Here is a 122,914-nt window from a genome sequence, read left to right as displayed (position 1 = left end):
CTTTCAGCTCAACTGCAAAAGTGTCCAGCTTGTAACACAGGCAGCTGTTTGAACCATTGTAACAACAGTTGTAAAACCTGTTCAGGTTAGCTTCTTTTTACTTGGGGTCAAGACTTTTGGGGGAGAAAATGAAAGACCTGCATTTTATTAGCACCTTTCACAACCTCAGGACACCCCAGAGTATCATAAAGCCAATGAAGTGCTTTGGGAAGTGTAATAATGTGGGACTGAATTGAGCTAGGCTGGGTTGACTTGCTGGGGTTTTACTTTTTTTTTGACAATGAGCATCTTGTGACTCTAGGAAGAATATGATCAGCCCTTGGCAAACCAGATGATCCAATTTGACTTCAAACCCAAAGTTGCTCCTAAGATCCAGTGTTTGCCCTCATTGTTATTATGTGGGACAGATATTTTAGACCACGTTTAAACTGGTTTTCTTTTAATGGATACCAAAGTGGGAAGGGGAGAGGTATCATCAAAATACAGCTCTTAATGAACCATTGCAGTGCTTTGAGAGATGTGAGGAAAACTGCGGTTTCTCAGACCAAATTAGGACAACTTTATATTTAGCAATGAAAGACGTGTGATTTTCAAACCTAAGCCTTCATGACATATAGCCCGGCTTCAAAGGTCAATGGGAAATGCCCAGCACTGCCACTCTTAAGAACATAAGAAATAAGAGCAGGAGTAGACCACATGGCTCATCGAGTTTGCTCCGCCATTCAATACAATCAAGGCTAATCCTGGGTTTTAACTCCACTTTCCCACCCACTCCCCATATCCCTTAATTCCCTGAGACCAAAAATTTGTCTATCCCAGCCTTAAATGTATTCAACGATGGAGCATCCACAACCCGCTGGGATAGAGAATTCCAAAGATTCACAGCCCTTTGAGTGAAGAAATTTCTCATTTCAGTTCTAGAATCCTTTGCTTATCCAATGGATGCACTGACCTACTAGAGTTGCCAATTCTGGTTGGATTTATTCTTGGAGATTTCATCACCTGATTTCCTGCCTCTAGCTGCTTTGTCCCCAAGCTCCAACCATTGTTTGCCTTGTATGCCCATCTTCACTGTACACCCCCTCCCCAGGGTCAATAGAATGGGAACGGGGGAAATAGTGGCTTGGTGGTAATGTCACTGGACTCGAGGCCCAGGCTAATGCCATTGGGACATGAGTTCAGATCCCACCATGGCAGTTGATGGAATTTAAATTCAGTGAACAAAATCTGGAATTATAAAGCTAGTTTCAGTAATCATGGCAACTATTAAAAACCCATTTGGTTCACTAATGTTCTTTAGGGAAGGAAATCTGCCTCCTTACCCAGTCTGGTCTACAGGTGACTCCAGACCCCCACTCACAACAATGTGGTTGACTCTTAACTGCTCTTAACCTCTAAAATGGCCTAGCAAGGCATTCAGTTCAAGGGCAATTAGGGATGGGCAACAAATGCTGGCCTTGCCAGCGATGCTCACATCCCATGAAGAATAAAAAAAATAAGTACCCCATTGGAGGGGTACTTTTCACCATCACCAATAATTTTTATAAGTAATCAATGGTAGTGATTTTTGCAGCTTTCAGGAGTTTAATCTTTAATTCCTGGATAATCCTGGAGGGTTGGCAACTGAATGCACCACCCAGCCCTACCAGTTAGAATAAAACTTTCGACCCAGCTTCTCTCACATAATGGCATTAACATAAACTGTATTGAGATGGAAAGTGCGCGTTGAGTTAATCAACAAATGAGAATTTGAATTGAGTTATCTGTTTACGATGAGTAAAACATCCATGAATTTTTAGTGAATTATATATTGTTAATATAACGTGGGCCTACCATGTGCTGGGTGGGAGGGTTAATTTTTGATGTTGTTGAAGATGATGGACTTTATATTGGATCATGTAACCAGTCTGCACTGTTGGGTTGCTCGGAACAATGCCTTGAAGAAATGTTATTTGCTCTGTATGTATGTATCTTTTATTCAATGTATAAAACTATGGATGGTGAAAGAAGCACTTGTTGAATAAAGTTAGCAAGTCTTTGGGCTGGATCCTGCTCCACATAAATCAGGACCTGGAGAAATTCTGTTTAATAACTAGAAGCTGATTAGTAAACTGAAGTGCTGCAGCGAACTGTTTGTGCCACCTGACCTCTCAGAGTAGAACTGTGCGCGGCGGCATTGCAGTTTCAGGTAGGACCCCCTGGTCCTGGGCAAAGCTGCTTAGACCCGAAGCCAGTCTTGTAAAATGCTGGCTGGTTATGGTATTGCAGAGCTGTGTGCACAGTGCCAAGTTACTGACCTATTCCATAGCATGAGGACTCATGGTACATAACAATCTAATCCAATGCCTAACCCCTTTGATATGTTGTTGTTGTTTCCCTGGTGATCTTGGCCATAAACAACCACAGCTACAGCATGGGGCATCATTATGGCTGTGGTTCCACACATATTCCTTAACTACTGGCCTATTTCCCCTCTCAACCCCAACCCATCACACGGGAGAGTGGCATAAACATCAGTAATCAGGCACTGTAGCACAGCCACAAATGAGTCCTGGCTCCCAAGAGTTCTTATGTGGGGACAGGACCAAGAATGTGCTTCAACACTCCTTAAAGGTTTGTTTTGAGGCAGGTATCTATGCTGATCAAGGAGATGGATGGGGAATGTAGCAATTGCCATTTTGGGTACTTGGCGCCTGCCTCAAGCAGACCCAGGTCAGGAATAGGAACACTTGATGTAGAGAAAAGTTCTTCCCTGCCCCAATGACATGCCTATATCTCAGAAGAACGCTACCTACTCGAGAAGTAAGTCATTTTCATTCCCCATACTGACCATCTCTGAATGAGATTGCCAGTTTCTTGATAAATTGGGTATCCTTTTGAACACCATTCCCACGCTCATCAGGATTAGATTTGCCAAATGCATATCATGTGGGATCCTTTTAGCCAACAGAGGAGGCCTTCATTCTGTCAGGCTGGGCTAGCTTTGAACCAGCCTGATGTCTAATCTACTCCTCCACACTGCCAGACAATACTGGGAGGTGGAGGGAGACAACATCCCTGATTTAAACTGGAGATAACTGTAACATTGGAGTGTGTTTATCTGTATGCGTGACTGAACACAAAGCAGCTCTTTTCCTAAAAGAACACTCAACTCTGTAATTAGTAATAGGTGCATAGTGTTACTGAACTGACTAGAAAACCTAGTTTGTGTTGGAACCCTGTCTTTATTTAGCAGTAATTCCAGAGGTTCCTGTGTGCTGTACAGCAACCTGAAATTGAGAACCCATTTCACTTGCATTATGTATCGGGGCCTAATTCTTAGGAGATGCTTGTTAATCTCAGGAAGACTTTTAAAAAAAACATTCCATCAGTTTTTTTGACCCATTTGTTTCAGCTGATTTTACTTTGAATTTATTTGCTGTAATAAATTGTTGTGCAGCTTGCAAGAACATGATAAAGCTTTAAAATTAAACTTTGTCTTTCTCTTTTTTTAAATCCCATGAAATGAGCTTGTTTAGGCCAAACAATGGCAAATTGGGAGTTTGGATTCTGTGGTTAAATTCAACTGGATGCTTGCGACCAAAGGTTGTCACTTGGGCATCTGATTTGTCAGCACTACACGTGCATCACAATAAGTCAGTGATTTTCAAACACTGGCTTTTAATTTAGCCCCTAGCTTCTCATACTCCCTTGGTAGAATCTCTTTTTTAGGACTGCTGTAGTCCTACCTTTGTTGTTGGTACCACTGTGGATCATGACAACTGATCCTTCCCCTCTCCCTTTACATTCCTTTCTAGCCCCAAGGAGATGTCCTTCACCCTGGCACCAGGGACTCACCCTCTCAGTTGCAGAGAACAGTATCTATCCCCCGAATGATATTGTCCGCTACTACAACTACATTCCATTCAACACCACCCCCACCCCCCCTTGAATGGCTTCCTGCACCATGCTGCTGTGGTCAGTGTGCTCATCCTCCCTGCAGTCCCTGTTTTTGTCCACACAAGCTTCACAGTAAGTCAATGATTTTTAAAACACTGAAATAAATTGTACTATTACACAGCTGATGGTAAATGCTAAGCTGTTCAAATCCCAGAGGGAAACTTGAAACAACTGTCATAACCAATTTTTGCAATGTGTATGTTTCGAGATGCAGGCTTTGAATTAATTATAATAAGACCACCGAGTCTCAAGAGGTTTTTATAAAACTAAATTAAACATTTATTAATTAAAAGATTGTAAGTACATCCTATCTACAAATCACTACTATAATAACATCTAAAAATCCCCTAATTAATCTGACTCCCAGTTACACCTCTGTTAAGGCAACGGTAAGACACATAGATTTAAACAGACACCTGGCAAAGCACACTCTGGACAGTTGCATTCAAAATGAGCTTCTTTCAGCTCTGGGTACTTGCAGTCAGCAGCTTGAGGCTTAGAGACCGAAGGCTTTAGATCTTAGAATTCCTCTTTTACCAACAGCCTTCTCTTCCTTTATATATATATTTTCCTCCTTGAATACAATTTCTCATTGTATCACTAGGTGTTTTGAACTTTACCTCTTCTAACGATAAAACCCTTCCATAGCACCAATTTTATTAGTAAGCTTTGAAAAAAATAAATGCATTGTTTGGCTTCTTCTGGCTAGGTGTAATATTTCACCCATTCTTTTGAACAGTTTATTTAAAAACGCAAATTGCCCCTTTACACTTCACCTAACTTCCCTATGTTTAACTAATTAACATTTCATTTCACTAATTAACATTGTTCTCCGACAGGATTTCCGCCTGTCTCTTCTGCCCTGTTCACCTTCATTGCTTTCCATTTCTCTCCTGGTGTTTGACAAGGTGTTTACTAAAACCCGCTTTCACAGCCATATTTCCTTTCTCAGTGACTGTCTCCGTCTCCGACTCACCCCACGTGGATTTCAACTGAAATTCCATCCCTCTTGTTTCGAACCCACCCAGGATTATAGGTATCTCTGGGACATAAAACGTTTCTAGGACTGCTGTTCCCGTCGCATTCTGAGATCCACACTCAGTGCCATGCGCCGCCATATGAACACACTCGACCTCTCCCTCTAGCAGCACCGCCGCACCCTTTTTCAAAGCTGCGCGTGCCCCCAGTTTCATTTTATTCTTCGCCTCATCCGACGCCTCAACAAGAAACTTTTTCTCTTTCTCTCAAGTGCTAAGGAACGCAAGCTCCAACAACTCATCGACACCAACACCCATCTGGGACCCTCCACCCCTGCTTGTCCCTCCGTCCCCACCCCATCTTCCAATCCCAGCCCCAGCTGCATATTCACTATACCCCTTGACCTTCCCCTCTCCGATGCTGAACGTTCAGTGCTCAGCAAAGGATTTAGTTTCATACCCTTACGCCCTCATCTCAATGAATTTCGGGCTCGGCATGATGCTGAACTCTTCTTCCACCGTCTTCGTCTCCGTGCTCACTTCTTTGGGCAGGAGTCCTCTCCCCGTTCAACGGATCCTTTTACCCACCTCCAATATTCTCCCTCCACCTGGACCCCTCCCTCTGGATTCTTACCTTCTCTTCATCTTTTCATTGAGAACTGTTGGCGTGACATTAGCCGTCTCAATTTCTCTGCTCCTCTCACCCATTCTAATCTGTCTCTCTCTCAACTTACTGCACTCCATTCTCTCAGGTCCAACCCCAACATTGTCATCAAACCCGCTGACAAGGGTGGTGCTGTTGTTGTCTGGCGCACTGACCTCTACCTCGCGGAGGCTGAGCGTCAACTCGCAGACACTTCCTCCTACCTCTCCCTGGACCATGACCCCACCACAGAACATCAAGCCATTGTTTCCAGGACTGTCACTGACCTCATCCCCTCTGGAGATCTTCCTCCCACAGCTTCCAACCTGATAGTCGCCCAAACTCGGACGGCCTGCTTCAACCTCCTACCCAAAATCCACAAACAGAACTGTCCTGGCAGACCGATCGTGTCAGCCTGTTCCTGCCCCACGGAACTCATTTCTCGTTATCTTGACTCCCTTCTCTCTCTCCTTGTCCAGTCCCTTCCCATGAATCCATGATTCCTCTGACACCTTACGTCATATCAACAATTTCCAGTTCCCTGGCCCCAACCGCTTCCTCTTCACCATGGATGTCCAATCCCTCTACACCTCCATCCCCCACCAGGATGGTCTGAGGGCCCTTAGCTTCTTCCTTGAACAGAGGCCCGAGCAATCCCCATCCACCACTACTCTCCTCCGTCTGGCTGAACTTGTTCTCACACTGAACAATTTCTCCTTTAACTCCTCTCACTTCCTCCAAATAAAAGGTGTGGCTATGGGTACCCGCATGGGCCCCAGCTATGCCTGTCTCTTTATGGGGTATGTGGAACATTCCTTGTTCCGGTCCTACTCCGGCCCCCTCCCACAACTCTTTCTCCGGTACATCGATGATTACTTCGGTGCGGCTTCATGCTCTCGTCGGGACCTGGAAAAATTTATTAATTTTGCTTCCAATCTCCACCCCTCCATCATTTTCACATGGTCCATCTCTGACACTTCCCTTCCCTTCCTTGACCTCTCTGTCTCAATTTCTGATGATAGACTGTCCACCAATATCCATTACAAGCCTACCGACTCCCACAGCTACCTCGACTACAGCTCCTCACACCCCGCTTCCTGTAATGACTCCATCCCATTCTCTCAGTTCCTTCGCCTCCGTCGCATCTGTTCTGATGACGCTACCTTCAAAAACAGCTCCTCTGACATGTCCTCCTTCTTCCTTAACCGAGGTTTTCCACCCACGGTTGTTGACAGGGCCCTCAACCGTGTCCGGCCCATATCCCGCGCATCCGCCCTCACGCCGTCTCCTCCCTCCCAGAAACATGATAGGGTCCCCCTTGTCCTCACTTATCACCCCACCAGCCTCCGCATTCAAAGGATCATCCTCCGCCATTTCCGCCAACTCCAGCATGATGCCACCACCAAACACATCTTCCCTTCACCCCCCCTGGCGGCATTCCGTAGGGATCGTTCCCTCTGGGACACCCTGGTCCACTCCTCCATCACCCCCTACTCCTCAACCCCCACCTATGGCACCTCCCCTTGCCCACGCAGAAGATGCAACACCTGCCCCTTCACTTCCTCTCTCCTCACCGTCCAAGGGCCCAAACACTCCTTTCAAGTGAAGCAGCATTTCACTTGCATTTCCCCTAACTTAGTCTACTGCATTCGTTGCTCCCAATGCGGTCTCCTCTACATTGGAGAGACCAAACGCAAACTGGGCGACCGCTTTGCAGAACACCTGCGGTCTGTCCGCAAGAAAGACCCAAACCTCCCTGTCACTTGCCATTTTAACACTCCACCCTGCTCTCTTGCCCACATGTCTGTCCTTGGCTTGCTGCATTGTTCCAGTGAAGCCCAACGCAAACTGGAGGAACAGCACCTCATCTTCCGACTAGGCACTTTACAGCCTTCCGGGCTGAATATTGAATTCAACAACTTTAGATCTTAAACTCCCCTTCCCCCCATCCCCACCCCCGTTTCTTCCCCCTCCCTTTGTTTTTTTTTCAATAATTTATAGATTCTTCTTTTCCCACCTATTTCCATTATTTTTAAATCTACAACTAATACCTTGTCAGTCTTTCCACCCCACCCCCACTAGAGCTGTACCTTGAGTGTCCTGCCATCCATTCTTAATTAGCACTTTTCTTAGATAATATCACCACCTTCAACACCTCTTTGATCCTTTTGTCTGTGACATCTTTTGATTATCTGCTCTTATCACTGCTTGCTTGTCCCCACAACCACCACACCCTCAACTTCTCTCCCCCCGCCCCCCCACCTTAAACCAGCTTATATTTCACCCCTCTCCTAACTATACTTCAGTTCTGTTGAAGGGTCATGTTGGACTCGAAACGTCAACTCTTTTCTTCTCCACCGATGCTACCAGACCTGCTGAGTTTTTCCAGGTAATTCTGTTTTTGTTTTGGATTTCCAGCATCCGCGGTAGCTTTTTGTTTTTCACATTTCAAACCTACTTCTATACATCAAAGCCTCTAGCCCAGCTGGCTCTAACCCAATTAAGAGACACACCCACACACACATAGACACAGACACCACAAGGATTCTAAAATAATTTCCAATAACATTATAGACTTTATTATATCTTATTGATAATTGGCAAACTAACAAATAGGGATATCATTTACACATTGACTTCTCTCTTTTCTCTCACTATCAAATGTTCCCTGCCAATTTTATCCTCACCCTACCTTTCCCGAAGCTATTAATTCCTTCTTTCCTCAGTGACCATTATTCACTGATGAGATTGCCATAAGGAATTACTGTTTCACTCCACTCCCCATCCACACATGCACTTCCAGCAAGTATCACAGAACAGTAATCTGGAGGGATAATTTTGTTTGCTTCTTCCCCTCCCCTCTGCTGACACCAATTGTAGTTTTCCTATTGTTGGTTCAGTTCACAGAACCATGTCCACCACTATAGCCCCTCCCATGTCCACTATAGTCCTGCCCCCACCACAACCCACTTCACCAGCAGTTTTCCTCATTCAAGGCATTTGCCTTAAAGCCTCTCGCTGTAGCGTTAATTACACAAAGTGAACCATTTGGGTCTGGTCAATTTATAAGAAACTTATTACAGATTTAAAGATCACTAAATCTAGGCTACAATTCACATTTCCAGATGTCCAATTTGTCTTCAAACTGATGAGCCTCGATGATGAGAAATGTTGAGTACTGGAAATGCACAGCATGTCTGTCTGCATCTGATACAAAGTGAGAGTCCCTTCTGAAATGTTTCTGCTTCAGATGCTACTGTTGTGCTTTTTTAGCATGAAATTTGTCATTTAGGTTCTGTGTTATTGATACAGATAAATCACAGCTGACAAGCCCAGTGTAAAATCGCTGCAAAGTTAGGGTGGGGCAGGAACCCAGGGGTAATCCCTCTTCTTCCATTTCTCACTCTCCTTCCCCCCACCAAATACCCCTGGGGAGCGGTGGGGAGGTGTGAAATTCAGGCCATTATTTCTCAGCAGCCTTGTCTACAGTGACTCAATGGAAGTAAATTGAGAGCTTAGGATGCCAGAACAGCCAGCTTTGAAATTGTTGTGCAAACGTATAATGGTTATCACGTTCTCCATGATAGATATGGACATTTTAAGCGGCAGTGATTGTGACTGCTCTTGCCTTTCCCTATCTAGTGACGGATTTAGTAATTGCAGCAACTAGCGCCTGCTGCAAGTGGTTGAGATGCTGCATGCGACAATTGCACTGGGGCAAATGGGTGAAGTGTGTCCTTTTGGCCAGAAATTCCTTTACAATGCCAGTGCCATTTCAAACTCTGGTGGCATCACCCAGAATTAATGCACTCCCACCAAATGAAGAGCTGTGCCAAGGGCAATCAGCACCTTCGTGGGGGGAAACAGAGTAGTGACCACAGTGGTGGCACAACTCTTCAAACCTCAGTTATACTGTTGAATCCGACTGAAGGCTGCAAGACAGGTTAGATTCCAAAGCTTCATCTTTTTCAGACCAGAGATTGGAAAATTCCTTTTTATTCAGCAGTTGCAATGCACAGAATTAACAATCATACATTATTCTCAATGCACGGTTGATATAGAATCCAAACAATAAGATCTTTTTTTTACAATAGCACTTGATTAAACATACATCATGAGCAGAAGCTGGCTTATGCGTGGGAGTGTTGTTGCATAGGACTCCAGTTCCATTGAGGCTAAGGTGATACCTAGTGCAGCCTTAGCTGTGCTGGTGACAAGGGCCACGGTTGCTCATTTAGCATCTTCCTGGGTATCGTGCCTTGTGCAGTGCCTGCTCTGAGGTAGAGCAGACTGTACCTCCCTTTCATATCAACAAATATATGTCAGTCAGATAATTCATTTCAAACATGTGGAGAAAATCTTGAATGGAATGTATGAGAACAAACCCTTTTTAATGTGTGTGTTGAAAAACAAAATCAACTTGCAATTTATTTAAAATACAAAAAAAAAGTTTGAGGTAAGTTTACAGGTCAGGGTCTATCTTCTTAGGTTTGGGTTCTGACAACCCTCCACTGCACTGGAAACAGTGAAGAATGTGGGCGACAGAGAGACAGGCCTCGGGTCCAAGACTGAGCCCCGAAAAGTCCTCAGATGCTCAATGTTCCAAGAGGAAGAAGATAATGACCTCAATCAAAATAGCAAATTACAAAAATTAGGTTCTTAGAAATATTGTATAATTTTCTTTAATAAATATAGAAGTGGAGGTGTTTTCCATGAATACTTAAAGATAAAGCCTCCTAAGGATTTTCTGTTGGGAGTATTTCTTCAACCTGAATAATCTAGGACCACTTGATATGAATGTGCTATCTTCATGCCCAGGTGATGGAGGCAGCTGGGGTGAGGTCTCTGGCTGCAGCCCCAGGCACCACGACCGCATGTTGTTCTTCTTCCAGAAGTCTCCGCTGCTCCAAGAATGTGACCAGTTTGTCCCTCATCTTGACCACCTCGATCATCTCCTTGAAAATCCTCTCCTCTTCAAGATAATCGTTCGGTGTCTTCTTTGACTCTGTAAGATGGAGAGGCAACAGTCAACATGTGAGCAAGATAGAAGAAATAAGAATTTGTTTAGTAAAATATTCACTTATAGACTCCTTTTTCACTGCTCCAGCCTGCCATTACACAGCAGTTGCACAAACAGATGTTTGTAAGCCAGCCGTTCCTTTCATGATGTGCTGCACCGTCATTTGTTGCCAATCTCCTTCAGATGTTAACATGGATTGAGTGTAGGTTGCCAATGCCAAATAGCATCCCTGGAGTTCAGAGGGAAGATGCCTAGTTTAGGGCCTCTTCTCATGCTATTACCCAGTGTAGGATGAATGAATTTCCCTTGCCCTCATCATGAGGAAGCAGCCAGCCCTTGTTTATCAATTCCTTATTGTGGTAAAGCTGAGCTAGGGAACTCATTGAATGAAAGGTTACAGATACATACCCATATCTGGTCATCATAATATTTTAGTAGACAAATCCATCCATCTATGGTTTGGTATATAAAGGAAACCAAACAGAGATGAACCACCATGGGGAATACGTGTGAACGATGTAGTTGTAAATGCAGCTGTATTCTTGGAAATAACTCCTGCCTTTGCTCACCTGGATTCCACCCCCTACTCCTGCCACCAGCCCCCCCCCCCCCCCCCCCCCCGCCACCGCCCCCCCCGCCCCCCCCACCCAAACAGGCAGTATTTCAATGAACATTCTCTTATTTCAGCATCAATGCAGCAAAAATTCATAAAGAAGCAAAAAGCACTGAGGGCAGCGCCAGGCTTTTGTGTCACAAAGTGGTAGGATGTGGGTTTGTCATTCTCAGTCTCACACACACAAACACACATGCGCATGAATGCACACTCACACACACACCCCAAGTTGCTGAATCTTCACTGTGCTGTTCTTGGGGGGTGGTGGAAGAAGGTGAGGCAAAGTGCTTGTCCAGTGGCTGGAAATAAAAATGGCAACATGAGACACCCCATCCTGCTCCCATATTCTGAGCAGGTGGCTTGAGAAGGCCATTGGCCTACACACAGGGCAGCTCATACACTCAGATAGAGAATGGTGTTTGGACACCAAGACAGACCTCTAGGTGTAACTGCAGCAATCCCTGAACAAATCCTGGTATTAAAAAAAATTCTTTTATGAGATCTGGGTGTCACTGGCAAGGCCAGCATTTGTTGTCCATCCCTAATTGCCTTTGAATTGAATGTCTTGCCAGACCATTTCAGAGGGCAGTTAAGAATCAACCACACTGCTGTGGGTTTGGAGTCACATGTAGGCCAGACCAGGTAAAGGCAGCAGATTTCCTTCCCTAAAGGACATTAGTGAATCAGATGGGTTTTTATTGGTCACTATTACTGAGACTAGCTTCATATTCCAGATATTCCTGCTGTGGTGGGATTTGAACCCATGTCCCCAGAGCATTACTAGTCCAGGGGCATTACTGCTATGCCACCATGACTCCTGTTAATGAAGTGAGCTGAAGTAAGGTATGATGAGGCTTGCTGGGATCACTGGCATAGGCTTTTTTGGGCTGAATGACCAGTTTCTGTGCTGTAAATGTGATGTAATCTTTAGCCCCCATTTGCTGACCTTCATGTTTTAAATGACTATGCAGCCAGCCTTTCTATAAGTGCTGCGGGTGAATGTTGAGTGAGGACAGGATCGGGCACTCAGTATCCAAGCTCAGCAAGTGGGTTAACAGCTTAAGGAGAGGATAGGAAATTGGGGAAATGTTTTTAAAAGTTTCCCTCAACACTGCCATCTGGTGGTAGCAGTACTCAAGAACACGGGGACATTTTCAATGGAAATTTTCTCAATGTCCAATGAAGGCAAACCAATAGAAAAGGGAGTACTCACGAGGTCATGGGAAGGGAAGGGAAGGATGGCAAGGAAGTGAAAGGAGGAGTATGGAGGTGTGCAGGAAAATAAGGAGAGATGTGTACAGGAATGTCACCTACCATTCATCTCCATGTACCTCCTTAGATCCTGCTCCAGTCTGCTCTTCTGATCCTCCAGTTCCAGCTCACGACCACTGAGCAATTAAACATATAAAAAACATTAGGTCTTCTTCATGACCAATGAGTCTTCTATAGTTACACACTGTTTAAGGAAAATGTCACATCGAAAACCTTCAAACCACCTCTCCATTTCATGTTAAAACTCTTTATTTGACTAAAACTACAACGATCATTGTTTCTTTGAATTTTCCTCTTTTTCTCCTCCTCAGCTTCAGAAAGCAACAGCGTCCTGCAGACCCTCCCTCCTCTGTATCCACTTATCCACCCCCACCGTATTCACCATCCACATTGCCACCCCCCATATCCACCATTCCCACCACCCGTATCCACCATCCCCACACCCCTGTACTCATCATTCCTACCCCCCCACCCCCCCTCCCCCACCTGGTATCGACCATCTCTGACCCCAGTATCCACCAACCCCACTCCCTGTATCCACCATCCCACCCCCCCCCAGTATCCACCATCCACGTCCCCCGAATCTACCACCGCCACCCCCATATCCAGCAACCCCAACACCCACATATTGACCAATATCACCCCGCTGTATTCACCATCTCCAACCCTTGTATCCGACATCCTCGCTGCCCCTCCCCCCCCGCCCCTGTATCCACCATCCCCAAATCCTGGATCCACCATTGCCATACCCCACTATCTACCACCCCTCCCCCCACCCCCTCCCCCCACCCCCAAACGGGCTACCACCCCCTACCAATGTATCCACCATCCCTACCTCCCCATATCCACAAACCCCAGCCCCTGTATCCACCATCCCTACCCCCATTTCCACTTTCCCACACCCTGTATCCGCCATCTCCACACACACATCCACCATTCCTTCCCCTGTATCCACCACCCTGCTGTATCCACCACCAGCTCCACATAACCACCATCTCCCACTGCCCCCAAGTGTATCCACCATCTCTACTGGGTCTGAGTTACAGTGTGACTCCATCACTGTGGGGCTGAATTACACTGTAACACGATTATTGTGGGGGCTTAGTTACACTGTAACACTATGACTGTGGGTCTGAGTTACAGTGTAACACTATGACTGTGGGTCTGAGTTACAGTGTAACACTATGACTGTGGGTCTGAGTTACAGTGTAACACTATGACTGTGGGGCTGAGTTACAGTGTAACACTATCACTGTGGGTCTGAATTACAGTGTAACACTATCACTGTGGGTCTGAGTTACACTGTAGCACTATCACTGTGTGTCTGAGTTACACTAACACTATCACTGTGGGGCTGAGTTACAGTGTAACACCATGACTGTGGCTCTGAGTTACAGTGTAACACTATCGCTGTAGACTGTGTTAATTGTAAAAGCATCACTGTAAGACTTTCTATAATACTGAACCATTTTGCGCTGTAAGGATCTCTGTTTCCCTTTTCTGTTTATTATATTGAAGACACTGCAGGTTCCTTGGGCTGAGATTCCTTCAAGAACAGTATCATGAATGTAATCAGGATTTGAATTGTTCTTACTGGATCATTAACTCGGACTCCTCACTCAGAAGTTGGTTCTTGTCTTGCACCAGCATGATCCAGGATTGCATCAACTCTTGCTGCTCACCTGTCACAAAAAGAATGTTTCGGACAGTTAGACCCAGCAACGCTATCCCTTTAGGAATAGATCTCAGCCTCTGCAAACTGCCAGGGAGGCACCTGGTTGTCTCTGAGCACACGTCTGCTTCCATGTCTTTCTCTAGTAACTTTACTACCCTTTGGCTGAACAATTTTGTATCCCTTTCTCATAAATTCCTCAATCCCCTGTAAGCTCCTCTTAACACATCCCAAGTACAAGACAGCAAGTTTAGAGTGTGGGAGAATGGGTCTCACTCCATTTCTGTAGAGTGTGGGAGAATGGGTCTCACTCCATTTCTGTAGAGTGTGGGAGAATGGGTCTCACTCCGTTTCTGTAGAATGTGGGAGAATGGGTCTCACTCCGTTTCTGTAGAATGTGGGAGAATGGGTCTCACTCCATTTCTGTAGAGCGAGGGAGAATGGGTCTCACTCCGTTTCTGTAGAATGTGGGAGAATGGGTATCACTCCGTTTCTGTAGAGTGTGGGAGAATGGGTCTCACTCCGTTTCTGTAGAATGTGGGAGAATGGGTCTCACTCCATTTCTGTAGAGTGTGGGAGAATGGGTCTCACTCCGTTTCTGTAGAATGTGGGAGAATGGGTCTCACTCCGTTTCTGTAGAGTGTGGGAGAATGGGTCTCACTCCGTTTCTGTAGAATGTGGGAGAATGGGTCTCACTCCGTTTCTGTAGAGTGTGGGAGAATGGGTCTCACTCCGTTTCTGTAGAATGTGGGAGAATGGGTCTCACTCCGTTTCTGTAGAGTGTGGGAGAATGGGTCTAACTCCCTTTCTGTAGAGTTTGGGGGAATGGGTCTCACTCCGTTTCTGTAGAATGTGGGAGAATGGGTCTCACTCCGTTTCTGTAGAGTGTGGGAGAATGGGTCTCACTCCGTTTCTATAGAATGTGGGAGAATGGGTATCACTCCGTTTCTGTAGAATGTGGGAGAATGGGTATCACTCCGTTTCTGTAGAGTGTGGGAGAATGGGTCTCACTCCATTTCTGTAGAGTGTGGGAGAATGGGTCTCACTCCGTTTCTGTAGAATGTGGGAGAATGGGTCTCACTCCGTTTCTGTAGAATGTGGGAGAATGGGTCTCACTCCGTTTCTGTAGAGTGTGGGAGAATGGGTCTCACTCCGTTTCTGTAGAGTGTAGGAGAATGGGTCTCACTCCATTTCTGTAGAGTGTGGGAGAATGGGTCTCACTCCGTTTCTGTAGAATGTGGGAGAATGGGTATCACTCCGTTTATGTAGAGCGAGGGAGAATGGGCCTCATTCCGTTTCTGCAGAGTGTGGGAGAATGGGTCTCACTCCGTTTCTGTAGAGTGTGGGGGAATGGGTCTCACTCCGTTTCTGTAGAGTGTGGGGGAATGGGTCTCACTCCGTTTCTGTAGAGTGTGGGAGAATGGGTCTCCCTCCGTTTCTGTAGAGTGTGGGAGAATGGGCTTCACTCCGTTTCTGTAGAGTGTGGGAGAATGGGCTTCACTCCGTTTCTGTAGAATGTGGGAGAATGGGTCTCCCTCCGTTTCTGTAGAATGTGGGAGAATGGGTCTCACTCCATTTCTGTAGAGTGTGGGAGAATGGGTCTCCCTCCGTTTCTGTAGAGTGTGGGAGAATGGGCTTCACTACGTTTCTGTAGAATGTGGGAGAATGGGTCTCATTCTGTTTCTGTAGAGTGTGGGAGAATGGGTCTCACTCCGTTTCTGTACAGCGTGGGAGAATGGGCTTCACTCCGTTTCTGTAGAATGTGGGAGAATGGGTCTCCCTCCGTTTCTGTAGAATGTGGGAGAATGGGTCTCCCTCCGTTTCTGTAGAGTGTGGGAGAATAGTTATCACTCCGTTTCTGTACAGTGTGGGAGAATGGGTCTCCCTCCGTTTCTGTACAGTGTGGGAGAATGGGTCTAACTCCCTTTCTGTAGAGTTTGGGGGAATGGGTCTCACTCCGTTTCTGTAGAATGTGGGAGAATGGGTATCACTCCGTTTCTGTCCAGTGTGGGAGAATGGGTCTCACTCCGTTTCTGTGGAGTGTTGGAGAATGGGTCTCACTCTGTTTTTGTAGAGTGTGGGAGAATGGGCTTCACTCTGCTTCTGCACAGTGTAGGAGAATGGGTCTCACTACGTTTCTGTAGAGTGTAGGAGAATGGGTCTCACTCCGTTTCTGTAGAGTGTGGGAGAATGGGTCTCACTCCAGTTCTGTAGTGTGTGGGAGAATGGGTCTCACTCCGTTTCTGTACAGCGAGGGAGAATGGGTCTCACTCCGTTTCTGTAGAGTGTGGGAGAATGGGTCTCACTCCGTTTCTGTAGAGCCCTGTTGATCTTGTGTGCACTCTGCAACATGTCCACCTCACTTGGATTCACCCTGTGATCTGTATAGTTTGTGCGTGACCCTGTCTCAACTTCTTTACTGTCCAGTGCATCAAGAAAAAAATCCTCAAACACACCCTTAATCAAGAGGGGGTGCCACCGCACATTGAGTTTCCACCCCTCTTGGATTATCCTGGTGCCTCTAGAAATTAAAAGTGAATCTCCCAGACACTACGGCAAGCAGCACAGGTGAGAAATCATCGTGTCGTTTCGAAAGATGGTGCTTTTTTCCCCAATTTTTGCTGAACACTTCCATTTATTAGTCATAAAAATATTGGACACGTATAAATTGTTCGACCAGGTTGGGCAGTTGGGGGGGGTTAAAGGTCATGAGATGAAACCTTCAGGAATGTGCCCAATCAGAGCTGACAACCCTAAGCATACATGAGGCAGTAAACTTACAGAAGGATGGGGGAAACAACGGTGAACGTCACAATTTTTCACCAGCTCTTCTCCTTCCCTCCCTCCCCTCCTCCTGTCCGGACGATGTTGACGAGTGTACATGTCCACAGATTTGGATTTGCACAGCATGGACAGGTGTTGCTGCTGGGATGTGTATCAAATGGAAGAGCTTATTGGTCATGGCACAGGGGAACCCTCTGCTGGAAGGAAAGCTGCCCTGCATCACTCACAAAATGACAACTGCCTCCGATTTCCACTGCATGCCATTTAAAAAAGTAAAGCTACCAATGAAGCCATAGCCCCAAACATTCTTTTTCATTTCTGGGATGTGGGCGTTGTTCACACGCCCAGCATTTATTACCCATCCCTAATTGCCCTTGAGAAGGTGGTGGTGAGCTGCCTCTTTGAACCACTGCAGTCCATGTGGTGTAGGTACATCCACAGTGCTGTTAGGGGGCGGGGTTCCAGGATTTTGACCCAGCGACAGTGAAGGAACAGCGATATGTTTCCAAGTCAGGATAGTGAGTGACTTGGAGGGGAACTAGCAGATGGCAAGCGTTCCCATGTGTCTGCTGGTCGCGAGTTTGGGATTTCCCATACTAGTGGGTTCCCTATCCCAGCCATAAAGCAGGAAGAGATGGAGCGAGTGAAAATTCAGAGGCAGAGTCAGTCTGAGCCACTCTTAATGCATCTCTCGGACAAGATTTTTAGTTCAGTGGGCGCCTGCGATCGGTGGGCACGGGAGCGGCCGGAGAACAGACCGCCGACCACGATTTCATGTGGGCTGGCCAATTAACGGTTAGCGAGTGTGAAACACACGCTGAAAAGCTCAGCACTGCCGGGGTGGGTATTGGAGGGTGAGTGCTGAGGTCAGCGTGGGTGTGGGGGGCGCGGAATGAAAGCTCCCTGAAGGCAGGGAGCTGCCTCAGGGAGCTGAAGAATTTAAAATCAATAAATGAAGAATTTAAAACCCGGAAAAAAATGCCCACACATCAGAATCAGTCATCTGAACATATACATGTTGAAAATTCTGTCCATATCTTTTTATTTTTTTATTTAATAACGGATTACTCATCCCACCCACGGATGAGGTTTCCTGAAAATTGCAAAGGCCACTTGGCCGATTCGCCCGCCCAACAATCATAACATTGGACAGGCAGTGAAAAATCTCCGTTAATTGCACCTTTAATGGACTTAATTGCCCTCTTAATTGTCAGCAGGTGAGCTTCTGAGTTTAGCGCATCCCCGCCAGCCGATATTTTGCGTGATGCGCGATGACGTGGGGACGCTCGCTCTCTCGATGTCACCACACGCTATGTCACGCACGCCGAGCAAAAACCTCTGCTTTTCTTTCTCTGGCATTTTCTCTCTCTCTCTCTCTCTCTCGCTCTCACTCACATTCTCTTTCGGTGTTTTCACTCTTTCGTGTTATCTCTCCCTTTCGTGTTTTCTCTCTTTGGTGTTTTCTCTCAGTGTTTTCAGAGAGCGTGCTGGCTGGGAGGAATCTCTGTGGTGGATGGGACACCATGTGTAGAAATAAATAATTTAAAAGGGTAGGGAAAGCCTAGAAGTGTTTCCCTTTGGTTGGGTCACTCTGGGATTGGCTCACAATCAGATCTCGAATCAAACTCCCATTAAATCAGAGCCAGTTCAGGGTGACATATTCCAAACAATCAATTCCAACAGAGGTCACTGGTGAGAAGTGACTGAAGCATTCTGGGAGAAGTCATCACAGCCACCACGACTCAGGAGGGAATCGAGGAGGACCCACTGTCAAAGAACGGAATAGCCCCAAACATTACATTGCTGTAGTGTTTCCATCCCTCCCTCCTCCTCAAACCTAAAAAAAAAGAGAGGAAGAGGCTGTGCCTTCAGGAGTGCACCAGACCTGCGAGGGACACTCTTCTGAAAGTGGATTTTAAAGAAAAAGCAGCTGATTGGTGAGTAAATCCTGGAAGCAGACTCGGAGTGAGGAGCACCGGAGGGGTGAGTATAAATCTAGCTTACCTTGGGGATTCGCGGCCCTGTCTCTAGGGAGCAGACTCGGAGAGAGGAGCACCGGAGCGGTGACCTCGGGGCACAGAGTAACTGAAGCCAAAACTGAAAAAGTGACGTCACAGGAAAGCTGTGACCTGATTGGTTGGTAGGAAATATGCACCAAATTTGAAAAAAAAAACACTGCAAAGCTAATTAATAAATTAATTATCTAAGTAGAGATGGCTGGGCAGGTGATGTGCTGTAGCTGTATGATGTGGGAGCTGGCAGATCCCATTGCGAGCCGCAGTGACCACATCTGCAGCAAGTGTTGGTTGCTGGAGGAACTCCGGCTCAGAATTGATGAGCTGGAGTCCGAGCTCCGGACGCTGCGGCACATCCGGGACGGAGAGAGTTACCTGAATGCTTTGTATCAGGAGGCGGTCACACCCGGTAGATTAAGTACCTCAAGTCCAGTCAGTGGTCAGGGTCAGCAGGGTGTGACTGCAAGTGAGGTAGGTAGAGGGATCCTGTGTTCAGGAACAGAGGAGCCTCAGCTCTTGACCTTGTCCAACAGGTACGAGGTACTTGCTCCCTGTGTGGATCAGGAAGAGGGCTGTAGGGAGGATGAGCCAGCTGACCACGGCACCTTGGCACAGGAGGCCATTCAAGAGGGGGGAGCAAAAAGACAATTGGTAGTTGTAGGGGATTCTATAATTAGGGGAATTGATAGCTTCCTTTGTAAGCAGGGTCGAGAGTCCCGCATGGTATGTTGCCTGCCCGGTGCCTGGGTGAGGGACATCTCTGACCGGCTTGAAACGATATTGGAGAGGGAGGGGGAGGATCCAGTTGTTGTGGTCCACGTCGGGACAAATAACATAGGTAAGACTAGGAAAGAGGACCTGTTTGGGGATTATCAGGAACTAGGAACTAAATTAAAGAACAGGTTCTCAAGGGTTATAATCTCCGGATTACTACCCGAGCCACGTGCAAATTGGCATAGGGACGCGACAATAAGTGAAGTAAACACGTGGATAAAGGAGTGGTAGGGAAAGAGGGGTTCCATTTCATGGGGCACTGGCATCAGTATTGGAACAGGAGGGATCTGTACCGTTGGGACGGTCTCCACCTGAACCGATCTGGGACCAATGTTCTAGCGAAAAGGGTAAATAGGGTGGTCAACAGGACTTTAAACTAGAAAGTGGGGAGGGAGGGAAGGGTAAAACTCCAAGAAGTATGACTAATGGGAAACAAAGCAGCAGGTTAGCGTGTGGGGGGGGTGGATTCAACTTCATGGAAAATTATGAAAAAACTGAAAAGTAAGGAGAGCCCAGGAGAGGCTGTTAAAGTCTCCAGAACACAAAATAGGACAGAGTGTTTGGAAAGGGCTAGGAATCTAACTTCAAGCACATCAGATAAAGGGACGACAATGAGAAAGGGGATGGGAAATACAGGACTGAAGGTGTTGTATCTGAATGCACGCAGCATACGAAATAAGGTAAATGAGCTTGTGGCGCAGATTGAAATTGGCAGGTATGATGTGGTGGGCATCATGGAGACATGGCTGCAAGGGGATCAGGACTGGGAGCTAAATATCCAAGGATATACATCCTATCGAAAAGATAGGCAGGTTGGCAGAGGGGGTGGGGTTGCTTTGTTCTTAAGAAATGAAATTAAATCGATAGCAAGAAATGATGTAGGGTCAGATGATGTAGAATCTGTGTGGATAGAGTTGAGGAACCGCAAAGGTAAGAAATCCATAATGGGAGTTATGTACAGGCCTCCGAACAGTAGTCAGGATGTGGGGCACAAGATACACCAGGAGATAGAAAAGATGTGTAAGAAAGGCAAGGTTACAGTGATCATGGGGGATTTCAATATGCAGGTAGACTGGGAAAATCAGGTTGGTAGTGCATCCCAAGAAAAGGAATTTGTGGAATGTCTATGAGATGGCTTTTTGGAGCAGCTTGTGGTGGAGCCCACTAGGGAACAGGCAATTCTAGATTTAGTGATGTGTAATGAGGCAGACTTGATAAGGGTGTTTAAGGTGAAGGAACCCTTAGGAGGAAGTGACCATAATATGATAGAATTTACCCTGCAATTTGAGAGGAAAAAGCTGGAATCAGATGTAACGGTATTACAGTTGAATAAAGGCAACTACAGAGGCATGAGGGAGGAGCTGGCCAGAATTGACTGGGAGATGAGCCTAGCAGGAAAGACAGTGGAACAGCAATGGCAGGAGCTTCTGGGAGTCATTTGGGAGACACAGCAAAAATTCATCCCTAGGAAGAAGAAGCATACTAAAGGGAGGACGAGGCAACCATGGCTGACAAGGGAAGTCAGGGACAGCATAAAAGCTAAAGAGAAAGCATACAATGCGGCGAAGAGTAGTGGGAAACCAGGGGATTGGGAAGCCTACAAAGACCAACAGAGGACAACTAAAAAAGAAATAAGGAGGGAGAAGATTAAATATGAGGGTAAACTAGCCAGTAATATAAAAGAAGATTGCAAGAGTTTTTTTAGATATATAAAGGGTAAGAGAGAGGCAAAAGTGGACATTGGGCCGCTGGAAAATGACGTTGGAGAAGTAGTAGTGGGGAACAAAGAAATGGCGGAGGAACTGAATAGGTAGGTACTTTGCGTCAGTCTTCACAGTGGAAGACACGAGTGACATCCCCAAAGTTCAAGAGAGTTGGGGGGCAGAGATGAGTATGGTGGCCATTACCAAGAAGGTGCTAGGAAAACTGAAAGGTCTGAAGGTGGATAAATCACCTGGACCAGATGGATTACACCCCAGAGTTCTGAAGGAGATAGCTGAAGAGATAGTGGAGGCGTTAGTGGCGATCTTTCAGGAATCACTGGAGTCAGGGAGGGTCCCAGAGGACTGGAAAATCGCTAATGTAACCCCCCTGTTTAAGAAGGGAGTGAGGCAAAAGACGGGAAATTACAGGCCGATTAGCCTGACCTCGGTTGTTGGTAAGATTTTAGAGTCCATTATTAAGGATGAGATTTCAGAATACTTGGAAGTGCATGGTAAAAAAATCAGGCAAAGTCAGCATGGTTTCATCAAGGGGAGGTCATGCCTGACAAATCTGTTAGAATTCTTTGAGGGGGTAACGAGTAGGTTAGACAAAGGAGAACCAATGGATGTTATCTACTTGGACTTCCAGAAGGCCTTTGACAAGGTGCCGCACAGGAGGCTGCTCAGTAAGATAAGAGCCCATGGTGTTTGAGGCAAGGTACTAGCATGGATAGAAGATTGGCTGTCCGGCAGGAGGCAGAGAGTGGGGATAAGGGGGTCCTTCTCAGGATGGCGGCCGGTGACTGGTGGAGTTCTGCAGGGGTCAGTGTTGGGACCACAACTTTTCACTTTATACATTAATGATCTAGATGAAGGAACTGAGGGCATCCTGGCTAAGTTTGCAGATGATACAAAGATAGGTGGAGGGACAGGTAGTATTGAGGAGGTGGGGAGGCTGCAGAAGGATTTGGACAGGTTAGGAGAATGGGCAAAGAAGTGGCAGGTGGAACACAATGTGGGGAAGTGTGAGGTCATGCACTTTGGTAGGAAGAAGAGGCATAGACTATTTTCTAAATAGGGAGAGAATTCAGAAATCTGGAGTGCAAAGGGACCTGGGAGTCCTAGTCCAGGATTCTCTTAAGGTTAACTTGCAGGTTGAGTCGGTTGGCAATGTTGGCATTTATTTCCAGAGGACTAGAATATAAAAGCAGGGATGTGCTGCTGAGGCTTTATAAAGCTCTGGTCAGACCACATTTAGAATATTGTGAGCAATTTTGGGCCCCGTATCTCAGGAAGGATGTTCTGGCCCTGGAAAGGGTCCAGAGGAGGTTCACAAGAATGATCCCAGGAATGAAAGGCTTAACATATGAGGAACGTTTGAGGATTCTGGGTCTATACTCGATGGAGTTTAGAAGGATATGGGGGGATCTGATTGAAACTTACAGAATACTGAAAGGCCTGGATAGAGTGGACGTGGGGAAGATGTTTCCATTAGGAGAGACTAGGACCCGAGGGCACAGCCTCAGAGTAAAGGGAAGACCTTTTAGAACAGAGATGAGGAGAAACTTCTTTAGCCAGAGAGTGGTGAATCTATGGAATTCATTGCCACAGAAGGCTGTGGAGGCCAGATCATTGAGTGTATTTAAGACCGAGATAGATACGTTCTTGATTGGTAAGGGGATCAAAGGTTACGGGGAGAAGGCGGGAGAATGGGGTTGAGAAACTTATCAGCCATGATTGAATGGCAGAGCAGACTCGATGGGCCGAATGGCCTAATTTCTGCTCCTATGTCTTATGGTCTAAGATCAGACAGCAGCTTCAGAGAGAGGGAGGAAGGGAGCTATCCACTGGACATTTCAGCTTCCTCTTTAAGACCGCTGTGTTATTTATTTCTGTGTTTTTGCAGTTATATTCAAGTTGAGAGGGTGCTTTGAACAAGTAGTGAGATTGACAGACTTTAATTCCCCCTTTAAAATGGTACATACTGGACTTTGCAAAAGAAGGACATGGAATGAGACAAATTTCAGTGGGAGAGTGGTGTCATGAATGACATTCAGATCACCAAGCATTCTTATCACACCCTTTATCCAAAGAGAGCTTTCCAAAGAGAAACTGCTCAATTTAATTGGTTGAAAATTTGGAGGCTCTTACCTTTATTATTGCGCATTTCTTGCTCAAGGTGAATGCCTCTCTGCTCCAAGTCAAGGAACTGCTGTTCAATCTCCTCCAGCCGCCTCTGAATCATCTGTAGTTCAGAGAGAAAACACAGGCTCAACACAGGAGAGAACAAGGAGAGAGAAAACACCGAGAGAGGGAAAATACTGAGAGGGTGTATATCCTCCCCCCCAAGTATGGGGGTATGTCCTGACCTAATATGGGGGTATATCATACCCCAGTGCGGCAATATATCACACCCCAGTGTGGGGGAATATCACAGCCCATTGTGTGTGTATATAACACCCCACTATGGGGGTATATCACATCCCACTATGGGGGTATATCACATCCCAGCATGGGGGTATATCATACCCCAGTGCAGGGCTACATCACGCCCTAGTGTGGAGGTATCTCACACCACAGCAGGGGTATATATCATGCCCTAGTGTGGGGTTATATCACACCCCGGTATGAGGGTATATTAGACACCAGTGTGGAGATATATCACGCCCCAGTTTGGGAGAATATCACATACCAGTATGAGGGTATATTACACCCCAGCGTGGGGGAATATCACACATCAGAACTGGAGAATATCACACCCAGTACGGAGGTATATCACACCCCAGTAAAGGAGTTTATCACACCCTAGTGTGGGGCTATATCACACCCCAGTACGGGGGTATATCACACCTCAGTCTTAAAGGGATTTATCACACCCCAGTGTGGGGCTATATCGCATCCCAGTATGGGGTTTATCACACCCCAGAATGGGAGTATATCACACCACAGTGTGGAGTATATCACACCTCAGTACGGGGTTTATCATGCCCCAGAACGGGAGTATATCACACCCCAGTGTGGGGGTTTATCACACTCCAGTGTGGGGGTTTATCACACTCCAGTGCGGGGATATATCACACCCCAGTGTGTTGGTATATCACACCCCAGTATGAGGTAAATCACACCCCATTATAGGGGTACACCACACTCCAGTGTGGGAGTATACTGCACCCAAGTACGGGGGTATATCATGCTCCAGTATAGGGGTATATTACACCCTAGTGCATGCGTATATCACACCCCAGAATGGGGGTATATTCTGCCCCCGTGCAGGGTTTATCACACCCCAGTATGGGGGTAAGTCACACCCCAGAATGGGGATATACCTCGCCCCAGTGTCAGGGTATGTCACACCCCAGTACGGGGTTATATCATGCCCCAGCGCAGGGATATACCACACCCCAGTAAAGTGGTATATCACTCCCCAATATAGGGGTATATCACACGCCAGTACGAGGATTTGTGGGGTGGGGGATGGTGAGGTGTCAGAACTCTGGCTGATCCGTTCCCACTGCCTTCCCTCACTGGAGATCCCTCAAGCCAGTTGTATGTACAGTACAGACCACTCCAAATTGAACAGACTGACTGGCCACAGATTGAATTTGGGACTCTGCTGGTGTGTCTGGGTCAGTCACACTGTGTGGTAGTTCTACAAGAGCACTGAACAATACAAGCACAATGTTTTCAGAGGATTTGCTCATTCAGATCATTTATTTTCATAACTTGACTTTGTTAAAATGTACAAACAAAACTTGTCCCTTCATACACCAGTGGCTTCACCTCAAAAAGTACTTCATGGATTATAAATCCCTTCAGTCCTGAGGTGGTGAAAAGTGAAAATCAAGTTCTTTCAAGCCCTTCTTTAAACTTGAAGCTATTTATCTGAAACTGATGATATCTAACAATATTCTCATCAACTGGGCTGAGAGAACACATCCCAACAAGAGTTTAATATTAACAAAATGCCTGACCTCAGATTACCTGGTACCCACTGCTTACCGAGCAAACCTGTCCTGCAAGCAGGTTCCTTTGTGATTTTTAGCCGCAGGTATCAAATGTAACCCAAATAATCCCAATCCTAGGTTCTAATAGTTTCACTCTCAAGATTCCTCTCATAGTCAAACTATTAAAGGAGCTGGATTACTCCTAATATTCGTCTGACTTACTCTCCTCTGGAATGGACTTTCCAAGTGAGTGCTCATTATTGGACCTTGTGATTTGGTACAAACAGTGAGCCTCTATACCAATCAGATTTAGCCCAGCTCACTGCCATTTGCTGATGGAAATGCTAGATTCCAGGAAGATGTGACAACAATAATGTGCTTTTATATACGTCAGTGTAGTCAAACATCGCACGGCACGTCACAGGAGACTTACCTGACAGAACCGCAAAATATATTGGGGCATATCATCAAAAACTTAGTCAAAGGGCTAGGTTTTAAGGAGTTTTTAAAAGGAAGAGAGAGGTAGAGGTTTGGGGGGAACATTCTAGAGATGAGAATCTAGTAAAAACCATACATCCTACACATGACGTCACCTGGTACTGTCTGAGACACGTTACTCAGGTCGACAGTGTAAAGAAGCTGAAAATGAGTCATTAAGCAAGAGACTTGGGTATTGGCTAAATGAAAATCTGCTGTAACCTTTTCAAACTCAATGGCGTCACTAACTGAGGATATTTGATTTATTTGACACGGAACTGAACACAGTGCGATCAAACCACCCTATGATCCTACTCCATCACTTTGAACATAGAACCCAAGCCACCATCTTGTTCCAGGAGGTGAACCTTGTGAATGTTGAAGTGGACCTCCAGTTACCCGATTCTATTATCAAAAAGGGGTGCAATGGGGCAGCCTGGAATGTGAAGGTATGACATAATTAATGTCCCACATTACCTGTGCTTTCAAAAACCTCGCCATTTCTTCCTGTTTCGCACGACGTTGAAAGGTTCTGAGTCGCCATGTTTCTCGCCTTGCAGCCGATTCCTCTGGGCTTAGTTTCTGTGACAAAGGGAACAATTTCTCTTATTTTTAAACATCAGTTTCAGCCCTTACTGACCATAGAGGTTCGAATAGCTTTCATGTGTGCAGCAGTTTTAACTACACGTGTACCAGATGCAACTGCACTGAGAGCCTCTGAGTCAGCTCGTTAGGTTTTCCTCGTCTCCTAAAGACCCGGCCTTGTGCTCAGGTACAGTCCCATGGACCTGGCACTTCTCTATTGTCTCACCCAAGTGGTCATCCCTTATGGCCGTGACTGGACAGTATCGGCAGGATATCTGACCACAATGGGCATCAAGGTCAAGTCCAAACCTGCCCCCATACACTTCTTGCAGGGAACCATTGTGAACAATCTGGCTTGCGGCTGTCCTTCTTAATGCAGTGTACCAATTTCCTTGTGTTCAGTTTAACAAGGGCCTCTAGGTCAGGGAGGTTCTAATGTAGGTCTGCCCCAAACAAGGGGGAAAATATAACTTTAACAATGAAGAACAATGTATGATAAACATACGAATGAGGAGCAGAAGTAGGTCATTTGGCCCCTTGAGCCTGTTCTGCCATTCAATAAGATCATCGCTGATCTGATTGTGGCCTCAAATCCACTATCCTGCCTACCCCTGGGTCTGAATTTTTCAGGTGGCGGGCGGGCTCGGCGGGAACGGGTGGTCACGGAGCCGATCGCCACCCGCGATCAGCTCCGCGCCCCCATTTTTCGCAGGCAGGCCAATTAAGGCCTGCCCAGCCTAATATGCGTGCCGTGGCACTCAGTGTTACCTGTGCAGGCGGGGGAAGGAGGGAGAGTCGGGGCCAGCGCTCTTTCGCGCATGATAGAGTGCTTCAATCTCCCTGAGGCACAGAGCTGCCTCAGGGAGATTGAAAATATATTAAAATAATTAAATAAAGGATTTTAAAAGTTATTTAAACATGTCCCCTCATGTGACTGTGTCACATGAGATGAGACATGTTTTTATATTTCAGGAATTTTTAAAATTTATTTAACAAAAGCTTCAGGAAAGCTCACCCCGCTCGTGGATGAGGTTTCCTAAAAAACGGGAAGGTCACTTGGCCTTTTCGCCTGCCGCCAACCTTAAGGGCAGCATTAATAATTCCCTTAAGCGCTTTCTTAATAGCCTTAATAGGCCGTTTACATATCGGCGGCCATACAGCCGACTCCAGCGCGTGACCGCCAAATGAAATATCGCGGGACTGCGTGACGATGTCAGGACGCACGCCCGACGTCATCCCGTGTCATTTTACGCATCAGCGTGTCGGGCCCGCCCCCGCTCGCCGACGGAAAAATCCTGCCCCTGGTACCCTGATAAAATAAATGTCAATTAAAAGAACAGCTTAATGAAGTTAAAGCTGGTTTATGCGTCTGCAGTCCTGGTCAGAATAGAAAGGAGCAGTGAGAAACAGCATGGTGCAGTCTCTCTGAATATTGACTGGCAACATATTGTTAAATTTTGAGTCATTTTATGCTGTGACCCTGTGTCCTTTAGAAGCGGGATGGAAACTGCGGTTTCATTTAGAATCCTTGCAGTCAACAGCAGAAGGGACCTACATCCCATCAGTCTGGGCAAGGTCAAGCTCCTGAGGTGGATCTCAACTTCATGTGATGATGGTGAGTCAGCAATCCCATTTTACATCTTTCCCCATTCTTACTTCTATTAACTTCTGTCATAAAGCCAATCTATCATCAGGTCTCACAGATAGGAGATCAATATGAAATACTCTAATATGTAAAAAGCCAGAAAGGTTTTCAGTTTACAGGCGTGAAGACCTGCAATTTCAGCCTAACTTGTGGGTGGATTACCCTCTGCTGCCATCAATGGAGAGTAATATTGGGCAACATGTAAACCCGGCATGGCACCCTTGATGGGCAGTTTAAGTTAAAATATTATTCCATTAAGGATTGAATATTGAGTTTGGACGGAAAGTTGAGAGTGAGAAATCCCCACCTCTCAGGTGTGGAGTCACTTCTACTCACAGTTTTGATTGGTGGCTCAGTGTTCGATTTCATCTCATCTTCACTAAGGGACTCCTCTTCATCCTCATCCGATTGCTCATCATCACTCGGATTGCAGGATTTTACTGGATAAAAGAAACACAGAATCACACAGTAAGGTCTGTAACTCTCATGGGAGATGAAGCACAATGTGATAAGAGTTTCAGGGAGCAGGAGCTCAGTGCGTGCAAGGGTGTACCTAGATTTGGGGCACGTGTCATTAAGAATATTCAAGACAGGCAGATTTTTAGCTGCTAAGGGAATTAAGGAATATTGGAATGGTGTGGGAAGGGGCAGAGGTAGATCAACCATGATCTTGTTGAATGTTACAACAGCTCAAAAGGCCAAATAGCCGACTCCAACTTCTATATCTTATGTTTTTACACACCTTTCAGATAGGAGCCTTACACTATTTGGACAAATGTACAAATGTTACTTTGCACGCACAGTGTTTATATCATTGCACATTGAAGACCAATAAACACTGTCTCCTCCATGACCAACACCACTTGATCTGCTCTCAGGTGTTGGCTCCCATTGCCATGGTGGCTTAACAGACTGATGAGTTTACAGCAGAGGAAAGGGCCCAGAGACACACGGCCTAGCCACACAGTACCATGCAGGTGAATGATGGGATTCTATCTAGTACCCACTATATTACGTAGCACTGGGGTATTCAAACTGAGGCTCAGGATCCATGTGTGGGCTGATGGTTTTCAGGTTGCTGAATTTGTCCTTGTGACTAATTTCCAATTGCATCCATATATTTCTCACTCTGCTGGTTTCTCTTGATTGAATAGCATGTGGCTAGAAGTTTTGAAATGCTCTCAGTGTTGCTCTCTTATTAGAAATGAAAGTTTGGCAGCTTCCAGAAATTTCTGAGGTAAAGACAGTCCAAAGTTGGCCACAGCACACCACCATAATGGACAATCTTACTCAGAGAAACTGCAGAATTGGAGTATGGGGAAATCAAAAGTTAAGCTACTGCTTTAGGGATTGATACCTAGAGCCATTATTAGGGCATTGCTTTAGAAAACCTGTATTGCATCTGCCCAATGCCACACCTGTCCTGGGAGGGTCAACAGTCAACTGGCTTGAAGAAGCCTTGGCCAATTGTTGCAGTGCATTTTCGCTCATTCATGGAATGTGGGTATTGCTGGTAAGACCAACATTTATTACCCATCCCTCATTGTCCCTTGGAAGGTGGTGGTGAACACCTTCTTGAACCTGGTGAATGTACATCCACAGTGCTGTTAGGAAGAGTACTCCAGGATTATGACCCGTCGACAGTGATAATCAGAGTGGTGAGTGAGTGAGAGGAGCAGGTTTCTATTTGTCTGCTTTCCTTGTTCTTCTAAGTAGTGGAGACCCAGCCAGAAAGGGGTCATCTAGATTGCCCTCCTCCTCATGTAGTTACTTCTCAGATGCTCATTGTATAGCTGGTGGGAAGGGCTATCCCCTCACAATGGTAAGGTTAAGCAGCATGCAGGAGACCCCCACGAATCTTAACACCTACTCTGCTGAGGACTGCAAGGCTCTTCCACAGCAGTCAAGGCATTGAAAATGTTTCAGCATTACAGAAATCTGCTTTAGTACATTCCAGGTGGCATCATGGCTTTCGTTGTATGCATGCTGTATATGTGTGTGTTTGTGTGCACGTACAAGTGCGCATGTTTGTATGTGCGTGCCTGTGTGTGGCGGTTGCACACTAAGTGTCAGCAAATAGGGTCATAAGATCTTCTGATGACGCAAATGCAGCTGGCACAGTGAGCTACCACAGAATGATAGCATCATGACTGCTGCTTGGGCTTGCTACCTATGTTCACACACAAGTTGGATGGTGAGGGAGCGAAATCCCTCCCAGTTGTAGTATAAAGCAGAGTGGATATGCAGCACCCACAAGGCCATATGTGTGCAATCAATGGCACCCTGCACCATGGGGAAAGTTGCAATCCCCAGGAAGCCACATATTTACTCTGCCTGCTTTTCTCTGGCAAGGTAGAATGAGATGGAGTGGGCCTTCATTGAATATCAGTGATTTCCCTTGCTCTGAGGTAGCAATTGTGTCTACAGCAGGTGGCAGATGTCTATACTGAAGTGGAGATGTCTCACGCATTGTTTTTCACTAAAGTTCAAGTCGGGAAATTTCTCCTGGAAACCCGAGCGGATACAGTCTCCTGCTGAGAGTCCTTTCCCCTCCCCCTCCCCGAAGTTTGTCCTGTTCTGTGTGACTGTTGTTCATGCTTATTATAGGGGGAATACCTAGTAGTCTATTCATGTCTGGGAGTAATATGCATGGGAGACTGATAACGAAGCAAGAGCCCATGGGATCCAAGGCAATTTGGCAAATTGGATCCAGAATTGGCTGAGTGGCAGGAAGCAGAGGGTGATGGTCGCAGGATGTTTTTGTGACTAGATGCCTGTGTCCATTGGGGTTCCACAGGGATCGGTGTTGGGTCCCTTGCTGTTTGTGGTATATATAAATGATTTAGACTTGAATGTGGGAGGGTTGATCAGTAAGTTCATGGTTGACATGAAAATTGGTGGGGTGGTAAATAGTAAGGATAGCCTTAGATTACAGGATATAGACGGGCTGGTCAGTGGCAAATGGAATTTAATCCGGATAAGTGTGAGGTGATGCACTTGGGCAGGACAAACAAGGCACGGGAATACACAATGAATGGTAGGACCCTGGGAAGTACTGAGGATCAGAGGGACCTTGGTGTGTGTGTCCACTGGTCCCTTAAGGTAGTGGAACAGGTAGATAAGGTGGTTAAGAAGGCATATAGGATACTTGCCTTTATTAGCCGAGGCATAAAATATAAGAGCAGGGAGGTTATGCTGGAACTGTATAAAATGCTGGTTAGGCCACAGCTAGAGTATTGCGTGCAGTTCTGGAATCCGCATTATAGGAAGGATGTGATTGCACTAGAGAGAGTGCAGAGGAGATTTACCAGGATGTTTCCTGGGCTGGAGAGTTTTAGTTATGAAGGGAGATTGGATAGACTGTGGTTATTTTCCCTGGAGCAAAGGAGATTGAGGGGGGACATGATTGAGGTGTATAAAATTATGAGGTGCATAGATAGGGTAGACAGAAAGGAACTTTTCCCCTTGGTGGAGGGATCAATAACCAGGGGGCATAGATTTAAGGTAAGGGGCAGGAGGCTTAGAGGGGATGTGAGGAAGAATTTTTTCACCCAGAGGGTGGTGGGAATCTGGAACTCACTGCCTGAAAGGGTGGTAGAGGCAGAAACCCTCAAAACATTTAAGAAGTATTTGGATGTGCACTTGCGATGCCATGGCATACAAGGCTATGGGCCTAGTGCTGGAAAACGGGATTAGAATAATTAGGTACTTGTTTGACTGGCACAGACTTGATGGGCCAAAGGGCCTTTTTCTGTGCTGTAGACCTCTATGGCTCTATAACTGGTTTGTGCAGAAGCCTTGTTGTCAGCAAAAACCCCTTCAGCATCTGCCACACCACTGCCTACAAAGTTTTACAACCTTAAACTGCTATAAAAGCACCAAACACTTATTGAATTGAAGCATCAGCCAGAAGAAATGAATCAGCAACTAACCTATCAACTAATCGTCCCTTTAAATAGCACAATTCAGCTTCCAGCTGCTGAACACATGTTCAGCTATGCGAGGTCAAGAGGGTGTGTTAGCTGGAGCCTTGAGCTCCAAAATGGCAGCATTACACGCTGATTGATGTCATGATCTAGCTGCTCTGCTTACTTATGGCAGCCATTAACTTCACATGCCCTCACCAATATTGCATCCAGTGCAATGCCCACCCCTGCCCTCATCCCACTGAATATGCACATGCACTGAGTGCCATTTTGGTCAAAATGCAATGGCGAAAAATCAGGCGCAAATGTCCAAATTTTTCACTTGCTGTGTTTATCTGTAATTTATTGAAATACTCAGGAGGTTCCCAATGATTCTGGGTGTTTAGCCACTCAGTAGAGCTCGCCTGAGAGCCACATACATACGCTTCTCTTCAGGGCCACTGAACAGTGGTCTGACGCAGGAACAATTTGTTCCCAACCTATTGCTGGTTAACTGTGGACAGCAACTGCATCTCTAGCACCACACAGGTGAGAGTAGGAAGCTTGTAAGACTGATTCCCTGCCTGTGCTGAGTTAGCTGATCTCAACTGGGTAAATTCTCATCCTTGTCCTTCACCGCCTTCCACACTCCCTCTTCTCTGTAATCTCCTCCAGCCTCACAACCCTCTGAGATATCTGTGCTCCTCTAATTCTGGCCTCTTGTGCGTCCCCAGTTTTAATTGCTCCAGCATTGGCTTCAGTTGCCCAGGTCCCAAGCTCTGGAACTCCCTCTCCATACCTCTGCACCTCATTTCCCTCCTTTAATGTAGCCCTCAAAACCTACCTCTGACCAGCCTTTTGGCCATCTGACCAACATCTTCTTTTGTGACTTTGTTTCATATAATGCTCCTGTGAAGCACCTTGAGACTTTTCATTACGTTAAAGGTGCTATATAAATATAAGCTGTTGTTGTTGGGGTGCTATGATTGGCTGGACTTTCCCTAGTTTAGGCTGGGAATAAAATCTTGACTGTTCCTGCTTTGGATCACTGTCCGGTGGCCTCCGAGGGAAGTGTATGTGCGTGGATGTAAGACGAACTCTGGACCGGGGTCAGTTGTCAGTTCACATGTGGACTTGGTATAGTAGCAGAGAGTGCTCAGTGCCTGCATAATTGTACCCCAGCACTCCATGAATCCTTTAGGCAATAGAGGAAACCTAATTAAAGAATATTCCAGTGCATATTTTTCAGAGGGCTTTAATTAGTTCATATTCTGCAGAATGGAACATTACCCTTTCCAGGTGCAGAGGGCTGATGTGGATTGGTACAGATTAATAATTAGAAATTTCACTTCGTAGATGTTATTGTAAAATGGTTCAAAGTAACAAAGAACAGATAGAAAAGCTTCCTTTATTTCTCCACTAGCAGGGACTCCTTGAAGCCTGACTTGTAGACAAGCACCTGCCTGGGAAAGACAATATATTTGGAAAGTTAGGAAATGTAAAAAGTTAGGGAATTATGGATCTATGAATGCAAGGACAGGACAATCAAACCAACTATGTAATGTAAATATAAAACATGCAAGGGGTAAAAACAAAGGTTTAAAAAAAGTGTATATTGGAACAGATACTTTGGAATTTTCTTAAGGTCAGATCAACCTTAAGCTTGGAAATATAATGTCTTTGGATGCACTGGCTAAAATGTTTTGTCGTAAGTGTTTCTGTTAAGTATATTTTTAATTATTGTATGATTAATAAACATGACAGTTAATGTTGCGAGGCCTATAATTTTGAGGAGTAAATTATAAGAACACTGCTCCTCAACATCTGGTACATTGTTCTGAGGTGCAGCTTTGTGGGGTATAGTCTCTCTCTGGTACAGCCCTGTGAGGTATAGTCTCTCTGGTGCAGCTCTGAATCCTCGTACTCTGCAAAATCTGAAAAATGTTAATGGTTACACAAGAGGTCACTTCCTGATCTCCAACCCACATATGAAAAGCCTGTTTAGTTTTAAAATGCTTGTGTGAATAGCTCTGTTTTCTTTGTATTTATTCTTACTCTATGTACAAGCAAGGAAAGTCTCATTTTTAGATGGCCTTAGGCACAACAGCATGGCCTTTGAATGCACAGTAAAGAGAAATTCAGTCGTAAAGTTACAAATACTGGCTGGCACTGGGGAAGCGTTGCTCTGCTTGCTATGTGGACTAACGTCATAAATATAGCCATGAAGATTTCCTCTGGTGAGTAGTTCTTGTGAAGTCATGAACCAGTTCAACAAGAGCATGGTCTTCGTCAAACCAGACAGAATGTTACTGCACATACGAACATATGAAATAGGGGCAGAAGTAGGCCATTCGGCCCCTTGAGTCTGCTATGCCAGTCAATAAGATCATGGCTGATCTGTTTGTGCTTCGAATTCTTCATTCTTATCTACCCCTGATAACCCTCGATTCCCTTGCCTAACAAGAATCTATCTACCTTCGTCTTAAAAATATTCAATGACCCCGCCTCCACCACCTTCTGAGGCAGAGAGTTCCAAAGTCAACAGAGCCCTCAGAACAGTCCATCCCCTCTGTTCTCTATTGTAGCTCCTTATCCCCAGGAAATGGAATAAAAACAAACACTACAGGCCACGAGAATCCTTACCTTCCTTCTGAGGAGGAAGAGCTACTTGGATTGCTGATATCTCTGCCTTTGGCAGATGAGGAGTAGAGTTTTCATGTCCTTTATTTTTCTTCTCTCTTCTTGATATCCGAGGAAACAGTTTGGGGAAAGAAAAAACCTTCAATCTTGATTTATTTGGAGGTTCCGAAGCCAAATCTTTCTCAGTTGGCTTTTCACTGGCTTTTAATTCCCCTGTTGCTTTATTCTTTGTGATTTCTGATTTGTTCTTGGTATGCAAGGGCTGACCTGCATTTGGACTAGATCTGACCTTCAAGTCAGGACAGGGTGTGTTCCAATAAACCTGATTATTCTTGTCTTCCTCTTTGAGACTTCTGTTATTTCCTGTGCTAAAGACTGGTGAGGGATGATCCAGTATTTCCCATTCCTTGTCCGAGTCCCCAGATTCTACACCAGTGCAAGTTGCTGCTTTTCCTGGATGAAGCCTTGCACCCCCAGATGACATTGTGTCATACTGAACACTGGGCTGTGTGTCATCCTCCTGACCTTCTGAATCAGACTCTGAGGTTACACTTAGTCTGGCTAGTTTGTGTTTTAGGGATGATGAAAGACTCAATTTCTTCTTTAGGGTGTTGCAATCATCTTTCTCCTTGTCTATGGCTAAGAAAAGATCAAGATGTGTTGAAGCAAGTTCCTTTGAAGGACAACTAGACTCTGCTACCCTTTCAACATCCTGTACATTCTTTTTAACCCCTGGACAAGGCATGTAACCCAGATGTTCATCTGCGGAAGCTCCTTTGCAATCAGCAATATCCGTTGTCCTGTTGACATCTCCCAGGTGTAAGACTTTGGTAGAATGTGAGGGTAGACATTCAGCGGTGTGGGGCTCAGAGATCTCAAGTGATGGTATGGAGGTCTTATCTGTAATTGAACTCTGCCTCTGCTGTGTGCTAGATCCAAATGTCATGGAGATCCCATTGTTGGGCCACTGATGCTCTACCATAGTATGAGAAACAAAAGCCTGTGGATTTTCAGAAGACTGGAAAGATGACAAAAAATGGATGGTTAGAAATGGGACTTTTCAGAGCTGGTGAAGCTGCGTTCATTCACTACAGCTTGTGACCTATCAGAGAGTTAGACTGACAATGCAGAAGTTATGCGAACAATGGGTTAAAACAATGCTTAAGGGCAGTTTTGAGAAACCTATTGCAACACAATAGCCAGCAGTGAAGTGATAATGATAGTCTGGGCCTATGATTAATTCTAACAAAGGGAAATATGAAAAGTGTGAACGATGACCAGGAAGTTGATTCATAATCAAATGAATTCTCTAAATGAACTTTCTTGCATCCTTGCATCCAGATTACAAAATGTGTCTACAGAACCTTGTACCTCTCACTCCAAACAGTGACTACCCTTTAAACAAGCCTGAAATCTTTTCTGCTCCTGACATTGAAATTGGGAAAATTGAGTTCTTTAAATTGGGATGCCTAGGTGAAAAGCCAAAGTCCTTTGTACAGGACCCCGCTAAGGATGAAAACAGTAGAAAAGAGAACAAAGAAGAAGTTGCCACGGTTGAGTGTTAAAGTCTGAGCCTACAGCAGAGAGGAAGGAATGAGGAGGGGAGTAAAGTTTAATGACCTGGGAATGGCTGAAGCTTGAGGTTACAGTGAGAAGTAGCAGCTTGTGCAATGAAACTTTCAACTTGGAGGAACAGGAGAAAAGTAACAAAAACATGCTGTAAAGTCTCAGCAGGGCTGGCAGCATCTGTGGAGAGAGAAACAGCATTAAACTTTCGAGTCTAATATGACTCTTCTTCAGAACTGAAGGAAGGTAGGAATGTGATGGGTTATATACTGTTGAAAAAGGAGGGAGCGGCAGGTGGAGCAAAAGAGGTCAGGGATAGGCTAGAGGGTGGGGGAGATTAAATAACAAAGATGTCATGGAACAAAAGGCAAAGGGAATGGCAATGGTAGTAGTAAAGGAACAAAGCATTGATCCAGAGCAGGTGTTAATAGCAGAATAAAGGTCAATGCTGTCTGAAAGTAAAACATGAGAACAAGATACAGACTGGCACTTGGGGCGGGGGGAAGAGGAATGGAGAACAAAGTTCATAGCCTGAAGTTGTTGAACACAATGTTGAGTCCAGAAGGCTGTATAGTGCCTAATTGGAAGATGAGGTGCTGTTCTGCAAAGCGGTCACTCAAGTGTGCATTTGGTCTCCCCAGTGTGGAGGAGACAGTACTGTGAGCAGTGAATACAATACACTAAACTGAAAGTACAGGTAAATCGCTGCTTCACCTGGAAGGAGTGTTTGGGGCTTTGGACAGTGAGGAAGGACAGGGTAAAGGGGCAGATATTATACCTCCTGCGATTGTATGGGAAGGTCCCATGGAAAGGAGATATGCTAGGGGTGATTGAGAAGAAATGAACCAGAATGTCAGGGCAGGAACAGTCCCTTTGGAATGCTGACAGAGGAGGGGAGGGGAGGATATGTTTTGTGGTGGCATCATGCTAGAGGTGGCAGAAATGGCGGAGGCTAGTGGGGTGTAAAGTGAGGACACTGGGAACCCTATCATGGTTCTGGGAAGGGTGGGAAGGGGTGAGGGCAGAAGTGTGGGAAATCTGTCAGACACGGTTGAGGACCCTGTCAACCACAAAGGGGGTGGTGGGGAGTCCTTGGCTGAGGAAAAAAGAAGACACGTTGGAAGTTCCGTTGTGGAAGGTAACATCATCTGAACAGATGTGATGGAGAAAGAGAGACTGGGAGAATGGAATGGAGTCCTTACAGGAGGCAGGGTGTGAGGTGGTGTAGTTGAGGTAGCTGTGGCAGTCGGTGGGCTTGTAATGAATTAGTAGCCAGTCTATCCCCAGAAAAAGAGACAGAGAAATCAAGGGAGGGAAAGAAAGTATCATAGATGTGTGGTGAGAAGGGGGGATTTGAAAGCAAAATTGGTTAACTTTTCCAATTCTGGATGAGAGCAGGGAGCGGCACCATTCTTGATGTACTGAATAAAGAGAAAGGTTGAGGGGTGGAAGGGTGTGGGGGGGTGGGAGAGAGTGGGCGCTCCCCAAGCGGGACTGGAAAAGGGAATGTTCCACATACTCTACAAAAGGACAGGCATAACTAGGGCCCAAGAGGGTACCCATAGCATATCCTTTATTTGGAGGAACTAAATGTAAAACAAAGTAGAGAAACAAAATAGCTTGCGAAGAAAGAAGAGAGTGGCGGCAGTGAGAGAGGAATCGCCAATCAAACAGCAAGCTTGTTCCTGCATCTTGTTCAGGAGTGCGACAGGCATTTCAAGTTCAACTGCACAACGATCAGCAGCCAAAACTTAGCATAAACAGAGAAGATGACAGAGGACGGGTGAGATACACTGATAAAGATGTAGCAATCTCCCCTTCTTGCAATTAGGACATGTAGTAATCCAGGTCAGTAAACTTCCTCTTGAAAGCACAAATTTGATTAATGCACCATACGTTCCAGATGCTGCAACAGATTCAGCGGCTTCTTAATATTAAACCTGGCGAGGGTCACATCAGGTTATGGTCCCTTTAAGAACACTCAAAGCCTTGTTATTTTGGTTGTTAGACTATATTCTTAGAACGTGGTGCTCCACTAATTGGGAAACAGGACAAAGGAGCATCATCACCACAGGAGGAAGTGGGCAGGCTCAATTCCTGGAACAGCTCTCCCCAAAACCTCTGCTCAAAGTTGACCACACTAGCCACCTCAGAAAGACATTCACACTCCACAACTGTTAAAATGTCTTTCTCCATTTCAATTTGGAATGATAAGGTTCAGTCCACACTGTTTATAGCGGGTGCGTTGGTGTAAATGCAAGTTGCCCACTATTTGAGATGATTGGTGTAACAAGATAGCACAACTACAGTCCTCTAATATATACCTATGTCAATAATCCCAAAATCCAGAATCACCTATAAATCATGCGATCCATCAATCTGTCTACAGCAGAAGGAAAAAGCAGGCAAAGTTCAGGGAATTAGAAAGGCTTAAGTACACAAAAGATAATTTGACTTTAACAAGATGCTATGTAACTATATTTTATTCATAATTATATTATTTGTGAATTCAGAGCATCTTAACATGGTACAGAATAGTGAGCAAACCCTGCTACTTCTGCCCAAAATAGACGGAGCACATAACACGCTTTAAGCAGAAGCTTTGAAATTGGTGTTAATGCAAAAAGCTAACGGTCAGTATAAGCAGCTGCCAGTTTTAAATGTGGGTGTTTTAAACAGTGGGCACTTTAATGCCTTCTCAACCATTGGTGTTCTGTAAAGCAGTGACACTATTATTTCATCAATCATGTCACTGCACAATCTTCATTCACAACTCTCATACTTTGCTGTGTAAGGTATTTTACCAGAGCCCATTAATATTCTCAGCATTTTTTATCAGCACACTGAACTGCAAAGCACTGTGACACAAGAATTGCAAGAGCTGAATGATAAGGTGGTACCTGATCCATATCCTGTGGAGGGCTCCTGCCAGGTGATGTAAGATGCCCCATGACAGGCACTCTGATATGTTCTGTACATTCATAAGGACCTTATTACAAAGGTAGATGAATAAGTCAGGGGGAATCTTATTTTATACCTTTATATTGTTTTAAACTGTTACATTACAGAATAATGGCCAGTAACAGTGCAGTAAGTTGGATCTGTAGTGCGCTATAGCTACAGTGAGATAGAATGTGGTTTTTCATTTGCGGTTCTCCATGTTATTGATCTCAGCTGTACTGGGGGGTAAGATGTGTGGAGGCCCGGTGCTTCTCTGAAGGCTGGGAGAGTCACACTGGACTACTCTTGTATAAATTTTAGGAGCTGCTTTCAGTGTGGCAGATGGCAGGAGACCAGTTAACTGCCCACTCCCTTGGTTGAAAGTGGTTTGTGTGCTAGGATGTCCACAAAGATGGAAGAAGACAAAGTATCTTATAAAAAGAGGAACTCTTGCTAACCAAAAGCAAAATGACTGCTGTTTTTGGATTCTATGAATAGATCACATGGCAGTATTCTAAAGGCTTCAAGGACATGGCTGGATCAGCTTACACCCTTTAACTGAAGCTCAGTTAGATTACAGCCATGAACTCACCTCAGGGTACAGGAACATAAGAGCAGTAGAAAAGCATTCAGCCCCTCAAGCCTCCTTCATCGCTGAATGAAATCATGGCTGATCTGTACCTTAACTCCAACTATCTGCCTTGATTCTGTAACCCTTAACACCTTTGTCTGTTGGAAATACAGGGAGTTCTCACTTGAAGTGGTTGTGTTCCTGAAAGTCACCACTTTAAGTGAAAACCCTTTAAGTGAAGCATGGTTTTCCATAGGAATCAATGTTAAAGCCAGAGGTTCCTGAGGACAATTTTTATCCAGAAAATTGAAACACGACCATGCTTGCGCAGTGCTATGCATTTCTAGCTGAAATAACTTGCAAATTAATATAGATCACTGAAGATAACAGAAATACTGTATACATTTAAACATAGGTACTGTATAGTACAGTAAAGCGCAATGCCCCTGTACAGCAAAGAATTCTTTTAAAAACAGAAGTCCACAGCAGTTCCTCAGGTACATACTGTACAGAGAGAAATTTGAAAAACAAAAGTTTACAGTACTGTACAGTACAGCGGAGAATTCTCTCAAAAAATAAAGTCCACAGAGTTCCTCAACTAGTACAGGGTACAGTAAAGAAATAGTTTAAAAATGAAGCTTATAGGGGGGCTGGGGGCAGGGTACCTGAAAAAACATGTTCCTCAAATGTACAGTAAGGACAAAATGGCGACAACATTATCACAAGCCAGACTCTACTCTCAAAATCACAGGGCCTGGTTGTGCAATGACATTATCATTTCGGAGACTCAATGATGTCATCACGCCAGACGTGTGAGAGCATCTTCACACTGCTCACACTCATTAAAACGGGGAACACCGCACTTTAAATGGAACCAAGAGATAAAAAAAAATAAAGCCTTTTAAAACAAAACCATTTTAAAAAGGGACACTTAAAATGGGGCCTCCCTGTATAGCAATCTCAATTTTGACATTTTCAACTGACCCTACTGCATCAGTAGCTGTGTGGAGGAGATATAAACTACTCTTTGCGTTATGAAATTTTTGGTTTTCTAAAGAGTACATTTTCTTTTATTTCATTGTGACTGTTGTGAGTGCCCAAGTTCTCTTGTGTGTGATGAATTCACACTCACTATTAATGGTTACAATGTTATGCAAGCAGGTTTACTGATAAATGACCAGCAGTATTGGGAAATTCTGTGGTTAGATATATATTGTACAACGAAAGCAAGATACTGCAGATACTGAAAATCTGAAATAGAACTGAAAACTCAAGTGGTCTGGTAACATCTCTGGCGAGTGAAACATAGGGTTAATCATTTCCTCTCCAGTAGCCACCTGACCTGCCAAGTGATTCCAGAATTTTCTGTTAATATTATGCATCAAATAAGACGGGTAAGAAAAATCATCCAGGAAAAACACTGACAAAAGATGAAGATGAAAGTCTAGATTGATAAGGCAAGCAGATGGTATGGACAGCCCCATGGGCTGGGCTGCACCTCTGTCTTTGTGACACATTGGAGTTTGTGATGATAGCCATTTAACACACGGGAAATTAAATTTCTCACTTAAAATGCACAACTTCCCATCAAATAAAACAAACTGGATTAACCAGCAATGTGAATGCATAGGAGCTAGACAGAAGCAAGGGAAATCTGTAGAAAATATCACAACATAACTTGACTGTACCATTATGGGATTTGCATGCAGTCTAGGGAATTTAGCATGCTTACACTATAAATAGCTAATGAAACAAGTGATATATCTTAGGGAATATGGTAACTTGCCCTGTTCTCTTTTAACCTATCCTTAACCATGCTCTGGGATAATTCAGATTTTCTTCATTGTGCACTGGACTAATAAACAGAGCATCCAAATTGCAGCTGGCCATTTTGAATGAGATGGTAGCCATTTGGGGGGACTTGGCTATGGTGAGATTAAGTGTGGCAACTGTCAATTTAAAGGTGAAGCTTTATGTATATATTTTACTTAGTGGCTCTGGCAAAGGACAAGCTTTTAAAGATGTCTCTCAGCAGCTATCATTTTTCAGAAAGATAAAAGCAGATGCTGGAAATCAAATAAAAACAGAAAATGCTGGAAAAACTCTGTATGACTCTTCTTCAGAGCTATGAAGAAGTCATATGGACTGAGTTTTTCCAACATTTTCTGTTTTTATATCATTTTTCATAGATTGGCATGAATGTAATTAGATGACTGCATCCACAAGATGGCCTCCAAAGGTACCCCTCAAGTTGACCAGAGGAATCAGTAAAAGGCATTCTCTTCCTTGGTGAAATATAAGGGAATCCAATTGCTAATTCTGCTCTCTATAGTATGTCTGCTCAGCTTTCACCACTGTCCCATACACTTGCTGTGTATTAGTTGATCTAATGTAGGTGGAATCAATTGTAAAATGGACAACATAACTGATTTTTACTATGTACAATTGTACATATTACAGGGTATAAATGTTTTAGAATTGAATAAGCTTAAGACGGGAGATGTTTTTTCTTAATAAACTTCAAGATGGAGACAGGAGCTCAGCGTAACATCTTTCATCTGCACATTAGCCAGAATGAAGAAGCTTTGTCCTAGTTATTAATCAAACTATCAATGATTAAAATTTCTATAGATAGATAAGGTACAGATGATGTGTGAAGGCAGCTCACCACCACCTTCTCAAGGGCCTAAACAGCAATGCCCACATCCTGTGGAAGAATAAAAAAAATCTGCTGACCAGGTGATTCTGTGCACAAGATTCTCGATTATGTATTTGAACTTGCTTGATTAACAGCTTTTTAGTTAGGGGATCTTTAAGACTAGGATACATAAAAAGAACATTGAATTCAAAACCCAACAGAACTCTAACAAATAATATCTACACAAAAATAGTGTAATCCCGTGTAGATTTGATTCTATCTTTATTGTTTTTAATTATACTATTGGTATTGTGCCAGCTCATAGCTTCTGTATAATGATATTACTTGCAAATAAATCCAATTATTAGCGTTAGCCTGCAATATGCTATTCTAGCTGTGTAATATTTACTGTCTTTGGAGTAAACAAGACAGGAAAATGCAGTGTTCACCCCATGAGATTGTCAGTGCGATGTGCCACTGTTATAAGGTGATTGTTTGACTGTAACTCATTATCTCATTATGTATATACAGCAAGCAGTGTAGGTCTATGTTCAGAGGAGACTTGGTCTGCTTATGGAAACTGCTGTTTTAATGTAAACACAAAGTCATTGAACTGGAAGAAGGGCTGAACTGACAGAGGGTTGGGGGGGGTGAGGGCACTTAAGCTTTGGCACAAAACCGGCGATGGCAAATCGACTGTCCATTTAATGTCCTGTTTTCTTTTTTCTATGGCAGATTTCACCAAAATTGATCAACAATGATTTTGAAAGCAAAATAAAAGGCATAGAAAATCTCTAATGCACTGGGAAAGCCTAGAACTTTCCAATTGTCCATGTACAAACTCCAAGGTTCCTGCTTCAAAAGGTGATGGATAAATTTATCCACAAACATACACATTGTAAGGGATAGTTTCTGGCAATGTTGCTATTCAAGAGATCTTGATAGAGAGGAGGAACTGTGTTTGGAGCTTGACTGTTGGTTCCCCATGCGTATATTTTGGGCTCACACAGGATGTGGAGATGTAGCCCCGCCTTCCTGACTTCCAAAAATTTTCACTCAATACAGAAGAATGATAGAATGGTTACAGTACAGAAGGAGCATTTGATAAACTTCACCAACATCAAAAATTCAATTGAGCTCCATTAAGAGTTCGACCGCATTAATTGTTCTCAAGGCACTGTGTTCATCAGACCGCCATTACAAATACCAATAAAAGCTGTGCCCTTACAAGTGATAACAAATCTTACTAAGAATCCCCACATAACTAGATTACTCTGAGAATGCTGAATGTTCTGTGGATGAACTCAACTAATCAGTCATCTGAAATAGATCACTGAATCATTAATTCATTGGCCTGAAATTTATTTTGTCTCATTCTCCATTGCCTCAAATAATAAATTCCATTGAACTCCACATTAAATGATGTTTTGCTGTGAAGTCTTTTGCACTCACCCGGCAAGACAATAGGTAAGATAATTGCCCCATATCAGTGAGGACAGCTTTGTGTTGTAGAGTCTTATTGCATACTAGCTAGACCTCATACCGCTAAAGATCATCACGCTTTAGCCATCATTCCAAGAACCCTAACCTGGACCTGAAGTCAGTCATCAGACTCTGTCACTGGATCCCTCACGTGTCAATGCGATACAAATGAGATCCATTTCTCTAAAGTTATTGGGCTCACCTTTTTCCGTCAATTCGGCTTCTTCATTGCATTGGCTGGAGCTTTCCACCCCTTGCTCTTCATCTTCCTTCTCATCTTGAAGACCTTCATCAATGTCTTGATCTTCATCTGTGATGATAGGAAAGACAAAAAGGTCAGAAGATGCTGGTACACAGTAGAATGCTCTTCCTAAAGATCAGAAAGCCCTCCCAGACAGCAGATACTTTTTGGTGTCTAAAGGTACCAGGTTTTAGGTCCAATCTAACTTCATAATTCCCCTTTTAATTAATATTCACAAAGTTCACAAGGATATTTCCAGAGCAGGCAGGCCATTCAGCCCATCTGAAGTATTCATCCACAGAAATCTATGATCCAGCTATCTACGCTGTCTCTTCATGGACCCTCCAGTCTGGTTTGTACTTCTTTAAAACTAGTTTAAGGTGTATGCTTCTGAGCATGCACAAGTCCAAAATTTCCCACCGTAATGGTGATTTCCCCACACAAAGTCTCTTGATGTTGTACTTGTGACAAACTAAAGATGAAGATACACCCAGATAGCATGATGACAATGAGAGGGTTACATATAATGTATAAACAGAAAATGCTGGAAAAACTCAGCAGGTCCGACAGTATCTGTGGAGAGAGAAACAGGCCAGATTTTTTCACTCATTGGGCAGGTGCACACCCGACCCGAGCGAGCGTAAAATGACACAATAGTTTTGTTGGCGGGCGCACGCAGGAGTCAGCAGTGCGCCCGCCGACAATTAAAATGCTTAGTAAGGCCATTAAAGTAATAATTGAGTTCAATTTTTTACTGTCCATCCAACCTTACGGTTGACAGGCAGGTGAAAAGGCCAAGTGGCCTTTGGATTTTTTAGGAAACCTCATCCATGGGTGGGATGAGGTTTCCAACAGCAAATAAAAATTAAATAAAAGTGTTTGAATTTCATTCATAGCCTGTCCCTGCTCATGTGACAGAGTCACATGGGGGGATATGTTTTTTAACATTTCAAAATTCTTTATTTTTAATTTTTTAAATCTTCAGCTCTGGGCAGCTCTGTGCCTCAGGGAGCTTTCATTGTGTGCACCCGTGAACTTGTGTGCTCGCCCTCCTCCCCGCCCCCCCATGGCGTTTCATGCTGGGCGGGCCTTAATTAGCCCACCAGCGTGATATCACGGTTGTGGCCAGATCACGGGCGGCAGTCGGCTTCCTGACTGCTCCCGCTCGCCCCCGCTGAGCCTGCCTGACAAGGGCAAAATTCTGCCCTCGTTAATGTTTCACTTCTGTTGCCTTCCATCTGTTCTCTCCAGAGACACTGTCAGACCTGCTGAGTTTTTCAGTACTTTGTTTTTATTTCAGATTTGCAGCATTCATAGTCATTTGCTTTTAGTTAAATGTAAAGCTGATAGTCACACTGATTGAGGTCGGTGGACTTTATTAACTATTTATATGATTTGGTGATGTAAGATTCATCCCTGCGATGCACTGAATGAATGTAATGAGTGAATCAAAACACCTATGGATGATTAGCAATTTTTAAAAAATTCTCACAATATAAGCATTGCTAGTAAGGCTGACATTTAGTGCCCATCTCCTAGTGCCCTAGTGAGCTGCATTTTTTTAACCAGCACGGCCCATGTGGTGAAGGTGTTCTCACAAAGTAGAACATGTCAGAAATTTGACCCAGCGACAGTGAAGGAACAGCGCTATATTTCCAAGTCAGGATGGCATGTGACATAGAGGGAGTTTGGAAGTGGTGGTAGTTCCTATGTGCCAGCTGCCTGTTTAGATGGTGGGGGTCACGGGTTAAAAAGGTGCTGTCGAACAACCTTTCTGCTCGGTATTTATCCTTGTGATCTTTCTGCACGTATCCTTCCCAATCGTTTATCACACATTGTGTAAGTTCCACTTTTAAAATTCACTACAGTCTTTTAATGGTCTGTGGAATGGCACCAAGATATCTGTCACCTCATCTCCTTGTGGATTACCACACTTTGTTATTTTGCTAATTGTATCTATAGCACATTTTTCCTGGAAAATAAAGTGTGGAAATTCCAATTGATATCAGGCCATCAGTGGCTGGATCTCACAGTGGATCACTTAAGAGACAGGAACACAAATGCCCAGACTGATTATACACCTCTGAAGAAGAGTCATAGGGACTCAAAACATTTAACTCTGTCTTTCTCTCCACAGATGCTGTCAGGCCTGCTGAGTTTTCCCAGCAATTTTTGTTTTTATTTCAGATTTCCAGCATCTGCAGTATTTTGCTTTTATGATTATACACCATGCTTGCCTGCCTCCTCCATCTGCTCAGTCCTATAGTATGTTGTGAATAGGATTTGATTACTTATGATTTTGCTGGACTAACATTTTACTGTCAGTTCTGTTTCCTCATCATACTGATTACTGCCTCTCTCACGTTCATTTTCATTGTCCAGCTGGTCTTCTGCAACATCTTCATGGTCGAGTTCTTCAGCTTTGTCTGTGGCTGGGATGTCATCTGTGAACGTGAAGAGTCCATGCAGTGTTAGTTTTCAGTGCAACATGGCCTCGTACATTGAAACAGTCAATTCATCTAAACAAAAAAAACTTGAATTTATATAGCACCTTTAATGCAATAAGATGTCCTAATATGTTACACAAGAGCATTATCAAACAATATTTAACAATGGTCTGATTTTCACGCTCCCCCACCAGTGGGTTTTTAGGCAGTTGGAGGGGGGGGGGCGAATTTGAAGGTACGGGATTCTCTCTGGGTCCCTGCCTGCCCTGACCTCGCAGCGATTTTATGCTGGGGCGGGCAAGGCCTCGGGTGGCCCACCAACCCTTGACCCAATTGAGGTCCTTAAGTGGCCAAATTATTGGTCTCAGAAGGGCCGTTTCCCATCCAGCCTCAATTTTTAGGCTGGTGGGAGGATTGAACTGACATGGGGGAAGCCCGAAAATGAGCAGGCTTAGATTTCTGGTGGGAAGTGGGGAGGGGTGCCACCACCAGAAACCCCCTTCTAACTTCGGGTGCCCTGCCTGTGAGGTCCGGTGGCCACTGGACCACCCCGGCCTCTTCCCCAACACCCCAATCGCCCACTTTCTCCCCCACCCCCAGGCCTTCCCTGCTCCCCATGCCCTGGGACCCCGAAAACTAACATTTCCATCCAGTCCTGGGACTTAGGCTCTGGCACCTTCCTCTTCTGTCGCTGCAGGGACTAGAGAGCTAAGGAAAGGAAACCCCGCCATCCAAAATTTTTTCTTAATTCATTCATGGATGCAGGCTTTGCTGGCTGGACAGCATTTATTGCCTATCCCTAGTTGCCCTTGAGAAGGTGTTAGTGAGCTGCCTTCTTGAACAGCTGCAGTCCATGTGGTGAAGGTACACCCACAGTGCTGTTAGGGAGGGAGGTCCAGGATTTTGGCCCAGCGACAGTGAAGGAATGGCGATATATTTCCAAGTCAGGATGGTGAGTGACTTGGAGGGGAACTTCCTGGTGGTGGTGTTCCCATCTATCTGCTGCCCTTGTCCTTCTAGATGGTAGCGATCGTGGGTTTGGGAGGTGCTGCCTAAGGAGCCTTGGTGAATTCCTGCAGTGCATCTTGTAGATGGTACACACAGCTGCCACTGTGCATCAGTGGTGGAGGGAGTGAATGTTTGCAGATGCAGTGCCAATCAAGCTTTGTCCTGGATGGTGTCAAGCTTCTTGAGGGTTGTGGGAGCTGCACTCATCCAGGCAAGTGGAGAATATTCCATCACACTCCTGACTTGAGACTTGTAGATGGTGGACAGGCTTTGAGGAATCAGAAGGTAAGTTACTCACCACAGGATTTCTAGCCTCTGACCTGCTCATGTAGCCACAGTACTTATCTGGCTAGTCCAGTTCAGTTTCTGGTCAATGGTAACCCCCAGGATGTTGATAGTGGGGGATTCAGTGATGGTAATGCCATTGAACATCAAGGGGTGATGGTTAGATTCTCTCTTGTTGGAGATGGTCATTGCCTGGCACATGTGTGACACGAATTTTACTTGTTACTTGTCAGCCCAAGCCTGGATAGTATTATCCAGGTCATGCTGCATTTGGACATGGACTGCTTCAGTAACTGAGGAGTGGTGAATGGTGCTGAACATTGTGCAATCATCAGTGAACATCCACATTTCTGACCTTATGATGGCAGGAAGCTCATTGATGAAGCAGCTGAAGATGGTTGGACCTAGGACAATACCCTGAGGAGCTCCTGCACTGATGGCCTGGAACTAAGATGATTGACCTCCAATAACCACAACTATCTTCCTTTGAGCTAGGTATGACTCCAACCAGCAGAGTTTTCCCCCTGATTCCCAATGACTCCAGTTTTGCTAGGGTTCCTTGATACTCAGTCAAATGCTGCCCTGATGTCAGGGGCAGTCACTCTCACCTCACCTCTGGAGTTCGGATCTTTTGTCCATGTTTGAACCAAGGCTGTATTGAGGTCAGGAGCTGAGTGGCCCTGGCGGAACCCAAACTGAGCGTCAATGAGCAGGTTATTGCTAAGCAAGTGCCATTTGATAGCACTGTTGTTGACAGCTTCCATTACTTTACTGATGATTGAGAGTAGACTGATGTGGCGGTAATTGGCCAGGATGGATTTGTCCTGCTTTTTGTGTACAGGGAATACCTGAGCAATTTTCAACATTGCCGGATAGATGCCAGCATTGTAGCTGCACTGGAACAGCTTGGCTAGGGACGTGGCAAGTTCTGGAGCTCAAGTCTTCAGTACTATTGCCAGAATGTTGACAGGGCCCATAGTCTTTGCAATATCCAAAGCCTTCAGCAGTTTCTTGATATCACGTGGAGTTAATCGAATAGGCTAAAGACTCTTGGTCAAAGGGATAAGTTTTAAAGAGTAATTTAAATGAGGAAAGCCTGGTAGGGGGATGTGGTTTTGGTAAGAAATTCTAGAGCCTAGGTTAGTAAAAGCACGGCCACCAATGGTGGAGCAGTTGAAATCAGGGGTGCACAAGAGGCCACAGCTGGAGAAGCACAGATTCTTGGAGTGTTGTAGGACTGGAGGAAGTTACAGAGATAGGGAGGGGAGAGGTCATGTAAGGATATCAAATTAAGGGTGAGAATTTTTTAAAAATCGAAGCAGTGCCACAGATCCAATATAGGTCAGTGACCACAGGAATGCTGCTCAAGCTGTAATCAGTATAATTTTACTATAGAAAACTGGTACTTGATGAAAGTAGTTCTTTGGCTCAGGTATTTACACTGTGCCTGTTTATACATTGTGCCAATCATACACTGAAATATTTTAAATATATGCTTCCTTTTAGTCCAATTTTTCACCCATCTTCTCCGAAATTTCCCTTGAACAAGATACAGGAGATCTGGACAGCATTTGTTGAACTTTTCGTTTCTGAATATGTCAGCTCTCTTTGGGCTATACTTCTCTCTATTACTTGACAAGTGACATTCGCACCACACAATTGCCATCTCCAACAGGAGGGAATCTAACCATCGCCCCTTGACATTCAATGGCATTACCATCACTGAATCCCCCACTATCAACATCCTGGGGGTCACCATTGACCAGAAACTGAACTGGACTAGCCATATAAATACTGTGGCTACAAGAGCAGGTCAGAGGCTAGGAATTCTGTGGCGAGTAACTCACCTCCTGACTCCCCAAAGCCTGTCCACCATCTACAAGGCACTCAGGAGTGTGATGGAATACTCCCCACTTGCCTGGATAAGTGCAGCTCCAACAACACTCAGGAAGCTTGAAACCATCCAGGACAAAGAAGCCTGCTTGATTGGCACCACATCCACAAACTCCCTCCACCACCGATGCACAGTGGCAGTAGTGTGTATCATCTACAGGATGCGCTGCAGAAACTCACTAAGGCTCCTTAGACAGCACCTTCCAAACTCATAACTGCTACTGTCTAGAAGGACAAGGGCAGCAGATATATAAGAACATCACCGCCTGGGGCCTCCAAGTCACTCACCAACCTGACTTGGAAATATATTGCCGTTCCTTCACTGTTGCTGGGTCAAAATCCTGGAACTCCCTTCCTAACAGCACTGTGGGTGTACATACATCACATGCACTGCAGTGGTTCAAGAAGGCAGCTCACCACCACTTTCTCAAGGGCAATTAGGGATGGGCAGTAAATGCTGACCTAGCCAGAGACACTCAAATCCCATAAATGAATAAAAAAATACTCAAGTGGTCATTCTTTACATATTAGTTCAGAGAGTCAGTATCAGCAAATATATTGACCACGGGAAGCATTGCTGCCATGCTTGATCCTGTCTTCACTTAGCATTAACATGTGGCCACCTTCCAGTGGAGGTCACTGGATAGGGGCCCTGGTCCTGATTACCTTCTTCTTAAGCCAGAGCGAAAAGGCCAACTGCAGTACCAGTCTCAGCTGAGGTCAGTGCACTGCATGTGAGACCTTCTAATCTCTATGTCTTTGTATGTAAAGCATTCAACTAGTGAGTCAATGAGCAGGCAACCCTATAGAGCATTACATTATCTGATGAATGATTGCAGAGAGGACTTTAAGTGACTTATGGAGTGTCTTAAATAGGCTACTGTTTATCAAAATAAATCACATTATAACACTTATGAAAGGTGAGCTCTCAGTTACCTCCATTCATTTCCACAGCACTGTCCATTTCCATTCCTTCACCCAAAACTTCCTGTCAAAGTGAAAAAAGGAGATAAGAAAAGCCATAGAAAAGAAAAACCTATTTGGTCCAGCAAAGCCCATCCATCCAGTATTTTAACTCTCTCATTGAAAGCCAGTACACCAATACTCTCATCTGAAGCCCATTCCTTCCAGTATTCTCATTTTTCCAGTGGAGCCGATTTCTCTGGTAACCGGACTTCCATGCCCAACTTCTCCAGTCCCTAACACTCTCAGCCTACCACTGAGTTCTAGTTTGCAAACGCTCAATGGTCAGGATTTTTAGGATGATGAGGTTTCCCTTCCCACTATCCGAGGAGTTGGGGGAGAACACATCCCTGCCCCGCAGCCATTTAACAAGCATTAATTGGCTAGAGGCAGAACCTCTGCCCCTCACTCAGGAGGAAGTCCCGTCTCAGGGAGCTGCCGCTCAAGGGCAATTAAGGATGGGCCATTAATGCTGGCCTAGCCAGCAACGCTAACATCCCATGAATGAATAAGAAAACATCTGATTGACCAGCAGCTCCCTAGCCCCTGCAGCGCCAGAAGCTGCAGAGGACAGGACTGGGACTGCAAGCATTTCCCAGAGCCGAGTTCCTGGGATTCCACAACCACTAAGTGTGGGGATCTTAGGGTGGGAACGGGAGGTGAGGCGCTGGGCTGGCAGCGGGGGGAGGGGGGGACCTGGAGGGAGGAGTGTGCCCAATGTTAGAAGAAGGTTGTTGATGGGGGCATGCCCCCTTCCCCCACTTTCCCACCCGAGGGCTGAGCAGGTTGACTTTTCGGGCTCCCCCCCCACTACCCCTGAACTCCTCCCACCAGGCTGAAAATTGAGGCAGGAAATGACCCTTAAGCGGTCAATAATTGGCCACTTAAGGGCCTCAACTGGGGCAAGGCCGGTCAGGCTACCCTAGGCCTCACCCTCCCAAGAGTAAAATTGCGGCGAGGTCGGGGCAAGCAGGAGTCTGGTAGAAATTTTACCACCACATCTACAAACCCACCGGCAGGGGAACATAAATTTCTGCCCAATGTTTTTATCTCTAATTCCAGGCCTAGAAGATCAGTCCAGATATTTATCATCCTAAGTAAAGAACTGCTCACTGTGGTACATGAGCACATAATCTAATCTGGCACTTCATCGTCAGAGGTTCTTCAGGTGACAATTTAAATTGATGTCGAATCTGTGTAGTCACAGGGATCTTAATGATTCAATGGCACATTTGAAAAGAAAAGCACAGAGCTCTCACTGAGTCCTGGCTAACGTTTATTCTTGAATTATCAATATGAGAAACAATTTACTTGGCCATCTGTTTTATATAACATCCTGGGGGGATTTAACAGGGTAGAAGCTGCGAGGACATTTCCACTTGTGGGAGAGACTAGAACCGGGGACACAGCTTAAGAATAAAGAGGTTTACTGTTTAAGACAGAGATGAAACAAGTCTTTAATCTCTCCGAGCGTCATTAGTCTGTGGAATTCTCTTCCCCAGAAAGCAGTGGAGGTTGGGTCATTGAATTTATTCAAGGCTGAATTAGACAGATTTTTGATAGACAAGGGAGTCAAGAGTTATGGGGAGCAGACAGGAAAGTGGAATTGAGACCACAACCAGATCAGCCAAGATCATATTGAATGATGCAACAGGTTTGAAGGGCTGAATGTCCTACCCCTGCTCCTAAGTCCTATGTTCCTATATTGCTTGTGGGATTTGGCTGTGTGCAGGTTAGCTATTGAATTTGCCGAAATAACAATAGTGACTGTGCTTCAAAAGTAATTCCTGTGAATCAGGTTGAAAATGTTCTGAGATATGAAAATAACTATACAAATACAATTCTCTCTTTTTCTTTAATCTAATATAGTTTACATTTCCCTTTTCTAAAATTAAATCTTCTGGTCGAACTTGCCTTAATTTGAATTAAAGGAAGAAGGAATACTGAGATAAAAACAAAAAACTACTGCGGATGCTAGAAATCCAAAAAAAAAACAGAATTACCTGGAAAAACTCAGCAGGTCTGACAGCATCGGTGGGGAAGAAAAGAGTCGACGTTTCGGGTCCACATGACCCTTCAACAGAACTGAAGTATAGTTAGGAGAGAGGTGAAATATAAGCTGGTCTAAGGTGGGGGGTGGGGGGAGAGAGAAGTTGAGGGTGGGGTGGTTGTAGGGACAAGCAAGCAGTGATAGGAGCAGATAATCAAAAGATATCACAGACAAAAGGATCAAAGAGGTGTTGAAGGTGGTGATATTATCTAAGAAAAGTGCTAATTAAGAATGGATGGCAGGACACTCAAGGTACAGCTCTAGTGGGGGTGGGGTGGAAAGACTGACAAGGTATTAGTTGTAGATTTAAAAATAATGGAAATAGGTGGGAAAAGAAAAATCTATATAAATTATTGAAAAAAAACAAAAGGGAGGGGGAGGAAACGGGGTGGGGATGGGGGGAGGGGGAGTTTAAGATCTAAAGTTGTTAAATTCAATATTCAGCCCGGAAGGCTGTAAAGTGCCTAGTCGGAAGATGAGGTGCTGTTCCTCCAGTTTGCGTTGGGCTTCACTGGAACAATGCAGCAAGCCAAGGACAGACATGTGGGCAAGAGAGCAGGGTGGAGTGTTAAAATGGCAAGCGACAGGCAGGTTTGGGTCTTTCTAGCGGACAGACCGCAGGTGTTCTGCAAAGCGGTCGCCCAGTTTGCGTTTGGTCTCTCCAATGTAGAGGAGACCGCATTGGGAGCAACGAATGCAGTAGACTAAGTTAGGGGAAATGCAAGTGAAATGCTGCTTCACTTGAAAGGAGTGTTTGGGCCCTTGGACGGTGAGGAGAGAGGAAGTGAAGGGGCAGGGGAATACTCCCTATCACTGCAGTAGTCACTGATGGAACATCTACTCTGGTTTAGGCCATCCATTGCTAGTCTCCCACTCTACCTCATGACTCTTTAACCCATTCACAAGCTAATACTAGCTCTGAAATGTCAGGAATTATCTTTTTGTTGGAGATGTACTTCTGTAACTATCAGAGTAACTGGAGAAGTGAAGTTCCAGCAGTGCCCGGGAACCCTGCTCAAAACATTCAGCTGTATGTTTTCTCCATTGATATTGACCAGCCTGTTGTGCATTCCTAGCATTCTTCTTTTGGTCTCAGCTGTCCAGTATTTACAGTTCTTGCTTTTTATTTGAGCAGACAGGTCTCCCTTCACCTGGTGCACAGTGTCGGAGTTCCCAGTATAGTCAGGTCTCTTCACCTGGTGCAGTGTCGGAGTCCCAGTATAGTCAGGTCTCCCTTCACCTGGTGCACAGTGTGGGAGACCCGGTATAGTCAGGTCTCCCTTCACCTGGTGTAGTGTGGGAGTCCCGGTATAGTCAGGCCTCTTCACCTGGTGCACAGTGTCGGGGTCCCAGTATAGTCAGGTCTCTTCACCTGGTGCACAGTTTCGGAGTCCCGGTATAGTCAGGTCTCCCTTCACCTGGTGCACAGTGTGGGAGTCCCGGTATAGTCAGGTCTCTTCACCTGGTGTAGTGTGGGAGTCCCGGTATAGTCAGGTCTCTTCACCTGGTGCAGAGTACCAATATTTATGAATGGATAAAATCTAAACTTTTAAAGTTAAATTCTCATGAAAGCACTAAAAATGATGCTAAGAAGATTACATCAGGAAAGCAGCCAGACAGAGGATAATTTCACATTTAAAACAGAAACTAGCAGATTGTGATAACTCATTTGGCGTAATAACTGAAATGATTTCACGACCTTGTTTCTGGGGGTTGGAGCCGTGTCTTCCCATTTATTCTGATTCATGCCAAACAATCCATTATAGTGAAAAGTGCAGTAGAACTTTCCTAAGGGAAAAGAGTAAGTGATTAATCCTTTCTTCATAAATTAATTTCTCTACTCCAATATTCTATCAAAGCAACTTCCATATCCTCACCTTCTGAAGATTTGGGGGTTTGATGAATTCTGTAGTGAGAAACTGAGCTGGTAGGTCTAATTGCCTGTCTGTATGTAGTTAGTTGATCTCAGCAGTTGGTCAATTGGAACTGACCACAGTCCACTAGATGCAAGAGATGGTGGGGTAGTGGTAGTGTCACTAGACTAGTAATCCAGCGACTATGGGGTATGGGTTCAAATCCCACCATGGAAGCGGGAGGAATATAAACTCGATTAATAAAAATGTGGAATTGAAAGCTAGTCTCAGTTATGGGACCTGTGACAATTGTAAAAACCCATCTGGTTCACTAATGTCCTTTAGGGAAGGAAATCTGCCATCCTTACCTGGTCTGGCCTAGATGTGACTCCAGACCCACAGAAATATGGTTGACTCTTAAACTGCCCTCTGATGTGGCCTAGCAATCCACTCAGTTTAGGGGCAATTATGGATGGGCAATAAATGCTGGCCTTGTTTGTGACACTCATGAAAGAAAAAGATAAAACATGAGTTCATGAGCAACATACAGTGATCCTGGCATGGCCACATGTATGGCTGTTAGATGGAGGTTGGATCAGGCTAGTTGGTGAATTCCTTCCTCACCCGTCCAATTGCCTGGAAAGACTCTGGGTTGAATTTTCACATTGGGAGCGAGAGTTGGGATGGTTTAGTCATATGAGTTACACAGCACAGAAACAGGCCCATCATGTCCGTGCCAGTTATCAAGTCCCTATCTACTCTAATCCCATTTTCCAGCACTTGGCCCATAGCCCTGTATGCTATGGCGTTTCAAGTGTTCATCTAAATACTTCTTAAATGTTGTGAGGGTTCCTGCCTCTATCACCCCCTCAGGCAATGTGTTCCAGATTCCAACCACCCTCTGGGAGAAAGAATCTTTCCTCAAACCCCCTCTAAACCTCTTGCCCCTTACCTTAAATCTATGCCCCCTGTTTATTGACCTCTGCTAAGAGGAAGTTTCTTCCTACCTACCCTATCTATGCCCTTCATCATTTTCTGTACCTCTATCAGTCCCCCCTCAGCTTTCTGTACTCTAAGGAAAAACCCTAGCCTATCCAGTCTCTCTGGCATCCAAACCCACCCTCAGGGGAAACAGTCACTCAGAATTTTGACCAGGGTGCCTTCTTAATCAGCATGGAAACAAGTACCCTGTCCAATTAAGGATGGTAGGCAGGCTCTCAAAGTTGGCGGGCTAATCAGGGGCCTTCCAGCTTCTGGCTGCAGTAAATGGTAAGGAACTGAGGAGGAACTTCAACAAGAAGTTCAACTGGAATTTTTCAGCTGGCCTCCAGCTTCTCGATGTGCAGGGGGGGGAAGATCATCTACCTGGAGGCAGACACTCAGTGAAAGGCCTGGGTGCCTCTTAATCACTTTTTAAAAAATTGAAAAATAGAGAAGGCAGCCAGGCCACCACTGGTCTGGGTGGGGAGGGGGCAGAGCATGGGTGGGTTGTTGGGTTATGTGGGTGGTGGGGTGGAAATCCCACCGTCCTTTGACGCTCACCCAGGTAGACAGGGAGGGCCTATAGGCCTACCTGGGCTGACACCCAGGCCTGTCACTGAGTGTCCGCCTCCAGGTAGTTGATCTTCCCCCCTAAACATCGAAAAACTGGAGGCCAGCTGAAAAATCCTAGATGACCTCCTTAAATAACCACTAACAAGGTTCTTAAACAGTCTAATTGGCTGCCCATCTCATGTGGGCGGGTAGCCCTGCCAGCTTCGAGCCTACTTCAGCCAAAATGACCAATGCCGGGAACAGGGCTCCTGTATTTTCAGGCCCTGTCCATCTTCGTTCCTGACTTATTGGTGGGGCCTCAAAATCTTTGTCCTCAGATGTCTGGCTTGCACATCAACATGGGTTATTACTGAAGGGTTACTGGTTTTAGTTGAACTTCACCCCAGCAACAGAATGGGAAGGGATTTGGTAAAGGATTACTCCCTGCTATTATTAGCAATTATTGATAATCGCTGATCAATGTTTGCGATTAATTCAGTGACAATCTGAGGTTCTAAACAGCTTCATTTTCCCAAAGCATTGAAATTGATAAAATGAGAAAGCAAAAAGGAGGTCATTTGGCCCATTGTGCCCATGCTGGCTCTTTGAAATTAGTCCCTTGCTCCACATAGCCCTGCAAAAAAGATGCAAGGCAGTGACAGAAGATGAGAGGGAGAGGAAGCTGCGCCAAAGCCTTTACGCTCAGATGGGGGAACCCAGGACTGTTACTGCTTCTTATTTGGGCCTACCACCACCTTCAACAAGGCAGCACCCTGGAAGAGGCACAGATGGGGGAGGACTTTTCTGGACACCTGGTTGCCACTATGTACCTGGCAGTAAAGCTATGGGCAGCTTTGGTCCCAGTGAGTGCAGGGCAAGTGAGAGGAGGTTCAGGTAGGCCCTCACCACCTGCATGGTCTATAATTCTCTAGATTAAGCCTGTCTTGGTTTCAATTAAAATCCCAAAATTATATGAGTTTACCTCATGGAGGTCCTGGGACAATTTGCACAATAGAAATGGCACATTGGTAATGTAGACATTGCTTCTTAGAAATTGGCAAAACTCCATTGAGGATGAGTGGAGGGGCATTTTCTTTACATCAAATTTGTGCTGCTCATCACCTGAGAGTGCTGAATACTGACATTGAATTTAACATTCCCCAGAGCTTAAAAGCCATCAAGTTTCATCTTAGAAAGTATAAAAATCATCCGTCGTTCTTCCTCCAAAACAAAATATACTCAATGTGGATCTATACAAAGCTGGACCGGGTGGTACAAGGGTTAGATTCTAGTCTGCCATTGCAGGGGCCATTGTTTAAATATAGCCCAAAGTGACAAGATGGAAAGTCTCCTAGTGGTAAGCATCCCTATGTGAACTGAAATAGGGCTGCCAGACCTGCTGAGTTTTTCCAGGTAATTCTGTTTTTGTTTTGGATTTCCAGCATCCGCAGTAGTTTTTTGTTTTAATCTTAATCCAGTCTCTATTGGGAATGGACCTACAGCACAAAACTAACATGATATCAACTGACAATCTTGTTCAAAGAGACCACGGAATGACAAAAAGTCTCTCAGATGCATTCCTTCTGAGGTTGGGGCTGGGGCAAGGCAGAGTGAGCTTCATTGTTGCATTCAGCAGTGTTCTACTTGACCTGGACACCATGTGGTTGTAATGAAATGTGCTGTGGTTCTCTCACCTTAACCATCACAGAACTGATTCCTAAAGAAAATGCCCGTGATGAGTACTTGCCATCTCCTCTGTTGAACGCGTAGTTTCCGAGGCGCAGGGTGGTGCCACACAGGTCACACATGAAGCAGCCTCGATGGAAGAACTGGCTCTCGGCACTGACGCGTTCCACCACATAGACCCGCTTCTTACAAAAATAGCACACCTCACTGCTGCTGGGGCCCGCTGCCTGTCTGAAGGAGCCCTGAGACACAAAGGTCCAACACACATTCAACATTAGCATGAGACACACACACATAGGTCCTTTGCATCTTACATGAATATATATACATTATACCCTGTAATCTATATACTGTGCATTTAACCATATATACACATCAATATGACATTTTTGATCAACAAGGGAGACAAGGGTAGGGGGACAGGCAGGAAAGTGGAGTTGAGGCCACAATCAGATCAGCCATGATCTTATTGAATGGCAGACCAGATTCGAGGGGCTGAATGGCCTACTCGGGCTGCTAATTCTTGTGTATACAATGTCATGTTTGTGTATATTATATAAAGTGTACATTATACACATACTCATACCTTTATATCTCTTGTCTGTTATATACACGGATAGTGACAACCAGTCTAAGACAATAAATTTAGGCTCCAGTTATGGGAGTGAATTTGGGATGCTGCTCACTTTGATTGGGTCGGTAACTAGAGAGCGCTCTAAGACAATCGAGTAAAGAACTATGGAGAAGATGAAGAGATTTTTTTTTTACGCACCAGTTGTTATCATTTGGAAAGTACGGCCTGAAAAGCACATTCAATAGGTGGTAGATTCTGGGTTAGTAATCCAGAGGCCAGGCTAATGCTCTGGGGACAGGGGTTCAAATCACACCATGGCAGCTGGTGGAATTTAAATTCAATTAGTAAATCTGGAATTGAAAACTAGTCTCAGTAATGGTGACCATGAAACTATCATCGATTTTGTAAAAACCCATCTGGTTCACTAATGTCCTTTAGGGAAGGGAATCTGCCATCCTTACCTGGTCTGGCCTACACGTGACTCCAGACGCACAAAAGTGTGGTTTGCTCTTAACTGCCCTCTGGAATGGCCTAGCAAGCCACTCAGTTCAAGGGCAATTAGGGATGGACAACAAATGCTGGCCTTCCCAGCGATGCCCACATCCCATGAAAGAAAAAAAAAATGTACTTGAAAGGAAACATTTGTAGGTCTATGGGGAAAGATGGGAATAATTAGATTACTCTTTCAGAGAGACATGTTGGGTTGAATGGCCTCCTACTGTGTTGTATGACTCCATGACTCTATGAAGTACACAAACATTGTGTACATTACGTTTATATTTGAAATACAGGAGCACGTGGTTGATATATCCCGGAGCTCAGGGATCATATCTAGACTGGGCTGTAGATTTTGGATGCTGAAGCACTGACCTGTCTTTTAACATCAGCCATTTCCTCCTCGTCCTTTTCCTGTGGCTGTTCTGCGTGTGAGTTGATGCTGTCACTGTTCTGAGAATGTGCTGACAATTGGTCAGCAATAGCCTCATCGGGGTCTTTCTTCAGCAATGGTTCTTGCTCAGCTTCTGACTAAACACAGATTAAGTTATTTCAGTGTGAGGTTCTGTTCATTAATTCTATACAGATATAAGGCTGGATTTTACTTGGAGGTGGAGGCCTCCGTCCACTGGTTGAAAAGTTGGGGTGTGGATTAGGCGAGCCCGCGTCTGCCGGGTCAGGAAGTCACAATCGGATTTAATGGTCATCGAGCAATTCATTGCCTGAAGTTGTGGTTTCGGCCCCCATGTGGGAGGATGTCCCGCCTCTAAGAGCTGCTAGCCATTCAGGTGGAAGGCAGCTCTCCAGTCCCAGCAGCGCCACTTGGAGCAGTGGCCACTGCTGGAACTACAATCAGTCCCCAATGAGCCATGGAGGGCGGACCGGAAACAAGTGCAGGGTGGGAATCACAAGGCCAGTTAGGCAGGCCCCAGCGAAGGGGGAGGAGGGCAGTGCCACAATTGGGAGGCCAGTGGATACTTTCAGCAGAGGCGGCCCCTTCTGGGTGGCCTTCCGTAAAGCAACGTCAGTTGAGACCACACACTCATGCCCGCAGCTAGGGAAGGCCATTAATTGTGGTTGATAATTTCATGGCCTCTGGCAGTCACTTGGTGTCAAAAGCTCCCAGGAATTTTTTTTTTTTTACCAGTGAGCGTCGTTTGTTGGCCACGTTTTTCCGGAGAGTACTGAGGAACAAGAGAGCCGACTTAGCTGATGACATGGTCATTATCTTCCTTTTATTGTCACCTTGGAGCTCTGAGAGAAACAAAGGAATAGAGATTTTATATGTAAACTGAGATCTGCAGTGTAATTCAGGATTATTCTGAGATAAGGGGACATCTGAAACTCTCACACATCAACATGAAACCCACCAGGAGATAAATCCTTGAAGAACTCGTTGAACTGAGTCAAGTACATGAACATACTGAGCTTATCAGGGCTGGTGGAATCTGCCATTTCTCTTCCAGTCATGATTGGTGAGATTCCAAATTCCTTTTCTGCGATGTTGAAGGCCTGTTGATTGTTTTCAGCAGCAGATTCTTCTTTCAAACTCTCAAAGTTACTGGAAAGAAGGGAGAGAATTCAGTGCTGATGTTTCCCTACCTCCCCCATTTTAAATGATTGCATGATGGCAGTGACAGATGGAGTCTCACTTGTATGGAGCACAGGGTTTATATGTTATGTAGCTGTGCCATGTGATTTCTCAATCTATGCTTTCTGCAAGCTCTGGTCTCCACTGGGACCACCAGATCTCAGAACCAAGAACATTTATTTCAAGTTCCTCACCTTACTGGCCAAATGTGTGACTAGGTCACCTACTTAAAAGCCTCTGTCAGTATTAATTTATACCCAACTACTGACAGTAACTGAGAATTTTTATTTATTAATTTTTTATGTAATGTGGACGCTGCTGGCTAGGCCCGCATTTGTTTCCCACCCCTAGTTGCCCTTGAGAAGGCAGTGGTGAGCTGTCTTTTTGAACCTCTGCAGTCCATGTGGTGTAGGTACACCCACAGTACTGTTAGGAAGGGAGTACCAGGACCCAGCGACAGTGAAGGAACGGCAATATATTTCCAAGTCATGATGATGAGTGACTTGGAGGGGAACTTCCAGGTGGTGGTGTTCCCATGCGTCTACTGCCCTTGTCCTTTGAGGTGGTAGAGGTCACTTGTTTGGAAGACGCAGTCAAAGGAGTGTTGGTGAGTTGCTGCAGTGCATCTTGTTGATGGTATACACTGCTGCCACTCTGCGTCAGTGGTGGAGGGAGTGAATGTTTGTGGATGGGGTGCCAATCAAGCGGCTGCTTTGTCCTGGTTGGTGTCAAGTTTCTTGAGTGTTGTTGGGAGTCACAACCAACCAAGCAGACGGAGAGTATTCCATCACACTCCTGACTTGTGCCTTGCAGATCTTTGGGGGTCAGGAAGTGAGTTACTTATCACAGAATATTCACAGCTTCTGGTTGGCAGATTCTGTCTATGTGGCTAGAGTTGCTAACCCTCCTGGATTGTTGTGGAGTCTCATGGAACTGAAGATTAATCTTCTGGATGTTCATTTTCAGGGGCATTTGTATCTCCTGTTTCACTCCAGCTGGCCTCACAATAAATGGTAGGTGTGCAATACACCCTGGATACAATGCAGCCCTGGTGCATGCACACCTTGGTATGACCACACAATGGATTGAGCTGTTTTTGAATCTCAGGTGATCATGGGTTTTGCAGTTGCCATTATTAACTGATTTATATATCAGACAACCAATGACAGGGAATAACCTGGTTGCTTAGCCCTAAGTCACAAACCCTGACACATTGCTGCTGTATGCCTACAAAGGTGGGCACTGATTTTATAGATTCATAGACGTTTACAGCACAGGAAGCCATTCGGCCCATCATGTCTGCGCCGGTCAACAAAGATCTGACTACACTAATCCCATTTTTTAGCGTTTGGCCCATAGCCCTGGAAGCTATGGCAATGCAAGTGAATATCTAAATACTACTGAAATGTTACGAGAGTTTCTGACTCAACCACCCTTTTAGGCAGAGTGTTCCAGACTCACACTACCCTCTGGATGAAAAAAATTTCTCCTCAACTTCCCTCTTAGCCTTCTACCTCTTACCTTAAATCTATGCCCGCTGGTTATTGACCCCTCTACTAATGGAAAAGGTGCCTTCCTATCCACTCTATCTATGCCCCTCATAATCTTATACACCTCTATCAGGTCCCCTCTCAACCTTCGTTGCTCCAAGGAATACAACCCCAGCCTATGCAATCTTTCCTCACAGCTCAGACTCTCCAGCCCAGGCAGCATTCTGGTAAATTTCCTCTGAACCCTCTCCTCTGCAATCATACCTTAACTTCATGCAGTACTCCAGTTGTGGTCTAACCAGCATTTTATACAGTTCCAGCATAACCTCCCTGCTCTTGTATTCTATGCCTCGGCTAATAAAGGCAAGTATCCCATATGCCTTCTTAACCACCTTATCTACCTGCCCTGCTGCCTTTAGGGATCTGTGGATATACAGACCAAGGTCTCTCTGATCTTCAGTACTTTCTAGGGTCCTACCATTCATAGTGTAATCCCTTGCCTTGTTAGCCCTCCACAAGTGCATTACCTCATACTTTTCCGGGTTGAATTCCATTTGCCACTGCTCTGCCCACATGACCAGTCCATCGATATCCTCCTGCAGTTTACGGCTATCCTCCTCACTATTTACCACCCTACCAATTTTCGTGCCATCCGCGAACTACTTGATCATACCCCCTACATTTAAGTCCAAATTATTTATGTACACCACAAGCAGCAATGGCCCCAGCACCGAGCCCTGTGGAACCCCACTGGAAACAAACTTCCAGTCACAGAAACATCCCTCTACCATCGCCCTCTGCTTCCTACGTCTCAGTCAATTTTGGATCCAACTTGCCAATTTGCCTTGGGTCCCATGGGTTCTTACTTTCTTGACCAGTCTGCCATGAGGGACCTTATCAAAAGCCTTGCTAAAGTCCATGTAGACCACATCAAATGCATTTCCCTCATCAACACTCCTGGTTACCTCCTGAAAAATTTCGATCAAATTTGTCAAACATGACCTTCCCTTAACAAATCCATGCTGACTATCCCTGATTAATCTGTGTCTCTCCAATTCTATCCCTCAGAATTCTTTCTAGTAACTTTCCCACCACCAAGGTCAGACTGACTGGCCTGTAATTTCTTGGTCTATCCCTTCCTCCTTTTCTTGATAATAGGACAACGTTAGCAGTCCTCCAGTCCTCTGACACTCACCTGTGGCCAGAGGTGATTTGAAAATTACTGCCAAGACTCCTGATATCTGTTCCCTTGCCTCCCTCAACAGCCTGGGATACATCCCATCCGGGCCTGCGGATTTTTCCACTTTTAAGGCCGCTAAACCCGCTAGTACCTCCTCTCTCAACGTTAATTTCCTCTAATATTTTACAGTCCTCCACCCTGATGTCTATATCTGCGTCGTCCTTTTCCATTGTGAAGACCGATGCAAAGTATTCATTGAGGACTGTACTCACGTCATTCAGCTCCGCACACACATTACCCCTATGGTCCCTAATTGGCACTTCTCATTCCTTATTTATTCTCTTGCTCTTTACATATTTAAAAAACCCCTTTGGGTTTTCCTTTATTCTACCCACCAATGCTTTCTCATGCACTCTCTTAGCTTTCCCAATTTCCTAATAATTTCCGTTTTAAGTTCCCCTCTGCACTTTTTATACACCTCTAGGGACTCATCTGCCACAGCTCCACAACCCGAAGTGAAGTCACTGCTTTCGATATGAACCAGACAGACATGTTACCTGTTAAAGTGAATCTGCAAACCGCCTGACCGATTTGTTCCTGGCTAAAGCAGGAGGAGGAGATGTGATGTTTGTGTTTAACATTTATGCTTTTTTGTAAAAGGACAGTTTGGTTAAAAGGAAGTGCTATATTAAAAAACCTGCCAGTAGGATGTGCTAAGTCCGGGATGTATTGCCCTCTGATGTAGAAAAAGAATAAGGGAACCTTCCGGTTTTTACATTGGAAGCTGGGGTTCAGAAGCAGATACGTGTGTGTGAGCTTGCATTCTGAATTGTTAAGAAGTGAGATAGTGGGAAGGGCATCCGATGAAACATCTTGGAATACGGTCTAATCAGAGTTTCCAAACCAGCATGTGGCAGGTCATCTATAGGCCAGGCTCCATCTACTTTACTGGTGTCAGCCTGGTTCAGTTGATGGCACTTTTATCTCCAAGTCAGCAGGTTGTTGGTTCAAGGCCCACTCCAGAGTTTTAAGCATATAATATGGGTTGACACTCCAGCGCTGTACATAAAGCAGACTCCCCAACTTTCCTGTACTCAATATACCCAGGCGATCCAATAGTAGCCAACAGCGCGGAAACGCTAGGTAGTGCTCCCAGTTCCTCCATCACCCAACAATACCCAATAAAGATTAACTGGTCATTCATTAAGTCATTATGGTTTGCTGTGCATTAATTGGTTAATGCATCTGCCTACACAACCAAATTTCAAATGAATTCATTGGCTATAAAAGGCCTGTGGGATGTCCTGAGGCCATGAAAGGCGTTATATAAAATGCAAGTTCTTTCAGTGCAAATCTTTTCCCTGTAAATCTCAAAATCAGGATTCTAGTCCAGACAGGTCATTGCGTAGAAGGCAGACAACAGGTACCTATAGCCACTGATACAAACAGATGAAAGAAAGGATTTCCATTGCCCTGCACAATCTAAGGATATTCTAACCTGCCTTATAGCCACATTGTGCTCTAGAAATACAGTCATTGTGGTAATGTAGGCCGACATATAAGCCAATCTGGGCTCAGCAAGACTCCATAAACAGCAATGAGATTAATGATCAGATAATCTGCTTCTGATGGTGACTGAGGAATAAATGTTGGCAAGGACACTGGTTGCACTGGTGACATGATTTGTTGGCCTTGTGGTTTGTTGGAACATCAGACCATCATGGTACCAAGAGCAGATAACCTCAAAAAAGGTCAGAAATATGAAACCTATTATTAATTTGTTGGCACTCACATAAGGCCTGGGCGAAAATGGTGGATGAGTGCACACAAAGCCAGGCCACTCTTCCAGGATGTTGTCAGGTCGACCACTTTTACATTCTTGTAGCCTTCTGTATGCTGTTTGCACCAACTCAGGAGCTCTTCATATCCTACAACAGAATCTGCAAGAAAGGGCAATGGTCACATTCAGTCTTCAGTCAGTTAAAGTCATGTTTGAGAACAGGATGGGTACCCAAAGCACCGTCTGGTGCTGATTGATATGTCGTCAACTTTTCTCTAAAGCATTACACCTTGCGAAGAATTATGTTCAACATATTTTCATTTTCATCTTTTACTGAACATTGCTCCTTTGGTGGCTTGGTAGATAAAGGGATTGTAAATGATTATCAGGAGATGTGGTGACGCAGTGGTTAGAGGCCCTGTCTCTGAGCCAGAAGCTGCGCGTTCCAGTCCCACTCCACGACTTGGTGATCGTAGAGTGGGACTGGAAAGTTGCGTTCATAACATGGCCAAACAGGTGACTATCAACCTGCTAAACCTTCCAACACACGCAAATGGCAGGCAGTAAGAGTGGGAGAGATTCCTGGTCAGCTATGTGGCGGAAAGAAAATTGGAACCTCTACCATCACTAACCATAGTTCCAGAATGCAACATACATGTAAAAGCATTTTTCGACGCAGCAACTTGGACACCTTGGGGTGGAGGGCCGGTTGGATGACAGGTGAGGATCAGATTAATGCCAACAGCATGGGGATTGATCCTCGCTCTGGCTGAGGCGGACTTGGGACTTGTCTCTTTGCCCTACCCGTGGTTGTGGCCGTGGCACTTTGGGTTGGATCTACCATTGGGCAGAGAATAGAAGATAAAATGCTTAATTTTTAGGTATACACAGAATACATAGGAATGCACGCACATATATACACACATGCATACGTGCAGCAGGTGAAATTCATCTTGGGCAGCATCGCTGGCTGGACAGTAACGAATTGGCACCAGTTTTAAACTTGAAGTCAAACTGATAGAAAACCATGCAAGTGTAATGGGCTGCTGACTCACAATCAACAGTTTTGAGCTTCTTCCTAAGACAAATTTCACCCCCCAGTATACATGAGTGTTAAACACCTCTTAGGAGTCCAAACGTAAATGAGGATGATTGATGTGCATCAACTGGTTGAGGTTGGCTAACACAGCACAGACCAAGCACTGAATTTAGGCTGTTGAGTTTAGCTCTGTTACTCACTGGGAGAATGGTATATACAGTACGAAGCAAGCACTGCAGCAGAAGTGGAAAACAATAATGCGATCCTGGAGCTCAGCAGCAGGCTTGCCAGCTCTGTGTGTTTACACAGGGAAAATCAACCAGGTTACCAGCTCCCAGATACTATCTGTTGACTATCACTGGAAAAGGAGCACAGAATTAGGTTCGACTGTGGTGTCCTTTACTACACGGTGACCTGCCAACATTAACTGCCCTGCCAAGAGTCAGACAAGAGCCAACTTGAGCCGAATACCAGAGGGTGGGTGCCCAGTGTCCTGGTAAAGAGTAGGCATCATGATAAGGGATAAAATTGGTAATAAAATATCACACAGAAGAATACAATTTTTAACATAAATGTCAAGAATTCAAACAGTGCTTTGATTAGTTCCATCTGAGTCTGTTTCTTCTTCAGTGTTTTACCGTTTCGTAGCATTTTCCCCTTTGTCTGGTTGGCGTCCTTCTCTGTAGCTGTGGTTCCTCCTACATCATACAGGTGCTGTACCTTAAATAAAGAACATAGTTTATAGGTAGTTCCGGGTCTTAGGCTGTTTCATAATCAACTTATAAACCAAACCAGTTAGAAACACCTCTGTTCAGCTCACAAGCATGACCCTGAGCTTCCTGTCGCTTGTCATTTCAATTCTCTGACTTGCTCCCACCTGACCTTCCTATCCTTGGTCTGGTACGGCACCTCCATCTTTTGTCTCAGCACTTTACAGCTTTCAGGACTCAACATTGAGTTCAAGTTTAGATCATAACTTTTGCCACCATTTTGTTTTGCCGGTTTGTTTTTTTTCCTTAATCACTTTATATTAAATTTGGACAGTTGCTATCCTGCCATTCACACCTCATCTAGACACATCTTTTGTTTCTTTACTTGTCCCATGACCAATACCTTTGATTTTTGTAGCATGAAACCTCTTGTCATCGAGGCATTCAAAAGGGAATTAGACATTTATTTGAAAAGGAAGAATGTGCAGGATTACAGGGAGAAGGCAGGAAAATGGCACTAAGTGAAATGCTTGTTCAGAGAGCCAGTGCAGACTCGATGGGCCAAATGGAACTCCCTCCCTGACAGCACTGTGGATGTTCCTACAACAAAACGACTGCAGCAGTTCAAGAAGATGGCTCACCACCATCTTCTCAAGGGCAATTAGGGATGGGCAATAAATGCTGACCTAGCCAGTGATGTCCACATCCCATGAATGAATTTAAAAAATGGCCTCTTTCTACGCTGTAACAATTCTGTGATATCTCCACCCTATCACACATCTTCCCTTCTGTTTTCATTCCCCCTGCCTTCCCCCTCTCACTTGCTTAAAATCAATTATATTCCTAACTTTCCTCAGTTCTGATGAAAGGTCACAAATCTGAAATGTTTCTCTCTCCGCAGATGCTGCCTGACCTGCAGAGTATTTCCAGCATTTTTTGTTTTTATTCCAGTCTCTATCTGTTTTGCTACAAGTCGGGTCATCATCAATGAAAGTGTTTCAAGAGGTGATCGATGGTTGTGTGGAAAAGGTAGTGAAGGAAGCAGAGATGTGGCGAAATTAGGATCGACAAATAAAGAGCTGCCATTGTGAACAGACTGGAGGCGAAGACTCGATGGGCTGAGTGGACTACTCCTGTTCCTTTGTGCATCACCAGGCAATCATCATTCAGGCCTTGGTTCATGCACAACATTTTTATTTGGAAATAGGTAGATTGCTAGCGGGATAAAAACAGAAAGTGCTGGAAAAACGCAGCAGCTCTGGCAGCATCTGTGGAGCGAGAAATAGAGCCAATGTTTCAAGTCCAATATGACTCTTCTTCAGAACTTTGGAAGTTTGGCACTACCTCTGCCAAAAATGTACCAAAGAGCCAAGGAGCTGTTACAGTGCTGCGCAGCCAATAATAAACCTCAGGAAGGTTATGGGATGCCATAATGGTGCAAGCCCTCAATTTGCCATCAAACCTCATTGTCTGTAAATATGCATGATATCCTTGCAAAGAATGTGAAATATTATCAGCTGAGGCACCACAATACAGACATTCAGCACCAGGTCAAAGGTCACCAAACCAGGTCAAAGGTTGTCGAATCAGGCTATTGCATCACATGCTGCCCATTGCCCCAATGCTGGGAAGATGCTTAATTGTAGTGCTGACTGTACTGGAGCACTGAGGTTATAAGCATCGCAAGCACATGTGCAGAAATGTAGGTGACACTCCCCCCACTCATACCTACTTTTAAAGTGCACTTTATTTTCCCTCATTGTGCGAGGGTCTCCCAACATTACACATCATTCTCTCGCTGTGAAGGCCCGCCAGCATTCTGTGTTAATGGGGAGGGGGTGGGGTGGGGGGGTAGCAGTAGTTTTTGGAGATCTGATGGTAACTTCCCTCCCTTTGGAAGAGTCTTAGGTTCCATTTGACCCCCCTTCCCAAAGGGAGAGGAAGTTACGATTCAGATCCTAGCAGCTGAGACAAGGAACTCATTGCATGGTCATCTGCCACAATTTATATTTTAACATAGTCATAAGAACTAAGAGCAGGAGTAGGCCATATGGCCGTGCAAGCCTGCTCTGCTATTTATGGCTGAACTTCTATATCAGCTCCACTTTCCAGTCTGATTCCCAAATCCCTAGATTCCCTTAAAATCTATGGCTTTCAACCTTGAATATACTATCAATCAAACGCCCACAACCCCCTGGGGTACAGAATTCCAAAGAATCACAACCCTCTGAGTGAAGAAATGTCTCCTCATCTCAGTTCTAAATGGCTGACCCCTTATCCTGAGGCTCACATGCTGGAGATATATCCTGTTCCATTACGAACACCTTCATTAACGGTGAGCTTTATGGCAGAGCATGTCGATAGGCACATACCTGGTTAGGTTTCAAGTAGCTGAGGTTGAGGTTGGGATATCGGGTGAGTGGGTCAATACTGTACTGACTAATGTTTTTGTTTGTGTTTTCAGGCGTAGTCTGAGACAACAGCTGATAGATGCTCTCCCTGGAGAAAAACATTCAATAAGAAAACACTTGAAAAAAGGACAAGGCAGTCGCTGAATTCAACAAACTGAATAATAGAGGATATGAGATTAGATTTGCTTGGTTATCCTTTAAATACAACTCAAAGCCTCATGAGATTGAGGTACTAATCACAGCACAGCTAACTGTGAACAGTGTAAAGCCTGAGTTTGACCAATAACAATTTCTTAACAGCTCTTCATCTCTAAAGCTCAATGAGCTACTCTGAGGCAGCCTCATTTCTTCAGTGCTGCCAACACTCAATTTGCTCAAAAATTCTGTCCTCCATGGCATGGAAGTTTTTTTTAAATGTTCACATTTCAAACATAAAATTTATACATGTACTAAACACTCCCACAAATTCCCAGGCTTGCAAGTAAATCAGAAGTGTTGTTTAATCAGTTTCTTTTCTCACTTTAGCCTCCCTTAGTTTGTCAGCCATGAGTGCTATTTATTAGCAAGAACCATCTCCTCCCTTCAGCAGGACCATGTAGGCCAGTGGCGTATACATCACTGATTGGTCATTCGTCTTAATTGGCTGGCTACAGAGCACTTTGGGATGTCCTATCTATTAATTTTTTTTATCATTTCCAATGATGTTGCCCTAGATTTGGACAATAAGGAATCAGGAGGAGTCAAATTCTGATTTTTTATTTCCCATTTCTGAGATCTGATATCTTGTTACCTCAATCACTATTATCTTGGATCAATGCCTGCAGAACTCCTTAACTCAAGGAGGTGGAATGATAAGATTACCATGGGCCTTTAGCACAACTGATACAAAATAGTCCAGCCAACATTTATCCCTCAACCAACACCTAAAATCAAATTATCTGGCCACAATTTGCAATTTTTGGATCCTCGCCGTTCACAAATTTAGTTGCTGTGTTTCCTATGTTGCAACAGTGTCTACACTGCAAACTCACTTCATTGGCTGCAAGAATGTCTTGAAGTTGTGTAAAGTGCTACATAAATGCAAGTTTTTCTTTCATTCATAAGAGTCAGAAACTTTGGTGGTGCTGAGTCTGGCTAGCTGGACCAGCAATATCATCAGGAAGGTGTATAATATTCTTGACTGCCTTCTTAAAAATATTATTGAACTTGATTAAAATGTTCTGTGACACTTATGTTAAAATCAAATGATAGTAAAGATGAGGAATTATATTTGTTTTTAAAATTGCATATCGTTGGGTTGGCTTTAGTGGTGTTAACATGAGGTTGTCGATCCAATTCTGCAGTTTAAACTCCCATTTGTCTTCCATGTTTCCTGCCCATGAATCTACTTGAGCTCCGAGATATTTCTCAAAATCTCCAGGGGAGGATTTTCCCCTTGTCGGGCGGGCGCAGCAGGCAGACCCGGGAGCAGCCGTGTAACGGTCTGCCGCCCGCGATTGGACCTCGACTGGTTTCACACTGCTGGCCAATTAACGGTCAGCCAGCATGAAATGCGCGCTGATAACCCTCAGCGTTGCCTGCGTGGGGGCAGGAGGAGCGCGACTGCTGAAGTGCGCACATGCACGGGGGGTACACTCTGTGAAATCTCCCTGAAGGCACAGAACTGCCTCAGGGAGCTGAAGAATTTTAACATGAGAAATAAAGACTTTAAAAATAAGGAAAACATGTCCCCCCATGTGACCCTTGTCACATGAACAGGGGGACATGTGAAATGAGTTTTTAAAATTTAGTCACTGTTCGAAACCTCATCCCGCCCGTGGATGAGATTTCGCAAAAAATGCAAAGGCCACCTGGCCTATTCGCCTGCCCACCAACTGTAAGGTTGGACGGGCAGTGAAAAATTCAATTTAATTAATTGATTAAGGGGCTTAATATCCCTCTTAATTGTTGGCGGGCGCACTGCCGACTCTTGGGTGTGTCCACCAACTGAAATATCATGCGAGTGTGTGATGACGTCAGGATGCCTGCCCGACATCATCGCGAGCTATTTCACGCTCATGCGTGTCAGACGCACACCAAGCTGAAAATCCTGCCCCAGGTATAATGAATTTGAACCCAGTAACATTTAATCTCCAAGGTCTCATTGCTATAGTAACATGTTTTGTTTTTGGCGGTCATATAAAAACCACCAATTTTTCAATCAGATTTTTGCCCAGCATTAGCTCGTTTCTTCCACTACTAAATATTCACCATGACTTTTTCTTCCCCCAGTTTTTTCCCTTATACAGAACATGGTTCTATGGATGGTGCTTCCCTCAACACCTCACCTAAGATGTTAAGGGAGGCAGGGAAAGGAACATTAATGTTTCCTAAAGCCGGACATCAACAGGTAGTTGTTGGGAAGTCCATGGTCAAAGAATCATGGACTGTGGACGGAGCAGGACTGATCATCATTTCTGATGCTGGATTTTCTGTTATTATTGTGTTTGGACCATGCATGTTGGTAGGCTGTGTATTGGGGCACGTTGTACAGCCCAACCCTAACTCATCCAACATTCACCGCCAAACATTTCCAGCAGACAGTGAGCAGGGATGGGAGCCTGCCTGACTTCTCCTTTTCTCACCAAACTGGCAGACACTGATGTCAGCTGAGCCTAGAGTTGAGCCTGATCTACATGGCCACCCCAGCTGCATTTATTCAACTTAAATTGAGTAAGAAAGGAAGACAAATTCCAAACTTTAAGAAGAATAATCATCTCTAGCTCAGTCAAAAATGAAACAGACTGAAGAGAATGTAAATGGCAATGTATTCAAACCTGTTTCAGTCTTACCTCTCAGCCAGTAGCTCCAGAGGGGTGATCCCCATACTCCACTTACGCACTAACCATGCAGCATCAAATGCCGCAAGGAATCCACGAGCAATTCCAGTCCCTAATGGCCAGAAGGGCTGAAAATAAAATAGTTGTGGGAACAAGTGATAATTCATTCACTCACATACTGCAAATCCAGTGCTTAACACGTCAAGGTTAATGGCACACCACAGGAAGACTTGGAATGAAGCTCAGAAGGGGCTATCATCAGGCTGGGTCAGTTAGTAGCAATCTTGGCTCAGATTTTTAACTCCCCCCTACTTGGTTGAAAATGGGAGGGGGAGGGTTAAAATAACGGGAGTCACTTACTGTCACCAATCCCACTTCATCACCTTAATATCATAACGCCACATATTAACCTGCTCTATTGAGCAGGACATCTGCAAGCAGGAAGTGGGGAATTGTTTTAACTTGCAGACAGGCTCCAGTTATAATGTGAAGAGCCGGTCTACAATATCAATCTGAAGTCTGAGTTCAGGGATGGGGTTGGGTGTTCAGTAGGAGCAGTGTCGACTTCCCTGTCAGACAAAACCTGCCAGGAACCAGACCCTGGGCCAGAAGAAATTTATTTTTCAAGTTGTTGGGTGGAGCAGGTGTGCATGTGGGTTTGGTGTGCATTTATGGGACAATTGACTATTAAGGCAAAACATACTATTTTGTACATAACCTTCACCAGGGATCAGAGTACTGTGTCCAGTTTTGGTCTCCTCCCATGGTACCTGATCTTGAGGCTTTGAAAAGGGTACAGAGGAGGGACACCAGGTTAATTCCCAGTCTGAAAAATCTTAGTTATCAAAATAGATGAAAAGAGTTGGTACTTCACTTTAGAGGAGTGTAGATTTAAGACTGATTTGATCGAGATTTATAAGATAACAAAGGGAATAGATTATGTTCCAGTTGACACTTTGTTCCAATTAGATAGGTTAGGAAGGAGCAGAGGTCATGAGAATCAGCTGTTTAAAGCCAGGTGCAGGTTAGATATCAGATGTTTATTCTTCTCCCAGTGAATAGTGAACCTCTGGAAAAGACTGCCAGCTTGTGCAGTGGGCAATGACTTGTTGAATTTCTTTGAGCCACAAATGTGATCTCCTGGACTAATTTCAATTGCCAAAGGGGGTCAGAGAGGAATTTCAATTTTTTTCCCCCGAAATTGTCCTGTTTTATGCTTCTGGTCTTTTGACTGTTCCAGAAGATCGCATGGTTTTGGACAGGGAGGTACAGATATTGTGAAGCACAAGGTATCATAAATTGTATGGGAGAGGTTGGGTGGATCAACAGGGCCATGTCCCTCTGTCACTATCCATTTGTTTGCATGGGTGTTGGGACTCACTGGGAATGCCATCAGGTCAAGGCCTCTTGTTCCAGCAGTATGAACACAGACAGCCCATGTGCCCTGGAGCTCCCAGTTCCAGGGTGGAACCCAGCATCCTTACAGAGACCAGCATCTGAGGGAAATGGAAAAAGCATGCATGACACAGGGAGGTACTCTCTACAAACTAAAAACAGCTGTGGGGATGGGATTGGGGGAGAGGTGGTGTAGTGGTAACATCATCAGACTAATAATCCAGAGGCCCAGTCTAATGCTCTGGGGTCACAGGTTCAAATCCCACCAAGGCAACTGGTGGATTTTACATTCAATTAATAAATCTGGAATATAAACACTAGTCTCAGTAATGGTGACCATGACAACTATTGTCAACTGTCATAAGAACCTATTTGGATCACTAATGCCCTTTAGGGAAGGAAATCTGCCACCCTTACCTGGTCCAACCTACATGTGACTCCAGACCCACAGTAATGTGGTTGACTTTCAACTGCCCTCTGAATGGCCTAGCAAGCCACTCAGTTCAAGGTCAATAAATGTTGGCCTTGCCAGTGATGCCCACACCCATGAAAGAATAAATAAAAGATTCACTTCACAAGTTCAGATTTTTGATCTTTTGACATTTTTTTTGTTTAAACAATAAGCATTATTATCATAGGGGGAACAATCAGGAAGCAGTTTTGGAAGCTGACAGTGTTAAAGATCAATGTGCTGCTATTTTAATGTCTTGAGACACCCCTTAGCTTCATTTCTGAAGAAAGTTGAGTGATTATCACCTCTTTTGATGGATTCCGTTCACTTGCTAAAGTAAGGCTGCGCTGATGGGTTAGCAAGTATATTCCAAGAAAGGATGAGTAGAATCTCTTGAGAAAATCTCTATCCTGTTAGAGTGACTTATGTGTCCGATTCCCCTAACTCTTTCTGCCAGGATATCTAGTGACAAACTGACTAGGAAAGTTACACATGCAGCCCTTGGACTGTGCCATGTAAGCTGATCTTAGCCGGGCAATGCTACAGCCACTCTGGGTCGGGGGAAGTAAATCACCCACTGTTGCCACTCCTGATCACAATCCAGTGATACCTGCTGGAAGTGCCCCTGTGTGGGTCTCAGGTGATAACAGGATTGTGCTGGCCTGTGAGGTTGTTGCCTCCAACATTTACCAAAGGCTGATACATGGAGAATAGCCACTTGGGCGAGGATACCAGAAGGCAACTGGCAAATGATCAAACATGTGAAAATGTAATTAGGTGTAGTCAGCCCAGATTTAGTCTTTCCAACCAATCCAAATGGACAGACCAATCCCAGTGGACAGATCCATCCCAGAGGATGGACCAGTCTCAGTGGATGGACTGATCCCAATGGATGCAGCAGTTCCAATCAATTGATCTATCCCAGTGGATATCCCTGTCCCAATGGATGGGCTGATGCCACTGGTCCCAATATAAAATCCCACCAGACAAAGGCAGCCTTTTGTAACCAGCAAACACTGACCTCCACCAGGCAATCTCCCACCAGAGTAACCAGCAACCGGTACCCATGCCGCTCCTTCACCAGTGCAGCATTCTCCGACCTGTACATGCAGGTGAAATCAAACATGGCCACGTCCGGCTCTCCACGGTGATTCTTGGCAAATTCCAGATTTGGAAGTTGGTACTTTGTGGAGAAATTCGCAGCCTCACGAGCATAACGTAGAAGAGATTCATAACTGACATTCTGCATGGATAGCAGGGAATCTGCGTCTTGCCTGTCCTGTCAAAGTAAGACAGATTATGGATTCTTCAGGGACCGATATTCTACGAAACTATCAAATTGCCATAAATGCATATAGAGAGGTAATCTAGAGCTATTCCTCATAGTACTCCACAGTACAGTACTTAGTGGATCAGACAAGTTTATGTTGAACTTTTTGGGTGATACAATTGTCTTCAGTCTCCCTGGCTAAATGGGTAAAAGAAAAATCAGCCAGGCTGCCTTATCTAGTGACCTCTGTTGAAAATGCATGTGTTGATGTTGAGTGAGGAGAGGAGTGAGCAGGCCAAATAGCTCAGCTATGCTCACTGCCTAGGCGTGCACATGGAGAATAGTGACGGACTTCTGCCCAGGCCTCTGGTGCCATCAGTAAGAGTTGGCACCATCAGGAGAGAACTGGGGAGGTATCTGTCCATGGAAGGTCCTCATCAATGGCATCATGGCACAGACTAGAAGGCTATAGGCACTAAAAAGGAGAGCAGTGGATACTCTTAGCAGCAATATATTCTTAGAAAACTATTCAACTCAGTAAATGTCTCCTCTAATGCAAGTAAATCCTGGGATCAATAGAAAGCTAATTGAAACAGGCTGGCATTAGCCAATTCCAGTCAGTGATTTGCCACGTGCCAAGATCCCAAACTCAGTTTTTGCATTAAGGTGAGACACCGAGTGAGATTTCTGTTGAGTGTGGACAGGATCACTCAGGGCCACTCTCTCTAGACAATTCGCAAGGCTCCCTATAAGACACAGTGGCAGAGGCCTGGGTGAAGGAGTCACTTTCTGACTTATTTGTGCAATGAATACAGTGATGTACCAAAAATTCCAAGGGGTTGTGGGGGGTGGGTGGCACTGGTTGGGGGTTTGGTGGGGGGTGGTTGGGATTCGGATTCGAGGTTGGTGCGAGAGAGGAAAGATTCAATAAATACTAGGATTCCTAGGAACATTCTGTACTAATTGCTCCATTATTTTTTCAGGTTTAGTTTTATTCTCCCAATTCAATCTCTTCTCATCACTGTTTTGTGTTGCTGCTGCTGAAATGGACAGTCACCATATCCAGATGATGGACCTCCCAAGATATGTCTGCACTCCACCTAGATACACTGCTCAGCCATAGTGAAGATAGCTGGAGCATCAGTAGGGGTATTCCTTGCCTAAGTGGCCTCCGCATCCCTGCTTTAGGGAGGGAAAAAACTCAATCACAATTTCTGCTCCTGATTCACTGGAAAGGGCAGCATCAGGTTAGGGCAAAATCGGGTACGGACAGGTCCCCTGCCGTCAGAAAGCTTGACACCGCTCAGTGTCAGGCGCACCTATGAAGAACAGGCACCTGAAACAGGTGCAGAGGCCTACTGTCTATATCACGAAGAGGCAGCACCATCATAAGACAAAGGGGTTACAAATGGTCTCGTGCAGTAACACAAAATGGGCAACAGCAATTCGGCAAATTGATTTTGACAAGAAGAAAATTAAACAAAGTCAAAAACAAGTGGCTAATTTGTAATCGCCCGTTCTGCACTACCGCCTGAGAAAAAGTTCATCCCCACTATATCTCGCAGTGACTTATTCCCATTTTTTACAGTATAATTGGTTATGGAGTCCTCAATAAACAATACACACAAGAAAATAAATGAGCTTCACCTGTTCAATGACGCCAAACTTCAGCAGACTCTGTTTTCTTGCAGTCATCACAAAATAGTGAGTGTCACCCTTGTAGTAAACGATGTTTTCCAAGTCAATGCCTGATAGTTAAACACAAGATTCATGTGGCTCATTTAAAAGCCTCACACAGTGCACAGGGGTTGGGTGGGGAGAGGGTGGGCCACCTTTTAAATGGTCAGACATTTCGATCTAAATGCAATTAGATTTTAAGAGGCCACTGCTGTTTACAACGATCTTGGTCGAGTCCCATCGATGCATATTCATGCCCTCAGCTTTGAGGGTCCATGCATCCTCAATGGGAGAGCCTCCATTTGCCGGCCAAGCACGTCCCAGAAGGAAGCAGTTTTCTTATTAGGTATATCAGGACAGGTGGGAGACAATCAACCCCTCTCCTCTTCGACTGGAGAATCTACCACTCCCATAGATCACAGCAAAACTGGAGTGGACAGAGGGAACAATTTCAGATCATTTTTGTCATAAGCTCCAAGCTCGCATTCACCATGTACCTGAAGCTCATGAGAGATAACAAGAAAACCTTGTCATCTTCCCATGCCTGCGGGTCCCTACAAGTGTTGTGATCTTCTAAAATATCATTAGCAGAATTAATGGAAGGAATTTGCCAATATACCAGGTAGCTCGGAAAGAGGGAGAGGTTAATGGGTTGAGGTACTGGGCAGTGATGGGTAAAGGAGCGAATGTGGACAATATCAGGGAAGTGAATGAAGGTGGTTGAGGGGAAGGGGAGAGCTGTGGTTAGGATGAAGAAAAGTAATGATTGTTTGGAGGGCAGGATGTTGGTCGTGGGGAGCGACTGTTGTGGTTTGGAGGAGGGACTGTTGGGTTGGGAAAGAGGTGTTTGCATTGGCAATGGGGCATTTGAGTTGGGAAGGAGGGTGTAGTAGTTGGGGAAGGGGTGATGTTGTGGTGGAGGAGAGGTGGGTGTTGAGGTGGAGGAGGGGTGGTGGTGAAGTGGGGGAGGGGTGGGTGTTGTGCAGGGGAGGGGTGAGTGTTGTGCTAGGGGGTGGGTCGATGTTATAGTGAGGGGAGGGGTGGGTGTTATGTGGGGGTGGGGTGGGGTTTTGATGGGTGGTTAGGTTGGGGTTAATGCTTCATGGACCAAGCCCCCACTCCTCTCCAGTCAGATGAGATGACACAGCTTCTTCCCAAATGATATGAATCAACAGCACAAGACTGCCTGAGTGAGCACTGACTGGCAGGTGCTGCAGAATCGGATTCCAGAAGGTTACTGTGACAGAGTCTGAGTTGGGAAAATGAGACAGCACAGCAGTGCTGTGTGAAGGAAGCAAGGGTGCTTTATTGGGCAATAAGGATCTCAGAGAAGATCTATAACCGGTCTGAGGGTCACTATAGGTAATAGTAACAGGAGGAGGCCATTCAGCCTCTCAGACCTGTTCCACCATTCAATTATATTATTAATCTCAATTCCATCTACCTGCTTTGGTTCCATAACCCTCAATACATTTGCCTTACAGGAATCATCAAACTCAGTTTTGAAATTTTCAATTAATACCCAGCCTCAACAGCTTTTTGGGGGGAGAGAATTCCAGGTTTTCACTATCCTTTGTTTGAAGAAGTGCTTCCTGGCATCATCCCCAAATGGTCCAACTTTAATTTAAAGATTAAGCCCTTTGACCTGGAAACCACCCTCAGAGAAAATAGTTTCTCTAGAACTACTCCCCGAATTATCTTTGAACACCTCAAATAGTTCATCCCTCAATCTTCAACATTCGAGGGAGTAGAAACCTAGTCTATGCAACCTGCCCTTTAAATTTAACCCTTTCAACCCTGATATGATTCTGGTGAATCAGCAATGCACCCGTATACCCAGACCTGGAACCTTGACACTGTCAGCACAGCAGCTGTTTAATTCTCGGTGCCGCCAGTGGTAAGTGAAGAGAAAGTGAAGCCTCTATTGGAGTATATGCTCCTGACCTGTGTCCTTGTGAAGCTGTTGGAAGAATTTCTGATTGTAGAGATAAGCGACTCCGCTGATTTCTTCAACTTTGGCCTCCTCTGTGGTGTTGCGGTTAACGAAATTGGCCGTGATGCCAATTGCCAGTTTTCCTCTCATTTCCTTCTTCTTGAATCCTATAGGTTCACACACGCAACTCACTGAGTTAATGCATATCATGTAACCCGACTCCCTTTATTGTAGACCCATGTGTGTAAAGATGAAGAGAATATAAATAACAATGCTGACTGCCCTTCAGTGGATTATGGCACCACCCATTGGCATGAAACTCATTCAGACCAGGGTGAGCCCATATTAGTCACGGCTCAGTTGGTAGAACTTTTGCCTCTGAGTCAGAAGGCCATGGGTTCAACTTTCATCCAGAGACTTGTGCACAAAAACTAGGCTGACACTCGGGTGCTGCACTGTTGGAGGCACCATCTTTCGGATATGATGTTGAACCATCTGCCCTCTCAGGTGGGTGCAAAAGATTCCACGGCACTATTTGAAGAAGGGCATGGGAGTTTTCCCCAGTGTCCTTTCTCAGTCAACATCGCTAAAAGAGAATATCTGTTCATTATCACTTTGCTGTTTGTGGAACCTTGTCCACAATTAAGCTGCTGCATCACATGCCTCACGAAAGTAGCTACATTCCAAAAGTAGGTCATTGGTTGTAAAGTGCCTCGGGATATCCTAAGGTCATGAAAGGTACTATACCAATGTAAGTTCTTACTTTTAAATCTTCAACCTATGCAGAGTCAGTTGACTTCAGCTAGGCAGCAGCATTTGGTCACAGTGTGTCCGAGCCAGGGTTCCAGCTCCTGTTCCATAAACGGTACATTAGATCACTGGGTGACAATAGTATGGAGTGTGGCAGTGATACATTCCAAGATAAAATAGTTTGTTCATACTCACTCTCTAGTCTTATACAGGAAGAATAGGTATTTGAGCAGGTTACAGAAGGGTTATCAGCTCCTGTGGAATCTTAACCTCAATGAGGGAGAACTGGCAGAATCAAGTAACGAAGGTGACAGTAGGTATTAGATCTTGGACCTTCTTACCCACCCAGTTGGGAAAAGGACCTGAACACAGTCCACCCGTTGCTATCAGGCACTTTCCATCAAGAAACAGTCACCTACAGTGGACCTATTCACTTAATGGTTCACAGTTCCCACCTGGGCATGTTATCGCCCCCTAGTCCATTCTTCTCTCTACATTTCATCTTTTCATGCATTTTCTGTGCTTGTCCACCCGCAAATCCTCCTTCATAATGCAAAACTAGCAAGCAGAATGCATTTGCCACTGCCCCCACCCCGTAACCTCCACCCCCAACTTCCAATACCAACATTCTCAACCAATAGACAATTTGCATCTGGCTCTGCAAGGTTGATCAAGTGTTATTTTGTTGCTTATGGTGAGAGGGGTGGTTTGTGTGTCATTTCCTATCCAGCAACCTTGCTAAAGTTGTCGCACATCATTGCTCCAGCAGATTCACACAGGACAATCACAGTTCCACTTTTCTTTTTCTTGTCTCTAAGTAATTTTTTTGAGTGCCTGATTTTGAAAGATAGGCAAATTTCCTGTGGTATTGCACATGGCCAGCTGGATGACGCACTATGCCTGTTAAACCTGTTAAATGCACAGCATTATCATTCTGCTAAAGAGCAGCTATTCTGCTAGACAATTAAAAAGCTATTCACATTATTCTGGTGCCTCATTAACCCATTTGATTTGAATAGCGTTACATTTACAATGGTCTTAAGATCCGGGTTTTAGTCAATTATTGTTACCTAAACACAAAGGGTGGCAGGGTCATTTTGAGACTTCAGGGTGTGGTCATCCCTGCCTTTATATGAGCCACTCCAGGGCCAGGTAAGGGTCCCTGGCTCAGGGTTATGAGCCATGGCCAACAGCGCTTTTATGTTTTTGGTTATCAGGTTCGCTTTGTCCAGCGAATGCAAGCTACGCCCTTGACATCAACACATTAGTTGGTACTTGAAACAATATAGGCAGAGAGACCAATTAATTGAACAAGCACTGGTGGTTTATTGGAACTAAGAACAGACCACTAACACCATGTGTGCTTCTTCAATCACCACCAGCTCTAGGCTTAGTTACCAAAGTAGCCCGTGCTATGTAGCGATTGGTCAATACAGTTGCATGGTCAATTAACTACATTCTCTTAAAGGTACATAGCACTCCACTTTACTAAAGGCGTGGAACCACTGAATTTTCAATGGTGATGGCGGAAGCACTTGTACCTCGAGGGACATCAGCTGCTTAAAGGAGGAGGATCCTTCAGGAAGAGGACTTGTGTTTCCTTTCAGCAAACATGGTTCATGACTTGGTTCAAACATGGACAAAAGAGCTGAACTCCAGAGGTGAGGGGAGAGTGACTGCCCTCTACATCAAGGCTGCATTTGACCGAGTTTGGCATCAAGGAACCAGAGCAAAATTGGGGTCAATGGGAATCGGGGGAAAGCTCTCCGCTGGTTGAAGGCATACCTAACACAAAGGAGGAAGACTGTGGCTGTTGCAGGTTAATCATCTCAGTTCCAGGACATCACTGCAGGAGTTCCTCAGGGTAGTGTCCTAGGCCCAACCGTCTTCAGCTGCTTCATCAATGACCTTCCTTCCATCATAAGGTTAGAAGTGGGGATATTTTTTGATGATTGCACAATGTTCAGCAACTCCTCAGATACTGAAGCAGTCCATGTCCAAATGCAGCAAGACCTGGACAATGTCCAGGCTTTGGCTGACAAGAAGCAAGTAACATTCGCACCACACAAGTGCCATTTCCAACAAGACGGAATCTAACCATCGCCCCTTAACATTCAATGATATTACCTTTGCTGAATCTCTCACTATCAACATCCTGGGGGGTTACCATTGACCAGAAACTGAACTGGATTAGCCACGTAAATACTGCGGCTACAAGAGCAGGTCAGAGGCTAGGAATCTTGCGGCGAGCAACTCACCTCCTGACTCCCTAAAGCCTGTCCACCATCTACAAGGCACAAGTCAGGAGTGTGATGGAATACTCTCCACTTGCCTGAATAAGTGCAGCTCCAGCAACACTCAAGAAGTTTGACACCATCCAGGACAAAGAAGTCCGTTTGATTGGCACCACATCCACAAACATTCACTCCCTCCACCACCAACGCACAGTGGCAGCAGTGTGTGCCAACTGCAAGATGCACTGCAGGAACTCAACAAGCCTCCTTACACAGCACTTTCCAAACCCACGACCACTACCATCTAGAAGGACAAGGGCAGCAAATAGATGGGAACACCACCATCTGGAAGTTCCCCTCCAAGTCACTCGCCATCCTAACTTGGAAATATATCGCCGTTCCTTCACTGTCGCTGGGTCAAAATCCTGGAATTCCTTCCCTAACAGCACTGTGGGTGTACCTGCACCACATGGACTGCAGTGGTTCAAGAAGGCAGCTCACCACCACTTCTCAAGGGTAATTAGGGATGGGCAATAAATGCTGTCCTAGCCAGTAAAGCTCACATCCCATAAAATGAATCAAAAAACATGAGGAAGGCAATGGGAAGCCATGTCACTTATTCTTTTTCCCTAGTCAAATTGCTTGTTGCAATTGAAAATAGGAGACTCTTAGAAGCAACTGAAAGGGAAAGCCCAGGAAGGTGAGGTGTGGAGAAATAAGCAGAGGACGTGCCCTTGGGCAGGTCACTACTACAAACACAAAGCGCAGCTTTCAATCCCAGCTTTCCTACTCTATTCTAAGTGTAAATTGCAGATATCCTGGCTCCTGTGAAATTAGTGCCCTTTTTTCCTACATTATAACAGTGCCTACACTTGAAAAGCACCTCATTGGCTGTAAAGTGGGAAAGATGCTATAAGGATTCAAGTTCTTATTTCATTTTAAGTGTGTTTGCTCAGGTAACTCAGCAATTATGTACAAACTGCCTCTCGTACCATATTCATTTCTTCACCATTCTTCCTTTATATTTTTTCATGGTCTGGCACATAAAACTTTCTTGTGATATTTGAAGTGTATTAATTAGGTAATGTGTGCAAGATGTGCCATTTTATATTAAGTCAGCACTGTATTTTTAAAAAAATTATAAAGTAACAGATCCTATTACACCTTCTGACCCCTGTTCCTACACAAGCTTACCTTTAGGGACGTATTTGCCTCCACCAGCAGAGACAAACACGTCAAACTCATACTTGGACACTGAGTGACCAACTGGGAGAAGATCAGCTCGCCATCCGATCCCTGTAAAACAGAGGCAGAGAATTACACCAAAACCAATATACAAAGAGTGCACAAGGGCTGTGCCTTGTACAAGACCCTGCACAGACAGGGAACACAAGAACTGTGCTTTATGTAGGACCCAGCACAGTCAGAGAACACAGTGGGTATGGGCTATACAGCAGCCAATGCACAAAGATTATCTCCTATGTATGGATAATTCCCCCAAGACAGGGCTTTTCACATGAATAGCATTTCGCCGATGTATCAGTTAGTGTATCAAGTATGTATTATTACCCAATATAGGAGTTTTTCCCATTAATATCCTTTTCCCCATTGTATGGGTTATTCTCCAAATGGGTTATTGATTTATTCAACCAACACTGCCCCTCCCCACCCCCCCAACCTAATGAAGAGGCTCCATGACCATTGGGTAGCCATCTTGAATTGATTCTACCCACCCCAGTTGTTTCACAACACAATACTGCATCTCCTGAGGTGTGGAGTAAGCACCCTGTATGTGATGCCAGATCGGTACCTTTCTCCTTCTGATCCTTTGGAGGCTCAATGAATCCTTTATATTCCACATTTACATGGACTTCCACACCCAGGATGAGGGCCACCTTCAGCAGAATTAGCTGCAGTTGCCGGATGCCTATAGCAATAAGAATCGGAAAGCTGGTTACCTATCGGAATCAATGGCTAAGATTTTCAATAATTCAGAAGATGAGTTAATAGCTGTAATGCTCCATGGAATGAATGTGGCATTTGCAGTTCTACAAGGAATCCAGTAAGTTACAGGTAAAGTACCCATGCACAGTGCGATAAATTCAGGAGCATATTTCTGTTAGGTTTATATTAATCCTTCAAAGCTACATAAGATTCAAGACTTGGGACCTTTTGAGGTCAGGATAAGCAAAATTCTTGCATTTATAGAGAGCCTTAGCTTCTCATTTTACTAACTCATGTATCTGCATACACACATACATACACTTACACATACACACTCCTACGTTCACTCACTCAACTTACACAGCCGCACTCGTACAGTCTCACTTGTCCTCTGACTCTATGAACTTACTGATATGGTTGAGTGAACCAGAACAGAACTTTCCATAGAATTTCTTGGCTCCGAGAGCTCGCAGATCATGGATGGTGAACGGCCACAGGTGGAGAACATTGTTCCGTGAGAAACTCTCCCTCTTCTCCACAACAATCACTTTGGCGCCAAGAAACGCAAGCTCAATGGCAGTGCGGAGGCCACAGGGACCAGCTCCTAGAACCAGAGACTGCAATGACAACAATTCCAAGGTCAAAAATTTAACAGAAGACCAAAAGACCTTAAAGGAATCACATATATTGGATATTATCCATAACGGACATTATCTGCAATGGGTGTCAATCCACAGCCATCAGTTTTAAACCCAGGCAGAAATGGGAACTCTCCAAAATACCTTTTCACCTGCTCTCTCCCACCCATCCCAATTATTGAAACAGTGAGTGAAAATGAATGACAAGGACCAGCACTGAGAGCTGAAACAGGAGCCGCCAATGTAACACAATAAGGAAAAAGCATGCAGGATTCAGGAAAGAGATGCTTCATTTCACAGGAGGCAAGACCATGGTTAGACATAATCAGCAGAACTACGCAAGCTACTACACCTGCTCACTGTCCAAACAGCTGGCAGAAGGTTGGAATGATAATCTGTGGGAGGACAGTGCTAAGTAGTTCAATGAGGACTGCTCTAACATTTCTGCACTTGTGGTAGAGGATATTGGGGTGAGGAGGGAAAGCGGAGTTGGGGTAGATGATCAGCCACAATCTTACAGAATGATGGAGCAGGCTCTAGGGGCCATATGGCCTATTCCTGCTCCTGTTTCTTATCTTATGTTCTTATAGTTGTCATTGTGATGACATATGATGTTAGGCCTAGCCAATTCAACCTGACCTGACCCAACTCAAGCAAGTCAATCCAAGCCTGAGGCAACCTAAGCCATTTCCCGTGTGTGTGGAGCAAAACAATTGTCAATATTTGTATTTAAAATGCCAAAATTATCTCCCTTGGTTTTCTGTTATGTGCCAATGATGGGTAAAGTGCATCTGGATGGAAAACCTATTCTTGTATATAAGCAAGAAGCCCTCGGTAACATTAGGGAAAACCCAACAATATTCAGTCAACGAGAACATGGGTCAAGGATTCAACCCTACACTGTGGTAACTCTGTCTCTGATCTGAGCTCCCATACTTTCAAATGGCCATAGTCATCCATTTAGTTGCATCAAATTACTATAAAGAATATAAAACAGACTTGAACAGTTCAAGATGGAGGATGTCAAAGAAACATATTGTCAAACTGCTAACAGCTTACTGGGCAGAATTTTCCCTTTGGCGTGCGGGGGCGGGACCCGCAGGTCCGTGTGCAAAATGACATGCGGTGACATTGGGTGAGCGTCCTGACGTCACCGCGTGTCATCACGATATTTTGCTGGGCGGGCGCGCGATGATGTCCGTCATGAGCCTGCCATTAATTAGTGGGCCAGTTGAGGCCCTTCAGGCGCCAATTTTTCGGCACCCGTGCAATCTTTGGGTCGGCGCACGGACGCAATGGGCAGGCGGGTAGGACACATTTGTATAAACCTCATCCACGGGCGGGATAAGAGGGCTCACTGAAGTCGTGAATGTGCACAGTCAAGTATTTATTTATGAAAGTTTTTGAAACTTGCCTGTGTGATCTGCAGTACTTCAAAACGCATACCAGCTGCTTTTTCTGGACTCTCAACCTTCAGGTCAGCACTCTGCAGTGAGGAATTTTTTCTGGGCCTGCAGGTTTCAGGAAGCCTTCCCTTAGCCTGGCAATGGGAGCTGAACTGTCCACTGGAGGCAGCTCCTCTGAGGAGGAAGGGAGGGCTAGAAGGGGGAGGTGTCCAGGAGTGCACATTCAGCCTCCAGGGAAGCCACCTTTAGGAGGACAGGCGCAGGCACAAGGGGCGCAGGGCCAAGAGGTTGTCCAAGGCGGAAGGGGCCGCAGAAGACGCCACTATCCTGCTGCCAGGGTGTACAGGCAACGAAGCAGCTACCTCAATATGTCTGAGGTGCAGTGCCAAAGGATGCTCCGTCTCTCAAGGGAGACCGTCAACTATATCTGTCAGATGATAGGGCCTGAGATCTCTCCTAACTGTGTGGGTGGACACCGTGTCAGTGGCTCTGAAGGTCACAGTTGCCCTCAACTTCTATGCCTCTGGCTCCTTCCAGGGGTCGGTGGGTGATCTTTGCGATGTCTCCCAATCAGCTGTCCACACTTATGTCAAGCAGGTTACAGACACTCTGTTCAGATGGGCATTGATTTTCATCCACTTCCACTGGGACCAGGCAAGCTAGACACAGCGAGCCAGAGGCTTTGCGGCCATTGCTGGCTTCCCCCGTGTCCAGTGTGCTATAGACTGCACACATGTGGCCATCAAGGCGCCAGCAGCTGAGCCCGGTGCCTTCGTCAACAGGAAGAGCTTCCACTCCATGAGCGTACAGATAGTGTGTGACCACAGGATGCAGATTTTACAAGTCTGTGCAAGGTACCCAGGCAGCTCCCATGACGCCTACATCCTCAGACACTCCCAGGTGCCGGGGCTCTTCAGTGCTCCGGCTCGGCTGGATGGATGGCTGCTGGGTGACAAGGGCTATCCCCTCAGAAGGTGGGTCATGACCCCTCTCCGCCATCCAAGAACAGAAGCTGAGCAGCGGTACAATAGGAGCCATGCCTCCAAAAGGCCTGTGGTGGAGAGAGCCATCGGTCTTCTCAAGATGTGCTTCCGATGCCTGAACCGCTCAGGGGGCGCACTCCCGTACCCCCCAGATTGTGTCTCTGTGATAGTAGTTGCACGCTGCGCTCTCCACAATCTTGCGCTGGAAAGGGGGGATGCAGTGGACGATGAAGACGTTGACGCAGTGGCTGCAGCTGCACACGATGAGTGCAGCAGTGAGTCCGAGGATGAGCACGCACAAGGAAATGCTGAGGGGGTAGACGCTGAGCCGGGTATACTCCAGGGAGGCAGGGACACCCGGGAGACTTTAATCAAATGAACCTTCAGCTAGCACACCACAGATGGACCACCAAGACAAGCTTGGGCTGCCGCCTCGATACTCGACACCTAAGTGCAAAATCATCCAGGTTAGGAACAGTAACAAAGGCCTTGTTAATAAAGCTGAATGTCCAGCAAAGCACTCATTACAATTTTGGAAACCAAACACATGCAGAAAAGAGGCACCCTCAGCCATGGTGACATATCTGAATTTAATGCGTGAAACAAAGCAGCTTATTACAAAAAAAAGACGAGTGTTACAAATCAAAATAAATCATAAGGACCTCATCTCGGGCCAACAAAAAACCATCAGTGAGAAACCCATGGTGTGCCTAAGGTGCCTTATGTTTTCATTTCTGATTGCATGACTTGGTGTTGCCCCATTGCTCGGAGTGGCTTGTGAGACAGCCTGCTGACTCTGCTGTCCTGTTGGCCTCAATGACCTTGGCGATCGTCCTCTGGCCCGTGGAGCCAGTGCTGGGCCCGCCTGGGAAGGAGCGGCCAGCTCCACAGCTGGCATCTCCCCAGTCGTCGCAGCCTCACCAGATGGTACAGTCACTGGGAGAGGGGCGGAGGAGCTGCCGCCCTCATCCGGAGCACCCTGAGAGGAGACCACAGAGACGACAGGCAGCCGCTGCGCCGACATGAGGTCGCTTCAGACCTCCCTGCTCACCGTGGATGGATGGGCACCGAGCTGGGAAACTTGATGCCCACACCATCTCCCACACTGGCACTGACCAGCTGAGGACAATGCCAGTGTGAGGGCTTGCTGGTCAGAGCGCATACCCATGAAACCCTGATGGGTCTCCTGGAGTAGCCTCTCCACGAGTGTCACTCTCTCCATGGAGGACGCATGGCGCTCGGACATGTGGCTCATTGCTTCGGCGATCGTCAGCATCGACTCCTCCACCAGGGAAACCAAGCCAAGCATAGCCTCATGTATCTCCCCCAGATGCTCCCACACACCTGGCCACATTTCCTGTGTTTGCTGCGTAGCGGACGACTCCAGAGGCACATCATCAGGCACCAACTGACTGCTGGTGCCATCGGCAGTCTCTGTCTCTGCCAGCTCCTCCAGCGACTGTGAAGTGCCCTCACCACTAGCCAATGTTCGAATTCCCACCAAGGTGCTAGTATCTGCGCTGGTGCCTGCCTGGCAGAGATGGTGTGATGCTGGTGAGACTTCAGGCTCCTCAGGTGTGAGAGGGGGCCTCTGCTGCTCCTCCTCCTGGCCCTGCTCCACTGATGCTGAAAGGAAGAACAAGGACAGTGGATCAGTTAATGTGGAGACAATGTCAAAGTGCATCGCTGTCCCCAGGATCATTATGCGCTCATCCTTCCATAACCAATGGTCAAGCCATGTTGCAAAATTAAATCAATTAACATTCAACACTGCTATGGCTGTTGGGAGAACAGTGCTGACCTCACTGTTGGGCATAAGTACCTGGCCGTGGCACCCCAGCCTCACCAGCACCAGTGGACCTGGGCGTGTGGTGCCTCTCCAAATCCAGGGCCTCCTGCTCAAAGTGGCTAAGAATGGCGATCTGTGCCTGGCCGCCGCCAGTCCTCACACGCTCTGCCGCGTTATGAGCATTCTTTTCCTGAAAATGAGAGACGAGCATTGATTAGTGCAAATTGCACATGGACTCTCTTTGCACACAGCCCACCCCAACTAGAGCAGCAGATGGTTTGTTGCCACGCCACCTTGAAGCTCCCCTCCCAGCATGTCATCACCCTGACTTGGACATGTCCTGGAGTTCAAACACAGCGTCTAGGTGCAGCTCCTCCAGGTTGCCCCCAAACCAATCATGTAGGACTCAGTGTATCACATGCTGCAGGGCCAAAACACATCTCCTCATCGCCCTCTCAGGCTGACCTCAGTATGGGCAATATCTGCTGGCCCGCCCAGCAAAGGACAAATGCTGTCAATGATTCAATGCAATCACTGCACTCAGACTTAGGGGTGGGTGGTGGGGCAAGCAGGGGGTAAGCCGACCTGCTGGGCTACACGACCAATGCCAACATGGTACTCACCCTTCCTGAGCGCAACAAGTCGTTGAAGCGCTTGCGAAACTGGCTCCAGGTGCGCCGCATCACGTCGTGGGAGCTCACCACCTCCGCCACCTCTTCCCAGGCACGTTTCATCATGTTGGGGGGCCTCCTCCTCCCGTCCTGGGGGACCAACACCTCCCACCGTGCTACCACCTCCTCGAGGAGGGCAGCAAGGCAGTCATCCGAGAAACGAGGGGCACACTGGCCACTGCCCTACCCTCCGGCCTGGCCTGTCCCGCTGCCCTACCCTCCGGATTAGCCTGCTCACCAGAAGCCCTCTAGTGAGCCCTTCCACTTACCTTTGTGAGCAGCCTTGCAATGCACTCCCGCCGTCGCCCGCCCACTCTCGCTATCCTCGGGAGTCATGCATTACGCGGGGCAGGCCTTAATTGGCCCTGCCCGTGTAAAATGGCAGCGCAGACCCAATCACAGGTGGCAATCGAGTCCACGCCCACCTGCGCCCACTCCGCCCCCCACCTCTCACCAAACAGAAAATTCAACCCATTATTACTATTAATGTCTTTTTCCTATAAATATATTTTCTGCACTCTGAGCAAATTTAAGTTTAAAGAAAGGGAGAGTGCTCCTTTCAGGCTCTATAATCTGAAAGCAATTGATCAGGCACAATTGAGAGTTTTGAGGTCAGACTGCAGTCAAACATATTTCTGGCTTCTATACTCATTACAATTAAAGAGGAAGAGAACCTGCTGATGATAATTAAATAGATCAGAAAAAGAGAAGAGAAATGAATCTTTCAGGATAAATGATCAAACTGAAGACGGAGCTCTGCTTTTCCCTGAAGTGTCCACCAGTAAACTGTTAATGTCACAGATGAATGCAAGAGCTTTGAAGCAGCTGCTGCGCAAGACCCACTGGAAATGAAAACGTTTGCAGTGTCTTTGGTGGAAAATGAAACGGTCACAAAAAAGAAAGTGGGAATTAGGAATGGAGATAGTGAGGGTGGGTGGAGGTGAGGCATACGAGGACCACAGGCAGGAGACGAGGGGCCAGTCAGGCAGGCAGCAGAGCAGGAAGAAGCAATCAAGGTGGAGAGGATTGGTAAGTAGCAAGACTGTGAAGAAAAGAGAAGGACAGGTGCATCAGGGCAAGGGAGAACTGAGAGAGGATAGACGGCTGCAAGAGAGGGGCTCATGAGAAGCACAAGCAGGGGAGAAATAAATTAACATCAATTTATAAAAGAAACAAAAATAAACCTTGAGATAAAATGGAAAAGGGAAAACTAACTATACAAGGAAAAATGATGGTCCTTCTCCAAGACACCGCCTCAAAACCTAATTCAGAGCCTATAATTGCAACTTGACAATGGCAGACAAATTGAATCCCCTGGAATTGTAGCAGGAGTTTGCACCTTGGGAACACAGTGGGGAGGAAATTAAAACAAATACTGGCAGTGGTGATTTTTTTAAACTGGGATTAAATTCAAAGGCTGAGTCTGTGATTTGGCAGAATGATTGCAATGTGCCCGAATATGCATTTTGCAGTCCACACTTAACACAAAGGATGACACTTGCCTTTGTAGCAGCACAAGCCTGGCCTTGTTCATAAGTTTTATGCGACGCTCGTTTATCGAGCTTAACCCACAGGGCTTTGGCTTTCCAATAGTTGAGGCTGCCTTTTAGCTTGTGGTAGAAGTTGCAATAGTCGGCAGGGTCCAGCTGCAGGAGGTGGCAGAGCTCGGAGAACAGGCTCAGCGTCTCTCTGCATGTCTTCCCTTGCAGGAACTTGTCAAAAAGACAGTGAGCCTCGTTGTCCATCGTGGTAAGAGTGATCACTCTTGGCTTTCTTGACAGGATCTTCAGTGTTCTTCCAGTCTGTACATCTGAAAGCTGGAATACAGTAGAGTGCAACATTACTCACATTCCCAGCCAAAATCCTGTTCCAGGCTGCTCACCATTCAATCCATGACTAACTCTTTCCACATTAGAGAAAGAAACGCTGTAGAATTGAAGGTTTTTATATCCCCTCTGCTCCTGATGGGAGACGGTTCCATTATACACTGGTACCTCACCATTTTTCCCTGGTTCTAGTCAGTAAATGGCACCCAGCTATTCAAACATAGAGGCATCACAATCTAGTCCAGTTCTGTCCTCATCTAAAATACTTGCCATCCATCAGCAATCAGGAGTGATCAGGAATAGGAACCCTGACTCAGCTTTGCCCTTTCAAAGCCTGGGCATGCTCTAGAGGCTCCTCTTGTCACCCTATCTGAAATGAGTTAATTCAACCCCAAGGATTTGCCATTCTGCATTAATTTCCTATCCCAGTTCGCCACATACCAAACCCTACCAGGCACTGTAGGCAAAAAGATTGCTCCTATCTCTCCAGGATCCAGAGGAGAAAAATGAAAGAGCTGCATTTATTTAGCACTTTTCACGATCACTGGATGTCTCAAAGCATTTTACAGCCAGTGAAGTATTTTTTGAAGTGTAGGTATGCTGTAATGTAGGAAATGCAGCAGCCAATTTGCACACAGCAAGCTCCCATAAACAGCAATGTGATGACCAGATAATCTGCTTTTTTGTGATGTTGATTGAGGGATAAATATTGGCCAGAACACCAAGGATAACTGGTGTCCAGGGGGCAAATGGTGGTGTTGTGGTAATGTCACTGGAGTAGTAATCCAGAAGCCCAGGTTAATGCTCTAGGAACAGGGGTTTAAATTCCACCAATGATAGTAGGTGGAATTTAAATTCAATTAATGAAATGAGAAGCTAGTCTCAGAAATGGTAACGATGAACCTAACATCAATTGTTATAAAAACCCTAAAATAAAAGCAAAATACTGCAGATGCTGGAAATCTGAAACAAAAATAAAAATAGCTGTCAGACCTGCTGAGTTTTTCCAGCTATTTTTATTTTTGTTATAAAAACCCATCTGGTTCACTTGGAAGGAAATCTACCATCCTTACCTGGTCTGGCCTACATGACTCCAGACCCACAGCAATATGGTCAACTCTTAACTACCCTGACATGGCCAAACAAGCCACTCAGTTCAAGGTCAATTAGGGCAGGTAATGCCCATGTCCCATGAAAGAATTTTAAAAAACTCTTGTGCTCTTCTTCAAAATAGGATCATTTACATCCACCCAAGCAGGCTGATGGAACCTCAATTTAACTTTTCATCCAAAGACAACACCCCTGCCAGTGCAGCACTCCCTTGGAGCTTCACTGAAGTGTTGGCCATGATTTTTGTCCTCAAGCCCTGGAGTGGGACTGGAACCCAGTATCTTGTGATTCAGAGGTGATTGTGCTACCAAACTTGGCTCACTCCCTGCAGGCAATGAATCAGGGTTTCCAACGGGTGCAAGAATAGAGAGACCTGGATGTTCATGTGCACAAATCCCAAATTTTTGAATGTTGAAGTTATAAAGCTGTTAAAAAAAGTGTACATGATCCATGGATTTATAAATAGAGGGATTGAGTGCAAATACAAGGATCTAATGATGTTGTGTTCAATTCTGGGCACCACACTTTAGGAAGGATGCCAAGGCCTTGGGGAGGATGTGCAGGTTTAAGAGGATGGTACCAGGGATGAGGGACTTCAGTTGTGCAGAGTGACTAGGGAAGCTGGGGTTTTTCTCCTTAGAGCAGAGAATGTTAAAGGAAGATTTTACCGGGGTGTTCAAAGTCATGAGGGACTTTGATGGAGTAGTTTAGCGTCAGCAACCAGAGGACACAACTTTAAGATAATTGTCAAAAAAGCTAAGATGATGACGAGGATAATTATTAGGCAGTGAGTTGGTACAGTCTGAAATACATAGTCTGAAAGGGTGGTAATTGGGTAAATAATGAAAAGGAAGAAAATTGCAGCATTATGGGGAAACAGTGGGTACTAATAAAACAGTACTTTCAAAAAGCCAGTACAGCCATGATGGGCCAAATGTCCTCCTTCTGTCCTATACCATTCTATAAGGCTGTTTGGAATATTCCTGAATGTTTGATCAAGTTACACCTGACAATTGCCTGAGTTTGCATAGTAATGTTAGGTTCCCTGTAATATTAATAAGCAGCCTTTCAGTATCCTGATCTGAACCCTTAACACAATGATGTGTTGCACAGCTCTATTTGTGCAGCTGGAGCTGAGAAGTGTTTGAAAACAATGCTGGAATAAAAGATTTATCATTTGGTAATAGATTTGAGGCCAAACATCACAATTTGCAAATATAAAAGTCAAGGCTATGATTATAAACAAAGTTCTGTCGATGTCTGGATAGTGTTCATTTCACCTGCTGAGTTCTAAGAGCCAAGGGGAAGTCCTTCAAAAAATATTAAATTAGGGTGGCCAATTGTGATTAAGTGTATTCCTGGAGGTTTCATCACATGACTTCCCCACCCCACTTCAGCCATTAGTCAGCCAACACATCCATCCTTGTGACGCATTGCCTTCCTACATCAAATTGGGAAATAAAAAGAATCATTACCCAATTAGATGTTGCTTGACTGTCAACCAAAACAGACTTTTTTCTCCATTTTCAATATTTTTATATCTGGTAAAGAGAAGTGTTCAAAGAAAATGACAAATAAAACCCTTTTTCAATGTCCCAATGATTTTTCTCCAAGGTTGCACACAACAGCGTCCTGTAGTGGCAGGTTGATCTTCAATTCCTGGATCAGAAGGTCAATCCTGGAGGGTTGGCAACCTTATATTAAAGTGAACTCTAATGGTTGGGGAAAATCATTTAAATTACTGGATTATTCATTAGAAAAATGTGATTGTTGCACTTTTCTAATTTAGGATTTTTTGTTTGAACCCATCCTTCACCAGAAAAGCTGAACTTAAAAAGCAGGAGGATTAAAAACGTTCAGACATGGAACATGTGAGCTCACACCAAGTGGTGGCAGATGCTTCCCTTTAGTTTGAATTTAACTTACAACAATGCCTTGTTTATAAGTAATTGCTCAGTATAACATCAACAACTCTTGCGCCCTCAGCATTTACTGCAAACATATAAGACATGGCCTTGCAAAATATAAACAATGCTGATACGTCAATTTTTCTAAACAGACTGGACGTTAATTCCCTTCACCCCCCCCGAGTCAGCATTCCGTAGGAACCGTTCCCTCCGGGGCACCCTGGTCCACTCCTCCTTCACCCCCAACACCTCAACCCCCTCCCACGGCACCTTCCCATGCAACTGCAGAAGGTTCAACACCTGCCCCTTTACTTCCTCCCTCCTCACCATCCAAGGGCCCATACACTCCTTTCAAGTGAAGCAGCACTTCACTTGCACTTCCCTCAACTTAGTCTACTGCATTTGCTGCTCCCAATGCAGTCTCCTCTACATTGGAGAGACCAAACGCAGACTGGGTGACCACTTTGCAGAACACCTTTGGTCTGTCCGCAAGCATGACTCAGGCCTTCCTGTCGCTTGCCATTTCAACACTCCACCCTGCTCTCATGCCCACATGTCCGTCCTTGGCCTGCTGCAATGTTCCAGTGAAGCCCAAAGCAAACTGGAGGAACAGCACCTCACCTTCCGATTAGGCACTTTACAGCTTTCTGGACTCAACATGGAGTTCAACAACTTCAGATCACGAACTCTCTCCTCCAGCCTCACCCCTTTTCTCTAATTTTTTTAATATATATATTTTTTTCTTTTCCCACCTATTTCTATTATTATTTTAAAAATTTATTTCCATCCATTGTTTTATCTCCACCTTTTAGCCTATTTTGATCCCCTCCCCCCACCCCGCTCCCACTAGGGCTATCTGTTACTTGCTCATCCTGCTTTCTACCCTTAATGTCACCATTAGCACATCCTTTAGCTAATATCACCACCGTCAACACCCCTTTGACCTTTTGTTTATGACATCTTTGGCAATCTCTCCTTTGCCTCCACCTATCACTAGCCCTCTATCCATCTTCACCTGTCCAACTCCCCTTAAACAGTTTATATTTCACCACATTTCTATTTCTCTTCAGTTCTGATGAAGAGTCATACAGACTCAAAAGAGTCACACAGTCTGCTGAGTTTCTCCAGCAATTTTTGTTTTTGTTTCATATTTTCAGCATCCAAAACATTTCCAGTGTTTTGCTTTTTATTTTATGGACATTAATTTATTTTTCTGTACATTCGCTGACTGATCTGTTGCACATTTTGGCTCTAATTCAGATTCCCAGCATTTGTATTGTAGTATCGGTGTTTATATCACAGAAAGCAATCTGCTGTAACAAGAGCCAGTTCGTTATTCCAATTTTTAAAAAAAAATCTTCATTCACGGGATTTGAGCTTCTCTGGCTGGGCCAGCATTTATTGCCCACCCCTAACTGCCCTTGAGAAGGTGGTGGTGAGCTGCCTTCTTGAACAGCTGCAGTCCATGTGGTGTAGGTACACCCACAGTGCTGTTAGGGAGGGAGTTCCAGGATATTGACCCATGGGCAGCGAAGGAACGGCGATATATTTCCTCGGGTGTGGCACCGTAATAGAGTATTCCTGAAATTCCCGTATTTTTGAACATTAAGGAAAAAAGGGTTCAATTGCTGCTCTTAAAATCTCAACACATGATGTCCTGATTTCCTACCCTTCGAAGCACTTATTGTCTCTCCCTGTAAACATACACACCACTTAACAGAAAGATATTTAATAGTAAAACGGTGCAGTGTTCTCTACGTGATCGGGTTACGCGGGTCCTCTTACCTGCTTTTGGTGAAGGTCTGTCTAAATAATTGAAAATCCGGTCCAGAAGAGGGACTTCAGCATATTCTCAGCTGAGTCCTGACAAAGACAGCATTATTCAAGTCGGAATGTTCAATTCCACACCTTACAATCCGACGCTTTTAAAAAAAAGAAAAACGAGTGTGAGTTTTTACACAACCTGAAAAAAGTTCCAATAATTTACCTCAAAATCATAAGCATAGTACAGGAGAACCAGTTCCTCACAGGCTGACTCACCATTAAAGCACAGCTTGTTTCTTTTTAACCTGCGGGCACCTTGGCGTTTTGTCTGGTCTGCAGCTGCAGTTTACAACTCTGTGTTCACTATTTAAAGCAGTGACACCCTCAGATCTGTGAATGGACTAATTTATTCCGTTATAAGGCTGGATATGAACACGCATCAAGGAAATGCACTGTTGATGGATTTGAATGGGCCTGTATTCTCATTCAGGAGGCTTAGCATTAAGGTGATTATTGGTGGACTTGGCCTCCAGAAAGGGTGATAAGACCGTTAAACCTAAATAGAGGAGAGATATGTAAATCACTCTTGTCGGCCAAAGCCATTGTTTTAGAAAAAGAGCGCGGGGAATTATATTAAAAAACTGCATATAGCTTCAAATGGGAAAACATGAGAGTAAAGATTTGTGACCTGGATGATGAATACCAAGTTAGTTAAATGTAAAAGATTGTAGCTATTATATCACATGTTTTACTTTGAATGAAATAAATTGTGTAAGCTACATGGCAAAAAAAAATCCTATTTTTAAGAAAAACTAGAATCGAGAGGTTTTTTCCAGCCTAAGACTTGCATTCATATAGTGCATTTCACAACCATTGGACTATTCTTAGCACTTTACAACCAATGAAGTACTTTTGCAGACAAAAACAAAAATACCTGGAAAAACTCAGCAGGTCTGGCAGCATCTGTGGAAGGGAGCACAGTTAACGTTTCAAGTTTCGAGTCCGCATGACTCTTCAACAGAATTAAGGAAAAATAGAAAAGGGGTGAAATATAAACTGGTTTAAGGGTGGGGGGGGGGGGGGGGGGCGGGGTTGGGACAAGCAGAGCTGGATAGAAGGCCAGTGATAGGTGGAGATAACCAAAAGATATCACAGACAAAAGGACAAAGGGGTGTTGAAGGTGGTGATATTATCTAAAGGAATATGCTAATTAAGAGTAGAAAGCAGGACAAGCAAGGTACAGATAGCCCTAGTGGGGGTGGGGTGGGGTGAAGGAATCGAAAAAGGCAAAAGCACTTTTGCAGTGTCGTCACTGTGGTAATGTAGAAAATGCAGCAGCCCATTTGCACACAGCAAGCTCTCACAAAGCAATGTGACAATGACCAGATAATCTAAGATAAAAGCAAAATACTGTGGATGCTGGAAATATAGAACAAAAACAAAAATACCTGGAAAAATTCCAGCTCTACCTGTCCCATCTCACCCCCCTCCCCGCCTCCCCGCCCCCTCTCTCCCCCCCCCCCCCCCCCACCCCCCTTAAACCAGCTTATATTTCGCCTCTTTTCTATTTTTCCTTAGTTCAGATGAAGAATCATTCGGACTTGAAATGTTAACTGTATCCCTCTCCACAGATGCTGTCAGATCTGCTGAGTTTTTCCAGGTATTTTTGTTTTTGTACCAGATAATGTTTTTGTGCTGTTGTTTGATGGATAAATATTGACCAAAACACAGGGGATAACTCCCCTGCTCTTCTTCAACATAGTGCCATGGATCTTTTACATCCACCCAAGGAGGCAGTTGGGGCCTGGGTTTATTGCTTCAGCTGAACAACAGCACCATCTCCCTCAGTAGTTCACTGAAATGTCCGCCTTGACTTTTATAGTCAAGTATTGGAGTGGGTATCGAACCTGGAACTTCGCAGTTCAGAGGTGAGTGTGCTACCAACAGCCTAACACTGTATATTTAAGTCACCAGAAGGAAGGCTCTGTCAATTGAAAAAAAGGAGTTAGAGGGGGAAGGCCGGAGAATGGAACTAGGCAAGCCACTTATTCAGAAAACCAATGCAGATCTGATGAGCCAAATGGCCTTCTTTTCCACTGCAACAATTCTATGGGGAGAATTTTCTCCCCGTCGGGCGGGAGCGGGCACGCAGCCAATCGCCACCCGCGATCGGCTGCGCGCTGCCATTTTACATGGGCGGGCCAATTAAGGCCCGCCCAGCATGACACGCACCCGGAAGCGCTGAGTGCTCCCTGTGCGGGTGGGGAGAGGAGGGAGAATGGGGGCCTGCGCTCTTTCGCGCATGCGCGCATATGAGTGCAGAAATCTCTCTGAGGCACAGAGCTGCCTCAGGGGGATTACTTTGATTATGAAAAAAAATTCAGACATGTCCCCTCATGTGACAGTGTCACATGAGCTGGGACATGTCAATGAATTTTAATAAAAATTTTTATTAGTTCTAAACCTTTCATGAAACCTCATCCCGCCCATGGATGAGGTTCCATGAAAAATGTGAAAGCTGCCTGGGCTCTTCGCCTGCCCGCCAACCTTAAGGTTGGACGGGCAGCCTTGAAAAGTGCCTCAATTAGTTTAATAATGGCCTTAATAGGCCTTTGACAGTTTGGCAGGCGCACAGCCAACTCCGGTGCGCACCCACCAAACTGAAGGTTGGAATGATGCGTGGTGATGTCACCGTGCATTATTTTATGCGTCGGCATGTGGGGCCCCACACGCCGAACGGAAGATTCAGGCCTATGATTCTGTGACTCTCCAACACTTCTCTCTGACACAGAGAAAGTTTCCAGTTATTTATTCACCCCTCACTTCCAAAGTTGGTTTCTAATCAGCTCCAGAGCAAGTCCTTGTCCCCACTCATTTTCAATATTATTTCTGAGGAAAGGTTATTTACGGCTGGACCCTGACATCCAGATTAAATAGGTGTACGAACACACTCCTGCTGGCACTGAGACCAGCTATTTTCCCAGAGGCGGCCTCTTAACTGCTGTCACATTAAGGATGGCAGGTGGGCTCCTGATGCTACTGCCCCAGTCAGAGGGCTGGCAGCTCTGAGGCTTCAGCAACCCCACTGAGAGAGGTGGGCACTACTGGTGCAGGTGGGAGACCCCAGGGAGGTATTATTTAAAATTCTGGATGGCCAAAGGTGAAGGATCCCTGGCTTTGCTGCCCAGAGCCCCCTCTTGGGCCATGGAGCCTCTGGCTCTCCGCCACACACACACCCCCCCCCCACCCCCCCACCTCCCACCACAATCCCTCTCCAGTCTGCCAAAGGGACGCTACCTCCATGCAGATGGTAGCCTCTCCACACAGTGGGGGGGGGGGGGTGCACCCCTGTGGCAAATGCCAGCGGTCCCACTTAATAACCCCTAATAGGAGCCTTAACTATGTAAATCAGCAGGCCGCCTCCATGGACTGGGCAACTGATCCTCATCCTGGCCCACCAACTATCCATTGCTCCACATCTTCCCGACAGCAGGGCTGCATCAAGAAGCCCTTGCCAATGTGGTTCCCCTGCTATTTTACTGGCCCTCCCACTTCTGTTCCCACCCGGCTTGTGAGCCAGTAAAACCCAGGCCATTAACCCTGTGTGTTTCTCTGTCTAGAGATGCTGCTTAGCCAGCTGAGAGAGTCCAGATATTTCCTCTTTTTGAACCGGAAGCATTCCTGGTTCCAGAAGTCGCTGCTCCGTCTCTCATACCAACAACTGCCATTGCCAAGATTTGGTGCTTCATCCAGGTTACAATGGCCAGTTAATTCTGGTTGCTAGAGCATAGTGCTAAGGACACTGAGTTTTCTTGTTCTATCTCCATATGGATTGTTGGGTGTCCTTTTAGTGGGCAGTGTGTAAAATGTTAAAAAAACTGGATAGAGTAGGTGAAAGAAAAATATTTCCTCTGGTGGGGAAATCAGAAACATTAACATTAAGCTAGACTATTTAGGAGGGAAATCAGGAGGCCCTTTTCCCACAAAGGATAATGAAAAATCTGGAACTTGTACTCCATGAAACTGCTGAGGCCAGGCAACGATTGGAATTTTCAAAACTGAAATTGGTGGATTTCTATTGGGTACGAGGATTAAGGGTAACCAAGTGGGAAGATGGAGTTAAGGTACAGAGCAGCCAAGACATAACTGAATGGGAGGACAGGCTCGAGGACTGAATGGCCTCCCCCTGTCCCTATAGCATTTGGTTTTGTATGTGGGTAGTTCAGTGGTAGAATTCTCACCATCCACATGAGCGGCCCAAGTTTAACAGCTGGCCAATGCCTATTGGTCCCCTCCTCTGAAAATGCCTCATCTGACCTTTGAAGCTAAGCAGAGTCAGGCCTAATCTGTACTTGGAGACTGCCTGGGAATTCCAGGTGCATTAGGCTCTTAGCCAGAGAAAGAAAGAAATCCACTGCTACTTTTCCCTAAATTATAACACTTCAAAAATGCTTCATTAGTTATAAAGCACTTTGGGATATCCTGACATCATTGTGCCAATGAGGTACATGCAATTAGCTATTCCAACATGGAAGGTGTAAAACCTGATCGGAGTCCACACACACATGTGCGCATACATGAGCGCACTTCAATCAAGGATGAGATTTTAACTCACTTAAAATTCATTCACTTTACAGAATTAGGGTCGGGCACCAGAATTGATGGAGGTCAATCAGGAGCAGGAATCCTGGTTAAGTGTCATCTCTCCCTGTCCAAAACCATTGAGATCATCTGAAAAATGCGAATAGCATAATTTCTGGCCATTTCTCTCTGACATGAGGAGGGGATGACAAGGATTGCTGCTACATTTAAATAAATCAAACTTATTTTTCATAAATGGATTTATGAGTTCATTTCATGTATCATTTATAAAATCTTCTGTTTAAATTTCCTCCTGACTTCAGTATCCATTTCCAAAAGGAAACAGGACAACACAAGAGGACATTAGCTGCTTGCTCTTTGTTCCATTATTAGCTAGGCAGAATATGACACCTTTTTGGCAAGGCACTTATAGTGTAACAGCTTCCTGTTCCTCTCTCAGGACAGTACCTCAATATAATGACTTCCTCCTTTGTACTCTGCATGAGAAACCTGTACTTTGTAAATACCCTGAGATTCACTGTCCAGGCCACAGGCCCAGACTGTAAACACCCAGGATCTGGTCACATGTTGCTCAGGATGACCAACTCTTATGAAATAAAATAAGGGACACTTTGATCATGGGACCGCAGTTGTGGGGAGGGTGATGCTGGTCACCATAGGTGTGGGGGGGGGTGTGTGCAGGTCACCGTCACCATAGGGGCTGGGGAGGGGGGTGGGGGGGGAGTGCTGATCACCATAGGGGCAAGGGTGGGGGGTGGGGGGGGGAGTGCAGGTCACCATAGGGGCAGGGGTAGGGGCGGGGGGCAGTGCTGGTCACCATAGGGGCAGGGGTGGGGGGGAGGGCTGGTCACCATAGGGCCGGTGGGGAGGGGGTGGGGGGGGTGGTTGGTGAGTGCCGGTCACCATAGGGGCAGGGGTGGGGGGGGGGGGGGGGGGGCAGTGCTGTTCACCATAGAGGCGAGGGGGGGGAGGGCTGGTCACCATAGGGGCAAGGAGGGGTGGGGGAGGGCTGGTCACCATAGGGGCGGGGGGGTGGGGGGGGGGGGGGGGGGGGGGGTGGGGGGGAGGGCTGGTCACCATAGGGGCAAGGTGGGGGAGGGAGGGCTGGTCACCATAGGGGCGAGGCAGGGGGAGGGCTGGTCACCATAGGGACGATGGGGGGGAGGGCTGGTCACCATAGGGGCAAGGGGGGGGGAGGGCTGGTCACCATAGGGGCGGGGGTGTGGTGCGTGCTGGTCACCATAGGGGCGAGGGGGTGGGGGGTGCGTGCTGGTCACCATAGGGGCGAGGGGGGGGTGGGGGGCGGAATGCTGGTCACCAAAGGGGCGTGGGGGGGTGCGTGCTGGTCACCATAAGTGTGGTTGGAGGGGGTTTGATCATAACTTCCCCTGGTGCCCAGTGGCCACAGTGCTCACAAAAAAGAAAGAAGCAAGGCAAGAAAGTTCAGTCTCTCACAGGCTGTCTTAGAAATAAGGGACAAGAGACGTCCCTTAAAAAACGCTTGACAAACAATCAAAATAAGGGACAATCCCTTAAAATACAGTATAGTTGGTCACCCTGATATTGCCTTTACTGAAACCGGTAACAGGCCAATACTTCAGTGCAATAACTCAGGGGTGCTGCATTGATGGAAGTGCCACTTTGGGGATGAGACATGAAACCAAAGCCCTATCTGCCCCTCTCAGATGGATACAAGAAATCCCACAGGAGTATTCGAGCAGAGCAGGGGAGCCCTGCCAATACTTAACCCTGAACTAACATCGTTAGATTAGATTAAAACAGATTATCTGGTCATTATCTCTTTCTAGTTTGGGGGGCCTTGCTGTGCACAAACTGCCCCCCATATTTCCCTCCATTACAACAGTGGCTGCATGTCATTGGCTGTGGAGCACATTAGGGCGGCCTTGCTTTTAATCTGACTGGCAAGCAGCCAGCGGGGTGCTAGACAACCCAACAGGCAGGATGGGGTATCTGGAAAGGTCGAACAGGCTGGGATACTCCCCTCTAGAAAACAGAAGACTGAGAGAGCCCTGATAGAAGTCATTAAGATTATGAAAGAGTTGGATAGGGTAGACCTAGAAAAGACTTGTTGGGGAGACCAGAACGAGGGCTTATATTGAAATAAGACAGTCACTAATAAATTCACAGAATCACAGAATCAAACAGTGCAGAAGAGGCCCTTCGGCCCATCGAGTTTGCACCACACACGTGAGAAACACCTGACCTACCGACCTAATCCCATTTACCAGCACTTGGCCCATAGCCTTGAATGTTATGACGTGCCAAGTGCTCATCCAGGTATTTTTTAAAGGATGTGAGGCAACCCGCCTCCACCACCCTCCCAGGCAGCGCATTCCAGACCGTCACCACCCTCTGGGTAAAAAAGATTTTCCTCATATCCCCCCTAAACCTCCTGCCCCTCACCTTGAACTTATGTCCCCTTGTGACTGACCTTTCAACTAAGGGGAAACAGCTGCTCCCTATCCACCCTGTCCATGCCCCTCATAATCTTGTAGACCTCGATCAGGTTGCCCCTCAGTCTTCTCTGCTCCAATGAAAACAACCCAAGTCTATCCAACCTCTCTTCATAACTTAAATGTTTCATCCCAGGCAACATCCTGGTGAATCTCCTCTGCACCCCCTCCAGTGCAATCACATCCTTCCTATAATGTGGCAAGCAGAACTGCACACAGTACTCCAGCTGTGGCCTCACCAAGGTTCTATACAACTCCAATGTGAAATTCAGTCGGGAATTCAGGAGGAAACTCTTTACCCAGAAAGTTGTTAGAATGTGGAACTTGCCACCACAAGGGGTAGTTGAGATAAGTAACATGGATGCATTTAAGGGAAAGTTACAAAAGCTCATGAGGGAGAAGGGAATAGAAGGAGAAATTGATGGGGTTAAATCAGGGGTTCCCAAACTGCGGGGATTGGGAAGCCTACAAAGACCAACAGAGGACAACTAAAAAAGAAATAAGGAGGGAGAAGATTAAATATGAGGGTAAACTAGCCAGTAATATAAAAGAAGATTGCAAGAGTTTTTTTAGATATATAAAGGGTAAGAGAGAGGCAAAAGTGGACATTGGGCCGCTGGAAAATGACGCTGGAGAAGTAGTGGGGAACAAAGAAATGGCAGAGGAACTGAATAGGTACTTTGTGTCAGTCTTCACAGTGGAAGACACGAGTGACATCCCCAAAGTTCAAGAGAGTTGGGGGACAGAGGTGAGAATGGTGGCCATTACCAAGGAGAAAGTGCTAGGAAAACTGAAAGGTCTGAAGGTGGATAAATCACCTGGACCAGATGGATTACACCCCAGAGTTCTGAAGGAGATAACTGAAGAGATAGTGGAGGCATTAGTGGTGATCTTTCAGGAATCACTGGAGTCAGGGAGGGTCCTACAGGACTGGAAAATCGCTAATGTAACCCTCCTGTTTAAGAAGGGAGTGAGGCAAAAGACAGGAAATTACAGGCCAATTAGCCTAACCTCGGTCGTTGGTAAGATTTTAGAGTCCATTATTAAGGATGAGATTTCAGAATACTTGAAGTGCATGGTAAAAAAATCAGGCAGAATACTGAAAGGCCTGGATAGAGTGGACGTGGGGAAGATGTTTCCATTAGTAGGAGAGACTAGGACCCGAGGGCACAGCCTCAGAGTAAAAGGAAGACCTTTTAGAACAGAGATGAGGAGAAACTTCTTTAGCCAGAGAGTGGTGAATCTATGGAATTCATTACCACAGAAGGCTGTGGAGGCCAGGTCATTGAGTGTATCTAAGACCGAGATAGATAGGTTCTTGATTGGTAAGGGGATCAAAGGTTACAGGGAGAAGGCGGGAGAATGGGGTTGAGAAACTTATCAGCCATGACTGAATGGCGGAGCAGACTCAATGGGCCGAATGGCCTAATTTCTGCTCCTATGTCTTATGGTCTTATGGATTATCTCCCCCTCCTCCAAGCAGCAATAGTGACTGTGGAGAGGAGGCTGCCCAGAGCAGAGGCTCTGGTGGGATAGCCATGGAATCACTGGATTGAAGCTGCCCAACAGCACGGGGTGAACAGTGAGCCCAAAGTGCCCTGTAAATTCAAAAAACACTACCAGCGGCGAATTTGAGTGGGCCCGGGGTGTTTGGGCACCAACTTGATGCAGGCAGAAGCTGGCAAGTGTAACTCAGTCGCTGATAAGTACAGGAAAATCCAGGAGCTGGGGAGGTGAGTGGCAGCTTTAAATTCTATTGTGTTCCTGCTCCTGTCTGCCTGTTGTACAGGCTCATTACCCCAGGCTGCCAATTCTGCTTCAGAGGCACCGGCAACTAAACCAAAAGCGGAGAAGGGGAAGAGAGGCTCTGGTCTTAGCGAGTGAGTGAGTGGGGGAGGAGTTTGGGAGCAGGCGCAGTTGGGTGATTGTGGGTTGGCGGGGGTAAGGGTGCTTGGTAAAATGGACTGCTGAGTGAGTGAGTGTGTGGAGAGAAGGAGTTTTGAGAAAAGGGGCTTGTGTGTGTGTGTGTGGGGGGGGTGTGTGGAGGGAAGAGAGGTTTGTGTGTGTGTGTATGGAGGAGGTTGGGAAGAAAGGTTTGTGTGTGTGTGGAGGGATTTGGGAAGAGAAGTTTGTGTGTGTGTGTGTGGTGGGGGAGTGGGGGCTGATTACAATAGTCATGGGAATGAAGGGTCTTCACTAAATTTTCTGTCACTGGGGAATATGGAGAGTTTGGCTGAAACCTGCATGAGTGCATAAAATAATAAACATTTTTACAAAGTACTTTAAAAACTCAGATTTTCATATTTATATGATGCATTATTTGCTGATCTATAATATACAAACTTTAATAATTATGTATGGAATGTTACAATGCTGCCTAGTTGCTGTTTTGCTTTTCCCAGAGTTTGGGGTCATGTTAATTTTCAAGTGTTAAAATGGAGTCACATTGGAAAATAGTTTGGGAAGCACTGGGTTAGATGGAGAAGAGTATAATGAGGCTTGTGTGAAGCATAAACAGTGGCATTGACCAGCTGAAAGGCCTGTTCTGAGATGTAAATATGTTGGAATATTTTGTACAGCCTATCACAATGTTATTTTATACATCACTGGCCATATATTATTTTAATTCCCAGGGTGTAGGTGTCACTGGCAATGATAGCATTATTGTCCATTACTTATTGCCATTGCAAGGATGGTGGTAGTGAGCCTTCTCATTTAAGGCATTAAAAAGCCACCTTTTGTCATTATAGTTTCCCCACATGTAGTTACAGAAAGTTTTAGAACAATGTTGTCATAACTTCCATTACAAATGGCACGATCTTCACAAATGGCGGTAACAATTTCACTTCAAACCTTCCAGCAGCAGGCAACGTCTGAACACATCCTACCAGCCAGACCGAGGTGCAACATTCAATGCACTGCAGCAGCTTCTTATCACATCTCTCAGAAGTACCCTGAAGTGCAGTGCATGGCGCAGCAAGATCCCTGGCACAGAAAGGAGATGAAATGTCAGCTCACCTTTTAGGGTTGAGAAGGGTGCTGAGCTGGATACTGAGAAAACCACATATTAGTACCATAGGATTCACGTCATCGACTTGAGCAAGCAGACTGGGCCTTGACTTAATGTCTTCTTGAGGGTTGGATTGTGGGGTTAGCCACAAGAAGAAACTTCAAATTAAATACTCAAGATCTATATATATGTCTAGATGTGAGAAAATAGCAGTTCTTCATGCGAAAATCTAGACGGTGAGTGTTGGCAGAAAGTTCAAACAATAGCAAAGATGAGCCCAATCTTGTCCTCAACCAACGCTCACCCAATGTGTGCCCAGTTGAGCAGGGATCACTGGATAGCAATGCGGAGCAGGGAACTGGGTTGGATTTCTCCTCCCTGACTCAATAGTGCTGAACTGAACTATATATCCCTACTGCCCTCCACAGCTGAGCTCCATTAATGGGATTTTCACATTATGGCAGGATGGCAATATTAATATTGCACATGTTTGGCTTTCTCTCTGCCAACTCTGCCCATAGTGTGACTGAGAGAGAGGGGTTACGGCCTGTAAATTGCTCTGAGAAACTCCCCACTATAACTTCATCAGACATAGAGTGGAAATCCCTGTTTACATGTGTGTAAACTGGATTTTCATGCATTCCTGCTGAAGGTATAGCAGTGGAATGGGAGCCATTGCAAGGAAGTTATTTCTGCTAATATCTATCCCCACCCTTCAATCCATCACAGATCCCCTGTTCTTTCCCTGTTCTGCTTTTTCTTGGTTCTGTATAGTGCATAGCACACTGTATAGTGGGCATGTTTGTGCAAATGCAATTCGCACCCTATACATGACGGCCAGGGTTGCGCTATGACAGTACTGTTCAATATACCGTACATCACTATTGAAGAAACCAAACTAGACTGAATACAATGTCAAATACATGTATAAAGAAAGTTAAATGCTAATTCAACCTGTTAAAAATTGAAAAAGTTTCATTAAAATTGTGTAGCAGTCTTCTGCCTAAGACCTGTGGAACCTGAGTTTGAACTGTCTTTCACTGACTGTATGGATGTGAGTCTACACCAATTTTACTAAGGGACTTTCAGTCTGATTCTGTACCTGGGTGCTTGTCCAGATCACACCACTACACCAGCAGAGCACAGCAAACATAAGCCAGCGTGACCAGTCACTTCACTGTTCAAATTGTTCCTAATCTTGGTTTCTGTACTTTTCACTCTGAGCTGGCATTGCATATGCTGCCTGTCCAATGTCAACTGTGTCAGAGCATTTAGGTCACCAAGGTGACAGAGATGAGGGAAATCTTCCTCTGACATCCCGGCTGGTACACTGGTTGCTTGGATCTTTAAGCTAGAATGAAGCCACTGATGCCAAAGGCATTTATCCCACATGCATTCTGGGACTAGTGAAAAGTGCCCCTAGCCTTCCGTTATCGGTACCCTCTTCCTGTTTACATCAGAATTCAAAATAGAGCTTTTCACTCTCTTCCAGTAAATCAAAACCACAGAATATGGAAATAAAAACAAAAAACTGCGGATGCTGGAAATCCAAAACAAAAACAGTACATGGAAGGCTGAGCTGCTGTCACACTGACTTATTTTTGGTATCTCATTGATTTTGTTTAGGAGGTCGATATGGTTTTGAGTGACATTACTTTCCTCTTTGCAGTCATGTTTGCTTTTGGAGGGCAAACTGTAACTCCACACCATTGGTCAGAAGGATTTAAGAACACAAACATTAATTGGACCATAACGAGGTGCGATTTACTTATCCTGATGAAAGGTCATCAACCTGAAATATTAACTTACTTTCTCTCTCCACTGATGCTACCTGACCTGCTGAGTATTTCCAACATTTTCTGTTTTTTTATTTCAGGTTTGCAGCATCTGCGGTATTTTGCTTTTGTTTTTTTTAATATATGTTTGTTCTGGCATTCAGAACACCTTAACAAAATAGGAGCTGGTCAGTAAACACAGTTGTTTTTGTATAAAATAAACAGCACTGAAAAAGTCATAACCAACAACTTTGAAATTGACATTAATGCAAAATGTTAATGACTATTTGCTTTTTGATCAAATATAGGTCTTTCAAAGAGACAGCACAGATATGATGGGCTGAAATGTCACATTCTGTGCTGTATGATTTTACAAGCTAGTCTCCACTTTAAACATGGAAGTTTTAGATGGTGTGAACTGTATTTGATTAAAAGTTGTTTGTCACTTATGTCTTTTGTGCCCATTAAAAGACATCAGTCTGAAACATTAACTCTCTTTCTTGCTCCACAGACCCCAGATGCTACCTGATCTGCTGACTATTTCCAGCATTTTCTGATTTTTTTTCAGATTTCCAACATCTGCAATATTTTGCTTTTGTATCTTTTAGAATCATAGAAGAGTACAGCAAAGGAGGTCATTCGGCCCATTGCCAGCTCTCACCTCTGAGTCACAAGGTTCCGGGGGTTCAAGTCCCACTCCAGGACTCAAGGACAAAAATCAAGGTTGACATTCTAGTGCAGTACTGAGGAGTGTTGCACTCTCAGAGATGCCGTATTTTGGATGAGGTGTTAAACTGAGGCCTCATCTGCCCTCACTGGTGGACTGAAATACCCCATGCCACTATTTTGAAGAAGAACATAGGGAACTCTCCCCCGGGGTCCTAGCCAATATTTATGCCTCAATCAACATCACTAAAACAGATTATCTAGTCATTTCTACTGTGTGGGATTTTCTATGCACATATTGGCTGCTGTGTTTCTTATATTACAACAGTGACCACATTCAAAAAAGTACTTCATTGGATGTAAAGCACTTTGAGATGTCCAGTGGTCATGAAAAGCGCAATATAAATGCAAATCTTTCATTTCTATTTGTTCAATTCTCTTATGAAAGTTAATATTAAATATGCTTCCATCACCCCTTCAGGTAGTTGATGCCAGATCTCAACAATTCACTAAATGTTTCCTCATGTCACCTCTGATTCCTTTGACAATGATCCTAAATCTGTGTCCTCTGGTTACCAACCCTTCTGCCACTCAAAGCAGTTTCTCTTCATTTACTCTATCAAAACTCTTCATGATTTTGAACAACTCTGTCAAAGCTCTGCTTAATCTTCTCCATTCTAAAGAGAAAAACCCAGCTTCTCCTGTCTCTCCACATCATTCAAGTCCCCCAAGACTGGTACCACTGACGCCCAGAATTGGAAACACACTCTAGCTGAAGCTTTTGCATTCTCTTTTCTATTAATAGCACCAAGGATGCAATTTGCATTTTTGATAGACTTCTCAACTTGACCAAACAATCGACATTACAAAAATCAGTTGATCTGCTCATTATCGCATTGCTGCTTGTGGGAGCTTGCTGTGCACAAATTGGATGCTGCTTCCTACATTACAACAGTGACTACACTTCAAAAGCTGTAAAACGCTTTGAGGCATCTGATGGTTGTGGAAAGCATTATTTAAATGCAGGTCTTTTTTAAATCTTTACTTAATTTCCAAGTTTCGTATCAGCTTCCAGCTTTGAAAGTATGCCCTTGAAATTCAAGTCCAGGTCATTAATACTGTAGATATCATTTGTTTCTGCATCCCGGGGCATTTTGGCTCTTGTCTAAGTGATGACTTTCACCCAGCATTCCTACATCATAATTATCATCTGTTTAACTCTAAACTGAAGGTTTTTATGGTTGAAATACCTCCTGCCTGCTGGCAGCTGCTCCACTCCCTACAAATGATGCCAGGGGAGGTGGTGGCATAGTGGTAATGTTGCTAGACCAGTGATCCAGGCTAATGCTCTGGGGGAATGTGTTCAAATCCCAACATGACAGCTGGTGACATTTGAATTCAATTAATAAATCTGGAATATGAAGTTAGTCTCAGTAATGGTGGCCATGAAACTATCATTGATTGTTGCAAAAACCCATCTGGTTCACTAATGCTCTTTAGGGAAGGAAATCTGCTGTCTTTACCTGGTCTGGCCTACATGTGACTCCAGACCCACAGCAATGTGGTTGACTCTTAACTGCCCTCTGAAATGGCCTAGAAAGGTCAGCTCAAATGCAATTAGGGCTGACCTTGCCAGTGATGCTCAGGAAAGAATTAATTAAAGTCAGTTCCTTTTTGTAGCACTCTGGACCTCAGGATGCCTAAAAGTCTTTTACAGCTAATGAAGCACTTTTGAAATGTAGTCACTGTTTTAATGTAGGAATCATGTCAGCCAATTTGTGCACAGCAAGATCCCATAAACAGCAATGCGAAATTGACCACATAATCTGTTTTAGTGCTGTTGGTTGAAGGACAGATAAATAGGGACCAGGACACCATAGAGAACCCCTCCACTCTTCTTCATAGGGCACTGTGGGATCCTTTATAGCCACATAAGTTATTAGGGGCCTCACTTTGACGTGTCATCCAAAAGACAATGCCTCCACAAGTGTTGCGCTCCTTAAATACTGCACTGGAGTGTCAGCCTAGGTTATGTACTCAAGTCTCTGGGGTAACATCGATCTGACCCAGAGATAAGAGTGCTCTGAGCCACGGCTGACACCTACAACTGGGGTCCGTGCCCCTGGACTAGGGAGAGGAAACTTGTAGAGTTGCCACTCTTGCAGGTTTGTCCTGGAATCGCTAGGAATCCAAGCTAATATCCTAGACAGTGCTGTCAGCAAACCAGGAGAAAGATCATCGGGCCATCAAAAAAAATGTCTTTTTTTCAGTTCCTTTGAAGACTTTTCATGGATTAATTTAAAAAAATATTGGAGATGGTGGGGGAAAAGGCTGTTCAACCAGGCTGGGGTAGTTCATGGTAATCTGATAGAACCTTAGGAATACATCCCACCACAGTTGGTGACCCTATGAGCTAGGATTTCTGTAGCTTAGGGCCATTATGTGGGGAAAGAACAGGGCCCAGCTATAATGGCATTGGAATTGTCAATACTCAAGAAAAGAGAACCAATCAAAAAGCGATGTGTCAGAGGATAAGTGACACCCCAGTGCCATTCCCATCAGAAATTGAACCCTTCAGGACAGGATAAGCAAAACTTGCTTTGCTATAGCAGCTTTCATGGTGTTGGGACACCCCAAAGTGCTTTACAGCCAATGAAGTACTTCAGAAGTGCAATCTGTGTTCTAATGTAGGAACAAGACATTGAATTTATGCACAGCAGGGATCGACAAACAGTGATGTGATACTGGCTGAGGGATAAATATTGGCCAGGAAATCAGGGAGTACTCCCGATTTTCTTCGCTTTGGGAAGGAAACATCATGGGATATTTTACAGCCACGTGAGAAGGCAGGAGGATCTTGGTTTAAAGTCTCATTGGAAAGATGCGGCACTCCCTCAGTACTGCACTGAAGTGTCAGGATAGATTATGGGGTCAAGTCTCAGGAGTGATAGGATTAAAACCACAATTTTCTGTCTCAGAGACTAGAGTGCTACCCCCTGTGTTACGGTTGACACAGGAGGGGAGCATATCTCTGGGACACAAAATTAAAATACTTTTTTGTAATTATTCATTCTTGGAATGTTGGTGTCACTGGTAAAGCCAGCATTTATTGCCCTAATTGCCCTTGAGAAGCTGGTAGTGAGCTGCCTTCTTGAACCGCTGCAGTCCATGTGGTGTAAGTACACAAAAGTGCTGTTAGGGAGGGAGTTCCAGAATTTTGACCCAGCGATATATTTCCAAGTCAGGATAGTGAGTGGTTTGGGGGGGTCCTTGCAGGTGGTGGTGTTCCCATGCATCTGCTACCCTTGTCCTTCGAGGTGGTAGAGGTCACTTGTTTGGAAGGTGCAGTTGAAGGAGTCTTGGTGAGTTGCTGCAGTGCATCTTGTAGACAGTACACACTGTTGTCACTGTGCATCAGTGGTGGAGTGAGTGAACGTTTAACGTGGTGGATGGGGTGCCAATCAAACAGACTGCTTCGTCTTGGATGGCGTCGAGCTCCTTGAGTGTTGAAGCTGCACTTATTCAAGCAAGTGGAGAGTATTCCATCACACTTGACTTGTGCCTTGTACAAGTGGACAAAGTGGTGCTTGGTGGACAGGCTTTGGGGAGTCAGGAGGTGAGTTAGTTGCCACACAATTCCCAGCCTCTGACCTGCTCTTGTAGTCATATTTATATGTTTGTTCCAGTTAAGATTCTGGTCAATAGTAATCCCCAGGATGTTGACGATAAGGGATTCAGTGATGGCAATGTTGTTGAATGTCAAGGGGGGCTGATTAGATTCTTTCTTGTTGGAGATAGTCATTGTTATGCACTTGTGTAGCATGCATGTTATTTGCCATTTATCAACCCAAGCCTGAATGCACTTTAGGTCTTGTTGCATGTGGGCATGGACGGCTTCAGCATCTCTATTAAAAGTAACATTTGCTTCTGCTATTTTATTAATGCATGGGCTTTAATGCTTCTGCATTTTATAATGTATGCTCATGAGTATTTACGTGTTTCGCAAGTAATGGAAATGACTCCATTTCCAGCAACAGATCTCAGTGTGAGAGGTCAGTCCTGTAGTAAGATAACCCTGATGAACTCTGAGGCTCTCTCTGGTCAGGGCTCATCTCAACAGCATCAGTAACTGCCACACTTATTGGTGTTAGTGCCCAAACACAATAGTTTCACAGCCATCACTGCCAGGGATGAATGCTATCAAAAAGGGTTATGAAACCTAGGCATTTCGATGGAGTTAAGCTTCAGATCAGCCATGATCCAGCCGAATGCTGGAACAGGCTTGATGGGCAGAATGGCCTCCTCACATGCCTATGTTCTTAGAAATGCAAAGATTGGAGTCAATGAGCCATGCTGACTATTGAGTTACCTCACAATACGTTATGTTTTTCAGCATGGTTGAGTGAGGAGTCAGGCTATGCTACTGTGAAGCGCATCACAGCCATGTCTGACATTCACAGATACGCAAGGATTCATTCTGTACTATCAGCAGGGAGCATTTACTGGAGAGATGGTGGGGTAGTGGTACTGCCACTGGACTAGTAATCCAGAGGCCCATGCTAACCCTTTGGTGGAATTTAAATTCAGTTATTAAATCTGGAATATAAAGCTAATCTCAGTAATGGTGACCGTGAAACTATCATCAATTGTCATAAAAACCCAACTGGTTCACTAATGCCCTTCAGAGAAGGAAATCTGCCACCCTTACCCAGTCTGGCCCACGTGTGACTCCAGACCAAAACAGCATTGTGGTTGACTCTTAACTGCCCTCTGGAATTACCTAGCAAGGGCCAGGGCCTCGTACAAGGGCAAATAGGGATGGGCAGTAAGTGCTGGCCTTGCCAGTGACACCCACATCCCATGAAAGAATAACAAATAAAGTCATGGGAAGGTAGCACATAATTTCTTACCATGTGCTGGTGAGTACCAGTCCTTGCTGGGAGTGTAGCAGGGAACAGGGAGATGTGAGATTTGAACCAGATATACTCCAACCTCTCCTCTCCACCCTTTTTCTCTTCTCTTCCTTTTCCAGCTCCCCTGCTGCCTTCTTCCTGTCCGCCACAGCAATGAGCACAATACCTGGATTGGCCATGATGCCTCTGTGGTGGAATAGCCCAGCTGACACATAGTCCTCACACTCTAGGGCTGGTGGCTACTGGTGAACTGTGCCCCAGCAATGAGTTAACATGTTGGTTCATCACTCATGATTGCTGTACATAGGAGTGACTAATGTTTTCCAATGCTAGTGGTTGTCACTGTGAAATTTCAATGGTCAGATAAGAGAGTGAGATAATAATAGTGAAAACCACTAAAGGCTTGAGTGCTCAATGTTGTATATTTCCGATATTTGATTTTCCTCAGACCAATGCAGAGATGAGATGAGTTTCTAAGTGTACAGGAAATGTATTTACAGAGTTTATACAGTGTTTTAAAATGTCTACCCTCTCACGCTTCTAACAGCTTCCAGTTCCTTCTGTTTACTTTTCTCGGAGTCACAACCCAAATTTAATCAATCTAGCACAGTGAGCATTGGTCAGTTACCAGACTCACACAATCAAACGCAGAACAACTGAATAGTACACTCAGTGCATCTAAGAGGAGGTGGGTATGGATGGTCAGCAGAGTCTAAAATATAAGCTCTGAAGAGTTGTACAGACTCAAAACGTCAACTCTGTTTCTCTCTCCACGGATGCTGTTAGACCTGCTGAGTTTTTCCAGCATTTTCCGTTTTTGTTTCAGATTTCCAGTATCCGCAGTATTTTGCTTTTATCTTAGTGTTTAATTCACTGCCACTGCTCTTCCAGGAATGCCTACCTTGAAGAAGTACTGCGCTTCTCTCCGACAGGATTTCCGTTGGTCTCTTTTGCCCTGTTCACCTTCATTATTTTCCATTTCCCTCAGCTCTGAAGAAGTCATATGGACTCGAAACGTCAACTCTGTTTCTCTCTCCACAGATGCTGTCAGACCTGCTGAGTTTTTCCAGCATTTTCTTTTTTGTCTAAAATATATGAGAAAATTTTCTCCCCATCAGGGGGTACTGAGTGGGAGCGGGTGCGGACGGCCGCGCAGCCGATCACCTGCACACCATCATTTTACGTGGACGGGCCAATTAAGGCCAATTAAGACGTGCACCCGGAATCGCTGAGCATTCGCTGTGCAGGCAGTGGGGAGTAGGCTGAGTCGGGCCTGCACTCATTCGCACATACGAGCGAAAGAGAGCAGAAATCTCGCTGAGGCATGGAGCTGCCTCAGGGAGTTTAATTACATTGTGAAAAAGTCAATAAAAGATTTGAAGAAATTATTCAGGCATGTCCCCTCATGTGACAGTGTCACATGAGCTGGGGCATGTCTATGAATTTTATTTAAGTTTAAAAACCTTCATGAAACCTCATCCCGCCTGTGGATGAGGTTCCATGAAAAATGCGAAGGCCGCCTGGGCTCTTCACCTGCCCGTCAACCTTAAGGTTGGATGGGCAGCCCTGTTAATTGTTTAAATTGCTATTTAAATGGCCTTAATAGACCTTTGACAGATTGGCGGGTGCACAGCCGACTCCGGTGCCCGCCCGCCGAACTGAAGATCTGAATGACGCGCAGTCACGTCGGGACGCACGCCCGACATCACCGTGCGTCATTTTACGTGTCAGTGAGCAGTGCCCGCCCCTGCACGCCGACCAGAAGATTCAGGTCATAACTTCTCCGTATTTATTTCTGAATCATTCCTCTTCTCCCCACCGCCTCCACCCTTCTTCTACACCACTATCCTCCACATCTCCTTTCTTCCCCTTTACTTCCCTCCCGTCTCATCCTTCTTTTCTCACTGCTTCCCTCCATACTTCGTTCTCCTCTCATTTCCTCCTCTCCAGCAAGTACAGACACCAGATGCTGCCAGTTGCACACCATTAATCCCAGCAAAACCATTATTCTTCCTTTGCGAACTGACATTGAGAGTGCCAGAGGGTTATTCGCTGTGGAAGGCACTGCTGTTTTGTCAGGTCCCTGATGTTCACACCTATGTACTTTGAAACCCAAGGACAGGGGAGTGGAAGTAAGTCAATAGATTGGAATGGAAAGCAGGAAACATGAATAATTTTTCTGTGTCCCTAACCAGAGGCATTGACGTGAACTACAGCAGTCATCATCTACTCTGGCTAGCATTAACCATGAACTCAGAGTCTAATCTGGACTTTCTGGTCAGCATACTTCAGGAGAGAGAGAGAGAGAGGTGGGGAGAGGAGGGGGTGGTGTATAATGACACATCCATGTACCATTTCTCAAATCTGAGTACTCAGAAATATACCACTTGGAAGGAGTGAGTCTGCATGGCTTCTTTTGATCAACATCCTCCTGTAGAAAATGAAAGCAGTTGCAGATTGCACCAGTGATGTTAGAGGAAGTGCTCCTTGGTCAAATAGCGAGGCTGCAGCCAAACTGTTCAAACAATTTAGGCCGTGTTTATTCTGGGTGATGCCAAAATAATTTGAACAAGCATACAGTTTCCTAAAAATATTCTCCCAAATGCATGTTGAGGTATAAAGTGTAGTTTTCCCCAGTTTGCACATGTATACAGACAAACACAAATGTCAGCCAGTCGAAATGTGCAGCCAGTCGAGCTTTGCAAATGCGTGTGTAAGAGAAAAAAGATCTCAGTTCTGAACATTTTCAGTGTCTTGAAGTTACCATCAGCAATATCAGTGACTGGGCATTTAACACATAGAACATTCCGTTGTCTGCTGCAATGCAGGCACTGTGTGGTTTATGAACTCACAGTTCTGCAAAAATAACTGTCAGAGGAACACCCATCGACTGATATAATTTGCTGGAAATACTCAGCAGGTCAGGCTGCAACCGTGGACAGAGAAACAGACTTAAATGTTTCAGGACAAGATGACTTTTCAATAGAACTGAGGAAACCATCTCAGCCCAAAACGTTCTGCCTGACCTGCTGGCTATTTAAAGCATTTTTTGTTTTTATTTCGGATTTCTCGCATCCGTAGTATTTCGTGTCTGGATTAGCTGATCTAATTTTTTAGGCTCTTTGTCTCGGAATTAGAATGCCATGGGTTCAAGCCCTGCTCCAAACACAAAATCTAGGCTGACACTGTCCCCTGCAGTTCCAAAGGAGAGCAGCACTGTCAGAGGTTCCCTGTTTTGGATGAGACATTAAAACCAAGGCTTTGTCTGACCATGGCAACGATTTGAAGAACAGTGATAGAATTCTCCCTGGCACCCTGGCCAATATTTATCCCTCAACCAAGATCACTAATAAAAACAGATTATCTGCTCATTATCACACTGTTGCGAACTAAAGACTGGTCACCACATCACAAAAAAGATGTAAATAAAAGTAAAATACTGTGGATGCTGGAAATCTGAAAGAAAAACAGAAAATGCTGGAAAAGCTCAGCAGATCTGACAGCATCTGTGCAGAGAAAAACAGAGTTGATGTTTTGAGTCCGTATGACTCTACTTCAGAGCTACAGAGAAGTAAAAATGTGATGAAATTTATACTGTTTAAGAGGAGTGGAGTAGGTGAAGCTGGATAGAAGGCTAGAGATAGGTGGGGACAAAGGAGAGATTGACAAAAGGCAAAGGGAGTGTTAATGGTAGTGATAAGGGCTTAAAAAAAGGTGCTGATAGTGGCATAAAGGTAATAAAGCAACATGTGATAATAGCAGAAAAGTGGTAAACATTCTGAAAAGAATAACAGGAAGAAGTTACAGATGGTGGAGTAGGGGGAGGGGGCGGTGGTGGGGAAAAAAGGATCAAATGAGATAAAAAGGGGATGAAACAATGAATAAAAATAAAAATGAATAAAAATAAAAATAAGTGGATAAAAAAAAAGAATTTTTGAAAAAAGGCATAAAAAAAGGATGAGGATGAAGGAGAGAACTCGTGGTCTGAAGTTGTTGAACTCAATGTTAAGTCCGGAAGGCTGTAAAGTGCCTAAACAGATGATGATGTGCTGTTCCTCCAGTTTACGTTCGGCTTCACTGGAACATTGCAGCAGGCCAAGGATGGACATGTGGGTATGAGAGCAGGGTGGGGTGTTGAAATGGCAAGCGACAGGAAGGTCTGGATCATGCTTGCGGACAGACCGAAGGTGTTCCACAAAGCGGTTAGAAAGATGTAATTGTACTCGAGGGGGTACCAAGGAGATTTACTACGATGTTGCCAGGAATGGGGAATTTTAGCCCCAAGGCAAAATTGGGCAGGCTGGAGTTGTCTTCTTCAGAACAGAGGAGGGTGAGGGAAATTTAATTGAGGCGTTTAAAATTATGAGGGGCCAAGTCACAGTGGATGTGAAGGACCTACTTCCCTTAGCAGAGTGTTCAATAACCAGGGCGCATAGATTTAAAGTAATTTTTAGGAAGATTAGAGGGGACTTGAGAAAAACTTTCACCCAGAGGGTTGGCGGGGGTGTGGAACTCTGCCTGAAAAGGTAGTAGAAGCAGAAACACTCGTTGCATTTAATAAATACTTGGATACGTACTTGAAGTGCTGTAACCTATAGTGCTATGCAATAAAGTGGGATTAGGCTGGATAACTCTTCTTCAACTAGCCCAAACATGACTTGCTCTTGCTAAATTTTCTGTTTTGTGGGCTGTGTATAAATTGGCTGCTACATTCCCTGCAATACAACAGTGACTACACTTCAAAAGTACTTTATTGGTTGTAGGGGGTTTTGGGACATTCTGAGATCCTGAAAGCTGCAATATAAATGCAAGTTTTTAAAAGGGTAAACTAACAAATCCCTCCTTCCCAGCCTAACTAGAAGGGACTGCCAGTCAGACACTGAGCTACAACACCAGGAGCTCACAGTCGAGTGAGTTCTGTCAAGAGAATCGTGGACCAGTTATCCCAAGGGATTCCGTAGCAAAATGAGTGGGTTGCAGGATAACTAAACTGAAGAGGATGCAAGTACACTTTGTAACGAAAGGGAACCAAACATTTAGCACATTCTCAGATAATTTGCTCAGCAGAAGCACAAAGTCTGTTAACAATGCCCACACTGAAACACACCTCCACAAGTGAAAGACTTACCGTCTTCTCCACACAGTTCCCAGTCTCTCAGCTGCTAGATTTTAGCAATCCCTGAACAGTGACACTGTCTGCCGCAGCAACTCTTTGTCTAATTTAACCCAGGGCGGGGCTGAAGGGAATGACGTAATCAGGAAGTAGAAATAGAAATTATGCTTCTCAGAAATGACTGGGCCACAGTGATAAGGGGCTGCACACATGGAGCTAATCAGCTACGTTCCTAAACTCCCTGAGTTACAAAGCGGCTATGCCAGAAGCCAAAAGGAACAGCACTGTTCCCTTTAAATAGGAGGACCTAATTCCCTTAGCAGTGTTCAATAGCCAGGGCGCATAGATTTAAGTAATTTTTAGAAAGATTAGAGGGGTCTTGAGAAAAACTTTCACCCAGAGGGTTGGTGGGGCTATGGCTCTGCAGAAACACTCATTGCATTTAAAATAAAATACAGAATAGCCAAATTTTCTAGAAATTTACAAGTGAACTGAGATCTTGTAATAATTGCATCATCTCCTACATCTGACCACATCCACAAATCTAGCTAATCCAAATCATCTGCAACGTTTAAAAATTTATGCCTCCAGAACAATCAAAGTACACTTAACCGTATATGCTCTTTTAACTTTTTTTATTGGACTCTAACTTCCCTTATTTCTGATACCTGTGTGTGTGAGACGTCACGTTTTTATTATTTTTCTCAGGTTTAGTGGTTAATAAATTTGCTCTTTCTTTAACTCAAGAAAACCTTGTTTGATTGGCTCTTTAGCACTCACAGCTTAAATAGTTAAATACATTCTGATTTAGAAAAGGCATGTTCTCATGAAAAAGAAAATTAAATCTTTGTTGTGACCAACCAAAGAGGTTGAATAGAGGGGAGCCAGCCCACCCCTTCTCATCTGATGGTAACAATAATGAGTCTAAATTGGATAGAGGACCAAAGGGAGTTCAGTGTGCAGATACACAAGTTACTAAAGGTAGTGACAGAAGTTAATAAAAATAGATAAAGAGGATAAAGGTAACAGCCTTCAAAGTAGAAAAGTCACCCAGTCTGGGTGGGATGCATCAGTGCATGACCTTGGATGGCGATTGTCATCTGACAATTCAACTGCAGTAGGCATCAACACTGAACACAATCCTGTCTCCACCAAGCTCTGTAACTGTAACCATGGATGGGGGAGGGGTTGTGCAGGCTCTGGCCATAATCTTCCGATCCTACTTGGATATGGGTGTGATGCGAGAGGACCGGAGAATTGTAAATGTTATACCCCTGTTTAGAAATGGGAAGAGGGATAAACCCGGCAACTTCAGGACAGTCAGCCACTGGTGATGTGGGTACTTATAGAGACAATAATCCCGGACAAAATTAATTGGCATTTGGAAAGTTATGGGCTAATAAACGGAAGTCAGCATGGATTTATTAAAGGCACTTTTTTGCTATATATTAATGACCTGGAGATGCATATACAGGAAACAATTTCCAAGTTTGCAGATGATTCAAAACTCAGGAAGCAATGAGAAGGATAGTAACAGACTTCTGGGGCCACACAGACAGACTGCTTTGTTTGTTATCTTTACGTACAATTTCCTTCTTTTTGGTGAAGTGTTGGAAGGCTGGTAATCAACCTGTTGAACACTGCTTCCACAGCTGAGTGGCATTTAAATCCAGAGCTTCTGGCTTAGAGGCAGGAGCACCATCTACTGAGCCACCTGACCTCCAGCAGACTGGTCAAATGCTAAGACATATGGCAGATGACATGTATTGCAGAGGAGGGAGCAATACATTTTGGCAGGAAAACTGAGGGGAGGCAGCAATATAAACTAAACGGCACAGTTTTAAAGGAACAGAGAGACAAAACAGTGTTGTAACAAATCTTTGATATTGGTAGGACAGGTTAACAAAGGAGTTAATAAAGTATGTAGGGAAGTGGGTTTTATTAATAGAAGTATAGAATACAAAGCCAGGAAGTTACCTTAAACCTATTGGAACACTAGGAGGTCTTGTGGTGCAGTTGGTAGAGTCCCTGTCTCTGAGCCAGAAGTTCCGGGTTTGAGGCCCACCCAGGACTTGATGGCCAAGAAAAATGTTTCAGAACGTGGTCAAACAGGTTGATTTTTAACCTGCAAATCCTTGCAATGGCACATCAAAGGTCGAGAGATTTCTAGTCTGTCATGTGATGTGAAGAATGTTGGAGCTCCACCATCACTATCCACAGCTCCAGATTGCAACATGCATGTAAAAGAATATGTTGCCATGACAACTAGGGCTCTCTGAGTGAACTGTAGCACCACTGCCACCATCTCAAATACTAGTTCATTCCTTGCTGAAGAACTGTGTCCAATTCCGGACACCACACTTTAGGAAGGTTTGGAGAAGGTGCAGAAAAGATTTACAAGAATGGTTCCAGGCATCAGGGTTTACAGTTACAAAAATAGAGAACACACTTTAAGGTGATCAGCAAAAGAGACAGAGGCAACAAGGATTTTTTGACGCACACACGCACACACTATTGATTACAGAGTGGGGAAGGATACATTAAGCAAGTTATAGTCCAGTAAAATTTAAAGGTGCATACAATCTGTGGAGCTTGGTGACTTAGCTGACTTCAGATTGAATTTAGTGGCCTTGCTGCTTTCACTCATTCATTTAAAGATATAGATGGACAATTTGTCTGTTCTTCTGGAGATAGTAGTCTGGTGTTAAGTTCCTTTAAGAAGTCTCTTTCTGCATCATCTGGGTAGTTACAATCAGCAAACAGGATTTGAAAGTTTGCAAATTAGATTGGAAAGAAAGGGAAGATGGAGGGACACTACTTGGGTCTTCTTCCTTCAGTGTCTTGACTGTTGGTTCTGTACTGCAGAGAAAGTGGGTGCATAAACATGCAAAGGGGGAATTGTCACATGACTGTTGTCCAGTGATTCAAACATGGTCGTGACTAGTGTAGTTCATTGTAACTTGATTAGCTCATGTCTGGGAATCCCCGACTCAGCCAGGGTTCCATACTCCAAATGGTTGAGTTTAATGGTTTATTTCCATCCAGTTGAGTATCCCTGGGGCAACATTTTGCCCCCCGTCAGGGGGGATGTGTGGCAGTTGGTGCAGGTGAGTGGGTTCCCGATTGGCGCCCCTCAGCCGATTGGGGGCACGCTGCCATTTTATGCGGGTGGGCCAATTAAGGCCCGCCCAGCGTGATGTCCGCCAGGAAGCACTATGCACTCCCTGTGCGGGCGAGAGGGATTCCCTGAGCCGGGAGTGCTCTCTTTCGCGCATGTGTACGAAAGAGCGCACAGATCTACCTGAGGCAAAGTGCTGCCTCAGGGAGATTGGCTCAGGTTTGAAACATTAAATAAAGATGAGAAAAAAAATTACTGACATGTCCCCTCATGTGTCACTGTCGCATGAGGTGGGACATGTCAATTTCTTTTATTTAGAGATTTCATACAAATTTTAATAAACTCATGAAACCTCATCTTGCCCATGGATGAGGTTTCATGTTTCTTCAGAAGCCCATCTGGGCTCCCGGCCTGCCCGCCAGCCTTAAGGTAGGACGGGCAGGTCCATTAATCACTTTAATTACTTTTTTAATGACCTTAATAGGCCTTTGACAGTTCGGTGGGTGCACAACCAATTTAGCTGCGCACCCGCCGAACTGAAAATCTAAATGACGGGGGGTGAGTACGCCCCACCCCCCCACTCGCTAACTGGAAGATAAAGCCCCAGTTGATTGTCTTGGTGCTTTGCTAATGGGACAGAGCATGAGGTTCACTAATGTCCTCCTGAGGTCATTGTCCTTGATGGGCTTTTGCAGGCATGGGGGCCAGAAATTTACATCCTGCGGGCGGCGTGTGCCTGACCCAAACAGGCGTAAAATCATGGGAGATGACATTGGGCAAATGTCCCAACATCATTGTGCACTCGCGAGAAATTTCGCTTGGCGGGAGCTCGCAAAGGTCGGAACAGCACCTGCCAACAATTAAGTGGGCAATAAGCTCATTTTGGCCCAATTGTATGCATTTCTCGTGGTCCATCCAGTCATTGGCAGATGGGCCAATCGGCCAGGCAGGCTTTACATTTTTGGCTTTACATCCAAGGGAGGATGAAATCTCCGTTAGGACTTAAAATAAAAAGAATCACAGAATCACACAGTGCAGAAGAGGCCCTTCGGCCCATCAAGTCTGCACCGACATGTGAGAAACACCTGACCTACCTACCTAACCCCATTTACCAGCACTTGGCCCATAGCCTTGAATGTTATGACATGCCAAGTGCTCATCCAGGTACTTTTTAAAGGATGTGAAGCAACCCACCTCCACCATCCTCCCAGGCGGTGCATTCCAGACCGTCACCACCCTCTGGGTAAAAAGGTTTTTCCTCACATCCCCCCTAAACCTCCTGCCCCTCACCTTGAATTTATATCCCCTTGTGACTGACCCTTCAACTAAGGGGAACAGCTGCTCCTTATCCACCCTGTCCATGCCCATCATAATCTTGTACACCTCGATCAGGTCGCCCCTCAGTCTTCTCTGCTCCAATGAAAACAACCCAAGTCTATCCAATCTCTCTTCATAACTTAAATGTTTCATCCCAGGCAACATCCTGGTGAATCTCCTCTGCACCCCCTCCAGTGCAATCACATCCTTCCTATAATGTGGTGACCAGAGCTGCACACAGTACTCCAGCTGTGGCCTCATCAAGGTTCTATACAACTCCAACATGACCTCCCTACTTTTGTAATCTATGCCTTGATTGATAAAG

General features: G+C 45.2%; 1 protein-coding gene across 2 annotated transcripts; it reads right to left on the bottom strand.

Annotated features, from left to right (window-relative positions):
* Window positions 1–9,537: 9,537 nt before the first annotated feature.
* Window positions 9,538–118,275, bottom strand: mical1 (microtubule associated monooxygenase, calponin and LIM domain containing 1). Of its 2 annotated transcripts, XM_078546794.1 has the most exons (29): window positions 118,170–118,275; window positions 95,623–95,759; window positions 90,497–90,811; window positions 83,917–84,124; window positions 83,374–83,490; window positions 82,758–82,859; window positions 78,591–78,746; window positions 76,617–76,717; window positions 74,721–74,978; window positions 71,866–71,981; window positions 68,996–69,122; window positions 66,552–66,633; window positions 64,887–65,034; window positions 60,204–60,394; window positions 59,978–60,087; window positions 59,209–59,364; window positions 57,826–58,006; window positions 54,392–54,480; window positions 50,616–50,667; window positions 46,359–46,490; window positions 44,008–44,115; window positions 39,075–39,163; window positions 34,612–35,626; window positions 28,400–28,503; window positions 26,311–26,415; window positions 23,564–23,657; window positions 14,059–14,146; window positions 12,507–12,580; window positions 9,538–10,564 (listed from the first exon to the last, which is right to left on the bottom strand). In XM_078546794.1, the coding sequence occupies exons 3-29, from the start codon at window positions 90,737–90,739 to the stop codon at window positions 10,368–10,370; spliced, it is 4,443 nt and encodes a 1,480-aa protein (XP_078402920.1). In that variant the 5' UTR covers window positions 90,740–90,811; window positions 95,623–95,759; window positions 118,170–118,275; the 3' UTR covers window positions 9,538–10,367. The 2 variants fall into 2 exon arrangements, 1 of the variants encoding a protein (XP_078402920.1); XR_013577300.1 differs by lacking the exons at window positions 9,538–10,564; window positions 12,507–12,580; window positions 14,059–14,146; ... (12 more) ...; window positions 60,204–60,394; window positions 68,996–69,122 and having other exon boundaries at window positions 64,903–65,034.
* Between the last annotated feature and the right edge of the window lie 4,639 nt (window positions 118,276–122,914).

Source organism: Cetorhinus maximus, chromosome 8 (assembly GCF_964194155.1).
Source record: "Cetorhinus maximus chromosome 8, sCetMax3.hap1.1, whole genome shotgun sequence".
NCBI lineage: Eukaryota > Metazoa > Chordata > Chondrichthyes > Lamniformes > Cetorhinidae > Cetorhinus > Cetorhinus maximus.
This window is presented reverse-complemented; position numbering and strand designations above follow the sequence as displayed.

Coding starts and splice junctions, on each gene's coding strand:
- mical1 (XM_078546794.1), bottom strand. CDS start 90,739: ATGGACAACGAGGCTCACTGTCTTTTTGACAAGTTCCTGCAAGGGAAG. Junction 78,747..82,757: donor AGGCAAATACGTCCCTAAAG/GTAAGCTTGTGT, acceptor GTGAACCTATAG/GATTCAAGAAGAAGGAAATG. Junction 10,565..12,506: donor GAGGTACATGGAGATGAATG/GTAGGTGACATT, acceptor TCCATCTTACAG/AGTCAAAGAAGACACCGAAC.